The 144,179-nt window shown below is 37.9% G+C and overlaps 2 protein-coding genes across 3 annotated transcripts; both read left to right on the plus strand.

Moving 5' to 3' along the window:
* Positions 1 to 7,661: 7,661 nt before the first annotated feature.
* BAZ1A (bromodomain adjacent to zinc finger domain 1A) lies at positions 7,662 to 104,575 on the plus strand. Of its 2 annotated transcripts, XM_032871293.1 has the most exons (27): positions 7,662 to 7,770; positions 8,246 to 8,416; positions 20,600 to 20,878; positions 45,137 to 45,280; positions 56,891 to 56,992; positions 59,484 to 59,571; positions 63,652 to 63,786; positions 64,572 to 64,671; positions 65,360 to 65,526; positions 67,782 to 67,877; positions 68,539 to 68,677; positions 69,960 to 70,106; positions 75,200 to 75,295; positions 75,427 to 75,651; positions 76,985 to 77,150; positions 77,409 to 77,522; positions 80,704 to 80,828; positions 84,324 to 84,920; positions 86,524 to 86,687; positions 87,403 to 87,557; positions 88,510 to 88,658; positions 96,187 to 96,434; positions 96,521 to 96,747; positions 98,098 to 98,570; positions 100,701 to 100,843; positions 103,008 to 103,095; positions 103,542 to 104,575. In XM_032871293.1, exons 2-27 carry the CDS (start codon positions 8,304 to 8,306, stop codon positions 103,736 to 103,738), a joined length of 4,677 nt encoding a protein of 1,558 aa, XP_032727184.1. In that variant the 5' UTR covers positions 7,662 to 7,770; positions 8,246 to 8,303; the 3' UTR covers positions 103,739 to 104,575. The 2 variants fall into 2 exon arrangements, with proteins under 2 accessions (XP_032727184.1, XP_032727183.1); XM_032871292.1 differs by lacking the exons at positions 7,662 to 7,770; positions 75,200 to 75,295 and having other exon boundaries at positions 8,280 to 8,416.
* An 18,386-nt stretch (positions 104,576 to 122,961) lies between these two features.
* Positions 122,962 to 127,200, plus strand: CFL2 (cofilin 2). Its single transcript, XM_032871294.1, has 4 exons — positions 122,962 to 123,078; positions 124,139 to 124,446; positions 124,563 to 124,639; positions 124,723 to 127,200. The coding sequence occupies exons 1-4, from the start codon at positions 123,076 to 123,078 to the stop codon at positions 124,833 to 124,835; spliced, it is 501 nt and encodes a 166-aa protein (XP_032727185.1). The 5' UTR covers positions 122,962 to 123,075; the 3' UTR covers positions 124,836 to 127,200.
* Positions 127,201 to 144,179: the final 16,979 nt, after the last annotated feature.

Genomic DNA, 144,179 nt, shown 5'->3' on the forward strand with positions numbered 1-144,179 from the left:
CCCTTTTTTCTATTCCAAACAGAAACATCTCTCTATCCTTTCTTCACTTATGTCATCTGTCTCTGACTGCATTCACGAAAACATCTTCACTTTTAAGGACTCAAGTGATCTGATTGGGCCCACATATATAATCCAGGCATACCTCCCATCTCAAGGTCCTTAACCTTAATTACATCTGCGAATTTCTTTTGCCTTGTAAGATACAACATTCACAGTTTCTGAGGAATAGGTTGTGGGCTTCGTTGGGAGCTATTATTCCGCCTACAACACTAGAACTGAGAGTGAGGTCTTTATTTTAAGAGGGAAATTTGAAATGGGAAAAAGAAAGATGTTTAGTAGTTGTATTTTATTCTTAAAATAGGCAAAATGCTAGCTCTGGAAGATAAACTGGTTTCTAGATGTCAAGTATGTAGTGTCTAGATGCTAAAAAGTTACTGAGAAACAGTTTGCTGGTAGCTTAGAGTGAAATTTCAGTTATGCTAAGGAAATAAGAGTTGGGCGTTTTGACCTAAACATTTAGACTAGAGAAATAAGGTAGTAACCTATCTCCTGGGTCTGAGGTACGATGATGGTGACAGAAATAAAAGAGAGAAAACCCTAAATATGTTCGCTTGGAGGCACTGTAGGAATAGAATAGGCTTCAGCAGGAATTCTTAGATTTGAATTTAGTGATTTATTCAGAACTGGATTCTAAATTTTAAGTCTTAATCCTCTTTCTTCATCTATAATTGCCAGGGAGTCTATGGATACAGGAAATATGGGGCTAGCTCTTAGTGTCAAACTTGCAGTGTTTACAATGTTAATACCATGCTTCAATCACATAAGATAATTGGTTAAAAAAAAGATAATGATCCTAAAAAAATGGATATAGTCCTAATTATAAAAATTAAAAATTGACTATTATAAATATTATTTAAATATTATAAGAAATAGTATTAGAAAAATGAAAGATCATAATACTTTACTATAGTACTATATGGCACTATATACCATTACTATTATACTATTATATTTTCAGGGCATGCTGTGTTCCAGGCATTGTAGTATATATTTTTTAAAAGATTAAAAAAAAGATTTTTTTAATCATATGGCAATACTTAAAATGATATGAGAGTAGGTTATGTAGCCTGAACACTAAAGGAAAGGTAAAAGAGAAACAAAATATATTCCAGTATTTTATACTCCAGTATTAACAGAAATTAGTAAATGAGATGATAAATATTAGTGTTAACTTTTTTAACTGATGGCTAGTTTACAGATAGCTAGTTTTAATTTACAAATAAACTAAACCTTAAAAATTAATTTTGCAGTTGGTAAAAATAAGAAAAAGAACCCTGTATTTCACATTTTAAAACCTTCTACTTGTTCCTTAAATGTCTTTTTAAAAGCAATAATAAACTATTTGAACATAGTATGACTTGGTCTATACATTTATATATAAACAATTATTATCATAAACATTCTAGAGACTATTTTTTGTTAATATATAATCTAAATTCTATCTCGACATTAAGATGAAAGCAGCCATCCATCTGACTCCATTTCTTTCACTGTCACCAAATTAAATTTGTATTTCATATATCCATCTAACCATTCATTCATCCAACGAAGTGTGTTAAACTCCTATTGTGGGAAAGGCACTATGCTAGGCACTGTAAAATATTTAACATAGACATTTGTACTTTTTATTTGCAGTTCAAAATTTATTTCCAGTTGTTAGTGAAAGACTTTATTACATCTGCTATCTGTCCTGACCTGCCTCTTTACCATCTAATCTCTGTATCTTACACATTTTTTATTAATCTTTCTACTGTGAGAAGTCTTCCTTCTATTCCTGTTCCCTAGGGGAGAAGATTTCCTAGTGTAATATTTTTCTATATATCCTTCCAGATGCATTGTATGTATCAAGCAAATGTATATACATATTAAACTCCCCATAAGTATTTTTCTGCATCTTATCTTTTTTTTTTTTCAGTCTCATTCTTTCTTACATCTGCACACTATTCTATTGTATGGACATATCATTTACTTAATTATGGGCATTTCCATTAATTTAAAAATATTTAATTTAATTTTAGTATTAGTCTATTCCTAACAAAGCCAAATAGTCTTATATTCAAATATATTTGTGGATATCTTCCTAGAGATGGAACTTGTAAGGTACTTACAAGTATTTACTTGTAATGTAATACATTCCTAGAGATGTATTTGTAATTTAGAATAAATATTGTCAATTTGCCCTTCATAGAAGTTGTGCCTATTTCCCCATAGACTTACCAACAAATGATGATAATCTTTGCAAAGCCGAAGGATGAAAAATATCATCTCAGTGTAGTTCTAATTTGCATTTCTCTTATGATGAGTGAGGTTGAGAATATTTTTACATATTTCAAACCATTTGTATTTCCTTATAAAATAAGGCAACAGGAAAATATTTATATATTAGGGAAATTAGCCCTTTGCTAGTGAGTTGCAATACTTAATTTTTTCCCAGTTTGTTAAATGTCTCACAATTTTGTGGCAGCTTTTGTCATGCAAAAATTTTTAATTTTTATTCTTTAGAATTATTTTTATAGATGGACTCATACTTAAGCTTTCCCCACTCTGAGACAAGTTTTAAAATTCTCCATGGAGTCCTCTAGTACTTTTTTTCTCCTCTAGTACTTTTATGATTAACATACATTCTTAATCATTACAAGTTCTAAACTGTTTAGTGCATAGGATCAAATTCCCTGTTTCAATTTATATCTGAGCTAGATTACCAAATCAGTCCCATGAAATTCAGAACAGTAGTAAGGAGCACGAACTTTGGAGTTGATAATCTGCTTCTGAGCTGTATGATCTTGAGTTTGCTACTTAATTAACCTCTCTGAGCCTCGACAGCTTCAATTGTAACATGGAAATGACAAATAGTACTTAGTTAGCTGTAAGAATCATGGGATGATTCATTTAAATCCCTTATTTAGCACAATGCTTCACAAGCTAGAATCATTCACTAAATGTAAACTACTGTGATATTGATGATGACCATAGACTATTCTTTCAACTGCTACGACCATCCCACAATTCATGACTTTAATCATAAAGGGTTGACTAAAAAAATGCATCCCAAATTTACCAACATTACCACTTTAGCATCAACAATACAATCACCTCTAAGCATAGCTCTCAAACTTGGCAGTATACAATCATCTGAGTAGATTTTTCAGTTCCCACTGCCTGGGTCCCTACCCCAGATATTGTTTTAACTGGTTTCATGTATGGCTCGGGCATCAGTATTTTTCAAAAACCCCTCTGGTGATTTCAGTGGGCAGCTAAGGTTTAGAACCATTATCCCAACACGTGGCCAGTGGTTTCACACATTAAGGAAAACATGTTCATTACCTCTAAAGAACAATACATAGAAATTTTTTAGGTCAAATGCCATGAATTATTATTTTTTTAAGATTTTATTTATTTATTTATTTGACAGACAGATCACAAGTAGGCAGAGAGGCAGGCAGAGAGAGAGGAGGAAGCAGGCTCCCTGCTGAGCAGAGAGCCCAATGTGGGGCTCTATCCCAGGACCGTGGGATCATGACCTGAGCTGAAGGCAGAGAGGCTTTAACCCACTGAGCCACCCAACCGCCCTTAAATGCCATGAATTATTGAGGAAGACATTAATTAAAAAGAGAACATAAAGAGTTGAGACGATGTCAGATACAGATACTGAGAAAAGGAGTTACAAAGTTGTAGATATTCTTTGTATATACTTCTAAGACCTCTTTCTCAGAAGAGTTCAGGGCTGCTATCCGTAAGTACTGTTACTAACTGCTCCTTAGAGGTAAAAGATATAAAGTGTTTATATTTGTTAGATGTGCTAACCGAAGCAGGGAGATAGGACTCCTCAGCTCTTCAGATTTAGGATTCTCATTATCTCCATTCTCCAAGATAAATTCCTGGATAATTCTCAAAAATAAATTATCTTTGATCATGAGTAATACAGCTTATCCCCTTATACATTTTAGCAGGTTAGGAAGGATTTGGAAAGGTATTTTAGCTCACAGATAAAGTGTGAGATGGTTATTCAGGAAAATTAGATATTATGGAATCCAAGAGGAAACTAGTATGGTCTAAAGAGATTGGGCAAAGAGTCAAGAGGCCTAGATTTTAGTTCCTGAGCCTGTTTCCTCAGCTGCAAGATGAGAGAATTAAGAAATCCCAAACATATCTTTCTGTTCTAAGTAATTACTGTGTCACCAAGCCACCCAGGTAAAGCCTTTCTTAATCAATCAGTAGAAGACAGGAAAAGTATTGTAGCTCAAGCTTTTAAAATACATTTTATTTCATAGATTTGTCTTTTTACATACAAAAGGCAATATGCTTTCTCAAATACTAAACTAGGTCTTGATGCTATTAGGCTAATATATGTCCTGCCTAACTTGCAGATACACATTTTACATTTAAGCAAGCAGGGACAACTGGTATCTTTACCCAGACAGGTGACTAATGGAGGGTCGGGGGTTGGGAGGGGGGGCTGCATCCTGAGACCTGTGAGGAAATGTTGGAACTCGAGCTTTCTACTGCCTTTCAAATCATCCCCCTCCTCCGCACCCCACCACCCCGTGGATAACTTCACTTGGGACAGATCATGGGTCCTCCTTCTATGTTTTCTTGTAATCTTTTCTACTTCTCTTTTTGCATTATATTACTCATGATCATTAGTACTCACACAATTCTTGTTTTTGTTGTCTTTACATTATCTCTTTCCTATAAGATTGTACTTTTTTTTTTAAGATTGTACATTTTTAAAAAAACTTGATTTATTTGAGAGAGAGAGCATGAGCAGTGAGGGGGGTGGGGAACAAATGGAGAGGGAGAGGCAGAGAATCCCAAGCAGACTTTATGCTGAGCCCGGAGCCCCGATGCAAGCTCAGGCCCACGACCTGGAGATCATGACCTGAGCTAAAACCAAGAGTGCGACTCAATCGACTGAACCAGCCAGACACCCCAGATTGTACAATTTTTAAGTCCAGGAAAATTTATAGTGTATCCCATGAGCTAGTAGTGTCTTATCATGTAAGAAAAGCCTGATAAATGTTAAAACTGTTAAAAAATTAAATGATTTTAATTTTATTGCTTCTCTTTTATATGTGATACTTTTTTCAGTTTACAGTATTTCCAATTTTCTCTTATACAAATTCTTAATTCATGACTGTATCCTTAACTACTTCCTAAAATAGCAAGGAGCTTTTCATTCTCAAAAGCCTAGAAGTAGTAATAAGGAAGCAATCATGATATCAAAATATAAAATAAATACATTAGGTAAGCTTTTGGTAATAAATGTGTAGGATAACTTTAAAAGAAGTATTATTTTGAGGTAACTTATAAAGGCTATCAATTTGATCAAATAGTATATAAATACATCAAAATTACACTAATATGGGGCGCCTGGGTGGCTCAGTGGGTTAAGGCCTCTGCCTTCGGCTCAGGTCACAATCTCAGGGTCCTGGGATTGAGCCCCGCATCGGGCTCTCTGCTCAGCAGGGAGCCTGCTTCCTCCTCTCTCTCTCTCTGCCTGCCTCTCTGCCTACTTGTGATCTCTCTCTCTGTGTCAAATAAATAAATAAAATCTTTTAGAAAAAATTACACTAATTTGTTAATTATAATTTACTATACTTACATTATTATGAATTAACAATGAACTATATAACATTATTAAATATCACAAATCATTAAAATAAATGCTATATATATAACTCAGAGAATTAAGTTATTATGGTATGATAGTACTGAAATCTGCATATGGTGATAGGGAAATGGTATTATGATAAAATAGAATTAAATTTCAATTTTAAGTTAGTACTAAAAAGAATCCAGTTGTTTAAAAATCTCTATTTAATGAAAATAAAATCAGTATCTTTGATCATGATTTTAACAAAATTTTAACACTTTATCAGATAGTGAACTCTAAGACTCCAGGTGATGTATGGAAGTGTTGAATCACGATATTGTACACCTCAAAGTAATATTACATTGTATGTTAGCTGGAATTTAAATAAAAACTTAAAAAAACAGTGAGCTCTAAGAAATACAAATATTGTATATTCAGAGAAAATTTCCTGTTTTTAGCTTAATAGTTAAGTTGGGATTTTGACTTGTGAGAGTCATGCTTCATTAGCATTTTAAATTTATCCATCCTCCATGATCCGCTTTTGAGATTACTTTTATGGGTTCTAAATTTTAACCTGGAATATTAAATGCTTTCTAGATAGGGAATTCTAAATTGTCACTCAAGTACAATGCCAGCTTAAATGAGTGCATAATTTTTTGGAGAGTTTATCCATACTAAAGAATATAGTTAGTACTGAGAACATTTCCAGGCCTCTGTGACTACTATATTCGTACAGTAAGGTGCATTAACTTTCTTAATGATTTTTAAAACACTTGAAGTATATTGTGTCTTCCACAAAATGTTATTTTGCCAGCTGCCATAAAAGTATCTTGAAAGAAGTTAAAAAATTATAACTCTTGCTATTTGAATAGATTCCTTACATTTCCTGCTCCTGCGTACACGTGTACTTAATTCCACATTGTTTCTATAACTGTGATCATATCACAGTATTGGTACTTATGTCCTTGGTTGAATGTTCTTCAAACTTAACCATCTTATAGACTCATTCTTACATGTTAATCCAGAAACAAGCAAATGTCAAGGGCAATAGCAAAAAAGACCGTTTAATACAAAGCTGACAAAAATTTGGAATTATTTATAGTTTCAAAAATTCCTTTCAGTTCAAAAGTCACATGCATTATGTGCATTAAAATTAGTGTCACAAATGACTTGTGGATATGGGAAAGTTGCTTTAGGGGAAATTTCACTAGTAAATCCACAACCTTTAAAATTCTGTGTGATTGAATTGAATATCGATACTTGGCAAAATATTTTCAGCGGCGTGTTACAAAAAACAACTTTCTAAAGGTGCGTTTTTTAGTTTTAAATATGTGGTGGGGGGGTCCTATAGGCACGATGACATTTTGTAACCTACTTTTTTGGTCTTTTCCTCTGCTAAGTCTTTGACTGACTTGCCCTCTTTAAATGTTAGCGAGAACTGCTGTTAAGAAAGGTATTTTCTCTTCAAGGAGGATGTTTACCCAAAGTATTTTTTCGTCATGAAAGTTCTAATTTGGAGGAAAATACCAAAATACTTTCTATTTTTTTATTCCTCATTTCCCTTCCCATCTTTAAAATAAAAGTTCAGTCTTAATTGGAATCCTTTCCCAACGTGAAACCCAGCGATGGTGCCAGACTTGAAGATGAAGGCTTTACTTTGTTAGCCATGTGTTTACGAAACCCCAGCGCCTTCCCCAGATCTCTCGGCTGATAATCTCAAACATGGAGGATGCTTCTGATTCTGCACAAGGGGTTGCTCCATTAATTAATAATGTAGCTCTCCCAGGCTCTCCGCCGTCTCTTCCTGTATCAGTGACAGGCTGTAAAAGTCATCGAGTAGCCAATAAAAAGGTAGAAGCGAGAAGTGAAAAGCTCCTCCCAGCAGCTCTTCCTCCTTCGGAGCCGAAAGTAGATCAGAAACTTCCCAGGAGCTCCGAGAGGCGGGGAAGTGGCGGTGGGACGCGATCCCCCGCGCGGAGCCAGGCCGTGGCAGCGGGAGCAGCGGCGGCCGGCGGCGCGGCGGGGCCGGCGAGAGGCGACCCCCCGGCAGGACAGGGACTCCCCGCTCTGCCTTTGTAGTTGGAAAGGTGGAGAAGTGGCAGCCGGCGTGCTCGCAGGTGAGGGGCTCCGTGCGGTCGCTCGGGAGCCGGCCGGCGCCGGCGGGGAGTGTAGGCGAGCGGGGGAACAAAGCGGAGCGGCGCCGGGGTCCGCCCGCAGCGAGCTCTCGCGGCGTCGGGCCGGCCGGCTGCGCGCCAAGCACGTTGCGAGCCCGAGGCGGCGGCGGGCTGGGAGCCGGCGCTGGGGGAGGGGGCCGCCGCCGTTCCCGCACCGCCCGCCCGCGGCGGGGCGTGCGGCCCCATTGTGAGCCGGCCGCCGGGCGTGCGGAGGTGGGGCGCGCCGGGAGGGCAGAGGCGGCGGCCCCGCGGGCTCCAGACCCCAAGAGCGGCAGGAGCGACCTCCGCTCCGGCGGCGGCCGCGGGCGCGTCAGTCACACAAAAGGCGGTGGAGCTCCCCCCCGGCGCGCGGACTGGCCCACGCCGCCGCCGAGCGCTCCCCACCTTACCGGCTCTCCTTTCCCTCCAATTCTGATAGGGAAGCGGGGCCGACGCGGGCGGCCGAGGGCGCGGGTGAGCCCGCGGGCGCACGGGAGATGCCGCTGCTACACCGAAAGCCGTTTGTGAGACGGAAGCCGCCCGCGGACCTGCGGCCGGACGAGGAAGTTTTCTACTGTAAAGTCACCAACGAGATCTTCCGCCACTACGAGTAAGGGCCGGGCCAGGCGCGGGGGCGCAAGGGGGTGTGGGGACCCCCTCCCCAGCGTCCTTTTGTCTCTCTCCTTTTCCTCGCCTGGGACTTCTGGCGGGGCGACTTGGAAGTGACGGCTGGCTGCGGGCCCGCGTTTCTCCGTCCCCCCCACCCCGAGCCCGACCCGGGGACGGCGCGGGGTCCCTAGGCGGCGCGGCCGGCCGTGGCGCGCGTGGGGAGAGCGGGCCGGGGCCGAAGGAGCTGGGGTCCTCGCTCGGCCGTGGGGACCGCGTCCAGCCGCGGCTGCCGCGGGGCCGCCGAGCAGCGGAAACTCCCCGCCTCGCCCCTCCCCGCCTCGGCCACACGCGCACTCCGGGGCCAGTTCCGGGATCCCCGCCCGGCGGCCGAGGGGATCCCCGCTCGGGTCAGCGGCACGGGGCCGCCGTCCCCCCGGCCCGGAGAGGGAATCCCCGCCCCCGGGGGCAGGAAACGGCAGGGCTGGGCTGGCCTCCTCGGTGGGGAGAGGAGCCTGACGTCGGAGCTGCCCAGGGGAGGGGAGGAGAGGAAGGGAGGGAGCGGAGCTGAGACTCGGGGAAGGAAGGGGCTCCCCGGCGGGCGGGGGGCGGGGGGCGGGGGGGGGGACCCGGGACGCGAGAGCCTCCCGCGGCGGCCTCTCGTCCCGTGCGGCTAGGCCTCGCAGTGTGCGACGCGAGCTGAGTGCTCTGTCACCACCTCTTCTCGGTGACTAACTCCCGGCCCCGGAGAACTCAGCGTCTCCGCCTCCGGGAGATCTCGGTGAGGAAGAAGTCGGGCTCGGGCGGGGGTGCCGGCGGGGGAGGAGAAGGGGGAGAGAGCGGGGCACTGGGCGCCCTTAGTTATCACTTTCGCGTAGCCCCAAGGGCGGCGGTGGCTGTTGGGGGAGGGGGTTAAGACAAGTTCAACTCCAGCCTCAGCCAGTCTCCTCTTTTTATCCCGCTGCGCATGTGGGCTGCCTGACATGTGCCACTCGCTATTGTTTTGATAAGAATCCCGGACTGCCGCGTGTGTAGTTTCGGCTGCTAAATTTTCAGTGCCTCGCCTGGTGTGTTCCCAGAGATCCCCTTGTCCTGTGACACCGAGCACTGGGGTGTTTTAGAGATCGGTGTTGAAACGGGATCTCCAAGTGAGAACCTGAATTGGTCGATCGGGGAAACAGCCTGATCCTCCCTTTTTCTTGTGCTTTATCGTCTCCGCTCAGAAGGAATCCCTTTGTGGCTTAGAAACCAAATGTTAGAGCAACGAAATAAATTGTGTGTAGGAGCCACTTTTTCTGTGTGGGGGCTTGCTCGAGGGAGGGCTTTAGGCAAAGTCTGCACCTGTCCGAGAAAGGAGCAGTGAGGTTAGAGAAGTCCGTTCCTTTGAGCTTTTAAAGTAAGGCTTCTTTTTCTTCAGCTCCACAGAAAGAGTTACACCTAAACTTGTTATATCTGGAAAAGTTTTCAGCAGACTGTGCTTTTAAATAGGAGTGCACATCTTAACTCTGCTCCTGTACGGACTTGTTTCGTTACTCAAATAGAGTTCACTCTTGTAACTCCTTAAGTGAATTTGGATTAGGTAACTTGACAACGACGACGTCTTTTTTTTTTTTTTAAGTTAAAATCCTTGGTAATACCAAAAATTTTTTATAGCATTTAAGAATGCCAACAAAATAGAAAATGGACTTAACTTTTCCACTTTGATATAAGCAATCTTATCTTTTTGAGAGGCTTTTCTTGCTTTAGAAGGAAACATGATATGGCTGTCCTTTTTGAATTAAATTTTTTTGTATACTTTGGTTCTGGGTGATTTATATAGTAATGGAGAAATCTGAAATATCTGAAATGCCAAAATAGAGGAAGAGATTTTTGGTATTCCAAACCTACTACCTTCCACTAATATTAAGGAACTGTGCCCTTTGTTGTCTTATTAACAGATTTTTTATTTTAATAGCTGGTTTTTGGGTTTTGTTGTTTGTGCTGATGTATTTGGGTTTTTGCAGTTTACAAGCAGTTCAGGAAAGGCATTTGGTTTGGGAGCAAAGATATTTGATCATTTACCCTGAACAAAGCAGAGCTGCTAGTGTTGTGTTCTTAGGTATTAATTTTTGTGACTTTGAATTGGCAAAAATGGAAGAAGACTGACATTTAATTGTGTTAAATTTTGGGTTACTTTCTCTCTCTTAGATGATTACAGAGACATCTTTCCAAAATTGCATTCATAGTGTATGTTATATGGTGATCCTTAGTATTATGGTAATCTGACCCTTAGCACAAGTCTGGAGAAGGAAACCTCTGTTTGCACTCATTCATTAAATCACCAGTTGGTTTATGTAAATTTGTTTGAAGATTACCCTTTAAGTGCATTATATGAATATTTGTCTTTTGTAATGGTGTGAAGACTACTGTGCTCACCCAATTGCTCAGGTTTTGATTTCTTGAATATAACCTTTTCTACCTTAATCTCAAAGAGATTTTCTACACCTTCTTGCCTTGTTCCCTTTGCAACACAGTGCAAAGTAACTCTTCCCTCTGACTCTGGTTAGTAGCCCGTGACCTTTTTGTTAAATAGTTTTCTGTCTTTATCGTGCTTGATATAATAGCCTAACACTTTCTCCTTTGTCCTAGGCATCGATGACCATCTCTCCTTTTTATCTAGTGTAAGATCAGCTATTATTGCAGGGTAATGCAGTACATTTGTTGCCTCAAATTTTCTCTTTCCTAGACCCTGAGTTTTTTGAGAAAGGGACTGTGACCAGGATGGATCCTTAATGATTATACAGTACAAACTCCTTTTTCTGTTTGTTTGAACTACATGCTCTTTAATTGCTAACTCTTGTTTGACCTGCTTTCCTTAAGTAAAGAAGACTCGTTAAAAAATAGCCCTTTAACTGTAGGCAAACACATAAGCTAAAGTAAGTATAGAAGAATAAACTGGACCAATAACTTTGTGTTATACACAAAAATAAACTCAAAATGAATTAAAGACTTGAACAGAGGTCCTGAAACCATAAAACTCTTAAATGGTAAGCTCCTTGGTACAGTTATTGGTGATGTTTTTTAAATCTGACACTAAAAACAAAAGCAAGGAGAACAAATATAAACAAGTGGGGCTGTGTGAAACTAAAAAGCTTCTGCAAACAAGGGAAAACATCAAAATAAAAAGGTGAGCTACTGACTTGGGAGAAAATATTTGCAAATTATACACCCAGTAGGGGCTAATATTCAAGTTATAAAGAACTCATACAACTCAGTAGCAAAAACAAACAAACAAAAAAAAAAACCTGACTAAAACATGAGCAGAAGATCTGAATAGATGTCTTTCTAAAGGATCCATAAAGATGGCTCACAGGTACATGAGAAGATGCTATACAACCTTAATCATCAGGGAAATGCAAATCAGGACTCCAGTGAGATCCCGCCTCACACTTGTTAGAATGGCTTTTATCAAAAAAACTAGCACATTAACAGTTGCTGCCTAGGATGTGGAAAAAAGTGAACTCTTCTGCACTGTGGGTGGAAATGTAAATTGGTGCAGCCACTCTGGAAGACAGTATGGAAGTGCCTCAAAAACTTTAAAAAGATAGAACTACAAATTGATCCCTCAACTCTTCCTGGGTGTTTATCCGAATTTTAAAAACCACTAATTTGAAAATTTATATGCACCCCCATGTTCACTGCAGCATTATGTACAATAACCAAGATATGGAAACACCCTAAGTCTTCATCAGTGGATGAATGGATAAAGAAATTGTGGTATATATACAAAAGCATATTTACTCAGCCATAAAAAAATTGAAATCTTGCCATTTGGGACAACATGGATTGACCTTGTGGTCCTTATGCTAAATGAAGTAAGTCAGACAGAAAGGAAAAGTACCAATGATCTCTCTCATTTGTGGAATCTAGAAAAAAAAAAAAAGTTAAGAAAAATACTAAGCTCACAACCCTTCAACTCTATAGTCAGTGATATTGTAAGAGCAATGTTATACAGATGGTAGCTATACTTATAGTGAATGTAGCATAACGTTTAAGCTTGTCAAATCACTAAGTTGTACGCCTGAAACTAACTTAATGTTGTGTGTCCAACTGTACTTTAAAAAAGATTTTATTCCCCCTCCACCTCCAAAACCACACACACACAAAACTAAGCTCATGGGCAAAGAGAGCAGAATAAAGCATGTACTTTAATCTTTTAGATAAGATAAAAATTTATTCTGTAATTTGGTTAGCTGACAGTTTTGTTTTTATTTATGTTTTTAGGACTGTGGATTGTTAAAAAACGGAGCAGTCGGGTCTGAATAGTAGGAATTCCAGAGTTGTGGGATAAGGAAGGTGATTTGTTGTATTACCAAATGACTTAATTTCCTAAATAAAATAACTTATTTCTTTAGCCATTTAGACCCTTGGAATTGGAATGTTTTTACCATCTCTGAGTGAGTTACACTTCTCATACAAAATGTAGGAACCTCTTCATTACTTATACGCTAGCTTATGTTTCAACCTGGTTTTCTAGTGAAAGGTGTTTAACCTGATTTTCATGGTTCATCAGCTCCTTATTTGTTAATTCAGTCCTTTCAATAGCCCTCTTTTACAGATAAGGAAACTGGATTTGGGTTAAAGAGAGTAAATCTGAGATCAGTGTCAAAAACAACCTGTCTAGCAGTTGGTGACACCAGACGTTTCACTCACATACCTAAGACTCTGGAGGTTATTTTCTTATTTACTACCCACATGGTACATATTATGGAGAATTTTCCCTAGTATTTGTTGAAGCTTGCAGAAATGTACACCAGGAACATAGGGCTCTGCTTTGAATTTAAGCTTGCTACCTAGATCTTTGGGTAGGCACTACTCTGTTGTCTGCCCAGACATTTGGCTTCTTTACTATATCCCCAGTGATTAAGCTCGAGATGTTAAATATACAAGCGAGAATGCCATCAGTTTACAATGGGGAAAAACATCTTTCACAAGACTAGTTCTCATACTGATAATTAGCTATATATGAAGTCTATTATCTGAAGGCCATTTGGTGAGCATGGAATTTTTAAGGAAAATTGGATAATCTTCATAGCTAGTATCTTCAAATTAGGTTTTCAGCTCCTCTTTAGGAATAAGTCTGCTACATGGTCCTGATATTTGGGGCTATGAGTCTTTTTTTCTTAGGTGGTATAGCAGGGATTCCTAAGTGCCTTTCCTTTACTTTTCATCCACTTAGTAGGCTACCATGTTTTGGGTTAATACATTCTTTCTTCAGACAGAACATGTCTTACCAGTTGCTATATAACGAGCCATCCTAAAATTTAGTGGCTCAAAATAATCATCTGTTTTATTTGCTCACTCTTCTGCAGAATGCCAGTGTGGTTTCTCCTGGCCTGTGTGCTCACTCATTTAGCTATGGTCAGCTGGAGGTGAGGCTGAGGCTGTGATAGAGTAAGAGGTAGCCTCAAGTCACACAGCAGGGAGCTCAGCCGGGATGGCTTTTCTTTCTTTATGTGTATGTGGTTTTTTTTTCTACCTTTATTGAAGTGTAATTTACCAATAGATTTGTAAGATATTTAAAGTGTACAATGTGGCATATTAATACCCAGATGGCTTTTCTTACCATGTGGTCTTTCATCCTCAAAAGACTAACATGGGCTTCTTTAGGTGCTGGTCTCAGGGTTCCAAGAGGGTGAGAGCAGAAGTCTCTCAATGTCATTTCTGTATAATGTTGGTCAAAGCCAGTGTCAGGGCTAGCCCAGATTAAAGAGGTGGTAAAATAAACTTTCTCTCTTGTGAGATACAAGTATCAGTCATATTTCTAAGGAGCCTGCCTACCTTCAACTCTCTTTGGAGACAGTCTACCATTGAGCAGCTGGTAAGATTTTATGCTTGGGCCATTCTGATTGGATTTTGGGAGTTCATCAGTAATCTCTCTGCAGTTAATCCCTCTTGCTACCCTTCTACCCGATGCCAAACTTTTTCTTCATAGATGCTCAAGTCTTTCATGAGTTCCTCTGACATTGTTCCGCTATCACACTGGTTATTCTATGTATTTTTCTAGGCTCTCTTTGCAGATATGGTACCTGAACAGTTAGAATTGATAACTATTGAGTGCACATACAGTATGCTGGGTATACATTATTATTATTTAATTTTCATATTAACTATTTATGGTAGATATCCCCATTTTATAGAGGGGAACCAGGTTCGATAAGGTTGTATAATTTATCCAAAGCTTACCACATTCTACAAGTGGTAAGCTGAAATTCAGACACTTTCCTCTCCTTCAGTCATGTGTGTACTTTCTCTGTTTAGATACACATAAAAATAAATGTGGGCTACCAGCGGAGAGTATGTTTGTTTATTACCCTTGACACTATGCTTTGCAGAGTCTGATACTTAAATAATTTGTCCCTCTAGTGAGAATAGAATGCCATAACACAATGGCATAAATCACGTGTGCTATGGAGCCTGTGTAATGGGACCATAGAAAATGGAGCTGATAACTGCTGGGGAATTGAGGAAGCCCTCGAATAAGGAGAGAACATCTGAGTTGGGTCCTGAAAGATGGAGCTATCAAGACACAGAATGGAGAAAAAGAGCATTCTAAGCAGAAAATATGCTAAAAAATACCTTTTAAGCTGAGGAAACTATAGAAAGTCATAGAAGTGTGAATTTGCGGTCTCACTTAAAATTTGCCTTTTTCACATTCATTATTGTTAAGCTAGGACTTTTGTTAAGCTACTATAATGTTTTACTTTTGTTGATATCTATTTAGGGTTTTAGTCTCTAGATTTAAAAAATCTTTATTGCTATCCTCCACCTCAGTGTCATCTGCAGATTTTAGGAGCCTGCCTTATATGTCATTATCTAAGTCTGAGGCAGCACTGAGTAAAGTGCAAAGTAGTAGGTCATTTAATGTTTTTTAAAACTAAACATATTTTTAATTAATCTGACTTTCCTTCTGCCCATTTATGAATAAATGTAATAATCATCTAGCTGATTTTTCTCTAAATAACATAAGGCATGTTAAGTCTGCCATGCCCAAGATCTCCTAATCTCCTGCTTTGTAATGCTCTCAGTGGTAGATATTATTAGAACACTGTATGCTGTTTTATAGCAACTACTACTTTTCTAAGTTTATAAAATACTTTTCCATCTCTTGGTATTATATGCCGCTTAAGGTCAGAAATTATGTTAGTTTTTAACCTGTGGCTGCATTTCTCAGTTATACTAAATATGTTACAGACAGAGGAGTTTGTTTATATCCTTTAGATCTTTTGTGCAGTATTGTGCTGAGTCTTTCTTAAGTTTAATTGATAAAGTTTGGCCCTTAAGGAGAATACGCTTTGCATTTATCTTTTCTAAATTATATTTAGCTTCTGGTTTTTATTCACTTCATTCTTTTTGTTTATCTGTTTTGGTTTTGGTTTGGTTTTTTTTAGTTCCAAGTTTTTATTGAAATTCCAGATAGTTAACATGAATATTAGTTTCAAGTGTAGAGTTTAGTGATTCATCACTTAGGTACAACACCCAGTGCTCAGCCCAAGTGCCCTCCTTAATACTCATCACCCATATAACCCAGCCCCCTCCCCAACTCCCTTCCAGCAACCTCTCAGTTTGTTCTCTATAGTTAAGAGTTAGTTTTATGGTTTGCTTATCTTTTTTTAACCCCTATGTTCATTTGTTTTGTTTCTTAAATTCCACGTGTGAGTGAAATCATGGTATTTGTCTTTCTCTGATTTATTTTGCCTACCACAGTATTCTCTAGTTCCATCCACATTGTTGCAAATGGCAAGATTTCATTCGTTTTTATGACTCGTATTCCATTGTGTGTGTGTGTGTGTGTGTGTATAAATAAAACATCTTCTTTAGCCATTCATCAGTTCCATGATTTGGCTATTATTGATAAGGCTGCTATAAACACCAGTCATGTATTCCTTCAAATCAGTATTTTTTTATCCTTTGGGTAAATACCTAGTAGTGCAATGATCATAGGGTAGCTTTTAAGGAATCTCCATACTGTTCTCTAAAGTGGCTTTACCAGTTTGCCTTCCCACTAACAATGCAAGAGGGTTCCTCTTTCTTACGTACTTGCTAACATCTGTTGTTTCCTGTGTTGTGAATTTTAGCCATTCTATATGTTACATCATTCTTAATCTTATTCCACTAGATTTTTAAGTTTTCCAAATGACTCTGTAAGTTAACAGTATGTTGCCCTTTGTCCCTTAGTTTGTTCACCAGAGTGTTGGTTGACTTTTTATTAATTAAAGGTGTGTTCTTGCTGGCAGTCAAGCTGATAACTCAGAAATAATTTTTTTTCCTTAAGAAATAATGATAAAGAGAAGAAGTCCTCAAATTTTTTCTTTAAGGGCCAGATAAAATCAAATTTTAGACTTTGTAGGCAATGGTGTCTACTGCGACTGCTCAACTCCACAGGACATAGTGAGAAAGCAATTACAGACAATACCTAAAGGAACGGGTGCGGTTATGTTCCAATAAAACTACAAAAACAGGTGGAAGGCTAGATTTGGCCTCCAGGCCAGGAGTATACTCATCTCTGGTAAAGAAGATGGTTGAAGGGGACGCCTGGGTGGCTCAGTTGGTTGGATGACTGCCTTTGGCTCAGGTCATGATCCCGGAGTTTCCGGATCAAGTCCCGCATGGGGCTCCCAGCTCCATGGGGAATCTGCTTCTCCCTCTGACCTTCTCCTTGCTCATGCTCTCTCTCATTGTCTCTTTCTCAAATAAGTAAATAAAATCTTTAAAAAAAAAAAAAAAAAAAGAAGGGCGCCTGGGTGGCTCAGTGGGTTAAGCCGCTGCCTTCCCTCAGGTCATGATCTCAGGTGACTGGGATCGAGTCCCGCATCAGGCTCTCTGCTCAGCAGGGAGTCTGCTTCCATCTCTCTTTCTCTCTCTCTGCCTGCCTCTCCGTCTACTTGTGATCTCTCTCTGTCAAATAAATAAATAAAATCTTTAAAAAAAAAAAAAAAGAAGATGGTTGAAGGAATGTAGTAATAAATCGGACACATAATTATATTAGCCTAAACATATTCATACAAAACAGTATTTTGTTTTTTAAGAATTTTGTTCATACTAGCAAAATGTGCTTCTTATAAAAGTTTCATGATCTTAAATTCTTATAACAGAGAAATTGAGGAGGCACGGTTACCTAACCCCCTAGAGTTATTATTAGAAGAATCCTGTATATTTCAATGTGTACGGCAAATGGATGAAGAGCAGAGTACAGAAGTGTGAGAAAGGGAAGGTATAAAATGTTAGCGATAGTACCATGCTGGAAGGAGGTAATGAATCAGGAGAATTGGGCCTTTTTTTTTTTTTTTTTTTTTTGCTTGCTTGCTTGCTTGCTTGCTTGCTTTAAAAAGGCCATGGTGATAGTGTCTGTGTCTGCCTCCTCCTGAGGGTAGATCTTTGTACACAGCAGGGCTATAATATAACAACTTTGCAGAGCAGATACACACAAGGGAAACACAGTACAAACACTTTGCAAGAGGAGGTGGGAACCTGGGTGTAAAAGGAGAGCCATATGTACAGCAATGGTTACTGACTATCCTATTTTTCTGCCTAGTAACACATGTTTAGGGGAGGTTTGTGGCACTTGTGCCATTGATTTTTGGTATTTTGAACAACATCAACACATCTAAGTTGTGTTTATTGCAACTCAGTATAAAGTCTGTCTCCCTGACATGGCGTGAAGTACCCTAGGTGACCAAATACCAAATAACTTTTTTTTTTTTAAAGATTTTATTTATTTATTTGACAGAGAGATCACAAGTAGATGGAGAGGCAGGCAGAGAGAGAGAGGGAAGCAGGCTCCTTGCTGAGCAGAGAGCCCGATGCGGGACTCAATCCCAGGACCCTGAGATCATGACCTGAGCCGAAGGCAGCAGCTTAACCCACTGAGCCACCCAGGCGCCCCCAAATAACTTTGATTAGCGCTGTCAGGAGCCATTACTTGGCCCAGGGGTTTTTAAGAACTCAAAATATGACTAATCAGAATTAAGATGGGCAATAAAAGTAAGATACATACTGGAATTTGAATACTTAGTACCCCCCCCCAAATAATTTAAAATATTTACATATCGAAGCATTTAAAATTGATCACATATTGAAATAAAGCATTTGGGAATGTACTGGATTAAATCAAATGTAAAAGTAATATATAAAATTAGTGTTTCTCTTTAAAAATTTTTTTAATGCAGCCACTGGAAAATTTAAAATTATATGTGTGGCTAGCATTCTATGTTTGCTAGCACTGGTTTAGAGACTAGTTAATGTTAGATACCTACATTTGAAATATATTTTTCTTAAACAGTATTATAGTTTAAACTATCAGAAGTAGACCTCACATACATCATGTGCTGGTTATGTGTTGGCTTGTTAAGCTAAGTCTTACAGTTATGTTTGTTCCAATAATAAAAAATTTAAAACTTTAATAACACTTTCTAAGTGAACTGCAGTTTTAGGCAGTAAAACTTAAGACTTCTTTCAAGATCATCCATTTATTTTATTCTGCACCATTGATAACCACTTACTGGGTATATCTGTTTTCAATCTCTGACATACATAAATTTTCTTGTTTATGAGAACCATATTGCATTCATCTTTTCTCTGTCTGGTATTCCTTTCTTCAACCCTACTTTTCCTTTATAACCTAACCACGTCCTCCAAAAGACTGTTCTAATACTTCTTGACCATTTTTTCCTGTCTCTCCTCCGTCCCTTCCTCTCACCTCTCAAGGATATCTACTTATCTTTTAGGTATCTTTTAATCACCTTGTAGTTTTAATTTTAATGATATACATCCATTATCACCTCTACTAAAAGGTACATACTTCAAAGGATCTTCATTGTACTGAATTAGATTCATGTAACTTGATGAAAGCATCAACCTCTTTAGATCTCATATATATATATATTAGGTTATGATTAGTTTCTCTTTTTTTCCATAGATTTCATTTTCATTGTTGTTCTTTCTACAGACAAATATACAAATGAAACTATGTTAAAGTACATCAAAGTATAGAGGAAGGAAAGATATTTACCGATACCTTACCACTTAGAGGCAACCATAATTACCTTTTTTGTGTATGTCTAACATTTTCTAAAATTTGTTGATTGTAAAAACAATACAAGTACATGCTCATTATACAAATTGAAGCAACATTAGACATACTTAGGATAACAAATTTTCCTTTTCCTTCTTTCGCAGTCCTTCCCTTTCTCCATAGGGAACATCTGTCTATAGTATTTGTATAAGTACACATTTTTTGGTTCTAATTAGTGAATATGGGATTGTATATTCAGTGATTTGAGTTTTTTTCTACTTAGTGTGCCCTAGAAATCTTTCCATATTATGGATTTCTTGCTTTTTAAAACTGACTGGATAGAATTTTGAAAAGAAAGAAATGTTCATGTTAAGAAATTCCAACAGTGCAGAAAAGCACTCAGTAGAATGGTCCCCAGGCCCATCCCTACTCTGTAGCTGTTGGCCTTGATTTTTGTATAACATTCTAGATATCTTTTCATGCTTCTTGAGCTTTCTTTTTCTGCCTTCCTTTTTCTTTCTTTCAAGTGGGACCATATTATATATATTGTTTTAGTAAGCTTTTACTTCCAAAAATACAGGAGGAAATCAAACTGGAAAGTTTTTTTTTCTTTTTTCCCCCTGTGAGCATGTTATTTAAGAACTCTCTTCATACTGTTTTAATGATTATGATTTTTCATTATATGAAATACTGTAATTTACTTAAATTTTCTCATCATGATATGCTTAGATTTGCCAGTTTTTCTCTATTATGTTAGAGCTTCTTAAAGTTCATAGTTAAGTGCTTAAATTGTCCCTAGTGTTTTGGCTGCTTTGGAACAAAAAGCTTTAAAATTAGAAGAAAAAAGAAAGGTTGAGTTTATTTTCAGTTTCACTCCTAATTTCAAAAGTGATGGAAATCAAAGTCCAATTTTAGCTGAATGTACCTTTAAATTGCAAAATATAAATGTCCAGTTTAAATATACTTTTTGTTAGCTTTGTATTAATGCGTAAGTTGACCAATTAGTAAGCCCTTCCTTATTCTATGATTCTATGTAAAATTTTGCAGTGAAGCCACAATCCTTTATCAGCTTTTAATGTAAAATTTGTGAAATGATAGGTAATGAATGGATTTTTGTTTTTGTTTTTTAATCAGTGACTTTTTTGAACGAACCATTCTGTGCAACAGCCTTGTGTGGAGTTGTGCTGTGACGGGTAGACCTGGACTGACCTATCAGGAAGCACTTGAGTCAGAAAAAAAAGCAAGACAGAATCTTCAGAGTTTTCCAGAACCACTAATTATTCCAGTTTTATACTTGACCAACCTTACCCATCGTTCACGCTTACATGAAATTTGTGATGATATTTTTGCATATGTCAAGGATCGATATTTTGTTGAAGAAACCGTGGAAGTCATTAGGAACAATGGTGCAAGGTAAAGTACTTCTAATTTTTTCTTTTGTTACACATACATTCACGTTACTCACAATTCAAAGTACACAAAAAGGTGAACTGAGGAAGGCTTCCCTTCTCTATTTCCATTGTTCTCTTACCCTCCCCACAGATAGCCCTAATAATGTTAGTATATTTTTCCAAAGCTTATGTCTATACAGACCACCAGAAACATGTATACACATAGGTATTTGTGTATATATGTGAACGTGCACACACACACAATCTCCTGTCCCTTTTAATGCTTGATACCCTTCTCTTTTAAAATATCTTGAACATTAGTCCATTGCTTTATGAACCGCCTTTCTTCTCTTTTTTGTTTATTGTATAGTAAGTTCCATTGTATGGATTGCCTCTTTATTTCCAAGTTAGAAAAAAAAAACCTTAAAGATACCTATTTTGTCATTATTATGCTACCTGATAGTTTAAATATGCATGTATTTCTTACTTGGTTTTAGTAGTTCCTCTGATAGTACAAGGACTGGCTTTTATATACTCCACTGAGTTCTCTCTTACCCGCTCTTCAAGAAAAAATGAATTTTTCATATGCAAAAATTTTTTAAATGACATTATCTATGGCATTAAGTTAAAAATTATTATTGCTTTCCTCAAGTCTTAAGCATTTGTGATTGGCTAATACTTACCATAATATTTTCTTATTTGCATTAAAACTTTTTATAGCCTCTTGGAATCATGTAATATGTAGTGTCGTGTGTCTCATTTCTTTCACTGACTGTAATGTTTCAAAGTTTATCCATATTTTAGCATGTATCAAGATTTTATTTCTTTTTATTGATAAATTCTACTTTATGGATCTGTCAACATTCTGTGACAGACATTTAGGTTGTTCCCACTTTTTGGCTATTATAAATAATGCTGTAACAGGCAATCATGTACAAGTTTTTGTGTGAACATATGTTTTCGGTTCTGTTGGGTATATACCTAGAGGTAGAATTGCTAAGTCATATGGTAACACCATGTTTAGCGTTTGAAGAACCTCCAGACTTCCAGAGCAACTGCATCATTTTACATTCCCACTGCGGTGGATGAGAGTTGCAGTTCCTCCACATCCTCATCAAGTGCTGACTATGGACAATTTGCTGTCCATCTTTTTTACTTTGCCATCCTTGTGGCTATGGAATGGTATATTGTGGTCATTTTCATTTGCATTTCCCTAATGACTATATCAAGTCAAGCATCCTTTCATGTGCTTATTGATCATTTACGTATCTTCTTTGGAGAAATGTTTGTTCTGGTCCTTTGCCCATTTTTAAATTGGGTTATTTATCGTTTTTATTACTGAGTTGTAAGAGTCCTTTGTGTTGTTTGGGTACAATCCCTTATATGATTTGCAGCTATTTGCTTCCATTCCATGAGTTGTCCTTTCGCTTTCTTGATGGTACCATTTGCAATACCATCTCCCTTTGCTTTTAGTTTTTGTTTCTACTTACTAATAGCGTATACCTTTTGTTTCGATCTCTGGTAGTACTTACCAGTGGTCCTAAAGACTGCTTTATCACCAGAATTAGTTTTATTGGAAAGAGCATGCTAAATTACAGAGAAATGGGGTGGATGCCATTCTTAGGGTGAATTAGTCAGTATAGGTACTCTGTCTGGATCCTCTCACCTCAGTACTTTTTTTTTCACTGTCTCATTTACCTTTAGGTATTCCTCCCCTCTTTCTTGTTGCATTTTATAAGTATAGATTAGGGGCTTGCCTCCTTACCAAGACTTTCTGTTTTGAAATAAGCGATCAGCCAACAGATTGTTCTAGAAGATCCTTTGTCATTGCTATGGCAGAATAGGAAAGACAAAACCTGACTACTTGAAGAAACCGTTCAGCTCTTTATCCTCCCCATCCTGATTACCTCCTAGCTTGCCTGTCAGTTGTGCAGACATTTGTTCTCTGCTACTTCCTTAGAACCTACTGGAGAAGTGAGAGAATCAGTGGTCTATGTAAAGAGCACTAAACTAGGATTATATTGCATTATGTTATGTTATGTTACATTACATTATATCAGCAGATACAACCTCATTGTTTCCATTTACAGATGAGGAAACAGATCCAAAGAATTTTGGTAATGTTTATCATCTATTACTGATCTCCTGCTATTCACTTGCACTGTTCTAGACACTGGAGATATAGCCGTGAACAAAAGGAAGTCATGGAGCTCCCATTTTAGTCTTATAAATAGTAAGTGGTAGGATTTAAACTCAGGTAGAGCTGACTTACAAAATCATTTCTTACACTGTATCATTGTCTCCTTAGTTTCAGATTCTGCCATTTATTTGCTCTGAGCAAGTAAATTCAAATTCTTTAAGCTTTAGTCTTTTTTCATCTGTTAAATGGACCCCTGCCTTACAGGTTTGACACACAGGATGAAATGAGACAATGAAGGCAAATTTTTTTAAGCTGTATTCTATAATATTGCATTTGATACAGGTGCCTGTTAGTATCTGAATGTGTGTAGTGAGGCCATGCAGTTTGACGGATTGCTTTTGTTTTTTGAGAGATCTCAGTAGTAAAGTGACTACAATAACTGCTTGGGCCACTGTAACTAAGAGTCAAATTTCTCTATTGTAGCTATGAAAGGAAACCCCACAGTTAACAATTTCACTAAGAAAGACATAATTGTTTATTTTTGAAGATGGTCATCCCACTTTTGTACATGGTCTAAAAAATGCTGCATTAGCAGGGGTTTTTTGTTTTGTTTTGTTTTGTTTTTTAAAGATTTTATTTATTTATTTGACAGAGAGAATGAGGGAGCACAAGTAGGAGAAAGAGGTAGCCCAGTGCAGGGCTCGATCCCAGGACTCTGGGATCTTGACCTGAGCCAAGGGCAGATAACCTAATCATTTGAGCCACCCAGGCGCCCTCCTGCACAAACAATTTTAAGGCATCTAAGTTTCAGTAACTTTATCTTCTTTTTAACATCATTGTTTAGTGAAAGGTTGGGAGTATGGTGACCTAGAACTCAGTGCTCACATGATAAACCCATCTGCACTCCCTGCTCAGCCCACCCTCAACCCAGGCCTGGAACTGGAGAATAAAATCAGGAAAAAGAAGGTGGGAATCACACATCAAATACACATTTGGGATTGTTGAGTTCTCTCTCAGTTGAAGGATGGGGCTGGAATTTGACAGAATCTGAAAAACTGAATCAGAATATAATTGTGTATTTGGTAATTTTTTAAAATTAAAATGGGCTTTGGGCAGCTTGTTTTCAGACATTTTATAGGCACAGTCAAGATATTCTTGGAGTTCAGAGGAGATTTGAAGCAACAGATATGAAGAGGTACCTCTAAAAAAGTAGGTATACTGACAGCAAGAAGTGGCACCTGATAGGAAAGAAGGAGATGGAATAACCATTAACTACTGTTGATGGTTAAGTATACTGGCTTGGCTTAGTATATAATTTGGTAGCATTAGAGGACATTGCAGAATTAAAAGTATCGTAGCATTTATTGAACCTTTCCTGTATTCTAGGCACTATGTTACATGCTTTCATTTTAATTCTCATGATATTTATTGGGAACTCAGAATTTTCCAAAAGTTGTTCCTTGGTATTACTGAAACGTTGAAAACTTAATGTCCACACAAAGACCTGCAGATGAATGTGTATAGCAGCTTTATTACTAACTTCCAAAATTTGGAAGCAACCAAAATGTCCTTTACTAGGTGAATGGATGAATAAGCTGGTACATCCAGGCAATGGAATATTATTCAGGTTTAAAAAGAAATGAGCTATCAAGCCATGAAAAGACATAAGGAACCTTAAGTGAGTATTACTGTGTGATAGAAGCCAATCTGAAAAGGGTACATATGTATGGTTCCAACTATAAAAGGCAAAACTATGGAGACAGTAAAAAGATCAGTGGTTGCCAGTAGTCGAGGTAGAGTTGGGGAGATGTAAGTAGGTGGAGCACAGAAGGTGTTTAGGGCAGTGAAAATACTGTGTATACTATAGTGATAGATACATGTCATTATACATTTGTCCAAACCCATAGTGGAACACACCAGGAGTGAACTGTCACATAAGCTATAGACTTCGAGTGATGATGATGTCTCGGTGTGGACTCATGAGTTGTAACAAATCACCTCTGGTGGGGGGCTCTTGATGAGAGGCTGTGAATGTGGGGCAGCAAGAGGTATACAGGAAGTCTCTAGATCTTCCTCTTAGTTTTGCTATGAATCTTAAAACTGCTCTAAAAAACCAAAGTCTTTGCATTAACAATAAAATTATGTGCTGTGTTTATTAAGACTAAAGTTTATAGTTTTTTAAAATCTGGTTTTTTCTGTAAAGGTTCATATATATCAAAGAAAATTATGAAAATTGAAGGCCTAGAGTGCATTTCCCAAATGCTCATTTCAGAGATAACCATTGTCAAGAAATTAGTGCATTAAAAAAATATAAAATATTGTTCTTTTTTCTATACTATGCTAGATTTAAAAAAAATAGCGAGCAGCTTTTTCACTTAATAATGTTTGGGTGTCTTCTTATATCAAAATACATAGACGGGCATTTCTAATTGGTTTTGCATAAATTGATTAAAATATTGGTTCCTAAAAAGCTTCCTTGCTTTTCCTGAGGCTGGAGAAAGTTATTTCTTTTACTGTTATGTGAATTTTCCCTTTGAAAATAAAAAAGCTGCATTTTTTCCAAATAATCTCTGACCTGGGTGCCTGTGTGGCTCAGTTTGATTCAATTTGATTCAGATTGATTCAGATTCACCCTTCAGCTCAGGGTCCTGGAGTGAGCTCCAGGTCTGGTTCCCTCCTCAGTGGGGATTCTGCTTCTCCCCATCCTTCTGCACCCCCCTATTGTGTGTGCTCTCTCTCTCTCAAATAAATAATCTTTAAAAAAAATAATAATAATTTCTGAACCTTGACTGACAGACCTTTTTCCCCACTGCAGTTTAAATCAGTGAAATAGGGACACCTGGGTTGTTCAGTCATTAAATGTCTGCCTTCAGCTCCGGTCGTGATCCTAGGGTCCTGGGATGGAGCCCCACATCAGGGTCCCTGCTCAGCAGGAGGCCTGCTTCTCCCTCTCCTACTCCCCCTACTGGGTTCCCTCTCTTGCTGTCTCTCTCTGTGTCAAATAAATAAAATCTTAAAAAATAATAATAATAATAAAAATGAATCAGTGAAATAGCAGAATTGGATTTGTACCAAAGAGTTTCAGTTATGGCCAGATTTTCCCAAATATTATCCCCATACTACTTAGATTTAAAATTTACAAAGTGTTACCTAATTAAGAAGCATAAGAGATAAGTTCAATATTGTTTTTAGAATTGTTCTGTAAAATAAAGATTATAGAATTCTTTCTATATTGGTTTTGGCATTAAGTAGTAACCAACGAACTAGAGATTTTAGTTATTCAGCTGTTAAAGTATATTCCCTGTAGCTTTCTATGTTTCATTGGTGGAGCTTTTAAGCACTTTACTGTAATGAGGTAAGAGAAAATAAGTATCAAAACCTATAATATAGAAAGTAGGCACTTAGTATATGTTAGAAGTGGAAATTAGAAAATGAACCTCTAAGTCTTTGGGTTCTTTTTTTATATTGCTGGCCTAAATGGTATTAGTGAATCATAATTAAACTGCATTAATATTGAAGACAAAGAGAAATACTAAATATATTGAGAAGATAGGATGAACATAAAAGATTTAACTGAGGACCAAATCTAGTTTTATTTAAACATACGTGCTTGAATGGTAGTGACTCGATCCAGGTGGGATTAATCAAAGAGAAGTTTTGGGAAAGGGTTGACTAGAAATTTGAAGGCAGAGAGAGAAAAATATAAATTTGTAGAAAAAGACTAAAGGAGAAATTCTTATTTAAGTGTAAAGATGGTATAGAACTTTTAGCAATGTGCCTTAATCAAATTTGTATTATTAGAACTCTTTTTTTTTTTTAAGGTTTATTTGAGAGAGAGAGCAAACGTATGCACACAAAGCGGGGGAGTGGGAAGGGAAAGAGAATCTCAAGCAGACTCTGCACTGAGTGGGGAGCTAGACTCTGGACTCAATCCCAGGATCCAGGATCACAACTAGAGCTGAAATCAAGAATTAGACACCTAACTCACAGAACCACCCTGGCTCCCCATGTATTGCAAATCTTTTTCAGAAAGAAGGCTTTCTATAGCTCAGCTTACACTACTGAACTTTTTTTTAAAGTAAGCTCCACCCCCAGCATGGGGCTGGAACTGAACCCCGAGACTGAATTGCATGCTCTACTGACTGAATCAGCCAGGTGCCCCACGACTGATCTTTTAAGGTAAAAATGTCTGGTTCTCAACCAAAGAGAGTCCTTAGCAACATCCACAAATTGTTTTCAGTGAGCCTAGTATGTTGATATAATTTTTAATACCAAAAAAAAAGGAGCTGTTTGGGACAACTATTCTTTGGAATTCTAAGTTAAAGTGGAAACCGCCTTCTTTAGATATATGTTGTGTTTCTTGTATGTACCAAAGACCCAGACTTACAAGCCGATTCCTAGATTGTCATTGCAAGTTCAACAGTTAAAATTTAGAATCTTTATTTACTTGCATAAGTAAATTAGGAGGATATCCTGGGAAACTTTTTTATACTCTAAAAATCCCTAAATAATCACAAAAATGAATGAAAATGATTTTTTAAAAGATATATTTATTTGTCAGGGTGAGCAAGAACAAGCAGGAGGAGCCAGGCAGAGGGAGAGGCAGGCTCCTCGCTGAGCAGGGAGCCTGATGCAGGACTGGATCCCAGGACCCTGGGATCATGATCTGAGCTGAAGGCAGATGCTTAACCAACTGAGCCACCTAGATGTCGCTGAAAATGACTTTTTAAAAAGATTTTATTTATTTGAGAAAGAGTGAGTGGGGACAGGGAGAAGAGGGAGAAAGAGAAGCAGACTCCCCGCTGAGCAGGGAGCCAAAATGGAGCTCATCCCAGGACCCTGAGATTTTGACCTGAGCTGAAAGCAGACACTTAACTGACTGAGCCCCCCAGACACCCCTGAAAAAGAATTTTTTTTCTAAACAAGATTAATTTAAATCATCTGTAAAGCTTATGTTGTATTTCTATATGGGCTCAACAAAATAGTTCACCTTAACAAAATAGTTCAGTAAAATTTCGACTGATCATACAAACTTAACTCATTTTCTTCAGTATTCTAAGGGACTTCAAATTACATTAGCCATTAGGAGCATCTGCCTAATGCCTTTCAAAAGTCTTTGAATGTTAAAAGTTGAGGGTGAGGGTAGTCTCTGTGGCAACTTCCCTATTGATGGGGAGTTGGCAAGTAAATTGAGGTTCACCTCTTTTCTAACATAAAAGGAAATCGAATGTTTGCTTGCTTCAATTTGTATCTCATTGAACTTGTTAGTAGCAGGATGGTGAAGTAGAACAGTAGTTCTGAAGTTCTTAGTTCCCTGTGGCAGGAGAATATTACAGGTAATATCACAAGAAGGGAGACTATGAGTAGCTATTCCTGTCCTGAGATCCCTGTTAGAAATAAAAGGGAAGTTCATTTCTACATGGTTACATGTTCAGGTCTGAGAAATTTGAGCCTCTTCTGAATAAAATCTCTCTTTCATCTTTTCCTACCTACTTTGTGGTAGGTAGGAATATATTGTGGCCAATATAAGATCAGTTTTTGATGAATGACTTACTTTGTAGATACTTTGAATTTTTCTGAGAACAAGATAAAATTGTAGTTTGTTAATTTTCTGTGCTGTTTTGGAGACCAGTAGTATGATATGTAAGTGGCATTCATTTGACCTATGGTTCTGAATTACTGTTTTTAAAATAGGGTTATCTGTCTATCTTAGACAAAGTCAGAGACCATCCAAACTTAACAGTTAAAGGAGAAATAGGAGAAGTGACATAAGTTAAAATAATTTTTGGTGAAAGGAAAAAGAATGGTAAAAATACAAATAGAGGGGTACCTGGATGACTCAGTCAGTTAAGTGTCCTGACCCCTGATCTCGGGGTTGTGAGTTCAGGCTCCACATTTGTCTCCACAGTGGGTATAGAGCCTACTTAAAAAAAAAAAAAAAAAAAGTGCAAGTAGAATCTATTCATCACTAAAGGACAGGCAGAATCCTTTGATTAAATTAAAAACGTATGCCAAGAGAATAATTCTGGGTAGAGTTTGGTACACTTTTTTTTAAAATAAAGGGCCAGATAAGAAATATTACAGACTGTGTAATTCATGTGGATTCAGTCACAGCCACGGAACTCTGCTGTTGGAGTGCAAAAGCAGCCATAGACAGCGTATGAATGAGCATGGCTGTTTTCTCGTAGTTCCTTCTTCATAAATACTGTAATTTGAATATCCTATTATTTTCACATATCACAGAGTAGTCTTTTGATTTTTATTTGAAGCCACTTAGATATGTATAAATTGTTCTTAGCTTGCAGGTCGTATATATAAAAAAACAGGAGGTAATTTAGATCTGGCCTGTAGGCCATAGTGTGCTGACTCCTGAGGGGAGGGAAGGGTTCCTGCTTTAAATAAGGTTTATCGAATAAATTCCGCAGAGGTCCCCTTTATGTTTAGAACCTCAGAGTTTGGCATGCCAAAGTGATTTGGGAGGGTGGAAAAAGCCTGTGGAGCCAAACTGACTATTGTTTCTGGGAATCTTCTTTCATAATCTATAAAGCTGAAATAATATCTATATTCATATAGTGGTTGTATGAGCTTCTACACATAACAAACCAGACCCAAAATTTAGTGGCCTAAATCAGTAAACATTATTCTCACAGTTGGTTGGCTGGAATGTTCTTATGGTCTGGGCTGTCCTGTCTGGGGCTGGATTATGTAGGTCCTCTGCTTTAGAATAGCCTTCCTCACATGTCTGGGGCCTCAGACGGGGGTGGCTACTTTGATGTGGCCTCTCATCCTACAGGAAGCTAATTCAAACTTGTTCCCAAGGCAGTAGCAGGGTTCCCAGAAGCAAGAGAGGGCAAGCTTCACTGTGCAAGCACACTGCAAGCCTCAGCATGCTTTGTGTTTACTAGTGTCCCATTGACCAGAGCAAGTCACGTGAACAAATCCGGAGTTGCTGTGGGAAGGAATCAAAGAGATGTGAATCAACGGGAGCCATACCTGCAATTATCTGCCACAGTAGTTACCATTTGTTAGTAGGCCAGCAGAGTACCTGGCACATGAAGCACTCAGTCAATGTCAGATCCTTCCTGTACTTGTCAGAGATGAGTGAAGAGTCTGCCAGCTGTGATGATTCATCTTTTTTTAAGTCAGTCCCTAATTTTCTTACGTCCTAGTCACTGTTCTTTAGAGTTTGCCACATACCATTTTAGGGAGATGATGCCAATACCTATAAACTTTTGAGAGCTTACTGTATGCCACACACTGTTCTAAGCTCTTTATATGATCTTATTTAATTCCTACAACACCTTCTATAATAAGAGCTCATTTGTTCACTTTACAGTTGAGAAGCTCATACAGCTAGGTTAATTAATTAAAACTTGATCAAGGTCACAAGTGAGATTTCTAAGCACAAGGCATTGTCAGAATCACTGCTTCTGTTTGAGAAGAATACACTCAGAAATATATATATTAAAGGATAGCAGTTAAGGAGGATTAAAAATTATAGTTGAATATACTCATTGAACACCCACTATTTACTCTTCCCTTTACATAAGCATTTTATAATTTGTCTAAGTGTGAAGAAAGATAGGATTATACATATGTGGTTAGATTATCTTTTGATCATTTGTTCTAAGAGACAGTGATACAGGTCATAAGGTTGAGTGTTCAAAAATCAGCATCATCTTTTGATCATTGATTCAAAGGGGAAAAAACCTCAATATTTAAACAGGTTCCCTTTTTCTTTAAATTCATCATTTTTCCTATCAGAGGGTACCTTAATTTTTCTTTTTTAAGATTTTTTTCTTTTAATTTATTTGAGACAGAGAGACTGAGAGCACAAGTAGGGAAGAGGGGCAGAGGGAGAGGGAGAAGCAGACTCCCTACTGACCAGGGGCTCAGTCCCAGGACCCCGAGATCAACCTGAGCCATAGCCAGATGCTCAACCAACTGAGCCACCCAGGCGCTCCCACAGGGTACCTTAATTATTTTACTTCTGTACTTTGACCTGTTTAAGCTATCTTCTTTTCAGATATTTTGCCCGCAGATTGAAGAATGCTATTTACTAGCAACAAAAGGTGACTGCAGGGACGCCTGTGTGGCTCAATTGGTTAAGCTGCTGCCTTTGGCTCAGGTCATCATCCCAGGGTCCTGGGATCGAGTCCCACATCAGGCTCCTTGTTCAGTGGGGAGTCTGCTTCTCCCTATGTCTGCCTCTCCCTCCTGCTTGTGCGCTCTCTCTCTCTGACAAATAAATTAAAATCTTAAAAAAAAAAAAACTATCAAATGGTGACTGCAAGCATGGGGAAGACTGTAATTTTTATTTATTGATTTTGTCTTTTGGCAGAGTTGCCAGAATGAACAATGGAATTAGTTATGTCTTTTTTCTTGGAGGTAGTAGGGAATATTATGTATTCTAGGTCCTCTACTTTGTGTATAAAACAAAGCCAAGTTTTATATGGTTCATTCAATAAGCATTGTGTGCTAGGTTATTACTCTTGTAGGTTTCAAAAAGAGGGTAGTGATTAAGGCAAGAACTGGGGACTTATGTTCAAGTGCAAGAGAGAGAAACACACAAATCAACAAGATAATTCAGATTCTCATCAGTGTTGTAAAGAAAATAAAACTTGGGACGCCTGGGTGGCTCAGTCATTAAGCATCTGCCTTCGACTCTGGTCATGAACCCAGGGTCCTGGGATCAAGTCCCTCATCGGGCTCCCTGCTCAGCAGGGAACCTGCTTCTCCCTCTCCCACTCCCCCTGCTTGTGTTCCCTCTCTCTCTCTCACTGTCTCTCTCTGTCAAATAAAAAAATTAAATGTTTAAAAAAAAAAGAAAAGAAAAAAAAACTTGATGGAATAGCATCTTGAGTTATATTTTTTTGTTTTAGCCAATTAAATCCAATGATTTCTCCATAAACCACTGTTGGATGCTATAGGATAATCCAGTATGAGTAAAGAATTAGTACTTATTGTTCTCAAGCAGAACATAAGTAATAGAGATAGAGTTTGCAGGACAAAGATAAGTAAAATAAGTATAAATGACAAAGGATTGAATAAGAAATGCCCTAAGGGGCATAGAGGGGAGGGAGAATTGGAGGAAAGTAGTTAAAGGGTAGAAACTTCTTGTTACAAGATAAATAAGTACTAGGGATATAATGTACAACATAATTGTAGCTAATACTGCTGTATGAAATACAGGAAAGCTGTTAAGTGAATATATATATCCTAAGAGTTCTCAAGGAGAAGGTTTTTTCTTTTTATTGTATCTGTATGAGGTGATGGGTATTAGCTGACTCTATTATAATCACTCACAGTATATGTACATCAAATCATGCTGTATACTTTAACTGCTACAATGACGTATGTCAGTAATTCCTCAGCAAACGTTGGGCTAAAAGAGACATAGTTGAGTTTTATTTTGTTAGCGAATATATCACTAACATTCAAATAGAATGAATGGAATCAGTCATTAAGTGTCTGCCTTCAGCTCAGGTCATGAGCCCCAGGGTCCTGGGATCGAGCCCCACATCAGGCTTCCTGCTCACCGGAAAGCCTGCTTCTCCCTCTCCCACTCCCCCTGCTTGTATTCCTTTTCTTGCTGTCTCTCTCTGTGTCAAATAAATAAAATATTTTTTAAAAAAAGAACAAATAAAAGATACTGTAATGCCAAATTAATTTAGCACTCTGATAATAATTTGCTATCATTGGTCATTAGAATGGGCTGGTGTTTTACCTTTTAGTTATTAATCTTTATGAAGGTATGCTTGCATCTTCATCTGCTTCCAGTAAGTCAGTCAGTGTGTTGATTTTCACTGTTACCATATTAAGACTATTAGTGACCTGGGACGCCTGGGTGGCTCAGTGAGTCGAGCGTCTGCCTTCAGCTCAGGTCATGATCCCAGGGTCATGGGATGGAGTCTGGCGGGATCCTTGCTCAGTGGGGAGCCTCCTTTTCCCTCTGCCTCTCCACCTGCTTTTACATGCTCCCCCCCTCTCTCTCTGACAAATAAATAATAATTATTTAAAAAGAATGTTATTGACCTTAAGGATAGTAAAAAAATATTCAGCTTATTTCCTTTAAGCTTCCAGCTAGAATTTGAGAGTGCAAGAAGTACTTGGTATAATTCTGTCATCTTAATCTATTAGTCGTGTATATAATAATCTTTGCTAATTCTTATTTACTTTTATGCACTGTATTTTGATGTGCAGAAGCCATCTGACTTTCATTTGACTAACTCGAAGTAGAAGAGAGATACTGTATATTGAACTTTTTTTTCATGAAGAATGGATTTTTAGGTGAATTTTTATAATGTTTATTATGGTTGAGGTAGAAACAACCTATAGAATAGGTCTCCTTTGACACAGTTTTCTCATTACACAGAACTCTTTGACCTTTCTTCTGATAAGTATCACAGGACTAATCTATACTTCAATGAGATCTAACAAGTAGACCTACTTCAATTAGCCTTTCTCATGTGCATTAATATTTTTAAAAGAACAATAAATTTTTTTTTAAGCTGAAGAATGAATAACTTACGTTCAGATAGGCCTTTATCCTAAGTAGTCTAAACTAATAAAGTTTTATTAAAGCACTACTTTATTTTCTTATGATAAAATTTATTTTTAAATGTATAGTTGTGACTTCTGACAGTTAAGTAACCCGCCACAATAAAACATAGAACATTTCTACTATTCCCCAAAAGTTCTTTCATCCCTTCCTTGTAGTCTGTCCTTGCCCCCACCTCCTAACCTAGCCTATATGGCAACCACTGATCTATTTTCTGTGCTTATAATTTCGCCCTTTCCAGAATATAAATATAAATGGAATCTTGGGTCTGACTTTTTTTTTTTCCCATTGATCTGTATGTCTGTCTGTCTTTCTTTCTTTCTTTCTTTTTTTTTTGTATATGTATTAACTTTTAATAAGTGTAATCACATTAGAATTTCCCAAAGGGTATTAGTACATAATGAAACCTGGTTGTGAATCCTTTTGTAAGATGAAAACTGGTTTTTTCCCCCCTTTTCTTAAAATACCAAATCTTATTAAAATAAATGTTATATGGACTTGGAAATGTTAAATATTAAAAATATACTTTAAGTATAAACATATTATTAATTTACCAAGCAGCAATCTTTATGTCTTTCTGCCAATACTACACTGTCATTATTTACTGTAGCTTTTTAGTATCTTTTATTGATTTTTTCCCATGATGTGAAATGAATGCTTTTAGTTGGAGTTAATATTTCCTAATGTTTATCATTAGTATTTTTAAATTAAACTTTCTATTTTGAGATAACTGTAGATCCTCATGCAGTTGTAAAATAATACAGAATTTCTCCCAGTGGCACTACCTTGCAGAATTTTAGTACTGTATCCCAACCAGAATATTGACATTGATATAGTCACGATAGAGAACATTTCTATTACTGCAAGGATCCCTCGTATTTCTCTATAACCACACCCACAAATCATAGGTTGTTATATTTATTTTCTTTCCTTCTTTATATTTTCAGTTTTCTGAAACAGATATGACTTGAATTCTGTATTCCCAGTGACAAAGTAACTTTCAAGTTTGAAAGTCTTAAATACAGTGCTGTGACTCAAAGTAAATTTAACAGATAAAATGTTTGTAGACAGGTCAGTTTTTAATAAAAATACCTAGTACCCCTAATAGATAGCTTAGTGTTTTTTCTTATCAGCTGGGATTTGACTTGGGTGCATACGACAGAAAGAATTTCAATGGCATAAGGAAATAAAAATTTTTCATGTAAAATTAAGTACCTGCATTACAGTGTGTGGGGGGGGGAGGTGGGATGCACATCCGTAAAGTTGTCAGGAACTCAGGTTTTTTCCTGTTTTCTGCTCCATCATTCTGAGGCTGTGACCATTGTTTTCATTGTTCAGGATGGCAGCAAGAGAGAGGGAAGGCAAGAAGCTTCTCTTCCTATGTCTGTCCTTCACACTGCAGCTGATTTGAGTATTCTGAAATACTAAATGTTGATGGGGTGCCTAGGTGGCTCAGTCACTTGGGTATCAGACTCTTGGTTTTGGCTCAGGTCACGATCTCAGGGTCATGAAATTGAGCCCCAAGTCAGCTTGAGATTCTTTCCCTCTGCCCCTCCCTGTCTCGAGCTCATGTTCACTCTTTCTCCCAAATAAATAATTAAGTCTTTAAAAATAAATAAATAAGGGGGCGCCTGGGTGGCTCAGTGGGTTAAGCCTCTGCCTTCGGCTCAGGTCATAATCTCAGGGTCCTGGGATCGAGCCCCGCATCGAGCTCTCTGCTCAGCTGGAAGCTTCCCGCTTCCCAGAGAGCTTCCCGCTCTCTCTCTCTCTGCCTGCTGCTCTGGTTACTTGTTCTCTTTCTCTGTCAAATAAATAAATAAATAAAATACTATATGTCAAAATGAAAGGTCACTTGCTGCTAAATCTGTGATGGCACTTCATTATATTTAGTGTTTACTTGTCTCTGATCTTCATATATTGGTCTTGCCTTCTTACAAGGTTATCATGTCTCTTTACATGTTGGTGTCAGTATGCCAGGCTAATATAAAGCTAAGCACACAAATGCTTTAAATGCTTATTAATTTGAATACAGTAGTTAGAATTTTAAAGTATTTTGGTGAAGCTTTAATAAATTTGATTTATACTTAAGCCTGACTAACTCTTGGGGCTTTAAGATGATAATTTTGAATACTAAAGAGCTTAAATAGCATGCTCATAATATCCAGGTATTTGATACTTATTAGAAATATGTAGGATTTAACCCATATATCTTATATCTAGGATTTTATTTCCAAAGATTTTCATTTGAACTATATATCTTTTTTTTAAAGATTTTATTTATTTATTTGACAGAGATTACAAGCAAGCAGAGAGGCAGGCAGAGAGAGAGAGAGAAGGAAGCAGGCTCCCCGCTGAGCAGAGAGCCCGATGCGGGGCTCGATCCCAGGACCCTGGGTTCGTGACCTGAGCAGAAGGCAGAGGCTTTAACCCACTGAGCCACCCAGGCGCCCCAGAACTATACATCTTTTAATAATAAATTTAGCCTTTAGTAAGAATGTAATGATTTTTTTTTTTTTAAGTGAGCTCCACACCCAGCAGGGCTTGAACTCAACACAGGGCTTGAACTTGAGACCATGAGATTGAGACCCGAGCTGAGATCAAGAGTCTGACTCGTAACCCACAGATCCACCCAGGTGCCCCAAGAATCTAATGATTCCTACTAATGATATTTAGGTTTCTAGTAGGTCAGATGCCAATTAGAGAAATAAGACCTGATTCTCTGATCCATAAAGAGTCTCAGAACAGTTCAAAATGAAACACTCTTTGAACTACTCTGATCAGTATGTCTAAAAAGTGAGGAGTTGGCAAAGCATCATTTTCTGACTTCTTCCCACTGACAAGTAATCAACATAATTCAGTCTTTTTTTTTTTTTTTTTAAGATTTTATTTATTTACTTGACAGAGATCAAAAGTAGGCAGAGAAGCAGGTGGGGTGGTGGGGAAGCAGGCTCCCAGCCGAACAGAGAGCCCGATGTGGGGCCGGGACCATGACCTGAGCTGAAAGCAGAGGCTTTAACCCACTGAGCCACCCAGCACCCCCAGTCTTCTTTTTTGAAATAGCAGACTTGTTGAGTGGTCGGTCTACTTTCCTCCACTTAAGTATCACATAACCACCTTAATTTGAGGTTTGTTTGTTTTTTTTAAATCTCTGAACTTCAAATTAAGCATATACACTTTGTTTCTACCTATAAAGTTGAAGTAAGTATCCAAGCACAGCATTTTTAAATAAATGTTCTTGACACCTGTATTATAAGAAAATAAAAGGTTAATGAGGCAGCACAGGGGAGCAGGTATAAAGTATGCCACAAATTCAACATATTCCATTTTTAGAGTCGCAAACAGAGAAACAGTCTGTTATGTCAGGTAAGTCTCCCCAAGTTTCTAGTCTTCTTTCCTTCTGCTGTTGACTATTTGTCTTCTACCCCAAATGACTTGTAAAAACTCTGCAAATGTTTCAATTCTAGAATGTTTTATGATTTTGCTTTAATGAATTTGTATTAAAAAAAAAAAAAAAAGTGCAAGTAGAATCTATTCATCACTAAAGGACAGGCAGAATCCTTTGATTAAATTAAAAACGTATGCCAAGAGATATAAATCAAACACTGACTACTAAAACTATTTTTTTTTATTTTATTTATTTATTTGGCAGACAGAGATCACAAGTAGGCAGTCAGGCAGAGAGAGGGAAGCAGGCTCCCTGCTGCACAGAGAGCCCAATGTGGGGCTCGATCCCAGGACCCTGGGATCATGACCTGAGCCGAAGGCAGAGGCTTTAACCCACTGAGCCACCCAGGCGCCCCTATTAAAACTATTTTTAAAACAAAACCAGGGGGCACCTGGGTGGCTCCATTGGTTGAGCGTCTGCCTTCAGCTCAGGTCATGATCCCAGAATCCCTGGGGTCAGGTCCTGCTTCGGGCTTTCTGCTCCACAGGGAGTCTGCTTCTCCCTCTGATCTTCTCCCCTCTGATGCTTTCTCTCGCGCTCTCTCTCTCTCTCAAATAAATAAAATCTTTTAAATGAATGAATGAATGAATAAAACAAAACAAAACCAGGGGTTCCTGGGTGGCTCAGTCAGTTAAGTGGCTGCCTTCAGTTCAGGTATGATCCCAGGGTCCTGGGATTGAGTCCCCCACATCAGGCTCCCAGCTCAGTGGCGAGGCTGTTTCTCCCTCTGCCTGCTGTTCTCACTGCTTGTGCTCACTTGCTCTTTGTCTCTCTGACAAATAAATAAATAATCTTTTTAAAAAATAAATAAAACAAGACCCAACTTTTTGGGAGAAGAGGTATATATCATATTCTTTTTTTTTTTTTTTAAGATTTTATTTATTGATTTGACAGAGAGACATCACAAGTAGACAGAGAGGCAGGCAGAGAGAGAGAGAGAGGGAAGCAGGCTCCCTGCTGAGCAGAGAGCCCGATGCGGGACTCGATCCCAGGACCCTGAGATCATGACCTGAGCCGAAGGCAGAGGCTTAACCCACTGAGCCACCCAGGCGCCCTCATATTCTTATAAAAGGCTATTTCCTTGTTTACATTCTCACTGTCACAGATTTATGGCTAATTTCTGCTGTGTTCTCATTCTGTACTTACTGCTGTTCCACAGACTTGCTTTCACTCTTAAAATTGTTTAAGTCATTAGCACCTTAGGAGCCTCTTGACTGCCTGGGCTTAAAGTTTTGAAATACACCTGGGTCAGTACAGTGTTTCTGTTCCAGTAATGGGGTGGAAGATTAGAAAATACATGGGCTTCAGAGTCAAAGCTAAAGTTTTGACTGTATCATTACTGATTCTATGGGCATGAGCAAATGATTTAACTTTTCTGACCCTAAATTTTCATCTTCTGGAAAATGTATAACTTGTGGAGTTGATATGAAGACAGAAACACGTATAAGTCATGTACTTATCTTATGTACTTACTATCTGCCATACAGAAACTCTAATAATAAGGATCATCTTTTGATTGCCAGCCTCCGCTCTGTCCTCAAATAATGGAGCATAACTTTAATTTAGAAAGTTTCTGTACCGTAAAAGACCCACTAGCTATTTGTGGACTCGTGATTCTTTAAGCTTTTTTACATTCCCACCTTCTTTGGACTAGAACCAAGAAATTGTAGCATGTGGATTTGAAAGACATAGACTAATAAGCTTATTTAGAAATCTATTAGAAGGTGTTGACTTAACATCTTGAATAGTTAACTGAAGTTTAGCTTAGCACTAGCAAGACGCCTGGCCTTGATAAGATTAGCAAGAAATACTAAACCTATGGTTTGTGCAAAGTTAATAGTGTTGGTAATAAGTAGTATAATTTATATGTAAAACATTTCCTACATTCTCATTATGTCTCTGGACTGGTTTGCTTCTCCCTTATTGTGTCAGGGAATTATACTTCTATGTTATTTTTCTGTTGGTTTTAAAGAAATTAGTTGTTGAATTATTGTAGCTCTGTGGGCTCTACTGGGGATCATAGACTATTCCCTTCCGTAGACTGTCGAACCATTTCAGGCACCACACCAGCCATACCTGAGCCGGGCACAACCCATTTCTTTGTTTTTCCTTCATGACCACCACCACCATCACAACTTAGGGGAACTCACCTGGGCTCTGCCAGTGAAAAACCATCTCTTTATGTAACTTGAAGAGCCTTGTCATAAGTTCACTGAAGAGCTTCCTTCATCACCAAAGGGAGCTCTGAGCAAATCATCCCTGGATGATACCCAGACCCTTCAAAACTGGGTCTGTTTGAGGTGAAGGGGGTTAAGAAATACAAACTTCCAGTTATAAATAAGTCCGGAAATGAAAAGTGCGCATAGAGAATATAGTCAGTCTTGTTGTAATAGCACTATATGGCAACAGATGATGACTACACTTACCGTGGTGAGCACTGCATAATGTACAGAATCGTTGAATCACTGTGTTGTACACCTGAAATGAAAATAACATTGCATGTCAACTATACCTCAATAATACATTTTTTAAAACTGGGTCCATTTGATTGATTCCTTGCATATTTTTGTGCAGTTCATGTCACTAAGTTTACAGAATCTTTGTATCATTAGGCTACATAATTACCTAACATTTTTTTTTGTGTGTGTGCTTCAGTAAAATTTTATTTTCAAAAGCAAATGGATTGGGGTGCCTGGGTGGCTCAGTAGATCAAATGCTCAGGTCATGATCCCAAGGTTCCGGGGTCTAGCCCTGCGTGGGGCTGTCTGCTCAGCAGTTACCTAACATTTTTGATAGGATTTCCTGTAGTTGTTCCTCTTTAGAAACACTGGATTATTTCTGCCAACCAATGGTGAAAGTCAGCCTGCAGTTCTTTTTATACCATTTACGTTTGCTACTGATTTAGCCTTGATAATTGAGCCTTCTTAAGCTTTATTGTTAGAACAGAAGAGAATTCTTAAAAAAAAAAAAAAAAGGTAAAATAAACATAAGATTTGCCATTGTAATCATTTTTAAATGTATAAGGTGGTGTCATAAGTATATTCACGGTGTTACATAACCATCACTACTATTTCTAGAACTTTTTCATCATTCCAAACAGAAACTCCGTACCCGTTAAGCAATAACTCCCCATTTCTCCCTCCCTCCAGACTCTAGTAACCTTTATCCTACTTTCTGTCTCCATGAATTTTCCTTTTCTAGATACTTAATATAAGTGGGTTTGTACAGTATTTGTTACTTGTTTGGCTTATTTCACTGAACATAATGTTTTCAGGGTTCATCCATGTTGTAGCCTGTTTCAGAATTTCATCACTTTTCATGGCTGCTGAATATTTCACATTTTGTTTCCCCATTTACCTATTGGTAGACATTTGAGTTTTTTCCACCTTTTGGTTGATATACAAGTATCTGCTAAGTTCCTGTTTGTTATTTTTTTTTAAGATTTTATTTATTTATTTGACAGAGACACAGTGAGAGAGGGAACACAAGCAGGGGAAGTGGGAGAGGGAGAAGCAGGCTTCCCCCTGAGCAGGGAGCCCAATGCGGAACTTTATCCTAGGACACTGAGATCATGACCTGAGCCGAAGGCAGACGCTTAACGACTAAGCCACCCAGGCACCCCAAGTTCCTGTTTTCAATTCTTTTGGGTATATACCTAGAAATAGAATTGCTGGGTCATGTGATAATTCTGTGTTTAATTTTCTTAGGAACCATCACACTATTTTCACAGCAACTACCCCATTTTATATTCCCACCAGCAATGCACAAGGGTTCTAGTTTCTCCATATCCTCACTAACACTCATTATTTCTCATGTTTTGCTCTTTTAATAATAGCCATCTTGTTATAAAGTGGTATCTCATTGCAGTTTTGATTTTGTATTTCCTTTACTTAAGATTAATGATGGCTAAACATCTTTTCATGTACTTATTGCCGTTTGTACCTATTTAGGTCCTTTGCCTGTTTTTGAATCGGCTTCTTCTTTGTTGAGTTAATAAGTATTCTTTATATGTTCTGCCATGTCTTTGTCTGGTTTGTGTATCAGGGTAATGTTGGTATTATAAAATAAGTTAAGACATGTTATATCCTCCTCAGTGTTTTGGAAGATTTTGAGAGTTGATATTAATTCTTTGAATGTTTAATAGAAATTTTCCATGAAGCTATCTGGTCCTGGGCTTTTCTTTTTTGGAAAGTTTTTGATTACTGATTCAGTCTTCTTACTGCTTAAAAATCTACTCAAATTTTCTATTTCTTCCTGGGTCAGTTTTGGTAGTTTGTGTATTTTCAAGAATTTGTCCATTTTATCTAAGCTATCCAATTTGTCAGCATAAACAATTGTCCATAATCTTTTCTTAGTCTTTTTTAGTTTTGGTAAAATCACTAGTAATGTCCCCCACTTTACTTCTCATTTTAGTAATTTGAGTCCTCTCCATTTGTTCTCAATTCTTTAAGAGCAAGTTGTAAAGGAGTCACATATGATACTTTTAATTGAACCTATATAACACTCAGAATGAGGGAAAATGAGCAAAGAGAGAAGATGATTTGAGAGCTGGATTCACCTACATAGTTTACATTTTGAGGATTCTTAAACTTTGGGGGTGCTGTAAAACCGATTATTTCTTCAATTTGGGAATGATGCAAAAATTTCCTAGCAGGAAATCCCTGGTCCTGGTTTCCTCTGTGCCTAACAGCAGCACTATTAGATATTTTAGGGTATACTAAAGATGTTCTTCTAATGGAGAATTAATGAGCACATGATAAAATGTACACTAATGAAAATATGTGCTATTATGTTATAAAAATTCATCAGCTTTCTGGGGCGCCTGGGTGGCTCAGTGGGCTAAGCCTCCGCCCTCAGCTATGGTCATGACCTCAGGGTCCTGAGATTAAGCCCCGCATCGGGCTCTCTGCCCCGTGGGGAGCCTGCTTCCCCACCCCCGCCTCTGCATGCTGCTCTGCCTGCTTGTGATCTCTCTTTCTCTGTCAAAAAAAAAAAAAAAAAAAAAAAAATCTTAAAAAAAATTCACCAGCTTCCCAAAATGAGTCCACTCTGAATATACTGTTGGTCTTTCTGGAATTGGATGATTCTCTTTATTTTGGCTGTAAGTGACAAAAATTAATTTAAAAAAACAGGGGCAAAGGGTCACTTATCAGTTTATTGAATCAAAGGAAAGATTAAGTAGCTAAACCGTAGATGAGCAAAGCCCAACTTAAGTCTGAGGAAAAACAGAAATAAGAGAATTGATTGCCTCTAGTACCTTTGCCATCTCTCCTCTCTTGTTGGCTTCATCTTCTTCTTCTTTTTTTTTTTTTTAAGATTTTATTTATTTATTTGACGGAGAGGGAACACAAGCAGGGGAGAGTGGGTGAGGGAGAAGCAGGCTTCCCACTGTACTAGGAGCCCAGTGTGGGCTTCAGTCCCAGAACCCTGGGATCATGACCCAAGCTGAAGGGAGACCGCTAATGACTGAGCCACCCAGGCGTCCTGGCTTCATCTTCTCACTGCACAGTTACCTGCTTCTCAGGGCAGGAAACATGGCCTCCAACAGCACCAGAACTTTATATATTATAAATTCCGTGATGGGAAAGGGACTGATTTTTGCTTTCTAGATTCCAAATTTTTAAATCTTGGAAAAGAGTGAGACTCATGAGTGGCTTAGTTGGTTAAGTGTCTGTCTCTTGATTTTGGCTCAGGTCATGATCTCATGGGTTGTGAGATCAAGCACCATGCTGGACTTCATGCTCAGTGGGGAGTCTGCTTGAGATTCTCTCTCTCCTCTCCCTCTGCGTACCCCGCCTTGTGCACATGTGCTCTCACTCACTCTCCCTCTCTCTAAAAGTAAATAAATCTTTAAAATAAATAAATAAATAAAGTCTTAGAAAAACTGTGTTGGCTCAGCAAAAAGGTGCCCACCCAGTATCAACTAACTCTGGCCAGGAACTTGTGGGACCATGACAGCTCTACTTAGTTGCCGTGTGGAGGGAGGTGTGGGGTAAAGGAAGAATGAAGTTCCTAGGAGAATGGGGTTGGTGACTAGATGGGCAGTTTATGAATGCCCACAATATATCAAAACTTGTTTATGGTTTGTAGGATGACCAAATGAATGATAAATAGTGAGCAAATTGTCTAATCTTGAACCACTTTTTCTCAGAAAAGGGATTTACCCCATTGGTAAGTGTAGGTATATATGTACTTAAGGTATTCTTAGTTATAAAACCTCCCCTTGGATTGCCTAAGTTGTTTTCTCTCACCCTTTTCCCTTCCCTGCCCCCAGGATCTTGGCAACCACTTACCCACTTTCTGTCTATGGATTTGCCTTTACTGAATATTCCCTATGAACAGAGTCATACACTATGTGGCCTTGTATGCCTGGTTTCTTTGATTTAGCATAATGTGTTCAAAGTTCATCTATACTTCATTTTAATTTTTGTGCTGAATAATATTCCATTATATGGATATACTACATTTTCATTATTGGTTGCAAATTGGCATAGTAAAAATGGGATTGAGAAGTATTTCAGTTGTAAATATGTCTGGAATTGCCCATAAAATCCAGATAGAGTGGGCAGAGGTTAAGGAATTCAAAATAGAGGCAATAAAGAAATGGGCAGAAGACATGAACAGACATTTCTCCAAAGAAGACTTCCAGATGGCCAACAGACACATGAAAAAGTGCTCCACATCACTCAGCATCAGGGAAATACAAATCAAAACCACAATGAGATACCACCTCACACCAGTCACAATGGCTAAAATTAACAAGTCTGGAAACCATAGATGCTGGCGAGGATGCAGAGAAAGGGGAACCTCCTACACTATTAGTGGGGAATGCAAGCTGGTGCAGCCACTATGGAAAACAGTATGGAGGTTACCCAAAAAAGTTGAAAATAGAGTTACCCTATGACCCAGCAGTTATACTATTGGGTATTTACCCCAAAGTTAGAAATGTAGTGATCTGAAGAGGCACCTGCACCCCAATGTTTATAGCAGCAATGTTCACAATAGCCAAACTATGGAAAGAGTCCAGATGTCCATTGACAGATGAATGGATAAAGAAGATGGGGTGTGTATATATACACAATGGAATATTACTCAGCCATCAAAAAAGAAAGAAATCTTGCCGTTTGTACCAAGATGGAACTAGAAAGTATTATGCTAAGCAAAATAAGTCAGTCAGAGAAAGGCAATTATCATGTGGTCTCACTGATGTGGGGAATTTAAGAAACAAAAACAGGATCATAGAGAAAGAGAGGAAAAAATAAAATAAGAGGAAACCAGAGAGGGAGACAAACCATAAGAGACTCATAACTACAGGAAACAAACTAAGGGTTGCTGGAGGGGAGGAGGATGGAGGGAAGGGTAACTTGTGATGGTTATTAAGGAGGGAATGTGATGTAATGAGCAATGGATATGATATAACACTGATGAATCACAGATCTGTACCTCTGAAACCAATAATACATTATATGTTAGTAAAAAAAAAACAACAACAGAGGCAATAGAACTAGTGAATAGGAAGTTTTATAGAGATCAGAAATGCCAACAAAAGCTACGGTGAAAATAAAAAAAGGTTATGATCAGGAGAATTTCAGAATTTAAAATGTTGGGTGCTTTGAAAAACTGTAAGATCCAGTCTGTATAATGACATATTATGTCAGTGTTTTATTTTCTAAGCAGTAACTTTAGTTAAGTATATACTTGCTAGACACCTGGGTGGTTCAGTGGGTTGAGCATCTGCCTTCGGCTCAGGGCATGATGCCCCAGGATTCTGAGATTGAGTTCCACATCGGGCACCTTGGTCAGCAGGAAGCCTACTTCTCCCTCTTCCTGCCTGCCTCTCTCTGTTTCTCTCCCTCTCTCTCACTCTAACAAATAAATAATAAGATCTTTTTTTAAAAAAGAATGTAATTGCTAAGAATTTTGATAAATTGACCTTCGTATTATTTTAAACTATAGCTAACCTTTGCTTAAATTGGATGTTACAGATTTTCTATTAATTTGGTTACATCAATGAGTCATAGTTTCTACAAAACAAAATATCTTTTCAGTTGTTCAGAATAATTAGATTGTTCTGAAATATTTGATTATAAAATATCAAATAATTTCCATTTTTTAATGTACCCTTTTCTTTCAGGTTACAGTGTAGGATTTTGGAAGTCCTCCCTCCATCACATCAAAATGGCTTTGCTAATGGACACATCAGCAGTGTTGATGGAGAAACTATTATCATCAGTGATAGTGATGATTCAGAAACACAAAACAGTTCTTTTCAAAATGGGTAAGTGATTTTTAAAATGTATTATTTTTAAATGTATAATTTTTAAAATGTATTATCAGATTGGCTAATGATACCCTATTGATACAATTTTCTCTTTAATCCTTCCCTTTTTCCTTTGTAAGCATACAGTGTAAAATCCATCTAAGTGATGTGGCTTAACAATACATGTTAGAATTTGCAAAATTGAAAGTACCTAGTTAACTCTAGTCAGCTGCTTAGGAATAATTGAAGTTCGCCTCATTCAGTTACATGTACACATTCCAATTTGGTTTTCTTGGGAAAATTCTTTCTGTACCTTAATTTTTATACCTAATCACTTTATAGTGCATATGGAAATTGGTCATTTGACAGCCTGGGTCAGCTGAGTGTTCCTGGGCAAAAAAATCACACAGGCAAATATAGATTGGCATTGTCCGCAGGTAAATTTAAAATCCCAGCTAAGTCTTCAATTGGTTAAAAGTCTTCTTAAATGCTATTCTGTATGTTCCACAAGTAAGTGAAACCATATGGTAATTGACTTCCTCTGCTTGACTTATTTCACTCAGCATAATCTCCAGTCCCATCCATGTTGATGAAAAGTTGGGTATTTATTCTTTCTAATGGCTGAGTAATATTCCATTGTGTGTATGGACCATGTCTTTATCCATTCATCTGTTGAAGGGCATCTCAGCTCTTTTCGCAGTTTGCCTATTGTGGACATAGCTGCTGTAAACCTTGGGGTACATATGGCCCTTCTTTTCACTACGTCTGTATCATTGGGGTAAATAGAGTTGCCAGGTCATAGCGGTTATACACAAATAGTGAATCATGGAACACTACATCGAAAACTAGTGATGTACTATATGGTGACTAACATAATAAAAAATAATTATTATTTTTAAAAAATTAAAATATATCCAGAAAAAAAAAAGTCTTCTTATGGTCTTTAGATCCACTCCCTCCTCTGTTCTAATAAGAAACCTAACCTGAGGCTGTTTTTTGTGGTTTTTTTTTGTTTTTTTTGTTTTTTTTGTTTTTTTTTTGGTGTGTGGCGGGGAGCATAGTTGGCACACAGTGCTACATTAGTTTCAGGTTTCCTGGCTGGTTTAGTCAGTGGAGCATACGATTGACCCTTGATCTCAGGGTAATGAGTTCAAGCCCCACACTGGGCATAAAGCTTACTTTTTAAAAAAAAAAAAAGACATAGTGATTCAATATCTCTCTCTACTTTTGCTGTGTGACATAGTGATTCAGTATCTCTCTCTGTACTTACGCTCACCACAAGTATAGCTACCATCTGTCACCCTACAATGCTATTACAATACAATTGACTATATTCCCTATGCTGTGCCTTTGCATTTGTTACTTAATTCATTCCATAACCGGAAGGCTGTATCCTCCACTCCCCTTCACCCATTGGGCCCATCCCTTCTCCCCTCCATTGACCATCAGTTTGCTCTCCATACTTAGGTCTGATTCTCCTTTTTGTTTATTTGTTCACTTGTTTTTTAGGTTCCACATATAAGTGAAATCATATGGTAGTTTGTCTAAACCATGTTGTCACAAATGTCAAGTTCTCATCCTTTTTATGGCTACCTAATATTCCATTGTATATGTATGTATGTGTGTCTTCACTCATTTAGTTGAGTAAATTGACTTGCTGTTGATGGACACTTGGATTGCTTCCATATCTTGGCTATTGTAAATAATGCTGCAATAAACATAGGGGTGGGGTGCATATATCTTTGTTAATTTATGTTTTTGTTTTCGGGGTAGATATCCAGTACAGGAATTATTAGATCATATGGTATTTCTGTTTTTAATTTTTTGAGGAACTTCCATACTATTTTCCACAGTGGCTACACCAGTTAACATTCCTATCAATAGTATACAAGGGTTCTTTTTTCTCCACATCCTCACCAACACTTGTTTTTTTAACTTTTTGATTGTTGCCATCCTGACAGGTGCAAGGTTTTGATTTGCATTTCCCTGATTAATAGTGATATGGAGCTTTTTTTTTTTTTTTAAGTAGGCTCCATGTCTAGTATGGAGCCCATCATGGGGCATGAACTCATTACCCTGAGATCAAGGCCTGAGCTGAGATCAAGAGTCAGGTGCTTAACCAACTGAGCCACCCAGGTGCCCCAGCAGTTGAGCATTCTTTTTAAAAGAATTATTTATTTACTTTTAGAGAGCATACGCATGCATGAGTCAGGGGAGGATCAAAGAGAGACATGGGCAAGAACCTCAAGCAGATTCCCTGCAAAGCAGGGAGCCTTGATTCAGGGCTTGATCCCACAACCTATGAGATCATGACCTGAGCCAAGATCAAGAGTTAGAGGTCTAGGCACCCCTTGAGTGTTTTTTGTTTTTTTTTTTTTAAGATTTTATTTATTTATTTGACAGAGATCACAAGTAGGCAGAGAGACAGGCAGAGAGACAGAGGGGGGAAACAGGCTCCCTGCTGAGCAGAGAGCCCAATGCAGGGCTCAATCCCAGGACCCTGAGACCAAGACCTGAGCCAAAGGCAGAGGCTTAACCTGCTGAGTCACTCAGGCACCCCCGCCTTGAGTATTTTTTAACATGTCTGTTTGCCATCTGTGTGTATGTGTTCTTTGGAAAATTTCTAGTCTGGCCCTCTACCCATTTTTTTTTTTAATTTATTTGATAGAGATCACAAGTAGGCAGAGGGGCACGCAGAGAGAGAGAGGAAGAGAGGAAGCAGAGAGCCCGATGCGGGGCTCGATCCCAGAACCCTGGGATCATGACCTGAGCCGAAGGCAGAGGCCTTAACCCACTAAGCCACCCAGGCACCCCCACCCACCCATTTTTAATTGGATTATTTGGGGGTTTTTTGGTGTTGAATTGTATCACTTTTTTATATACTGTGGATATGAACTCCCTGAGGCCACTCTTAACTACTTCCTTTATCTCCTTTGCATCTGAAATATCAGTAACTACCAAGTTCTGTACACAGTTCAGCTTCTTGTTTTATCTGACTTAAACTTACTGTATCTATAACTAGCATTTGAGCATTTGCTGTCCAGGCACTGTGCTAAGTTCTTTATATGCATATCAGTCACTCCTGGAAGAGTGTTGTTATCCTTGTTAAACAAGAAGAACCTGAGCTTTAGTAATGTTAATTGGTGTTGCACAAGACCATCTAGCTAGTATATTGCCTGACAGAAAAACAATTTTTAGGTGAGTGAGTGAAGCATGACATGGTCCTATGTATTAAGTCTTTTGATGCATCTCATTTTTTTCTTGAGTTGCTACTTTATTAAGGACAAAAAAGAGATTTTTGCATCCCTCATTGAATATAGAGTTTATGATGCAAAATTATTGAGTATTATGGTGGTTAATGTATGTCCTTTAGCTGCCCTGACAGTATTTCATGTGTTTTGTTTGGAGTATATGAAAGATTATAACCCTTAAATAGAGTTAATTATATATGAGTCTTGAAGGGTTAAATATAGATTTGTATATAAAAGACATTATTTAAATTGATGTTTAAATATGGTAAGCATTAAATTTTTTCATTTTAAACAATTTATCAGTGAAGGCTATTTTATACTTTTTTTTTAAGATTTTATTTATTTGAGAGAGCTCAAGCAAGAAAGCACAAGCAGAGGAAGAGGGAGAAGCAGGGAGCCCAATACGGGGGCTCCACTCCAGGACCCTAAGATCATGACCTGAGCCTATAGACGCTTAACCTACTGAACCACCCAGACACCCCTATTTTGTAGTAACTTTTAACCTAATCTTTCTAATTCTTGTAGATGCTATGAGGTGCTTTAGGATGAGGAATGTCTAGACTCTTAGGTTCAGCACTTCATTATTCAGCTCTTTAATGTCCTTTTTCTTCCTTTTTTGAATATGAGGTACATGCATAGTTTGTAGCTAGTTTGGTACCTTGAGTACAAAGCAAATTAATTCATAATCCCCATTAGTAATAGTAAATATTTTACTCGTTATATGTGGCTTTATTCCCATCAGTTCTACTTCTGCCACGTATAACAAGCTTATCACCGAGTATTATTTAATTTGACCATGATTTCCTGCCTAAATAGCTTGTGCCTTATTCCATGAATATACTTGGTATAGAAAAAGTGAGTAAGCTAATTAATTACTTTATTCACAAGTATTTTAACCTGTTTGTGATTCTAAAAGGATCTGAACCTTCACTATACATCAACATCATAAAATGCCTACTTATTTATAGCTTGCTTCGATTGTATTCTAATATACCAGGAAAAGTGAAACATAATCATCTTTGGGCCTTTGTTCTGTTATTTCTATCAATTCTATGACCTAAGTGAGTAAGAAATGTACTTCTTCTAGGTTGCTCCCTGACAACAAAACATAATCTGGAGTTTCTCACGTTTCAGTAGGTGGGTTGAAGGGATGAGAATGGAACAGTTATTTATTGGGCATTTTCCATTACTTGAGCTGTATAACAGCACCCACATCTGTTTTCTTATTTATTTTATTCCTCAGAACCATTCTATAAGGGTAGGTGATCCTATTCTTTTATCATTGAGGAGAAATGGAAGTTCAGAGTTAAAAAATGTTTCCACATCACCTAGTTAAAAATATCTGTGAGACATACTAAGGTGGCATATTTAGAATTAAGCCTAGGTGCTCAAAATGGTCACCAGCATTCCAGGGAGGGGAGCGTTAAAATATATATAATATTTTCTGTTTTAGCCATTTTAAGTGTATAATTCAATGGCATTAATTGCATTCACAGTGTCATACCACTGTCACCACTATTCCCAAAACCTTTTCTTTACCCCAGACAGAAACTCTATACCTGTTAGGTAATAATGGTACATTCCCTTTTCCCCCTCCATCACCTGGTAACCTCTAATCTGCTTTCTGTCTTTGTGAATTCACATATTCTAAATATTTCATATAAGTGGAATCATACTGCGTTTTTCCTTTTGTGTATTGCTTATTTCATTTAGTACTATTTTCCAAGGTACAACCATGGCATAGTATGTTGAGATTTATAATAGAGCTTTTGATATACCTGTCTTAAATATACTTTAGAAAGAGATGAGGCTAATTTTTCTAATCATTGTTTTTTATTACTCTACATTCCATTGTATGTATATACTACATTTTGTTTATCCATTCATCTGTTGATAGATGCTTGAGTTTATATGAATAATAATAAGAATATATTGATGAATAATTGATGAAATTGAAATAATTGATGAAAATGAATAATGATGAAAATATTGATGAATAATATGAAAATATGAATAGTAATAATCAATAAATATTAATGTATGGGCACCTGTTCAAGTCCCTATTTTAAATTCTTTTGGGTATATACCAAGGAGTAGAATTGCTGAGTCATATATATGACAATTGTTTAACTTTTTGAGGAACTGCCAAATCGCTTTTTACAGCACCTGCGCCATTTTGCATACTTACCAGCAATATATAAGGATTCTAGTTTGTCCACATTCTCACCATCACTTAATATTTTTTGAATTTTTTGATTAGTGGGATGAAGTGGTATGTCACTATGGTTTTGACTTGAATTTCTTTAATGATTAATGATAATGAGCATCTTTTCATTATTGGCTATTTTTTTTTATTTGCCATTTGTATATACAAGTCCTGTACCAGTGTTTAAATTGGATTGTCTTTTTGTTCAGTTGTAAGAATTCTTTATATATTCTGGCCATCAGAACTTTTAAAATACAGTATTTTGATACATTTGGGGGAGCATATTGATTATTTTTTTCAAAGTCAGTTTTACATCAGTAAAGTAAGAAGCTAAAGGCTTGACTTTTTATAAAGTTGTATTCCCTCAGAACAACATATTATTAGCTTACTTTGTCAGTCAGGGCACTGACTGCAGAATCTGACTGGACTAAGCAGTAACTACGCATTTACCTTTGTTAGGTCCGTTTTTGTTGGTGGGCAGCTGTCAAGGGTTTAGGAAGCAGGTCACTTATTTATTTTAAGGATGGATATTAACATCTTAAACATATGCTTCTTAAACTAAGTTTGTGAAAGAGACTACAAGAAAGTTCTTTCTCTTCTTATCACAAAGCCATGGACAAAATCATGGACATAGCAGCCTTGAACATTTTAGAGCTATCTGAATCTCATCTTCGCATTCTTACAGAACTCTCCAATATCTTAGCAGAGCTTAGTTCAGAGTAAAAATATGAAGTCATTTTCTCCTATTTCACTGTTTGCCATGGGATTTATGACAGAGCCTTTGATATACCAATCTAAATATACTTTTTTAAAAATTTTATTTGAGAGGGAGTGAGCAAGCACAAGTGGGAGGGAGAGGAAGAGAGAATCTGAAGCAGATTCCACTCTGAGTGCAGAGCCGGAAGTGGGGCTCAGTCCCATAACCATGAGATATGACCTGATCTGAAACCAAGAGCCAGATGCTTAACCAACTGAGCCACCCAGGCAGCCCCTGAAGATACTTGAGAATGAAATGAGGCTAATTTTTGCACCACTAGGATACTTTGTGTAGATTGTATAATAAGGAATACTTTAAATTTAGAATTACTCATTTATTTTATACAATGAAGTAAAATAAAAATAAATACTTGCTTTTATACAAGCAAGTTTTATTTTAAAAATTGACTTGTTAATATTTATAGCATTAAATAAAAGATTGGACTGTATTTTAGAGAAGATAATTTGTATCCTATAAAATTGAAGTAAAGAGATTTAGGGTTTTGTCTGTTAGTCTGCTCTTTGAAAGATAGTACATATTGTGTATCTGCTCTCAATGTTCCTTTCTTTACTCATCTCTTATGTTTTCCCATCAAGAATGGGTTGAGTAGGGGTATCTGGGTGGCTCAGTTCGGTGTCTGCCTTTGACTCAGGTCATGATCCCAGGATCCTGAGATCGAGCCCCACATCGGGCTCCCTGCTTGGCGGAAAGTCTGCTTCTCCCTCTCCCTCTGCTGCTCCCCATGCTTATTCACTGCTCATGCTCTCTCTGTCAAAATAAGCAAAATCTTAAAAACAACAATGTGTTAAATAGTTATACTTATGTCTGCTGTTGTTCTTTTCCCTCCAAAGTTACTAATAGATTTAAAGAAAATTTATAATCGAAAATCCTCACAACTTATTGAGACTGTAATCTGTGTAACTACTTGATACCAGTTTCCTGTCTTTTTTTTTCTTTCTTTCTTTTAAAGAAAAGAAAGATTAAATAAATAAGATTAAATAAATTAGAGATTTATTAAAGATTAAATAAATAAATAAAAGATTATTTATTTGAGAGCAAGAGAGAGAGAGAACATGCAAGAGAGCATGAGCTGAGGGAGGGGCAGAGGAAGAAGCAAACTCCCCATTGAGCAGGAGCTGGATGTGGGGCTCCATCCCAACACCCTGAGATCATGACCTGAGCTGAAGGCAGTGCTTAACTACTGAGTCACCCAGGCATCCCACAAGTTTCCTTTCCTATTGAAAGAGCCAAATAGCGAAGTTCATTTGCAGTCAAAAAATTCTCTGAAAATTAACTAAATTGATAGACAGTACTGGCTGAAATAGTCTTGGCAGTCCTGAAAACATTCATTAGTTTATCATCTGATTTCACTATGATTCAGGAATGTCAAGTATAGGTGAGTGTGTTTAGTTGCTTTTAGGATCTGTAGAAGAAACTAAATATAGTATTTGTAGCAACTCAGATTGGTAGGTAAATAACACGTTGTAATAATATACTCTGCTGTTGTGACTTAAAGCTATAAAACTTTAAGGTCAGGCTGCTTTTATCCTTTACAGTGGATCTGAGTTTTATAGAGTCATCTCTAGGCAGATATTATTTGAAGTTTAAAATTATCTTAAAAATATTATTCTAACCTGAAAATAGTATATGAACAAGGATACATTTTTGGTAACATTTTATAATCCTGGTGGTAATTTGCAAGAGCACAAGGAAAAACTAATTATTTTAGGAACCTTGAAAAGTATATTGTGTATCTCGTTTTGAAATACTATGCAACAGACATCCTTCATGCAGTGTAATGTGGCTGTGATGTCCAAGTGTTATTTTTAAAGAAGTAGACCTAATTGTTTTGCTAATTGTAGTTCATATATGAAATTTTTATGTAGGAGGTCAGGTTAGCATTTTAAATTCCAAAAATAAAACACCACCATAAGTAACCCCCGTTTGTGCTGAAAGCTTAATTATTTGATCTTTTGTCATTTCTGTTGTACTGCTATAGACAAAAATTTTAACTGCCTTTTTAGTGTCAAATATTGTCCATGGGATAGCAACAAAAACAATTCCCATTATGAGAAAATAAAAGTAGAACTAAAATAATATATATAATACATATGTACATATATAATACATAATATACACATGTATATTATGTATTATATATATACATTTGTTATATATATAACATATATGTAACTAGGCGTATTGGGGCACCTGGGTGGGCTCAGTCAGTTAAATGTTTGACCCTTGATTTTGGCTCAGGTCATGATCCTCAGGGTTGTGAGACTGAGTCCCACAATAGAGCCTGCCTGCTTGGGAGTTTCTCCCTCTGCCTCTGCCCCTCCCCCCCTAAAAAATACATATAACTAGGCATATTGAAATATGGTATATTTGTAAAATAAATCGGTGATAAAATTTTGTGAATAAATCATTGGAATGGTGATCTAATTTCTATAAATATAATATTTGGTATTAATTTGCCAGTGTAGAGCTAGTAATAGATCTGTACTTGTTGCTAATAAAATCAGTCTCTTAGTTACAATCATGGCTAAGATCACTACATTCAATTTAGTATTCCAGCTATTTAGGCCTAGGCTTTAGGAAGCAAAGGAGAAAAATTGTTAAATGGGCTTTTTTTTTTTTAAGATTTTATTTATTTGACAGAGAGAGAGCACAAGCAGGCAGAGAGGCAGGCAGAGAGAGAAAGAGGAGGAAGCAGGCTCCCCGCGGAGCAGAGAGCCCGATGTGGGACTCGATTCTAGAACACTGAGACCATGACCTGAGCTGGAGGCAGAGGCTTAACCCACGGAGCCACCAAGGCGCCCCTTTATTTTTAGTATTATCTTTTAATTCCTGTCTTATAGGTGAATCCATATGATAAGCAGTTTCTGTTGATTTCCAACAACTGTACTTGCTTGGAAATAATCCAGTTATTATTTTATTCTACATAGAATTTTGTGTAAGAGTTATAACAAAACTCCCATAAGAATATTTTCACTCATTGGAAAAAATGATTTTAGTTCTGTTATGTTTTATCTTCAGAAATGAATTTCATGGGGCGCCTGGGTGTCTCAGTGGGTTAAAGCCTCTGCTTTCGGCTTAGGTCATGATCTCACGGTCCTGGGATGGAGCTCTCTGCTCAGCAGGGAGCCTACTTCCCCCTCTCTCTCTGCCTGCCTCTCTGCCTACTTGTGATCTCTGTCTGTCAAATAAATAAAAATCTTTAAAAAAATGAATTTCATGATATAGCAAGAAAAAAATAATTTTATATACACAAAAAATCATATTTTTATAGCCTTAAATCTAACATTAAGATAAAGTCCAAACAAGTTTTCTATAAACAAATAATATATAAATAAAATAAATATATTTATAGATTTATAACTGTGACTTAAAATATAATTATATACTGCTCCTGGCAGTAACCTTTGAAGTGCAATCTATATTATGCTTGATCAACCCCTTATATGTATAAAATGGTAGTGATTAATTGCTAAGCTAGCACTAATTCAAAAAGTGATATCAAGATTAAAAATCAAGTCTGTTCTTGAACAACTGCTGCTGATTCATTAAGATCCTTTTTTTTTCCCCCTCTTTTCATTCCAAGAAATTCCTTTATCGGGAACTCACATCAGTATTACTCTCTGAACACTTCGACTTCTCTCTTTGATCTGTTCTTTTGGGACTGTGATTTTCAAACTGCGGGTTATATAGCTTTGTGTAGGTTGTGAAATTAATTTAATAGTGAATTTTAACAGAATAGAAAATATTCCATATAGTCAGGTTGAATGATTAAATATATTTCCTGTGTATACTGGGTCTCAATGTAAAGATCTTTCGTTCTCCAACTAGGAACTTTAATGCAGTTAAAGGTGAATACTTCAGTTTTATTTGTGTGATTGTCTCATGCATCCCTTTTGTGCTGAGTCTCTCCCCACCCCCCACCTTGTGTGTACTGTATTTATAACACTTTGGCTATATCTGACCCTCATTGCTAAATGCTTCCTTTATTATCCTTTCCTGTCATTTTCATCTCAGTCACCCATACTCACATCCCTGTTATATATGTACTTGCATTCACAGAGGCAGCTTTTCAAAAATCCAACCACTTGTCATCTACTGCCACCACGACCACCCTGGTCTGTAATTGCCATCAATTCTCACTTGGTTCATTGCACTAGCTTTCTAATGGATGTCCCTGTTTGCACTCTTGCCCCACAGTGTGGCAGCCAGAGTAATCTTTCTGAAGTGTAAGTTAAGTCATTATCTCCCCATTATTCAGTATCCTCTAGTGTCTTTTCAGAGTGAAATCCAAAACCCTTATTATTGGCCTGTAATATGGCCCTTCTGCTTCCTCTCTAACTGGATCTTCTTCTTTTATTCTTATTTATTGTTCTTGTGCAAACCATGGCTACTTCCACCTTAGGGCCTTTGCACACTCTTTTCTCTCTTCCTTTAAACTCATTTTCCCAAGAGTTTCTCCTGAGCGGTTCCCTCTTTTCTTTCAGATCTCTGCTTAAATGTCAACTTCTTATCAGGCCTATCCCATCAGTTGATCAGGGCTGTCACTTTATAACAGAGAGTACCTCCACCCTGCAGCACTGAATTCCTTTCATAGCTTACCACCTACCCTGCTGCAGATTTTTGTTTCTTCGCTTGCCCCTATGTCCCCACTATGTTTCTTTTTCGTTCACTGTTTAATCTTTATTGTTTAGTTTTGGGCACATAATACACTTTTAAGTATTTATTGGACAGATGGATGAATGCATCCCCAAAGGAAAGACGAGATGAGAAGTTGTTGGAGACAAGGATTAAATGTATACCCTCTGCCAATTCTTAAAACAGGGTGAACTGTATTATCACCACTTTTGCTCTTGCTTTACATAGCTATTAAGAAAAAAGCTTAAAAGCAAATCCAAGAGCTATTTGTTTGCTTACAAGTTTATCTTACCTAAGGTGGCTGGGTGGCTCAGTTGGTTGAGCACCTCCCTTGGGCTTAGGTCTTGATCCCGGAATGCCAGGATCAAGTCTCGCATTGGGCTCTCTACTCAGCAAGGAGTCTGCTTCTCCCTCTGACCTTCTCCCCTCTCATGCTCTCTCTCACTTCTCTCTCCCAAATAAATAAATAAAATCTTTTAAAAAAAATTTTTCTTACCTGCACTTGGTACTTTGTGCTTTTTCATCTTTAGTTGATTTCTTCACAGGAAAATTTATTGAATACATACCTAACATAAAACAGTGCTTTGTACTATTTTGGCTAATAGAATGGTGAGGGATGTCAGTAACTTACAAAATTCTAGTTAAACTAAAAATGCATTAGCTTCTGTTACAGTGTGTTCTTAGAAACTGTGTTTCTATTTAAAATCTCAGATTTTCAAACAAGTTATTAACTGATTTATATCTTTGCTCTTTTTTAGGAAGAAAAAAGATGCAGTCGATCCCTTATTATTCAAGTATAAGGTGCAACCCACTAAAAAAGAATTGTATGAGTGTGCTATTGTTAAAGCAACACAAATCAGGTAAAACTCAGTATCTCACCCATGCTGGTTAAAAATAGAATAACTATGTTCAATTAAGATTCGCTATGGAACAAACAGTGTTGCCTGTGATTGTTTCCCTTTTTAAAATAAATGTACACTTATAGACTGATAAAGTGAATCTTAATGGACTCCATGAGCCCTTTGTAACTAACCCCAAAGAGTCTTCAGTCTAAAAAATTATGAAGGATCCTATTTGTGAGGTACTTCTCATGAGAGAACTCAGTTTTCAATGCTGAGAAGTTTGATGGTACTTAGAAATAGGTCACATTTGTAATATTTTATTCATTAGACACAAACATCTGATCAGTCTCTTCCATTCCTTCAATTAATAATAGCAAATTAGTATCCTTAAAAACTCCTATTTGAGGGACATTAGGGTGGTGTGTTCAGTTAAGCATCTGACTCTTGATTTCAGCTCAAGTTATGATCTCAGAGTCATGAGATTGAACCCCAAGTCGGGCTCAGTGCTCAGCGTGGAGTCTGCTTGGGATTCTCTCTCTCCTTCTGTCCCTCCCGCTGCTTGCACATGTGCTCCCCCTAAGTAAATAAATAAAATCTTTTTTTAAAAATTAAATAAATAAAAGAGGGATAATTAGTGGTTAATATTTAAAGGAACTAACTTTAGGTGACACAGATCTATTTTTAGGACAATCCCTATTGTTGTCTGCTAATGTTAGGCCCCAAGTCATCTGAAAGTAAATTGACGCTATCAGCCATTGATCAACCTGCTACCTAGTAGTCAATCTTGCATTTCATTTGATGTAAAATGATTTTACTTGGGGTGCCTGGGTGGCTTAGTCAGTTACACATGGGCCTCCAGCTCAGGTCATGATCCCAGGGTCCTGGGATCCAGCTCCTCATCCGGCTCTCCGCTCAGCAGGGAGCCTACTTCTCCCTCTCTTTCCTCTGCCTGCCACTCCTCCTGCTTGTGCATGTGTGCTCTCTTGCTCAAATAAGTAAATAAAAATCTTTTAAAAAAATGGTTTTATTTATTCTCACATACCTCTTGCCTCATATATACTCATATGAGTCCAAAGAAAAGTGGTAATAATCTAAATGTTGTGAATCCTGAGTCAGTTATATTACTTTCTATAAGGAGGTGAGTGTAGTTTTTGTTTGGTTGGGTTTTTGGGGTACATCATTAATTAAGATCTCTGGAATGGGAATACCTGGCTGGCTCAGTCAGTTGGGCGTCTGCCTTCACTCAGGTCATGATCCAGGGATCTTGAGATTGAGTCCCGCATTGGGCTCCTCCTTGTCCATTGAGGAGCCTGCTTTTCTCCCTCTGCCTGCCTCTCCCCGTTTGTGTGTGCTCTCTCTCTCTCCCTCTGACAACAAATAAATAAATAAAAATCTTTTTTATAAAAATTGAAAAAAAAAGATCTCTGGAGCATTCTGCATTTAATTATATGCCAAAAAATAGTATTCCCAAAATAACGCTCATAGATAATGCACACTTGTTTTTAACTATTTTTTTTTAAGTAGGCTAGTGAGTGCCGTGTAGGACAATATGATTCTTGAGCACTGGTGTGTTTATTCAATAGTCAAGAGATAATTAACCTTCTTATTATTAAGAAGCCAGGATAGCACAGTAAGCCAGTCAGTACGCACAGCAAGCCAATCCTTTCTCTCATATAGTCCTTTCTATAAGAAAAGAATATACATTTTTGAGGAGACTAGTACTTTAAAACTCCTATATTGTTTATTCACTCTTAGAAGCTTTTAAATTGGCTTTTTCTTGAAAGAAATACATAGAATTCAATTAAATCATTTACTTTCTTTCTAGAACTTTTCTAGAAATACTTGGGTATTTTGGCGGATTTTTAAACTTGTTTTGATTTGGTTTTGTTGGTGTTTCTTACCATTGTGGTGGTGGTTTTTGAGTTTGAGGGCAAGGGAAAATAAAAAATAGCATGTTTTTGGAATCTTAATTCTAATTCTCTTTCATTTTAATCCCATGAATTTGTTTGCTGCCATATGAAGTTTAAATATGAAATATTTTAGAATTTGAAACAACCTATGTTCAAGAATGTTCACAATAACCATTCGAATGTTGACCTCCTTAGTGTTATATGAAATCTTATAGTCTGCTGATTTTTTTTAATTTTATTTTTTTAAAGAATTTCAATGGTGATATTTGTAAGAATGATCATCAAATTTTCTAAAATTAGGTTTACTCTGTAGTATATTTTCCTTGAGGTTTATTTGGTTTCTAAGTGGTTGCAACAAATGCATATACTATGTTCATAATGGACATTTATAATAGATCCACTCGTTGATCTTTTAACATTTTATATAAATACTTCTGTATAAAGTTTCTCATAACTTCTACATAAATGCTATTGGGAAATGAAATATCCTTCTTTTCCTAAGCTTGAAATAGAGGTTATGGATTTACGGAGATTATGAAGTTCAGACTGAATTCTTTGATACTAACACTTTACTCTTTCTCCTCCTCTTTCCCTGGTAGCCGGAGAAAACACTTATTTTCTCGTGATAAATTAAAGCTTTTTCTGAAGCAACACTGTGAACCACAAGATGGAGTCATTAAAATTAAGGTAACCAGAACAGGAAATTATTTATTAGAAGGAAGAAAAAAGAGAAATGGTTGTATTATAAAGTTGAAACATTGCAGAAACATTATTTCAAAGTGGTTGAAAATAGTTCTCTTTTTATCTGGAGCTAGTTTTTAGTAATTTTCTATTTATTAAATACTGTTTTTGCAATTGCTAGAATTGCTAGATGGCTCAGGTACTGCACTTTTTTCCCCTTGTAAAAAAGATCAACCAAGACAGGTAAGAATAATAGATGGAAAACTTGGAAAAAGAAAATGTTATAGGGGAAGGGAACAACTGTATTTTTCTAAGTGGGATCCTGTCTCACAAAAATAAATTCAAAGAACAATGCTAAAATAAATTCTATTAGATAGGAAAACAATTCAAATAATAAAAAGAACATCAGAGACCTATACTAAGTAGATGGATTATTTTATTCATAATCATTAAGAGAGGGAAATCAAGTTTAGAAGCCTCACATTGTAAAGTAAATAAAAAGTTAAATGGTAAAACTAGGACTAGTTTTTTTAACTGAGAAATATTTAACTCATATTGGGAGAAATACTAAGTAAGAAATACTAAGTAAAAAAGCAGTAGAATGGGTAGAGAGACGTATGCATGCGTCAAAAATCAGCTACTATATGCTTAAGATTTGTGTATTTCATAATAAATAAATTTTACATCAAAAGAAATGGAAAAAAAGAAGATAGGAGTTTATGTGGAAAGTACCATTTCAAGTCTCTACAAACCAAGATAGATTATTTAACAAAACTGGGACACCTGGTTAACTTGGAAAACAAAATTAGAACTAACTCAAAGGAGAAAAAAGGAAATGAAATAATTCTTAATGTTATGCATGCTAAAGTACTTAGGAGGAGCAAGAGAAAAGAAATACTAAGAATAAGACTTATTTGACAATAGAAACTTAATGTAGGTTCAGGGGCACCTAGGTGGGTTGCTGGGTGGCTCAGCTGGCTAAGCATCTGGCTCTTGATTTCGACTGGGGTCATGATCTCAGAGTAGCAAGTCTACTTGAAGATTCCCTCTGCCCCCCAACTTGCACGTGTGTGCACAAACGCACTTTCTTTCTGTGATAAATAAATTTTCAAAAAATAAAAATGTCATGAATAGAATTGAAAGACAAGTGCTAGAGGAAAAATACTTTCGGTGACTATAATGAGGAGCTCAAAGCAATTAGAAAAACATAAATATCCTAGTAGAAAAATAAACAAATAGGCATGATCAAAATTCACAGTAGATGAAATATAAAAACTTGAAAACATAAGATAGAATCATCTGAAATAATTTTGTTAATGTGAGCATATTTATGTATTTGTCTTGGTAAGAGATAAAAGCTTAAAGTGTGCTCAATCTGTGGCATTGAAAATCACAGATAGCCATGTAAAAAGATGCTTACAAAAAGTTAATGATTCAGATACTTGTGAGAAGTAGCTAGAACAGTGCTGGCACTGGTAAGCAATCCGTTATATATGAAATAAGTTATAGTATGTTTATCATAAGTAGCAAGTTGACCAGTTTCCCTAACTTAAAAAATGTCTTACATATCAATGGATAAAAACAAGCCAATTGGGGAAAAAAAAATAGTAAGAAGTATTGGCAATTTTTCACCGAAGAATGAACAGATGTTCAACTTTACTTAATAAATAAATGAAAATTGGGACACCAGGGTGGCTCAGTCAGTTAAGCATCTGCCTTCAGCTCAGGGCATGATCCCAGGGTCCTGAGTTCGAGTTCTGCATCAGGCTCCTTACTCAGTGGGGAACCTGCTTTTCCCTGTACCTGCCACTCCCCCTGCTTGTGCTATCTCTCTCTCATTCTCTCTCCTGACAGATAAAAAAATAAAATCTTTAACAAATAATAAATAAATGAAGTGACAGTACACATTTTTCTCTTAGAGTGTAACGAAAGTTATTAGTGGTTAGTCTAGTGTATTTGCACACAAACCCCAAAACAACAAAGTTTAATACCCAATGTGAGTATAGTCCACTATTAGGAGTACTCAAGAACACAAAGATGTATTTGTTTATTGTGTTATGTGTGTATGAATAAGAAACATTGGCAATTGATGTATTAAAGCCTATTTTGACCTTTTTTAAGCATATATATTTGAGAAGAAACCACCCATATGTTTTATATTCATATTTTAAAGGGCAATTCTATATTTTCAGGAGTTATTTATGTGGGATAGTCAACAACCATCTTAATAGACTTTAATACAAAATCTTAATAGATTCTTGATTTATCATGATGCCCAGAACTGATTGAGTTTTAAATGTTAAAAGTTATGTTCTACCATGATTACAATTATTACACAGAAAATTTAATTCCCAGTTGAAGTGTTAAAAAAAATTAAAAATTTTAAAAGATTTTATTTATTTATTTGACACAGAGAAAGAGAGAGAGAGAGAGAGGGCACAAGTAGCAGAGCGGCAAGCAGAGGGAGAGGGAGAAACAGGCTTCCCACTCAGCAGGGAGCCTGATTCAGGGCTCGATCCCAGGACCCTGGGATCACGACCTGAGCCAAAGGCAGATGCTTAACTGACTGGGCCACCCAGGTGCCCCTAAATATTTATTATCATTATTTTCTTATACATTTTCTGAAAGATACTTCTGTGAATGGCATGTTCGATTTTTTTGGAGAGAAGGAATGATAATCTTGACTATTAGACCAAAAATAAAAAGTTTAGAGTTGAACATGGATGAAAGGTGAACAAGTTTTGAAACTTTTGGATTTAGCAAGTATCCTAAAACTGCACAACTTCTGGTAAAAAAAAGAAAAAAAAGTTGACTTCTCTGAACTTAAATCTGAATTGAAACTTGTTAAGAATTTATCAGCATTTCTCCTTTTTGCCAGATCAGCTTTGAAATTTGATACATAAAGTCTTTAAGTTAAAAAGTCTTTATCATCCCCAATTGGAGGGAAAATCTAAATGTTCAGCACTTAGGAAATGGTTGAGAAAAACTAACTGGGTTAATACAGTGGACTTGTAATGTTAAATATACTGATTATTTATTTACAAAGAAAATTCCATACAAAATAAGTCAAAAGCAGTGCAATCCAAAAGAGATTATTATATAAACATAATTTTGAAATAGTTTTAGAATTTAAGAAATGTTTGAAGGAGTCCTGCATATTTTATGGGGGGAAAACCCTTTGAATTGTAGTTTTCTTTCTGGTAAGGCTGATTAATGATAGATTAAGCAAACCAGCTAAAATGTGTATTACTGAATAAACAATTTTTGTATGCACACACACACACTGAAATATTACTCGGCCATCAGAAAGAATGAAATCTTGCCATTTGCAACAACGTGGATGAAACTAGAGGGTATTATGCTAAGCGAAGTAAGTCAGGGAAAGGCAAATACATGATTTCACTCATATGTGGAATTTAAGAAACAAAACAGGTGAACATAGGGGAAGGGAAGGAAAAGTAAAGTAAAATGAAAACACGGAGGCAAATCATAAGAGACTCTTACTCTTGGAAACAAACTAAGGGTTGCTGGAGGAGAGGGGAGGGAGAGTTGGTTCGGGTAATTGGGTGATGGAATGATAGAGGGCATTTGAGGTAATGAGTACTCGGTGTTATCTGCAACTAATAGATCAGTAAATTCTACCCCTAAAACTAAAAAAAAAACAAAACGCCAAACAAAAAACAAAAAACAGGGACATCTGGGTGGATCCGTTAGTTAGATGGCTGCCTTTGGCTCAGGTCACAATCCCACAGTCCTGGAATCAAATCCCGCATTTGGGGGGGGAGATCCCTGCTTCTCGGGGAGCCTGCACCTTCCTCTTCCCTCTGCCTGCCACTCCCCTGCTTGTTCGCTCTCTATCTCTCATAAATAAATAAATAAAATCTTTTTAAAAAATAAAAAATTTAAAAAACATACGGGAGAGAAAATTTTTTAAAGTGTATTACTGTGTATTAACACATGAAATTCTAATGTTTTTGACCTAGTCTTTAATAGCAGTCATATGATATTTTAGACATTTTAAATCTATATATGGTTTCCTAATAGTGTTATTACTGTACCCTGTGTCTTTTTTTTTTTTTAATGAAGGCATCATCTCTTGCAACATATAAAATAGCAGAACAAGATTTTTCTTATTTCTTCCCTGATGATCCACCCACATTTATCTTTAGTCCTACTAACAGAAGAAGAGGGAGACCTCCCAAACGAGTATCTGTTAGTCAGGTAAGTAGAGAATGAATGAAAACTACATTGTAGCTCTTAATAAAACTGTTCAAAATCAAGAATGGTGTTTGGCTCCCTTTGGCTCCCCTCCTGCACATAGCCTCAGTAAGGGGCACATTCCTTTGTATACAATGTGTGTACTATATGTTGATAACTACTTAGCAATGAGACTTGTAGCAGTTTCAGGTGTGAATTAGACATAACTTTAATGCCACAGGGATTTTATACCAAAGTGGAAGCAAGCATATAAGCAGTAAATGTAAATGTAATGAAATGTAAAGCAGGAGAAATACGGAGATAAATTATGGGACTGAAACATGAAGAGCATTTAGAAGATAAAATATAATAAAAATATCATACTAAGTAGGTTACAGACCATTATTCTCCCAAGAAGTACAGTAAAAAAATCTTCTGACATTATTTGACATTGACTATAGACATATGCCTCTTTCACATTTGATGTTTACACCATTTTGTTTATAAGGTACCATGGAAAAAATTTTTTTTCTAATGCATATTTTTAAGGCTCTTCTTGTAAATCACTGGTTGTTTTTCCTGGGAGGTTTTTGTACTAATTTGTAGAGCTATAGAACTAACTCATATTCTGTTACTGAATAAAGTTATTAAAAGTTCAGTTATGCTTAGAATAAAATCTTATTATAGTAAGATGAGAGTTTAACCTGATGAGAGTTTAAAATTTTTATTACTGTAAGAACAAGGCCAGACCATCAGTTTGTAAAAGTTTTGGTGGTCTACAACTTTAGTTTCTTGGTTTGTTTTTTTAGGAGGACAGCGTTGCTAATAAACAGACTATTGCAGGTTATAGGAACAAAGCTACTAAAGAAAGAGACAGACTTTTGAAACAAGAAGAAATGAAGTCACTGGGTGAGTTTAACATTCTCTCCAAAAACTATTTGTATAGGAAAAAATATTTCTCTGTGCTTGATGGGGGGTGTTTCTGAAATGGCATATTTCTTTTATTTGGGTTTTTTATTTTTTAGCATAGCTTTCTCCCCTCAGGTATCTGTAGATTTTTATGATAAATGAGACCTGTGTTCATCTCTTAAAACAGTATCTCCAGGTATCCCCTGTTAAACCAACCTAATGCTAGATTACGCACATGTTGGAGTTTATATGGAGTTTATATGGCTTACAGACTCTTTGGAGCCATTTGCTTGATTCACACAGCTTTATAAAACATTGCATTCCAGATTTGACTATACATATGAATCATTTGGGAATCTTATGAAGGTTCTAAATTAGTAGGTCTGGGTGGGAGAAGAGATTCTGCATTTCTAACAAGGTGATATTTTGCTGCTGATCTTAGGACCACACTTGGGGTAGTAACAGGGCTTTGAAAGGCAGGTTCAGGTTTGTCCCAGCGCAGTAGTTTGTCTTAAACCCAGCCAACTTGCTTTCCCATTTTAATCACCTGCTGGCTCCCTCCAGCAATTTACAACCCCCGTGAGTCTCTACTGATCACATTTAACCATAAATTATTTTAGGGATTCTTTTGTTACTTTAAAAAATGTTTTCTGTCTGTGAACAGTTCTAACTTTGACCTTCTCCACAGCTTTTGAAAAGGCTAAATTAAAAAGAGAAAAAGCAGATGCCCTAGAAGCAAAGAAAAAAGAAAAGGAAGATAAAGAGAAAAAGAAGGAAGAATTAAAGAAAATTGTTGAGGAGGAGAGACTGAAGAAAAAAGAGGAAAAAGAGAGACTTAAAATAGAAAGAGAAAAGGTATTCATTCAAGTATATTAGCTATGCTCTCTATATAATAAGTAGTGGGTTTTACATTAATTCATGGTTAATTTTCAAATGCTTTTACACTTTGATTCGTATTTCTAGTTGTGCATAGACTGCTGATAAATAGTTATTGCTTTATCTCTCTTTTGCTTTGGAAAATTTAATCAAAAAAAATTTAATAATTTAAGGTTCAACGTGTGTGTGTGTGTGTGTACACACATACCTGTCTTTATACCCCAAAGCCTCTTAAGTACAATTCTGAAGTTAATTTTCTTCATTATTTAGACTTCCAAATTTAGGGAAGATGATACACATAAAATTTGTAAAATCTATAATTGGAAAAATACAATAAAATCTACAAATAACAAGAATTATTAGTGTTCTTATTCTCCTTGAAGGAAAAAGTATCTGTAAAAATGGGTTTTTCAGCAAATCTTTTATTACAGTCTTCAGTGGTAGATATTTCTTAGAGAATTCTGTAGGTGGTTTCCTCCAGAGTCAGGAAGTGTCCTTGGTTTTCCCAGATATTCGCAAGCAGCCCTAGCTGATCCTGTTACACCCTGTGCTCATTTAAATTGCCTATAGTTTCTTGAACTATTTCAAATAGGCCATTGGGCTGGGGCTGGAGGTCTCTAATACATATACACTCCAGAAAATGTAGAGGACAAGAAAACCACTTGTAACCTACATGTGTTTACATTTAGAGACAGAATTTTTTAAAAGATTTTATTTATTTGAAAAGGAGAGAGAGCACGAACAGAAGGAGCGCAGAGAGAGAGAGAGAGAATCTCAAGCAGACTCCCTGCTGAGTGTGAAACCCAACACAGGCCTTGTTCCCAGAACCCTGTGATCATGACATGAGCTAAAACTGAGTCAGATGATTAACCAGATGCACCACCCAGGTGCCCTTAAAGATAGCATTTTTTTTTTTTAGCACTTCAGTTTATATTTAATCTTAATTCTGGGCCTTAAAAAAAGAAATGCAGGATTTATAATTTTGTAAATTTTTTTGTTTTAACATTATTGAAATATCCCTTCATGTTATTTTTTTCCTTTTTTTTAACTTTATTTTTTCAGTGTTCCAAGATTCATTGTTTATGCATCACACCCAGTGCTCCATGCAATCCCTTCATGTTATTAAGTAAACTAAGGTGGGATTTTTAGTGACTGCGTAATAGTTAATCAAATAGATACAAGTAAAGTGCTTTATAATTTTTTGCTCATAAATGATGATACCCTGTTCAAATTTATGAATAAAAGTTTTTAATGTTTTTAGATGATATCCCTGGATAAATTTGTAGGAAGTAAAATAATAGGTCAAAGGCTAGGAATATTTTTTAAAATGTACATAGGTATGTGTTTGCTAAATGTGCTTATTTTCACTCTTAACAGTGAATGAGAATACCCATCTTACTACATGCTACAAGAATTATTTGGGGCAGGGAGGAGAAGACTTACTATAGCAGAATTAGTTCTGTAACTATCTTTTTATGTTGAAAATTTGATAAGTGCCCATCTGTTACCTCCAGTGGTCCTAAATTTCAAAGGAAGAGAATAATATTAACATATGTTAAACATTTATTGGAAAGTAATTATAAATTGTAATCAATTTAAAACATTTCCTTTACACTCTGCTTTATTGGAGACTTTTTAGGGTCATTATTTATCTTCCAGTGTCAAATACAAGAACCAAGAAATAAGTGTATCTATCAAAAGACCAAGAGAGCAAGAGAAATGGCCTGGATGAAAAGAAAAAGAAATCTATCAACTGTGTTCTGATACTGCTTTTACTTCCTGGTCCCTCTATCCTTAGGCTGCTAGACTTAAATGAATTTTGAAAATAACAACTATACACAAATATGGGGGGAGGTTTTATTTTAGTACTCTAATAATTTGTTACATTACTTTGGCAGGATTTAATTGATTTGAAATGGGAGAGCCCCTGTAGGCAGGGTCAGATAGAATTAGTATTTATCCACGGGCTACTATGTATGAGACCTTTTCCATCTTTGCAGCAGTTGTGTTAGGCATTGTATCAGTAGTTCTAAATCAGTAGTTCTAAAACTTGAGCATGCATCAAAATCACTGGAAGGACTTACTAAAACATCAACTCCTGGGTCTCAAACCAAGTTCCTTGTTCAGTAGGTCCAGGTTAGGGCCCAAATATTGTAATTCTTACAAGTTCCCAGGTGATGCTGATGCTGCCTTACAAAATTCTTATAAAAATTTTTATTAACCTTTTGTTTTAGGAAAGAGAAAAGTTACGGGAAGAAAAGCGAAAATATATGGAATACTTAAAACAGTGGAGTAAACCTAGAGAAGATATGGAATGTGATGATCTTAAGGTATAAGTATGTTATGTGATGTTTCACACCTATGCTCCACGTGCCTTATGCGGCTTTGCTAATTAAATTCTTCTTTCTTTTTAACAGCGGGATCATATTGAACTGAGAGGAAATAGTCAATTAAGCAGATGCTATAGTTAGAGTCCCAAAGCAGCACTGTTAGTGTTTTATAACAGACTTCAAAAATGATTCTCATTCTGCAGACATAATTTGTCATTTGTATGGTTGTTAATAATCCAGTATTATCATGCATCTCAGTTTGTAAGGAACCAATTCCAAGTTCAGTAGATGGTGGATTGATTCTATTCCATATCCTAAGAAGATCCTGCATTGAGGATAATATTGATGTGGCTAATAATGCCTTGATCTCGGAATCTAGGTTAAAAGTCTCTCTTAACTAGAAAATGTAGTCAGAAGATACGTCAGCTCAAAGTTGTTCTTAGCTTGATTTTTAAAAAAGTCACTAGTGATTGTAATTACTAAAGCAGGAATAAGGCCAAGAGATCTATAATTTTTAAAGTTCCAAAGGTGATTGTGATAAACATCCAGGGTTACGAACCACTAGTCTACCTGAAATCTTATTCAGCAAAGAGTATATATCTACCTTTTACGGTTTTCTCCACTTCACTCAAATAGTTATATAAATTGTTTAATCTTTCAGGAACTTCCAGAACCAACTCCAGTGAAGACTAGACTACCTCCTGAAATCTTTGGTGATGCTCTGATGGTTCTGGAGTTTCTTAATGCTTTTGGGGAACTTTTTGATCTTCAAGATGAGTTTCCTGAGGGAGTAACCCTAGGCAAGTGCTATTGCTGTGTAAATAGTTCACCCTAATATTAGTGGTTTAAAATAAAAAATTAATATCTCTCAGAGTTCTGTAGAGTCACTGGACCTCTCTGTCCACCCGTTTCTTGGAGTCTCTCATGTGGTATCAGGAAGTGGGCTGGGTCTGGAGTCATCTGAAGGCTTACCTGACTGCATGTTCAAGATGGCTTCCTCACACATAGGCCTGGTGCCTCAGTGTTCGTCCATGTGGCATCCCACTCCATCAGGGTAGCCTTTACTTGTAATGTGGCAGCTAAGGGCTCCAAGAAGGAAGAGGACAGAAACTGCCAGCCTTCTTTAAGTCTAGGGTTGGAACTGGCAAGCCTTATTTCTGTCATATTCCATTGGTCAGGCCTGCTGGGATTTAAGGGAGTGAAGGAATAGATTCCTCTTCTTGACGTTGTCATGGTTTACGTAAGTACAGGGAAGGAAGGAATTGACATCAGCTGTATTTAGAGACAAGTTACTGCCTACCTTAATTTGTCATTCTGTATTGACTCTGTACTTGTACTTTGTACAAACATTATAAGAACTACATTAATTGAGAAGGGCTTTGGGTCTCATTTTGGATTTTTAATTGTCAAGTAGCAAAATAATTTTCTTAAAATCAAAATAAAGACCCTCAAAGACAGAATTATGATGCTACTGTTATTTTAATAAAAGTGTATTCTTCAGGAGGGCTTTCACTTCACATTCCCTCAGTTTCTCTATGAACTGGGTGAGGCATGAATCATTGTGCCTTGCAGATCAAGAAGGTCTAAACAATGCTGGTTTAGGTAAGATAAATTAGATAACATTTATGACTTGGATACAATATTAAGATTATCCCTGATACTAATGATTACCTCTCGTCTGCACTACTTTGTTAACAGTAATGTCTCACATAGCTCTTGAGAACAGTGGGGCAAAAATAACAAATCTTTGAGTTGTTATTCAAATTAGAATAAAATGATAATTTTTAATACGTGCCTTAATTTGTACCTGAAATTTAAACTTAAAATGAAACATGGTATTGATCTGCTGAGGCTAATTTGACTTTCCTGAATGTAGTGATTTTGGCTTATGATTTTATTATATTTTATTGTAATCATTATAAATTGTTTTTTGATTTGGCCTTGGATAATATTCTACTTTGATAAATGGACACTTAAAATAATTACATAGGCTGTTTGATTAAAATGTTTATTATTCCAATGGAGTTGTTTTTTCAGTACATGAACAGAACTTTAAATTCATTTTAAACATTTTATTCACAGAAGTGTTAGAGGAAGCTCTTGTAGGAAATGACAGTGAAGGCCCACTATGTGAATTGCTTTTTTTCTTCCTGACTGCCATCTTCCAGGCGATAGCTGAAGAAGAAGAGGAAGTAGCCAAAGAGCAAATAACGGATGCTGACACCAAAGGTCAGAATTCAGTATTATTGCTGATTGATAGTAGCTTTGTAGCTTTGGAACTGATCTTTGAAGGTTATCTTAAAATTAACCTCTCTTTTACAGTTATAAAATATAGCTGTTCAAGTCTCAGTTCTGGAATCATATATGAACAATACATTATCAGTTGTTTTATAAAAACTTTGTTTTAATGCATCCTGTTTCTGATGACCTTAAAATATCTACCCTCCCCCACAATCTATCTTCCTTTTTATTCCTTTAGATTTCACCTGTGATTTAGGAGCATTATAGATGTCACTGACCAGTATCTAGTTCCAAGAGATTCTGCTAAATGGCACTGATTCTTTTTTTTTTTTTTTCCCCCCCCCCCCAGGAAATACTTTAATTATTGTTACCAATACTTAAATTGAAAATACTCTGCTGATTTCATTTCAGATGTGATAGTTTGTAGATCAGAGTTAAGTAAAATTTAATTTTTTTATTTTACTAGCAGTTTGAACTAGAAATTTTGCTGTTTAAATTCTATGCACTTAAATATCTAAAGTCAGTGTGTGGTACATATTAACATAGGAATAATTCTTGGAGAAACCCTTTTTATTTTTAAAACAGAGTATGTTCTCTATTTTGTTTAGGACTTACCTTAATCAGAGGAATTGTTAAGCATGTGTAAAAAGAGATCAATTTGGCTTCCTGAATTATACTCTCCGTGAACCTTGTCACATGAGAGATAAATGGAAGAATCCTTATTAGAAGCCTTATTAAATAATACTTCAGTGTATTGCATAAAAATTCACAATAAGAAATAACTTTTGGGAGACAGTTTCAATACAAAAAGATGGGACATTCTTGCATTCAGATAGTATTGTTGACCTCAGATAATGTGAGCTTATTTTTTTATGCCTGGGCCCTAAAGCAACAGGATAATAATAACTACACATCTGATGTTGGTTTTCTTTTTATTTTACAGCCTGAGTTCAAACTAAATATATTCTCTAGCTTGAGTGCTAAGCACCATAGTAGGTCCCTTATCAAGGTCATTTTAACAGTGTTGTCCCATTTGTCATCAGATGACTTAGTCCATGAAATGAGACTCTACTAAAGGGTAGATAGAAGAGAAAACAATTTATAAAAGTCTAAAGATTTTCTAAGATAACAAGTACCAGCACTAAAGATGAATTATCTAAGACAGAAAATGTGGCAAATAGCCTTTAGATTGTCTTAATGACCAATAACATCACAGGGTGATCAAATTCTGACCTTAACATAAGACATAAATCTGTATTTAATTCAGGATTTGAAGCAGGTGAATTTTGTAGTTTTGTACAGATGACAAAAAGTGGGGTGACAAGGAAATTATATTGGAAAAATCAGCTAGTTTAAAGAAAATAAATGCAACTATTGGTGTTTGTATTGCCATTGTATTTTCCTTTCATGATTGGTTTGATCTGTAATTTTTATAGCTCTAATCCTATAGAGGACTAATCTATACATGCTAATGCAAGGTCTACCTCTAAATGAGTATTGGTCATTAAATAAAGGTTTTAATGCTCCTTTTGAAGATACTTATTTAAATATTAGGGGGAAAAATGCTTTGGGATTTTTCCAATCTTCTCCTCTTCCCTGTCCTATCGACTACATTTTACAGTTATTTCAGTTATAGTAAGGACCCTAGGCTATTCCCCCAGGTTATTTTACCTATGTTTTCCTATCTCCATTACAAAAAAGCTTCCCCACAGTTCTTTCTGAAAGAAAGTGACATAAGACACTATATATACATTATTTCATTTAATGGTCATACCATCCTTATGGTATAGATAGGTATAATACATCAGTAGGTTGTTAATAATTATTTTCTGCCATTACTTACCAAAAAAACTTAGACTTAAGGAGTTTAATTAATTTGCCCAAAGACACATGGCTAATAAGAAACTGATGGGATACAGATTCAGGCAGCCTACTTGGGAGCCTCATACTGGCTATGCTATATTGCCTTATAACATGGCAAAGATTTTGAAAATTTGGATATTTGTTTCCCTAGCATTGCCTATAAAATTATCCATCTTCAAGAAGATCTAAATTCTTTGGCCTTTGATCTCCCTTTTTTTATATCAAATCTTGGAAATTTTGACCAACAGTTTTTTAAATCTTACATTAAAAATTTCAGTTCCTCTCTTTAGTCTTACATCATGAAAAAAGCCCTTCAAAGTATATAGAGGAGTATCCTTATATAGCATAGTTTCACGTATTTGCTAAAATATCATTGTTTAGTGTTAGAATGTAGATTCTAGGTTTCTGTGATGATAAATGTAACTTTCAGATAATCATAACATACAGGTGACCCTTGAAAAATACAGGGGTTAGAAAGGCTAACCCTGGGACACCTGGGTGGCTCAGTGGGTTAAAGCCTCTGCCTTCGGCTCTGGTCATAATCTCAAGGTCCTGGGATTGAGTCCCGCATCGGGCTCTCTGCTCGGCGGGGAGCCTGCTTCTCCCTCTCTCTCTGCCTGCCTCTCTGCCTACTTGTGATCTCTCTGTCAAATAAATAAATAAAATCTTTAAAAAAAAAAGAAAAAAAAAGAAATGCCAACCCTCCCTACCCCCAGCCCCAAATCCAATTATAACTTTTGACTCCCCCAAAATAACTGTTAGCAGCCTACTGTTGACTGGCAGCCTTACTGATAATATAAAAGTTAAATAGCACATATTTTGTATGTTATATGTATTATAGGCTATATTCTTACAATAAAGTATGTTAGAGAAAAGAAGATGTTACAGAGAAAATATATTTACAGTACAGAAAATAAAAAAAAAAAGAGAGAGAGAGAGAAAGAAAGAACCTACTTATAGGGACACCTGTGTGGCTCAGTCAGTTAAGCCTCCAACTCCTGGTTTCAGCTCAGGTCATGATCTCAGGGTCATGAGATTAAGACCCCCCATCGTGCTCTGCGCTGAGCATGGAGTCTGCTTGAGATTGTCTTTTTTCTTCTCCCTCTGCCCCTCCCCCTGCTTGCTCTCTAAATTTCTCTCTCTTTCTCTTAAATAAATAAATACCTAAAAAGTCTTTTTTAAAAGATCTACTTATACGTGGTCCCACATGGTTCAAACACATGTTGTTCAAGGGCAATTGTATTCTCTTGGTATGATGTACCCAAGTGACTGTCTTTAAGCAAATCCTAGAGTAATAATACACTTTCTTGAGAGTACTATTTGGTAGATAATTGAGTTAAATAATACATATTTTGAGGCACCTGGGTGGCTCAGTTGGTTAAGTGTCTGCCTTCAGCTCAGGTCATGATCCCAGGATCCTGGGATCAAGATCCACATCAGGCTCCCTGCTCAGTGGGGAGCCTGCTTCTCCCTTTGCCTCTGCCTGATGCTACTGCTCGTGCTCTCTTTCCCTCCCTTCCCCTCCTCTGACAAATAAATAAAATCTTTAAAAAAAAAAAACACATATTTTAACATGCTAGTTTACAATTAAACAATTAAAAGTAAACTGTCATTTTGTTGGTTGTCCATTTCCTAAGGCCTTTATAACTTTGTCCTAGGAAGTTAAAAGTTACTACAGATAAAATAGGTTGAATGTGGTGATTGCTGCAAAGGAAGAGGGCCAGTCCACTTTTACAATTCTGTAACTAAGACTATTGCTAATTTTAGAGTGCCTATTAATTTTCTTCGTCTTTCCATGTAAAATGAAAATTGAGCAAGTTTTAGCTCTAGTATTTCCCTGGTAAGAAGGAAGAGAATGTCTGTCATTTGGACTGGATTCATGGCCTGGGAGGAAAAACTTCTGCATATATGCAATGTTCAGTCAGATAACTTCTCCCGTGTAGTAGTGTTTATGCTTTAACTGCCATGAAATTGTCAATGATTGTAATCAGACATGATCCCAGAGCTGCCTTTTTCCTTTTAGTAAAGGACAGTAGTTCTGTTCTCTGAGGTTCATTTTGTCAGCTTGTGAACTTTCGGAAGGGGAACATAGTAGGAGGCTAAGGAACCACAGATGGAGTTTTGCCCAGCGATTTTCCAGCTCTAATCCATGGAGTAGTGTGAGTTGTACAGGGATTCCTGGGGGCCCCTGCAGCAGAGTTGGAAAGATGTCTGGACAGGGTTATCTCCATATCCCACTGAACAAGGGAACTTTTATCTCTTTTGTATTGGATTCCTAAGACGTAGTTGGAAGAATTTAAAAACTGCTGATTGAGACTCACTCCTTTAAGAAGAATGAAGCCAATTAAGTGATTTGTCTAAAGGCTGCACATCTAGGAACTAGGGGACTGGCAGTGCTGAGCCTAGATATGTATTTTCCGACTCAGTCTGAAGTTATGCCCACCGTTCTGTGATACAACAACAGGTTTTCTTGTGAGCTTAAAGTTTTTTGATGGTTGACGCTTTAATTTTTTTTATCATCTATGTATTATAATTAGGAATAATTGCATATGCTAATGCTTTATACAATTTGTGTCAGTAGATTTACTCTGTAGTCGTGTTTGTAAGCCAGGCATGACTTTCAGAATTAAAGCAGTTTACTTAGAAAATGCAGGGAACTTTTCCTGTTGTGTCTTAGATTGGAGAGTTTTCAAAGTAGAAACAGGAACTTTAAATGAAGAGGATAAATCAGTGGTTAAGAGACAGAAGTTCTACCTTAAAGTTGTTTTAGTTCTTTTTCTGTGCTGGTTTTGTGATTATAACCCATACGTTGTTATGATTTGATCTTAAAAAATTTATATAAGATTGGGGATCTTCAAAGAGATTCTGATTTTCAAAGTAGACTTTTCTAAAGTTATATTGAGCAAGGAGATTTGTTTTTTTAAAAGTGCACTGTACCATTTTGGGGGAAATGTATACGTGCATCTTGTAACTTGGTAACTTGGAATTGTCTTCTCTGTTAACTAGGGAAATAAGAGTGTGCAGCACGTGTCTCAGGATTTCTAGTTAAAGGTGGACCCTAGGCAGCATGTGAATGATGCTTGTTGTACCTCGCGTTGGTTCTTTTGAGGTTCCGCATGTTAAGTTGTTTGCTGTTTCTTTCATCATTTTAGAAAGGCATTATTCCCAAAGATTCCAGTTTTGATTTTCACTAGAATAAAGTATTTATTTCCTTAAAGATTTAACAGAGGCTTTGGATGAAGATGCAGACCCCACAAAATCTGCACTGTCTGCAGTTGCATCTCTGGCAGCTGCGTGGCCGCAGTTGCACCAGGGTATGTGTGGGTTTTATTTTTTTGTTGTTGTTTGGCTTTTTTTTTTTTTAATTTTATAAAGGTACATTTTACATTGCTGAGGGTTTATTGCTGATATTCTAAATGACGACTTCGTCTTTTAACAACTATAGGCTGCAGTTTGAAAAGCTTGGATCTTGATAGCTGCACTCTCTCTGAAATCCTCAGACTGCACATCTTAGCTTCAGGTGCTGATGTAACATCAGCAAATGCAAAGTACAGATATCAGAAGCGAGGAGGATTTGATGCTACAGATGACGCCTGTATGGAGCTGCGTTTGAGCAACCCCAGTCTCGTGAAGAAACTGGCAAGCACTTCAGTGTATGATCTGACACCAGGTAAGCTTTGCAAGTTGGAATCACTATAATCTGTCCACTTCCTCCCCTCCTCTGTCGCTTTAGCCCAGAAAACTAGGTCCTGCTGAGAAATTTTAGATAGCTGTTTTAAAAGAGAAGGAGAACCATCCTTAAAAAAAATTGTTGGAAGGGGCGCCTGGATGGCTCAGTGGGTTAAGCCTCTGCCTTTGGCTCAGGTCGTGATCTCAGGGTCCTGGATCAAGCCCTGCATCGGGCTCCCTCCTCAGCAGAAAACCTGCTTCCCCTTACCCCTTTGCCTGCCTCTCTGCGTAATTGTGCTCTGTCAAATAAATAAATAAAATCTTTTAAGAAAAAATTGTTGGAATACAAAGAGTGACTCAGGTGGAAACTACTCTTGATATTCATATCAGCTGTTTCTGATGTTCTTTTCTTTTTCATGTGGGTCTTCTGTTACTTTAAAAATTTGTGGTTAGGGGCACCTGGGTGGCTCAGTGGGTTAAAGCCTCTGCCTTCAGCTCGGGACATGATCCCAGGGTCCTGGGATTGAGCCCTGCATAGGGCTGTCTGCTCAGCAGGGAGCCTGCTTCCTCCTCTCTCTGCCTGCCTCTCTGCCTACTTGTGAGCTCTGTCAAATAAATAAATAAATAAAATCTTAAAAAAAAAAAAAATTGTGGTTAATCTACTAAATTTAGAAGGATAAGTAAGAATTAGCCAGAACTTTTATTTGTCAGTATATCAGAAATTTAAGCTGTAGCTGCTAAATTCTAATATTTGCTTGAACAGTGTTTGAGGTATGAGAAATGGTATATAAAATTAAGATGAAGTTACTTTTCACTTCCTTTTTTAGATAAAAAATTACAATGCACAAATATATAGAGTTTAATTTAATATGCTTATTTAAGAGAACATATAATAAAAGTAGAGTGCCTTCATTCCTAACATTCACATAGTTATTATACTTTATAGTAGTGTTTTTGTGCAGTATTTTCAGAGTAGCGATTTGCCTGTTGCCCTTTTTTTAATTCACATGGTAATAATTTAGTTTTTACTTGAACTTCCTACGTGAGCCTAAAAATTAAAACTTGAAAAAAATTCTTTGTCATTAGAAAGTTTTTCATGTCTGTTTAACTGGTCTATATGGTAATTATTTGTATTTGAAATACCTTGTATGTCATGTATCTGTTAATTTGGATTCAGAGGTGCTTTTTCTGAAAACATGCCATTGGCATGTTCGGTCCAGAGACTTTTTTCTATTCTTTATTAAGCTTTTTCACATTGAGCCACAAATTAAGATTTCTCAAACAATTCCTTTTTGTCATTGATGATACAGAAGTTATTTACCCATTTTTGACAGGAGAAAAAATGAAGATACTTCATGCTCTCTGTGGGAAACTACTGACCCTAGTTTCTACTAGGGATTTCATTGAAGATTATGTTGATATATTACGACAGGCAAAGCAGGAGTTCCGGGAGTTAAAAGCAGAACAACATCGGAAAGAGAGGGAAGAAGCAGCTGCTAGGTAAAAGATAATTATAGTTAGTTGTGCTAATGAAGGCTGTTTATTTCTTTGCATCTAAAATGATATTTCACATTGGGCTATAATGCGATACTGGTTCACACTGATGTTCGATGGCTTAACTGTTATAAATGAATTACTACACTGTAATTTGTGATAACATTTAGAGCACTTCTGTAATTTTATGATTAAAACAATATGCCGAAAGTTAAAAGTTTATCTTCCATCAAATAGACTATAATATTTTATGTGAACTTTCAGAATTCGTAAAAGGAAGGAAGAAAAACTGAAGGAACAAGAACAAAAAATGAAAGAGAAACAAGAGAAACTGAAGGAAGATGAGCAGAGAAACTCAGCCGCAGATACATCTGTTGGGTATGGTTTGAATTACAGTGCTCACTGGGCTTTACATAAAGAATAAAAATCAGCACCTTAACCTCTAAAATGCTTTTCAGAAGTTCTAAAAACGAGTTTTCTAGTTTTTTTGTTTATAGGTACATAATAATTATACCAGTGGACCTATGAAAATTACATATATATACAGTTCTCAAGTATACATGTGTTATGTTAAAAAATACTTTCAGGGAATCTAGAATTCATTTTCTCATAAAATTAATGTTGTAAATGATAATTGCCCAGAAAGCCTTCAATAGGCTATTTTTAACCAGTAGTACATTTCTAGCATTAATAGTGGCAACTCCCTCACTCCACCACCACTACCACCACCATCACAGTTGTACAATGTATTTCCCAAAGTTCCTCTGACTTTATTGAGGAATAGGGATGAAATTGGAGGTTTTAGTAGATGGTACAGGGAGAAGGTGGAAGCACCTTAAGTAATTTAGTGACTTAAATACTCTTGGCATTTGAAAATACTTGGGACAAAAATTGGCTATGAAGACAAGTGGGAATTTTTGCATATTGTAGAGGGCAAACTCTGTTCAAATTTTGCAAAAATAATTTTTTTATGAAATCTGCAAAGGAAGGTTTTATTTATTTTTTTTTTTTTTAAGATTTTATTTATTTATTTGACAGAGATCACAAGCAGGCAGAGAGGCAGGCAGAGAGAGAGGAGGAAGCAGGCCCCCCGCTGAGCAGAGAGCCCGATGCGGGGCTCGATCCCAGGACTCTGAGATCATGACCCGAGCCGAAGGCAGCGGCTTAACCCACTGAGCCACCCAGGCGCCCCCAAAGGAAGGTTTTAAAATCTCAGTATTCTGAAATTCGTATATTGACTCTTAGTTAAATTTGCACATAAAAATGCCTATTAGTCTTAGAGTCATAGGTCAAAAACTTGTAACAGCTGTATTTTATATGCCCATCAACAGTACTTTAAGAAATGGAATTTGGATACCTTGGGAAAGTTAATCTGATACCAAAAGCACAAGCAAACAAAGAAAAAAAATAGATAATTGGGTTCCTTCAAAATTAAAAACTTTTGTGCTTCAATGAACACTGTCAAGAAAGTAAAAAGACAATGCAGTGGATGGGAAAAAATATTTGCAAATCATGTATCTAATAATGTTTTAATATCCAGTATATATAAAGAATTCCTATAAGTCAACAATAAAAGAACAACCCAATTAAAAAATGGGTAAAGGATTTTAATAGGCATCTCTCCAAAGAAAATAGATATACAAGAAGCATTGAAAAGACATTCAGCATCGCTAGTCATTAGGGAAATGCACATTGAAATCACAATGAGATATTACTTCACATTCCGTAGGATGGCTGTAATCCAATTAAGGGACAATAAGAAGTATTGGTGAGAATGTGGAGAAATTGGAACTCTCATGCATTGCGGGTAGAGATGTAAAATGGTGCAGCTGCTTTGGATAAGTTTGGCAGTCTCTCAGACAGTTGAACCATTTGCTACCGTATGACCCAGCAATTTCACTCCTAGGTGTATACTGAAGAGAAGTGAGAGCAAATGTTCACCCATAAAGGTATACACAAAAGTTCACAGCATCATTATTCTTAATAGCCAAAGAAGTAATAACCCAAATGTCCCAACAGTTGATGAATGGATAAACAAAACGTTGTATTTCTTTGGTGCTATACCCATACAGCCCAATGTTGTTCAGCAATAAAAAGAAATAGAATTCTCATATATACTACAGTGTGGATAAACTTTGAAAACATTATGCTGAGTAAAAGAAGTTAGTCACAAAAGGCCATGTGTTGTATGATTCCATTTATATAAAACGTCCAGAATGGGCAAATCCACAGCAAAAAGTAAGTGAGTGGTTTCCAAGGTAGTGGGGAAGAGGAAATGGAAAGTGACTACTAATGGCTACTACAGAGGTTTTCTTTTGGGATGATGAAACTGTTCTGGAATTAGATAGGGGTAATGACTGCACAATGAATATACTAAAAACCACTGAATTTGTACACTTTAAAATGGTGATTTTAGGATATGTGAGTTACAACTCAATATTCTTTTTGTATTTTATAAACCTTTTCAGGTTCTATTTAAATATAATTGACTTCTAACATTGTACTAATCATTTTGGATATATAACATAATGATTTGATATATGCGTATGTTGTGAAATAATTACTACAATAAGTTTAGTTACTCTTCATTACCTCCTATAGTTATAGATTTTTTTCCTTGTGATCTTTTAATTTTGAAAAAAAGGAAAATAAGCATATTATAGATTCTACCATTTCTTTTTTTTTTTTTTTTTTTAAATCCTCTTCTAGCCTCACTCATTTACATGATCTCTCTGGCTCCTAACATATTAGAGTTTGAAAACCTCTGGATAAAGAACATAAGTGGTGGAACTTATTTCAAGGTTCATACAGTTTTAGTTTTAATTTGGACAGTGTAGTGGATTAGATGAAACATCTGATGTGTTCATTCAGCCTGCTCTCCTCTACTGTTTGTCTGTTTTCTACACAGCAAACCATCACCTCCCAGCCAAGCTACCTGGGCTCTTACAGTGGCCTCTTGTCTCCCCTCATCTGCTTTACCTCCCACATCATTTTCCACATAGCAACCAAAGTACTTTCCAGTCCTATCATTTCCCTTTTCTAAACTCTTCTACGTTTTTTTCCCATTGCTTTTTAAGTAATGCCCTACAAAGCCTTTTGTATGTATGATCTAACCCTGCCTTTTTCTCATCCATATCTTGGATTACTTCTTTTTGTTTTATATTTTTCTCAAAACGATAAGCTCCTTCCTTTTCTCTTCAGCTCAGAGCCTTTGCACATTACCCCCTCTGCTAGAAGTGGAGATTTCTTCTTACCTGCCACCTTACCCCTCCCCAGTCTCTCTAGTCTCACAGTTTAAATGTCACTTCTTCAAGCAAGGTTTTCTTGATCCTTGAAAAGCTTTCATAGCAACTTGAATTTCTCATTTTTAATAGTTATTACATATTTTAATTTTATAATTGTGTTATTATCTGTTTTCTCTCTGAGAATATAAACTCTATGTCATTTTGTCCACTACTTCCTAAACATAATGGCTAGCACTTCATAGGCAGGCAATAAATATCTCATGAATAGAATTATATGTTGATTAATGAAAATAATCTTTGTTTTTTTCCTTAAGGGAGGAAGAAAGGGAAGATTTTGATACTAGCACTGAGAGCAAAGAAATAGAGCAAAAGGAACTTGATCAAGACACAGTCACTGAAGATGAAGATGACCCAGGATCACATAAAAGAGGCAGAAGGGGTAATACAGTAGTTTCTTAGGGGCATGCTTGTTTGTTTTTAATTTATAAGGCACTTTATAATTCAGCTATCCTGAAATATGTATTAGATTACTTCATTTGTAATTCCAAGGTGTATTTGCTTTTTAAATACCCACCTCATAGCTGTGGTAAGTTTTTTAAATGGTGACCATTTTCTTAAATGGTTTTAGAAGTTACATTCAGTCTTTATCCTCATGTCATTCATACTTGAGGGAGGATGACAATATTCATATTGTTTTAGTAGGTCAGTTTCTCATAACTTCAACTTTTGGTTAGCAAGATTTGTTGAGTTTTTGTATTTACTATTTTATACTAGGCCAAATAGAAATTTTTATTCTATAGCATACTCAACATGCATTAAGTGCCATTTAGCTGCTAGAAATACAAACGTCAGTAATGCTTATAATTGATACCGTATGGCTGAGAATGAAAATCAGCTACCTTAGAATAATTGCATGAATTGCTGGATCAAAGGGAATATATTTTTTAAAAGTTGTTGATATAAATTACTTCTGAGGATCTTTAACCATCTTCATTTGACAACTATTGAAGATTTTTAACTTTATTCTGTGCCTATAATTTCATATCTTTTTTCTACATTATTTGCTAAGTTGTTATTATAAGTAGACAAAAAATTTGTATCATTGAGGCTACATTTTCTGATTATAATGCAATTGATTTAGAAATCCAAACCAAAAGGCCTCATTTGATTCATTTTAAGACACACTGCTAAATAATAGGTCATAGTAGAAACCATAAATGGAAACTAGAAAATATTTAATACTAATCTATACTGAAAAAAACTAATCAGTATTGTACATTAACACTTGTTGGATATAGTCCCTCTGCGTAGAGGAAAATTTCTAGTTTTAATACATATTGGGAAAGAAGAAAGGCAAATTGAGCTAGTCATTCATTTAAGAAGTTAGAGGTAGAAAACAGAATAATCCCTCCAGATGAAAGGAAACAAAAGGTACAAGTAGAAATTAATAGAAAGTAATAGAAGAGAATAGCAAAACCAAAAGTTTTTTCTTTGAAAAAAATACAAACTAGACAAATCTTTCTTGAAACTGATTTGGGAGGGGAGTCACAATAAGGTGAAGACTCAAAAGGGAAGCAATGTAACTACAGATTAAGTAGAAATTTAAAGATAAGGGGATAGCATATATAGTTTTATGGCAATTACTTTGAAAGTGGAGGCAAAAAATAAGCAAAATCCTAGAAAATACACATTATAAAAATGGATTCATGAGAAAATGTATAATGTGAATGGTCCTAAATCATTAGATCTTGAATCAGTGTTAAAAATCTTTTTAGAGGGCCACCTCGGTGGCTCAATGGGTTAAAGCCTCTGCCTTCAGCTCGGGTCATGATCCCAGGGTCCTGGGATCGAGTCCTGCATAAGGCTCTCTGCTCAGCGGGGGGCCTGCTTCCCTCTCTCTCTCTCTCTGTCTGCCTCTCTGCCTACTTGTGGTCTCTGCCTGTCAAATAAATAAATAAATAAAAATCTTTTTTAAAAAAATCTTTCTAGAGGGGCGCCTGGGTGGCTCGGTCTGCTAAGTGTCCAACTCTTGGTTTTGGCTCAGGTCATGAGATTAAGCCCTGTGTTGGGCTTCTCTCCACATTGGCCGTGGACCCTGCTTAAGATTCTTTCTCCTTCTCTCCCTTTGCCCATCCCCTACTCTGCCCCCCTCCAACCATTCTCACTCTGAATAAAATAAATCTTCCTACAGCGGAAACTTCAGTCCTAGACAACTTTATAGGTGAATTTTCCCAAATTTTCAAGATTTATTTATTTATTCAGGAGAGCCAGAGAGAGAGGCAGAGGGAGAAGCAGGCTTCCCTGCGGAGCAGGGAACCCGATGCAGGACTTGATCCCAGGACGCTGCTATCATGACCTGAGTCTAAGACACTTAATGGACTGAGCCATCCAGGCGCCCTAATTTTCCCAAATTTTATTTTATTTTTTTTAAAGATTTTATTTATTTATTTGACAGAGAGACAGCGAACAAGAGAGCAGAAGCAGGGGGAGTGGGGAGAGGGAGAACCAGGTTTACCACTGAGTAGTAGGGAGCCCAGTGTGGGGCTTGATCCCAGGACCCTGGGATCACGACCTGAACCAAAGGCAGACACTTAACGACTGAGCCACCCAGGGCCCCAATTTTCCCAAATTTTAAAGCAGCAGATAGTTCTAATCTTATACAGACCCTTTCAAACAAAAGAGAAGAAATAACTCCCCGACCATCTAAGCAATCTGACAGTGATTAAAACAGGAGAATTTTACTTCAACACGCCACACAAGGCCAGGCATGCCACCAGGAATCCAGGCTCTTTCTGCCTTGTTCATACTGCCGTCCTTATGGTTTTGCTGCCATCCTCATGTTCCAAAACGATTCATCCCAGAGGTTACATATAACGCTCTACTTCCATCTCTGATCAGAAGTTTCTCATAGCTCTACCTTCCGGGGAGACATTTCCTGTTGTGAAATGCCCTACTTTTGAATTGCTAGGTACCCAACTAAGTATTAGGGGTTCTGTTACTTTAAATCAGTGGTTAGTAAACTATAGCCGATTGGCCAAATCTGCCCTGCCAGTTTTTATATAATCTAGCTAAACTGGTTTTTACATTTTTACATTTTTAAATAGTTGGGGGGGAAAGAATGATATTTTGTAATATGAAAATGATATGAAATTCAGATTTCAGTGACCATAGTTTTAATTTGAACCCAGCCACGGTTGTTCATTTACATATGGTCTATGGCGCTTTCATGCTACAGTGGCGCAATTGAGCAGCTGTGACAGAAACCATATGGCCCACAAAGCCTAAAAATATTTACTAGCTAGCCCTTTATAATAGTTAGTTTGCATACTCCTGCCTTAGAGAAAGGACTGAACGTATGTTGCAGAGTAACAGACTCGGCCTCACTCTCCGGTATGGAGATCGCAGTTTAAAGTGTGTCCCTCATATTTAAGTGTACCAGTTTCTTATCAGCATAGCATATTAGTCTGTTCAGGCTGCCATAAAAAAAAAAAAAAAAAAAGCACAGACTGGGTGGCTTAAACAACAGAAATGTATTTTCTCACAATTCTGGAGGCTGGAAGTGAAAGATCAAGGTACCAGCAGGGTTGATTTCTGGTGAGGTGTCTTCCAGCTTGCTATGACCCTTTCTCGCTCTGTCCTCACACAACCTTTTTTCTGTGCCCACAAGTAAACAGAATGAGCACTCTGGTCTCTTTCTCTTCTTAAAAGGACACGAGTCCTGAATTAGGGTCCCACTCTTTTAAATCACTTGACCTTAAAATCTCCTCAAGGGCCCTGTCTCCCAATATGTCACACTGAGGTTTAGGATTTCAACCTATGAATTTTGGGGGCATTCAGTTTGGTCCATAATACTTAGTAACTTGGGATATTTTTGGATATTTTTCTGATGAAAATTTAAAATATGATGGGTGATGGTCAAATGTTTAAACCATAGGGAAAAGGAGACAAAATGGATTTAAAGAATTTACAAGACAAGAAGAAGTCAACTGTGTAACAAGAGAGCCTCTTACTGCTGATGAGGAAGAAGCTTTAAAACGGGAACATCAACGGAAAGAGAAAGAGCTCTTGGAAAAAATCCAAAGTGCCATAGCATGTACCAATATCTTTCCCTTGGGCCGAGACCGCATGTATAGGCGATATTGGATTTTCCCTTCTATTCCTGGATTATTTATTGAAGAGGATTATTCCGGTCTCACTGAAGACATGCTGTTGCCTAGACCTTCATCATTTCAGAATAGTGTACAGTCTCAAGATCCTCAGGTATCCACTAAAACTGGAGAGTCTTTGATGTCTGAATCTACCTCCAACATTGACCAGGGTCCATGTGATGATTCTGTGCAGCTGCCAAAACCAGTGCATAAGCCAAATCGGTGGTGCTTTTACAGTTCTTGTGAACAACTAGACCAACTCATCGAAGCTCTTAATTCTAGAGGACATAGAGAAAGTGCCTTAAAAGAAACTTTGTTGCAAGAGAAGAGCAGAATATGTGCCCAGCTAGCCCATTTTTCTGAAGAGAAATTTCATTTTTCAGGTATATTTTCATTGAAAACTGTTTTTCTTTCTTTCTCCCCATAATCTCCAGTTCAGGTTTAAACATCTGTCAGAGTCTTAGAGCTATATTTAAAACATCTCCTCTTTCCCTTGGACCGTGCTCTCAGTTTTCAAGTTAGAGAATATTTACCAGTTAGAGGAACAAGGTTCTCTGGATTTCACTGGGTTCCATTTGGATTATGAGGAAAGGCAGTGCACAAAGATCCATAGTCTTCTGATCTCATTCCCTGATCAGTAGACCCAATAACCAAGGCACTAAGGATAACCTTAATTTTAGGCATTTGATACGATAGTGAGAGTGTGGTCGTTGAGGGTTTTGGCTAAGGGTTTAGGGACAGGTTCCCTTAGTGATTACTTCTTTGGAGATTGGCTGCAAGGGCAGATCAGGCAGCAACATCTCCTATATGATGGCCAGTTCATTAATAACAGATAAGAGAAAGCAGTAAGGCATTTTCTGGTATAAGTTTTCATTATTACTAAACGAGATTCTCTAGGTAAAGAACTCTTAAATTTAGGGACATATTGTCATGACTACTTTAGTTCTCTTCAGGATTAAAAAGTATAGATCACAATTCTTTAACAGCTTTATTGAGTTTAGTTCATACACCATACAATTCACTCATTTGAAGTGTACAATTCAGTGGTTTTCATTATATACAGATGTGCAGCCATCAAACAATTGTAGAACATTTTTGTCACCTCAAAAAGAAACCCCAAATTTGTTTTCTGTCTCTGTAAATTTCCTTGTCTTAACATTCTCTATGAATGTGATCATATAATACACTGTCGTTTGTGACTGACTTTCACTTAGCATGTTTTCAAGGTGCATCCAAGTTGTAGCACATGTCAGTACTTCCTACCTTTTTATAGCCAAATAATGTTCCATTATATAAATATATAACACATTTTATTTAACCATATGTTAGTTGATGGATATTGCTTTTGTTTCCATATTTTGGCAGTTATGAATAATGCTGCTATCAACATTTATGTACAGGTGTTTGTCTCAACATCAGTTTTCATTTCTCTTGGGTGTATACCTAAGAGTGAAATTACTGGGTCATGTGATAATTCTGTATAATCACTTGAATGGCCATACTGTTTTCCAAAGCAACTGCATCGTTCCGTATTCCTGCCAGTAGTGTCTGAGGGTTAGAATTTTTCCATGTCCTTGGCAACACTTGTTATTGTCTGATTTTTAGATTTCAGCCATTTTAGAGGTATGAAGTGGTACTTAATTGTGGTTTTTATGTGAATTTTCCTAAAGACTCATAATGTCAAGCATCTTTTCATGGTCTTATTGGCTGTTTGTATGTCTTCCTTAAAAGTCTATTCATATCCATTCATTGCCTGTTCTTATTGGAATGTCTTTTTATTGAGTTGTAAGAGTTCTTCAGATATTCTAGACATGAGCTCCTTATCAGATACCTGATGTGCAAACATTTCCACTCCCCCCTATTTTTTGCACTTGAGGATTTATTAAGTGTTTTTATATCAGTTATCTCACTATCATAGCCATCACATTGGGGACATTATATTTTTTAGTAAGAAAATCATAATAAAGGTATTGATAACTATTTCAGACAAACCTCAAACTGATAGCAAACCAACGTATAGTCGGGGAAGATCTTCCACTGCATATGATTCCGCTCAGATGTCTGCAGAAAGACAGCTTGAATTGAGGCTGAGAGATTTTCTTTTGGATATTGAAGACAGAATCTACCAAGGAACATTAGGAGCAATCAAGGTTTGTACCTATTCCCATTTTAGTTTACCTAATTACCAAAGTTTTGGTCATATTTGTTAATTTATTTGGTATAGGCAAGGCATGTGTGTTTTGAATAAATACATGGGAGTGCTATATTTTTTTGTGAAAATTAAGTTTGTCCCCTGTACCAAAATACTTATATATGGGTAGAGATCTTCCTTAAACATACTCTATGGCTATCTGCTTTCTTAAACAGAATTTATAGAATGTAATTGACCTTTTTAATACTAATTTTTAGTATTTTTAAAATATCTGTTTTATGGTATTTTCATCCGAGATATTAAAATGTGTAAGGATATTTTCTTCTTCCTTGACTAGCTCCTGCCTGCTCTGCTGAGTCTGGTTTGTTTATTGGTTTCTTTGTTACCTTTTTAAAATCTGTAAGTAATTCATGCTTGATATGTGTGTTCTGTTCATTCCTTTGCTATCATCTGTCACTTTTTTGCTACTATCAGGTGACCAATCTTAGAATTGTTTATGATTTCCCTATATAGAGAGTGAGGTGCTAAAGCTTCCATCTATGAATGATATGTATTTCATTTTGGCCACTTAGTAACCTTCTTTTTAGATCCCTTTTTGATTTACAATCTGTTCTAGAATATTCATGAATTTTTCATATATACATTGAATTTCATACTTCTTAGGAACCACATATGCCATTTTTCCAGGTTGGTAAATTTGGGTTTTGTTACAGGTTACAGATCGACACATCTGGAGATCAGCATTAGAGAGTGGACGGTATGAGCTGTTAAGTGAGGAAAACAAGGAAAATGGGATCATTAAGACTGTGAATGAAGACGTAGAAGAGATGGAAATTGATGAGCAAGCGAAGGTCATAGTAAAAGACAGGTACAAAAGGAATATTTCTAAAGTAACTCACTTTTCCTTGCCACTTCAGTTATATGGTTCTTTTCAGTAAATGTTTCTTTTTCTTTAAAAAAATTGTTTTAAAAATCTTACCATGAGGACTTTTAATATTTGTAACCACTGAAATGAACATTTTCCTCAACCTCAGGCTCTCTTTTACTCTACTTTATGCTAGTGCAGCCAAAAGACAGCTAGTTAAGATAATGGTAATTTCTCAAGTTCAAAAAAGAAAAATCTTTGAACTTAAGGTTTTAAGGTAACTTTATTCTATCCATTTTCTTTTCTGTAGAATAACAGTAAATTGTGGTAGGCTTAAATATTTTATGAATTATTAATCAGAACCTGTATCTTTATAGCTATAGACAGATACTTTGACTTTCAGAATTATTTTTGGGTAACTCCTCTTAAAGAGTTTATTATCTGGAAAGAAAAGAAGATATGACCCTGGGAGGGAAGATGTAGTACTGAAGGCTTTGAGCGAATAGGTTTGTACATGTAAATGATCATTTTAGCTGCAGCATAGAGATTTATTGCAAAGGGAATAAGATAGGAGGCTAAGGAACTAAGGAGGCAGCTATCAGTGTCCCAACCAGTAAAAGTTGCAGCAAGAGAAAAAGAGGGAGCTGTAGCTGCCTGGGATACTTATCTTAGAGGCCTATGACTGGGTCATCTGCCTAAAACCTTTCCCCTAAGCTTTGTCTCATCCGCCTTCCCTCCAAATATTTGCCCTTCTGACCTCATTAAATGAGTTGGTGTTTAGTTTAGCTCTTGATTCATGTATATATATCCTTTTCCTACTGGCTTATGTGATCTGTGAGATGGAGGAAACTATTTCTTACACAGGTGTAAGTAAGCATTTGGAGGAATGGACTCAAGTTTTATTTACCTAACAGTGTTTTTAAGTACCATAAACTCTTCCATGTTTTCATTGTAGACTTTTGGGCATAAAAACAGAAACTCCAAGTACTGTCTCAACTAATGCAAGTACCCCGCAATCAGTGAGCAACGTGGTTCATTATCTGGCAATGGCACTTTTTCAGATAGAGCAGGGCATTGAGCGACGTTTTCTCAAAGCTCCACTTGGTAAGTACCAATTTCTACTTCCAAATATTAGCTCTATTTTAAAGCATTCTAAAATTGCCCTTTAATAGAAACTCACGGGCTGACACAGTACAGTTGGCTAATTTGAAAAACTTGAGATTGTATTTTCATTCCAAAACATGGGTTCTTTCAGGTGAGATTTTTTTTTTTTTTTTAATAGTACTTAAGCTGTGAAGTGTGTAAACCTGGCAATTCACAGACCTGTATCTCTGGGGCTAATAATACATTATATGTTTATTAAAAAAATTTTAAAATTTAAAAAAAATTTTTTTTAAAGATTACAAAAAAAATAGTACTAAGTACGTTTTAGTCTAAGTACTCATCTTAATGACTGTCTTTTTAATTTTCTGTCAGTCTTTTCTTTAGTGTTTCATCAAAAGAAAGATTACCAAAACCTGTGACTAGCCAGATCCTGCATAATCAAAAACTGTATATGAATATTTGTTATCTAAAACAGAACCCCAAAGAAGCTACTTAAATGTCCGCCATTACGGGTATGGTTAAATAACGTGGGTCACTGGGGTGCCTGAGTGGCTCAGTTGGTTGAGCGGATGACTTTATTTCAGCTCAGGTCATGATCTCAGGGTCATGGGATTGAGCCCCACTTCAGGCTCCATGCTCAGCGGAGAGTCTGCTGGAGGATTCTCTCTCCCCCTCTCCCTCTGCCTTTCCCTCCTCTCATGCTCTCTCTCTCTAAAATGGGTAACTAAATCTTTAAAATAATAACAGTAATCGGATTGGAAACTGAGCACTGTATAAGAAGCACTAAGCCAGAAATACCGAGTGTTAAAGGGTACGTAAATGAGGAAATGCTCTATAATTTATGGTAGGATGTTAGAGGATACAATCTGGATCATGTTTTTAGCAATTTATGAAATATCTTTTTAGGTACTAATCCAGGAACATAATCATTGTGTGTTTAGGAAAATATGTTTTGAGTTCCAAATCAATTTTCATATCATAACTCATAACTTCTTTTACTTCTGTGTGCTCTTTCTGATACGTTACTTTATAACTCGTCATATTTAAGTTAATTTGTATCTCAATAGCGGGGTAGAAGAAAGTTTTTTAAAACCATACCTTGCAGCACCTGGGTGGCTCAGTCAGTTAAGCATCTGCCTTCAGCTCAGGTCATGATCCCAGGGTCCTGGGTTCAAGCACGACATTGGTCTCCCCACTCAACAGGGAGTCTGCTTCTCCCTCTTCCTCTGCCCCTCCCCCTGCTTTTGCTCTCTTTTGCTCTCAAATAAATAAAATCTTTAAAAATAAATAAATGAAACCATCTCCATTTGGTCTCATATTGAGAGCAACTTAAATAGACTAAAATGCTTTTTAAATTATTTGAATATTACCTTGTTTGAATAGTAAGAACAAAGTTTTCGTAAATATATGGTGCTGTCAGAATGTGAATATATTTGTAAAATGTCTGTTTTGAAATTGAAAAGTTTATGGCCAGTATCTCATTGTTCTAATAAACCTATTCATATTTTTATAAATTGGTAATTCAACCATGAGCTCAACAACTCACTTTTCAGATTTGGAAGTAGCAGTTGTGGAAATAAACATGTATGGTCATAGCTCACAAAAATATTAGTTTGTATTTCCTATATCACTCTTAATTTGCAGTCTTCAATATTTCTTAATATTTTCTGTGTCTTGGGGCATGGGTAGCTCAATTGATTAAGCATCTGTCTGCCTTGGACTCGGGCCATGATCCTGGGGTCCTGGGATTAAGCCTCAGGTCAGGCTCCCTGCTAGGCAGGGAGCATGCTTCTCCGTCTTCCTGCTTGTGCTCTCTCCATCTCTATCGGTATTTCTGTCTCTCTCAAATAAGTAAAATCTTTTTTAAAAAAAATACTTTCTGTGTCTAAATCGAATTACATATACAAGTGGTCCCTCTCTATTATTTCTTACAACCATATGTGAATCTACAATTACTAAAATTAAATTCAATTAAAAGTTATTTGTAGGGGCGCCTGGGTGACTCAGTCGTTAAGCGTCTGCCTTCAGCTCAGGTCATGATCCGCATCAGGCTCCCTGCTTCGTGGGGAGCCTGTTTCTCCCTCTCCGACTCCCTCTGCTGTGTTCCCTTTCTCACTGTCTCTCTGTCAAATAAATAAATAAAATCTTTTTAAAAAGTTATTTGTAAATTATGTAGCCCTTACAAGTATTTCACTACTATTCATTAATTCTGTGATTCCAAAAGAGATAAAAGACAGTTCTGCTGATTTTTACATTTCTGAAACTGCCATCTATTAAAGTTGTTTATAAATTCAAGGGGAAAACGTCAAATTGTTTAGCATGTCCATATTTTCATGAGTATATCTCATTAAATATCTAGACAAAGAGAACATGTTAACGCTGGGAGATGTTGCAATTTACATCTAGTAGGTTATATGAGAGCTGAGAGCTATAGTGTTCTTTACACTGGTTTGTATATAAGAGTGTTGGAACATTAATTTCATCCTAAGGGAAATAAAATAAACAATTTCAATTTGAGGTCTTAAAAAAAGGTGAAATAAGAAAAGTTCAACTTAACTTTGGTGGTAAATGTTGATCAAAGTTTAGATGTTGATCATTTATAATATGAATATTATCATCTACCATTGTTACCCCATAAAAAGCTAATAGAATAGTTGATGTTTGTAGCCTTTTATATTATATTTGGTTTTTTTTAAGATTTTATTTATTTATTTGACAGAGAGAGAGCATAAGCAGGGGGAGAGGGAGAGGGAGAAACAGGCTCCCCACAAAGCAGGCAAACCCCAGTATAGGACTCGATGCCAGGACTCTGGGATTATGACCCGAGCCGAAGGCAGTGGCTCAACCAACTGAGCCACCCAGGCATCCTGCTTTTTGTATTACGTTTAAGCCTTTGGAGGATCTGTTTTGAATGGGACAACAAGAGATAGAGGTGCCTCTGGAGTTACTAATCTAAATATTTAGAGCAAGGCAATCAAGAATATCCTTAATCTGGGAAAGAAATGGGGATTCTGCTTTATGAATGTTTGAGATAGAATATCTATTAAAATTCTCCATTCTTTCAATTATTTTTCAGCATAGCAAATTAACTGTGCTAGGAATTTTCCCAGTTTAGTTTCAGAGATTACTATAGTTTCTTGAGGAAGCAAGTAAGAAATAAGAATTCTGCTAACATTCCACATTCCTCAGGATGTCTCTTTTATTCTAGAAATTAATCACATTAGTAAAACTAGGTTTTTTTTTAACTTGAGGAAGATACTCATATTTGAATAATTTTAGGTAAGATTGTGAGAACTGTTTGTTTAGGTTGGTAATTTCATCATTTATAAATTCATGCTTATGGGGACGCCTGGGTGGCTCAGTTGGTTAAGCGGCTGCCTTCAGCTCAGGTCATGATTCCAGTGTTCCCAGTGTCCTGGGATCCAGTCCCATATCGGGCTCCTTGCTCAGCAGGGAGCCTGCTTCTCTCTCTCTCTCTCTCTCTCTCTCTCTCTCTCTGGTACCACTCTGCCTGTGCTCGTGCTCTCTCTCTGACAAATAAATAAATAAAATCTTTTAAAAATAAATAAATTCATGCTTATGGTTAAATCCTTAAGCTATGAAAAAATCCTTTAACTTTATCAATTTGAAATTAGATAACAAATTAATAAAGATCAAAGGGGAGATAGGAAAAAAAGGATAAGAAAAAGAGGAAGATCAATCTAGTGTGAGAGGTGGTAAACTCTTAACTTTTTAAAGAATTCTGTCTTTTTAAAGAATTATGATTTTTTCTGTGTTGCTGAGTACCAGTTTGAATATTTAGCTTTTGACAGAAAACCTTGAATTTAATTTTTTTTGGAAAGGAATGAGGTTGGGAACAAGCTTATAAAACAATATCATCTTCCTAGCAGTTTTCTTCTACATTGCATACCTCAGCTAATGAAACTTTCTAAAAATTGGTATATAAAAAGTTGACATTGTGAATCTTAATATACTTAAGTTATTAGTGAAAAAGAGGAACAGTGGTGGAGGTTTGTTTATTTATTTTGCATATGGTATTTATGTACAGCTTTTTTTTTTTTTTCTTCTTTTTTACTAGCATAGGGAGAGTTATGGGGTGGGAGTTTTTGTATTGTTTTATCTCCGGGAAAAACCTACATAGCATGGTCACATGGATTACTATGTAGTGGCAGTTAACAATATGAAATTTCCCAGTGTAAATAATTGATCATATGACTCTGCCATGATTTCATATTAGTAAAATCCTAATCCTAATTTCTTGAGGAATTTATTTGTGCTAGCATGATGGAAGATAAAAGAGAAACAAGATATTTCTGCCCTTGAGAGTTTTATAATCTGAAGAAGAAGCAAGACAAAAGAAAAATGGAATCAATTGTATGCACTCTTTTTCATCCTTATTTAGGTACTATATAAAAATGTGAAAATGTGAACAGCCATTTAACAGTAGGTGAGAGGGGCTCCTGGGTGGCTCAGTCGTTAAGCATCTTCCTTCAGCTCAGGTCATGAGCCCAGGGTCCTGGGATCGAGTGCAGCGTCAGGCTCCCTGCTCAGCGGAAAGCCTCCTTCTCCGTCTCCCACTCCCCCTGCTTGTGTTCCCTCTCTTGCTGTGTCTCTCTCTGTCAGATAAATAAATTTAAAAATAATAGCAATAGATAAATAAAAGTAGGTGGGATAAAAATTGGACCTTGGGCTACTGTTGATTTAATTTTCTTAAAGCACACTCTTTGATCAAAACCCTTAATGTTTCACCAGCCTTTGAGTTAAAAATCATTCATACTGACTTTTAAGGTTCCAAAGGCTCTTCACAGTTTGGCTTTTTCTTCCACCCTTCCACACTGGCCTGTATGCAGCGTTATTTCTTGCACTTACTAATAAGAATGTCCTCTTGAGTTATCCAGGAAGATTTCTTCAAGATCTTTGAATTAGCAGTTTTTGTTGCCTCCTTCCTTAGAGATCCTGCTCAGGCCAGAACTTTTCATGAAGCCTTATAGAAAAAAAAACCATGGCAAATAGAAAACACAAAATGAGAGGGTGGAAATAAATCAAATGGACTGTATTACTATATTTATTTCCTACTTTGCTAATATTTCTTTTTAGCTTTGCCTGAAGAGCCTTTGACCCTTTCATTTTTTCCCTCTCCCATTGAGTTATTGCTCTCAATTATTTTTGGAGATTCTTAAGCTTTTTCAAACTGCTTGGTTACTTATATTTTCAAAACATTTATTTCTTAAATATGTTTTAAGATATCCTGTGTCTAATTCGAATCTCTCAAGTCTTATGGGTCTGATTCTGCCGGCTCTTGCCTGTAGTGTTTTGTTTCCACATGTGCATTGTGGGTGTGACTGTTAACTCTCATTCCTCAGAACTTGATCTATGGAAATTTCTTCAGAGAGAATCTGCAAAGATTTGTACTTGTTCCTGTCATTCACCTGAGGTCACTAACAACCTGGACCACTTTAAAAATCTTATGTTTTTTCAGGTTTTAAACTGTTTAATGCATTGCTTATACTTAGATGTTCTCGGCTAGATTTATTTTCCCTTTCCACCCAACTTCAAGGTCCAGATAAGCAGATTTCCTCACTACTTCTTTTTTTCTTCATGGTACCCTTTTCCACCCTGATGCTTGAGGATATAGCTTTGGAGTTCTAGCTTTCGAGAAAGGATTTAACACATTGGGTGAGCCCTAGATTTCAAGTCCTGTCTCTCTCGTCCTGCCTGAGAAATGGGAGCTCAGGATTTACCAGTGTTTGGCAGGTCTGCTCTTTTATGACTTCAACTCCTGTGTTCTCCCAGCTATATAAAAAATTTCTTAACGATGGGGACCGTAGAATAGACTTCTCCTATCTTCTAAATAGTGGCACACGGGGGGAACAGTATAATGTAGGAATAATGGTAACAGTAACAGTATTTACTCCGTGACAGGCATTTTACTTGTCTTGTGTATATTACCCACTTAATCTTTCCAACAGCCCTCAGAGGTAGATGGTATATACATATTACTGTTGGGGAACCTGAGGCACAGAGGAGTTAAGTAACTTGACCGAGCTCACTCACATAGGGGATCTAGTACTTACCCCACGGCAGACTGACTCCAGAGCCTATATTCCCTTAACTATTAGGCTACTGCCCAAAAGGACTTTTTTTGAGGATAATAGTAGGAAATATGTCATAATAGAAACAAACTATATATGAAGTCCTATATACCTTGTAGAATTTTGACATTATGTGGTAGTCCCTCCATAATTAAGTTTAATGTCAGGAAAACTAATGTGTTAGCAATAATTGAAGATAAATTGAAGAGAGAAATCACATGCTAATGTAAAATGATAGACTGGCTAGTTAATTCCATCTAATCAAATGACTTTTTTTTCAAGATTTCACTCATTCATTTGACAGAGAGAGAACAAGCAGGGGGAGCAACAGGGAGAGGCAGAGGGAGAAGCAGGCTCCCACCAAGCCGGGAGCCTAATGCAGGGCTCAATCCCAGGACCCCGAGATCATGATCCAAACTGAAAGCAGAAGCTTAACCAACTGAGCCACCCAGGTGCCCCTAATCAAATGACTTTTAATAAATTTTTTAGTCCAGAAGACAAAAGAATGATGCTATTAATGAAAGGAAGTTTCAAATGTTCTTATGTAGATATTGGTACTGAAAGTTCTTTTGGGAAACGTGGCATATTAGCATTTTTTAATTTACCTCATTTAAAAAAATATTTTCTTAGAGATAGAAGACAATAGAGTTGGCATTTCTACATAATTGATATTTTTAATAATAGCTTTATTGAGATGTGGTTCACATATGTAAAATTCATCCTTTTAAGAAGTATATAATTTAGTGGGTTTTAGTATATTCCCAGTTGTACAACCATTCACCACGATCTAATTTCAGAAAATTTTCATCAGCCCCAAAAAAAGTCATATATGATTGATATTTAACTTAGAGAGCAGTCCATCTTTTTTTTTTTTAAGATTTTATTTATTTATTTGACAGATCACAAGTAGGCAGAGAGGCAGGCAGAGAGAGAGGGGGAAGTAGGATCCCTGCTGAGCAGAGAGCCTGATGCGGGGCTCGACCCTAGGACCCTGAGATTATAACCTGAGCTGAAGGCAGAGGCTTAACCCACTGAGCCACCCAGGCACCCCAGAGCAGTCCATCTTTTATCCAAAAAGAGGAAGCAATATTCTTGACTCAAATGGATAGTAAATGACTTGTAATCATATTTGGCTAGTTCTTCAAGTCAGGTCAGACAAGTTTGAGAACATATTGCCTAAGTTATTTTTCTTTTTTTAACAATTAGAATCCCGAAGTTTTGAATTATGGATTTAAGTAATTCCTTATGTCACAAATAAGATGTGGCTCAGCAAATATTTTCTTTAACATGAGGTTTTTGTTTTTAATATCAACATGATCTTTTTGTTAAGTTTTAGAACTTCAAAATCTAACCTGTTTAAAATACCAAGAAAATAACTCTAGGAGATATCTGAAGGTTTGTCTAGAAACTTAAATCACTTTACCTTGTCATTTAAGATGCCAGTGACAGTGGACGTTCTTACAAAACAGTCCTGGACCGTTGGAGAGAGTCTCTCCTTGCCTCTGCTAGTCTATCCCAAGTCTTTCTTCATCTCTCCACCTTGGATCGTAGTGTGATATGGTCTAAATCTATATTGAATGCTCGTTGCAAGATATGCCGAAAGAAGGGTGATGCTGAAAACATGGTACTCTGCGATGGCTGTGATCGGGGTCATCACACCTACTGTGTTCGACCAAAGCTCAAGGTAGTTTTTTCCTCTTCTGTGCCTTAGAATTGAGTGATTGACTTTTGAGTGACAGATGACTAATGATCATTTCTGTGACTTGTCAGACCGTGCCTGAAGGCGATTGGTTTTGTCCAGAGTGTCGGCCAAAGCAACGTTCTAGAAGACTCTCCTCTAGACAGAGACCATCCTTGGAAAGTGATGAAGAGATGGAAGATGGTATGGAAGATGAGAACGATGAAGTTGATGATGATGATGAAGAGGGTCAAAGTGAGGAGGAGGAGTATGAGATAGAACAAGATGAAGATGATTCTCACGAAGAGGAAGAAGTCAGGTAAGTCCTAACATGCAACAAAATGAGAGTTTGCGAGTCATAGCTAAACAGTCTCTTGACTAGTTAAATACAAATGGAGTGATTGGGGCCCATAACTTTTTTAAAACTGGTGTGTAATATGGTGGCCTGAAGTTTTCCTTGCTTTAGTATTCCAAGAATTTAAAGTTATTCCTAAGGGAGTGTAGTACCTATGTGAGTTTAGCCAGGTCATAAAATCAAATATGAGCTCACGTTTGGACAGGAACACCAATCCAGACCCACTGAGTTTGATTTTTACTTAATTTTATGCCTAAAGCAGCAAATAAGCGTCCCAAAGGATATTCATGATACAAAGATGAATGCAGCTTCCCAGCGCCTCTCTGCTTTCTCAAGGAGTTATCCTCAAATATTGGTGGCCTTGGCATCTACAGCGAGAGAGAGAGAAAGGCCAGGAAGCACATGGTATTCTTCTACTCCTTCCACGTTAGCCCCCAGAAACAACTTCTATACCACCGTATAACCAGGTGTTCTGCAACTTAGCAAGCTGTGTCACCCAGGCCAAATGAATGGGGTGGAGTGGAGGCCTGGTCATTCCTGCTATGGCAGCACTAGAGCTTTCTCCCCCTTACTTGCCCCCAAGACCTCCCCACTTTTTAACATTTGAATCCCATTCATGTGGAATCAGGAAAGTGGATGTAAAACAATGGCAGCTTTGAACTGAGAAAGTACAGAAAGGCCAGTCTGCGGAGGATGAGAGAGCTGCCCCATCTATTGTAAGCAAGTTGTTACTTTTTACTAGCTCCACCCAGTAGGAGCCGTCATCCCTATAGATGATAAGGGCAGTATTTATGTTAGACATAAAGATGATAAAGAATTTAGAAAATTCTTGGAAATATTTTAGGTAAACTGGAAGTCCAGGTATGTGGGCAGATGGATAAAAAGAGGCTTAATGGGATTGTTTCATCCTTGTCTACAACTTAAAGGCAATTAAAGGATGAACCTAGGGGTGCCTGGCTGTCTCAGTCAGTGGAGCATGTAACTTTTGATCTCAGGGTCATGAGTTCTAGCCCCATGTTGGGGGTAGAGTTTACTAAAATGTTGAACCTAGTTTTGTATTTTACCATGAGAACCAGAAAATGGCAAAGAAATTCTTAGCTTCGTATTCAGGACAGGTTTACGGCCTACTTTGACCAAACTTGTGGGTTACCTCAGCATCAATGGTAATGAAAAGTGATAGTCTCCTGTAGCGTAAGGACACCAAAGAAATGTATGTAGAACTCACTGGCTGAATAATAGAACAAGGGGAATAGACATAATCTTATGTGCATTGTTTCTCTGTACAATAATTATGTTTTCTAACAATATTTACAGCCCACCAAAACGAGGAAGACCGCAAGTTAGATTGCCAATTAAAACAAGAGGGAGACTTAGCTCTTCTTTCTCAAGTCGTGGCCAACGACAAGATCCTGGAAGATATACTTCAAGGAGTCAGCAGAGTACACCCAAAACAACTGTTCCTTCTAAAACCACCAGTGGTAGAAGCCTTAGAAAGATAAAGTCTGCTCCTCCAACAGAAACTAAATCTTTAAGAATTGCCGGTCGTTCTACTCGCCAGAGTTACGGCCCACTGCAAGCAGATGTATTTGTGGAACTACTTAGTCCTCGTAGAAAACGCAGAGGCAGGAAGAGTGCTAATAATACACCAGAAAATAGTCCCAACTTCCCTAACTTCAGAGTCATTGCCACAAAGTCAGGTGACAAGTCAAGATCTCTAAATGTTACTCCAAAACTTTCTCTCCAAGATAGTGAATCCAAGAGAAGAGGAAGGAAAAGACAATCTACAGGTATGAAGAAGTCTAATTTAAATTATTCTTACCTAAGAAAATAGAATCATTTGGGAAGATTGAGTGTTGAGATATTTTGCATCATTTCTTAAAGGCTGTCACTTAAATAGACAAAGTGACTAGGGAGTAGCATGGCCTGAAGCATAATATTCATCGAAAGGACAGCAATTTGGGGAATAAGGTAAATGATACGAGTATTTTTCCTAGTAAGGTATTTGTGAGAAAGTTGCAGTGTCCTGTTTCTAATGGAGAGATTTGGCCAACATTTCAGTAGTGTCAGTAGAAGACATTATAACACACTTCATTCTCTTTTCCTCCTTTAAAATACACATACTCATCATCATCTAGACAAGCTACGTTGGATTATTTGGGAAGTTTCCTATCATACTGAATTGGGGGCAGGGGAAGAATGGGGGAGTAATATTGTTAGGGAGTGATCATCGGCCATCTTTTTAATTCTGATAATTGTTGTTTATAGTAATCTTTATCCAAACAATAATCTCTTTATGATCTCTTCAATTCTATTATTTCTTTCCTTTAATATCAGTAGCAATAAAACTTTGATAGTTCCAAAAAATGAAATTAGACATAAAAAATGATACTGTTCCTTGAACTATAGAGAGATTGTATTGCATTATTCAAATACTTGAGAGGATTAAGGAGTTCATTGGTGGAAGAATGGAAGACAGTTAGTCTGTTATGCAATCACCAGATTGTCAGGATGGTGGGAGGGTATTGTATCAGGTAACTTGGCACCAAAATCTAATTTAGCTTTTCCTGTCCCCTTATCTATCTGTTTTGCTTTTCCCCAATTCTGAACTTCAAGCTATTTGGAAACATAGTATGCCTAAAACATTTGTATTCTAAAAACTCTGCTAAGAAAAAAATTTTTTAATTGATTTATAAAATTACTAATCTGGTTCCAATGACAAAGGGGGAGGAGGAAATGTATGCATTTATATTTAAGCGGAGAATTTAAACACCTGAATTCATAGTATGAACTATGCTATTTCATACTCTTGAGATTTCATTATATATACCTTAGGTTTTGTGAGAAAGCATTTTGCTTTAACAAAGTCGCCATATAAAATTAAGATAATAGGGACACCTGGGTGGCTCAGTCGGTTGAGGGACTGACTTTTTATTTTTGGCTAGGTTTGTGATTCCAGGGTCGCAGGACTGAGGCCCACCTCAGCCTCCACACTCAGCATGGAGTCTACTTGTCCCTCTGCCTCTGCTCCCCACTGCCCCGCAAGTTGCTCCTCCCCCCCAATAAATAGGGAGATTATCTTTAAGATAATCTTTTACTTCATTGTTGAGCATTACATTTCTATTAGGCAGGATTAATTTTAAAGAGGCCTACTTGCTAGATCTGAAGAGTTTGCTTTCCTAAGGATGTGTTTCAGGAAATTCTGGAGAATTGCTTGCTTGCTTATTATAGTTGAAAAAATATTTTTAATAGAATAGGGAAAAAATAAACTTTATGTCCTAGGAATTTTCTTTCATATTACAGTAAGTTAATAAATAAAACATGTTTAATTAATAAAAATAAATAATAATAAATAAATAAATAATAATAAATAATAAATAAATAAATAAAAAATAATAAAACATGTTTAATTAATAAAACATGTTTACAACATGTTCCCAATGAATGTTTAATTAATTTGGAAATTTTATGATCAAAAAGGAAATAGTGAGGCACCTGTCTGGCTCCGTCAGTAGAGCATGCAACTCTTGATCTTGGGGTTGTAAGTTTGAGACCCACATTGGGTGTAAAGATGACTAAAAAATAAAATCTTTAGGGGTGCCTGGCTGGCTCTATTGGAAGAGCTCGCGACTCTTCATCTCAAGGTCGTGATTTCAAGCCCCACATTGGGTGTAAAGATTACTTAAAACTTTTTTAAAAAAATAATAATCATAAAAAATAATAAAATAAAGTCTTTTTTAAAACAGGAAAGAGTGAATATTTGGTTCAGATTTTCATGTTTCAGAATGTAAGTTAGTTTATTTCAGCATATATAGAATATCAATTTTCTGTTTGCATTTAGGTTGCATTTATATACCCATTTAGCTTGAAGTGATCAAATATTTTGCTTTGTCATCACCTAAAATTAATTATTTATTTAGAATCCTCTCCTCTGACCCTGAATCGAAGGAGTTCTGGTCGACAAGGAGGCGTCCATGAATTGTCTGCTTTTGAACAGCTCGTTGTGGAACTGGTACGCCATGATGATAGCTGGCCTTTTCTGAAACTTGTTTCCAAAATCCAGGTAATATTATTACACTTGATCAAATGTAGTCATATTTATGATCTGATTTAGTCTGCATGGCAACTTTGAGGTAGCCAAAACACCCATTAGTCACTATTTACTTTGTTTTTTAAACACTTGGAAAGTTAGTTTCCACACTGAAAAAAAGGCCATTAGAGAGCATGCTCTCCTTAGTCCCCTCTAACCCTGTGACCAGTTCTCATGCATGGTGACAGTATGTTGACATGCTCCACTGTGTTTATTCTGTGTAAGGAGTATGAGTAGATTTAATTCAACTGTGTACTATTCTTGGTATTTCTGTTATGTAAAACAGCTGTTCTCAAACTTCAGCATACACCAGAATCACCTGGGTGGCAGGGGGCTTCTTAAAACACAGGTTACTGGGCCTCACCCCAGAGTTCTTAATTCACTAGGTCGGGGGTGATGCTGATGCTGAGATCTCACTGTGTAAGAACAGTGTGAAGTGAAGACGTGAGACGTAAGTAAGATGTGAAAGATAGGTACTCGTAGAAACAGATGGCCTCACACCAAGGCATTTGAGATGGTGCTGGAGTTACTGATGCACGTGGGGCAGAATGTCATGAGCCGCAGCAGATAGGACAGTGTGATAATGCTGTAATAGAAGTTCTTCTTTTTTTAATAGAATCAGATTAGTTTATTTTTTTAATATTTTTTAAAATATTTTAACTTATTTTTTTAATTTTAATTTTTTTTCATTATGTTCAATTAGCATACAGTATATCCTTAGTTTTTTAAATAAAGCTTTTTTTAATTTATTTATTTGACAGACAGAGATCACAAGTAGGCAGAGAGGCAGGCAGAGAGAGAGGAGGAAGCAGGCGCCCCACTGAGCAGAGAGAGCCCCACTTGGGGCTCGATCCCAGGACCCTGAGATCATGACCTGAGCTGAAGGCAGAGGCTTAACCCATTGAGCCACCCAGGCGCCCCATTACATCCTTAGTTTTTGATGTAGTGTTCAGTGATTCATTAGTTGTGTAGAACACCCAGTGCTCATCACAACCCGTGCCCTCCTTAGTATCCATCACCCAGTTCCCCCCTCCCCCAGTAATAGAAGTTCTAATGGACTTCCAGAAGTACAGAAGAAAAGGAGATTGATTTGAGCATCTCGGAGGGTGGGAATAGCAGGAATGTGAAAGTTTTTAATGGAAGAACTGTTTGGTGTGGTCATTAAAGATAGGTGAAATTTCAACAGTGAGAAATGGAATAAGGACATTTCATGAAAAGGGCATGATAAGTTAAAGACCCAGAAGTGAGAATATGGGAAATGATGGGTAGTTTGAATGAAATAAAAGGTGCGTTAGAGAGGCACAAGTAGATTATAAAGGGTCTCACTTGTCAGGTGTGTTAGGTGAAGGTTTCTGAATGAAAAGTGACACCGTCCAAATTCTACTTTGAGATTTCTAGAGGAAGAATGTGAAGGATTGGGGCGCCTGGGTGGCTCAGTTGTTAAGCATCTGCCTTCAGCTCAGTCATGATTCCAGGGTCCTAGGATAGAGCCCCCATCAGGCTCCCTGCTCAGCAGGAGGCTTGCTTCTCCCTCTCCCACTTCCCCCTGCTTGTGTTCCCTCTCTCACAGTGTCTCTCTCTGTCAAATAAAATATTTTTTTTTTAATGTGAAGGACTGATTACCATTGGATAGCATCCTGCAAAATTAAATCTCCATTTGACTCTTATTTTTCCTGAGTAGTGGTTGTGCTGAACTACTGTTACATACATTTTATTATTTATTACAAATGCAATAATGCTCATTAACTTTATAGATCCATATATGTATCTCTTTGGAGAGAAATAGCACACAAGCAAAATCATAAGCTTTTTCTTTTCACAATAAGCTGTCATTTTTTTATAGTATCAAATAAGCTTCTATAACATTATAGTGACTGAAACATATTAAGTGGTTTTAATGGAATAATAGTATTCAAAAATTAATATTCAGTTGATTTTAAGTGCAGAACCTTCACATATTTGACCACTTATCTCTGATAAATTTCCTTTCTTTTTTTTTTTTTTATTAACATATAATGTATTATTTGCTTCAGGGGTACAGGTCTGTGAATCATCAGTCTTACACAATTCCCACCACTCACCATAGCACATTCTGATAAATTTTCTATACAAGAGATATATTTGAATTATTTTACAGGTCCCAGACTATTATGACATCATCAAAAAGCCCATTGCCTTAAATATAATTCGTGAAAAAGTGAACAAATGTGAATATAAATTAGCATGTAAGTAATTTATGTTCTTCTCTGATAATTATTTTTGTTTAAAGAGGTAACAGCTGTTTTCTTGTGATTTAAATGATGTATATTAATGTGATTATGTAGATAGGATCCCAAGAGGTCTCTAAAATCCTGTCTGTGTAGATGAAGGAAGAAATAGGGATTTGAATGAGTTAGATATTTTGTAGAATCTGACCTTAATAGAAGTTCTGAGTAATTATGTAACGTTCCTAATTACATAATTGCATAGTTTCAGTAGAACAATGCTAAAGCATTCATAGTTAAACAGTTTTGAGCTTTAGATCTGCTACCTTGTTTCAGAGGCTTCAATTTCTAAAGAAAAAAGTGGGCTTACATTTTCTTAATGACATTTCCAGATATCATATAAACAAAAAATTAGGTTTACAAATTATGTACTTTTATTCTAATTTCATTTGTTTTTTTCTTTCTAGCGGAATTTATTGATGATATTGAGTTAATGTTTTCAAACTGCTTTGAGTACAACCCTCGTAACACAAGTGAAGCAAAAGCTGGAACTAGGCTTCAAGCATTTTTTCATATTCAGGCTCAAAAACTTGGACTCCATGTCACGCCTGGGAATGTGGATCAAGTTAGCACACCACCAGCTGCAAAAAAGTCACGAATCTAATTTTGTCCTTCTAAAGGATGTATTTGAGGAAAACAAATTGTTCATGAAAATGGAACATTAAATCATGCTCTAAAGCAGACATATATATATAAAGCAATAACAACTGATTGACCACACTGAAGTGTGGCCTGCACTATATTCTCAATTTTAATATTAAGCACTCAGGAGAATGTAGGAAAGATTTCCTTTGCTACAGTTTTGTTCAGCATCTAATAAGTTTGATAGATGTATTGGATACAGTACTGGTTTACAGAGGTTTTTGTACATTTTGAGATCATTCATGTGTCCCAATATCTTTGAAAATATTTTTTCACCTGTGATTTATTTTGTCATTGATTTTTTTTTTAGAAGTGATATGAAGGAAGATTTATCTGCATACAGATAAATCTTCTGTATACAGACAAATCTTCTGTATACAGATAAATCTTCTATTATAGCACAGTTTAGAAAAGTACATATGTCTAAGAATTGTTTAATGAACACGTTCTTTCAACACTACACATGAATGAATCGAATTTTATGTCCTTGCAGTGCTGTACCAGTGCTGGCCGGAGGTATTAAGTCTGAGTTTATTAACTAGATATTTATTTAGCATTCAAAATAATTTGTGAATTTGTTTTGTATTTATAAAATTTGTACCTGGAAAATGTTCTTTAATTTTTTTAAACATTTTACTGTGTTTTTGTTTTATTTCTCTAACTTCCTTCATGATCAGTCAGTAAAAGGTAACACCCTCCCTCTTCCCTGACAGTTCTTCCAGTTTTATAGAACTGTATTACAAGTTTCTATGTACAACTTTTTAAATGTACAAATAAAATAATACATGTTTTTCAAGTATTCTGAATCTAGAATTTTTACAAATCAGAATTGAACTATTACATATGATACATACCAACCATAGGAACCAATTTATTGTATCTGAGTCTCCATGGCAGTGGGATTTGCATCTTTTGGGGCCCAAACCCTTGGAGGAGTAAGATTCCTCCCATTAGGAACAGTAACAGCCTGTGACAGGGATTCTCAGTAAACAGAAGAAAAGAGGTTTGGAATATGCCTACCTGGTTAAAACAACACCACTCAGACATTTTTAAACAAAATAGAAAGTTCTATTTCTTAGGTGTGGAAGATATACAAGGGCCCCAGTTTCATAGGAGTAGCTCTTCCTCTTTAGGATGCAGAAGGCAGTGTCTTCCCCAGGACTTTTTGGGAGGCAGTAGAGTCATCCCTCTATTTGCTCATCTAAATCTTGACAATACCATATTCTCATTTAATTAGGTTTGTTTATTCGGTAGTTCCCCTCTTTCAGGTCTTTCTCTTACATCTTTGAGATCAACTCTCTGGATTCTTTGCAGGAATAGGTTCACAACTGTAACTTTTGGTAAGTTTGTAATTACTTCATATGCCAATAACCAAATGTCTTAGAAAATTTTACTTTAGGGGGCGCAAGGGTCACTTAGTCATTAAGCATCTGCCTTTGGCTCAGGTCATGATCCCAAGGGATTGAGCCCTGCCTCGGGCTCTCTGCTTATCAGAGAGCCTGCTTCTCCCTCTCCCTCTGCCTGCTGCTCTGCCTACTTGTGCTCTCTCTCCATCTCTCTAATAAATAAAATCTTAAAAAAACGAAAACTGAAAACCCTGAATGTTACATATAAAGCAACTTAAGACTGAAAGTTGGAGAGGAGGCAGACTGTCTGGAGACCTTGGAATCTGAGGAAAGAGTGAGGAGTTCCCTGGGTTTTCTTTTTGGCTCATATATCCAGACGATGCTGAAGAAGCTGGCAACTAGAAATTCTAAACGGCACAAACAAAACAAAGGCCACAACAAAAGCTTTTCCTAGCCAAAGGACCTGCCAGGAACAGCCTCATAAGACAAAACATTTAGACAATAGCCACTCCATTCCAGCCAGACACCACAAAAACTGGTCTTACCCACACACCCAGCAAAAATCAAGTGGGGGGCCTAGACTTCCACCCTAATAAGGATAAAATGAGGTACCCCAGCACCCCCACTGGAGTGGTACGAGCAAAGACTTAGTAGGAAGCCTGGACTTTGATCCCCACCAGTCAGGAGTGACATATTTGTTCTGCTCCCCCAACCGTGTCAGTGCAGGAGATGCCTAGACTCACACCACTGGCCAGCAATAACGGGAACCCCATTTCTGCTGCCATAAGTGGCTGAGTGGGAAACTTGGATTTCTACTGCATCTGGCAATTACAAGGCAGTTCCCAGGCTTTCCCTGCCAGTGGGATCAGAGAAAGCCAGCGAAAAAAGATTTAAATAAGGTCCAGAGTCTTACAATACAAAAATGTCCATGTTTTAGTTGAAAATTACACCACAAACCTAGAAGGTCTCAAACTGAATGAAAAAGAGAAAGATCCCGACACCAAGATGACATGTTAGAATTCTGTGACAAAGGGACGCCTGGGTGGCTCAGTTGGTTTAGCAGCTGCCTTCGGCTCAGGTCATGATCCCAGCGTCCTGGGATCAAGTCCCACATCGGGCTCCTTGCTTGGCAAGGAGCCTGCTTCTCCCTCTGCCTCTGCCTGCCTCTCTGTCTGCCTGTGCTCGCTCGCTCTCTCTCCCTCTGTCCCTGACAAATAAATAAAATAAAAAAAAAAAGAATTCTGTGACAAAGATTTTATTTATTTATTTATTTTTAAAGATTTAATTTATTTACTTGACAAATCACAGTAGGCAGAGAGAGGAGGAAGCAGGCTCCCTACTGAGCAGAGAGCCCGATGCAGGGCTCGATCCCAGGACCCTGAGATCATGACCAGAGCTGAAGGCAGAGGTCTAACCCACTGAGCCAGCCAGGCGCCCCAGTGAAAAAGATTTTAAAGCATCCATGATAGGGGCGCCTGGCTGGCTCAGTCAGTTAAGCGTCTGACTCTTGGTTTCCCCTCAATTCATGATTTCCTGGTGAGGAGGTTGAGGTCGGCACGGAGGCCCAAATTGCGCTCTGTCCCTATCAGGAAGTCGGCTTCCCCTTCTTCCCTCTCCCTTAATTCTGTCTCTGAAATAAATAAATCTAAAAAACAAAAAAATAAGGCAGCCGTAACAAAAATGCTTCCGTGAGCAATTACAAACACACCTGAAACAAACAGACTTTCAGTATTCTGCTGCTGCTGTAACAAATTACCACAGACCAAACAGCTTGGATGATGCAAGCTTATTGTAGGTTAGAAGTCTGACACAAGTCTCGTAGGCCAAAAAAAAGTTTTCAGAGAACTGCTTTTCTTTCTGAAGTCTCTAGGGAAGAATCCATTTCCATGCTCCTCCCAGCTTCCAGAGGTTACCCACATTCCTTGGCTCACGGCCCTCTTCATCTGCCGATCTCCCAACATAACATTTCTCTGTGCATTTCTTCAATAATCACATCTTTCTCTAGCCACTGCCAGGGAATTTTCTCTGATTTTAAGGACCCATTTGAGTAGATTATATCTGCCCAGACAACTCGGGAAAATCTCCCCATTCAAGTGCTTCAGTTAATCACATTTTAGAAGTCTCTTTTGCCATTTAAAGTAACATATTCATAGGGATTCCAGGGATTGGGACATGGACAACTTTGGAGAAGGAACAGAAAAGAAAAAAAAAAAAAGTAGACATAAACCCTAACAGATCAATAATTATATGCAATTTTAAATAATCCATACCGATTAAAAAAATAGAACAACAAAAACAAAAGAAATTGGCTAGGGCTGGGAGGGAGAGAGGAAAAGAGGGTTAGAGGGCTGAATGAAGCACAGGGATTTTTTTTTTTTTTTTTAATTTCAGTGTTCCAGAATTCATCGTTTATGCACCACACCCAGTGCTCCATGCAATACGTGCCCTCCATAATACCCACCACCAGGCTCATCCAACTCCCCACCCCCTCCTCTCTAAATCCCTCAGTTTGTTTCTCAGAGTCCACAGTCTCTCATGGTTTGTCTCCCCCTCCAGTTTCCCCCAACTCACTTCACTCCATCTCCCCATGTCCTCCATGTTATTCCTTATGCTCCACAAGTAAGTGAAACCATATGATAATTGACTCTCTCTGCTTGACTTATTTCACTCAACGTAATCTCCTCCAGTCCCATCCATGTTGATACAAAAGTTGGGTATTCATGCTTTCTGATAGAGGCATAATACTCCATTGTATAGGGAGCCTGGGTGGCTCAGTGGGTTAAGCCTCTGCCTTAGGCTCAGGTCATGATCTCAGGGTCCTGGGATTGAGCCCCACATCAGGCTCTCTGCTCAGCAGGGAGCCTGCTTCCTCCTCTCTCTGCCTGCCTCTCTGTCTACTTGTGATCTCTGTCAAATAAATAAATAAAATCTTTCAAAAAAAATACTCCATTGTATATATGGACCACATCTTCTTTATCCATTTGTTTTTTGAAGGGCATCTTGGTTCTTTCCACAGTTTGGCGACTGTGGCCATTGCTGCTATGAACATTGGGGTACAGATGGCCCTTCTTTTCACTACATCTGTATCTTTAGGGTAAACACCCAGTAGTGAAGCACAGGGACTTTTTAGGGCAGTGAAACTATTCTGTATGATTCTGTAATGGTGGCTACATTTCATTATAGGTTCATTAAAACCCATAGAATGTACAACACAAAGAATGAATCCTAATGTAAATTACGAGCTTCAGTTAATAATGTATCAATATTGGTTTATCAGTTATGACAAATATAGCACACTAATGGAAGATATTACTAAGAGGGAAAACTAGGGATGGGGGTTAAGTATATGAGAACTCTGTATTTTCTGCTGTAGTTTTATGTAAACCTAAAAGAGTTCAAATAAATAGTCCACTAATTAAAAAGAGATTGACAAAATGGATTAAGACACATGAGAAAATTATGTGCGATCTACAAGAAACTCACTTCAATTTATATGGGTAGCTTGAAAGTAAAAGGATGGAAAAAATAAGGCATGCAAACATTGATTACAGAAAATCAGGAGTGGCTATATATATCTATATCAGATAAAACAGACTTAAGAACAATTAAGGTTGCCAAAGATAGGAAGGGACATTACATGATAATAAAGTGATCGATACACCAAGAATGGCAATTCTAAATGTGTATACATTTAGGGAAGCAAAACATGTGGAATGAAAACTGATAGAACTGAAAAGAGAAGTAGACAAATCCACAATTACAGGTGGAGACTTCCCTCCTCTCTCAACAGCTGATAGAACAACTAGGCAGAAAACCAGCAAGGAGATAACACGAAACACCAGTGATCAATAGGATCCCCTCACATTCATGGAACCCCCACGCCAACAACAATAGAATACATATTCTCTTCACATATTCCAAGATCGATCATATCCAGAGCCATAAGCCTCCATTTCAACTCAGCTTTTTTTCTCTCTAAAGTCTAAACCAACTGTCAGAGCTTGCAAAGTACTCTCTTTGATTAACTTATTGGTGGCTGAACAATGCCATCTTGTAGGACAAAGATAAAGGGTCCACCAGTCCAGACCGTCCCTGGACAATTTCTTGGAGAGAAATGAGCAAATTATGAATCAAAAGAACATCTGGAAATCTATCCTGTATCGTAGAAAACAAGAGATCTATCTTCAACCACAGCAAGTGAGAAGTGGTTGGACTTGCTATGGCTACATCTGGTAGAATTAGAGAAAGTGTGTTGAGAGTTCACATATGTTAAGAATCCGAGCAGATCAAAGACTCTTAGCTTGAACTCTTTTCTATTGGATCTAAAAACAACTACCACCGCCCCCACCCGAATGTGCATGTTACTTTGAAGGTAGGAATTCCAAGGGCAGCATCTTGAAGAGCTGACTTTTTGAGATGAAGCTTTAGCAAAAGTGTTTTACTTAGATAAATAATGCAATTATCACATTTTTTAAAATGTTCTGAACTATGGCCAAAAAATAAATGTCCAAGAAGGGTCTAAAAAAATCTTTTGATAAATGTAAAATACTCCTTTAGTTATTCCTATTTTGTAGAAGATAATGGGCCTCATTCTTCAAATTTAGGTCAAAAACTATGCTTCCACATAACCAAGGGGCAAACTGTCCTCATTGGTTTGGAAAGAACTTTCCTAGCATAAAAATTGTCATAGGACGCAGCCAACCGCACAAGCATTCCTTCTTGACCATCCTTGGATAGCCCAATAGAAGCCTGCTCTGTGGTGCTCTTCTATGGCGTTCTTTCAGAGTCACCCAGGGATTAGAAGCCTAAATGCAAAGAATAAAACTTTTAAATTATTTGAAGAATATATAGGAAAATATTTTTGTATCAAGATTGAAAAGGATTTCCTCTATATAAATTACATATATACTTTTTATTATGGGCAAATTTTAACATATACAAATTAGATAGAATGAACTCCCATGTGGGATGCCTGGGTGAGTCAGTAGGTTCAGCGGTGACCCAGGGTCTTGGGATCAAGTCCCGCATTGGGCTCCTTGCTCTGCAGGGAGCCTGCTTCTCCCTCTGCCTGCCGTTCCCCCTGCTTGTGCGCTCTCTCTCTCTCTGTCTCTGACAAATAAATGCAAATAAATGAAACCTTAAAAAAAAAAAAAAAAGATGAACTTCCATGTACCTATTACTCAGCTTTGACCATTACCAACTTGTGGCCAATCTTGCTTTATCTGTCTCCCACTCCTCATATTAAGGAAAATTCACTCATCACACTACCTCATCTATAAATATTTCAGAATGTTTATCTAAAAGGAAAGGGACCCTAAACAAAAATCACCTCAATATCATTATTACATTAAAAAGACTTTAATACTGATTACTTGAGCTCATCAAATATCTACTGGGGAAGGATTTCTTGAAAGAAAGGAGAAAACATTGGGAAGAAGGAGGAAGTAGAGACAAGAAGGAGGAGAAGGGTAAGGGGAGGAAGATGGGAGGGATGGAGGAAGGAAGGAAGGGAGAAAATAAACCATAAATATAAAAGGCACAAACCTAAAGGAATAACTTGATACATTCTATCACACAATTTTTTTTAACTTCTTAGGAGACACTATAAACAAAATGGAAAGATGGCCCAGAGAATGGGAGAAGATACCGGGAGGCCTGGGTGGCTCAGTTTTTGATTGCCTGTAGAATTGGGGCAAAATTGTCTGTTGGGGAGGAAAGTACTGGAGTCCCTAATTAATTAGACTTTCAACATTTAAACCTAAGACATTGTGGTAATTAAACAAGTAACTGATAGCAGAATCACTGTAGGTTAGAAGGTAGGTCTTTTTTTAATTAAATTTCATTTATTTATTTTTATTAGCATATAATATATCTCCAATGAAGACATACAAATGGCTAACAGACACATGAAAAAATGTTCATTATCATTAGCCATCAGGGAGATTCAAGTCAAAACCACACTGAGATACCACCTTACACCAGTTAGTTACACCAGTTAACAAGACAGTAAACAACAAGTGTTGGAGAAGGTGTGGAAAAAGGGGAACCCTCTTACACTGTTGGTGGGAATGCAAGTTGGTGCAGCCACTTTGGAAAACAGTATGGAGATTCCTTAAGAAATTAAAAATAGAGCTACCCAATGACCCTGCAATTGCACTATGGAGTATTTACCCCAAAGATACAGATGTAGTGAAAAGAAGGGCCATCTGTACCCCAATGTTCACAGCAGCAATGGCCATGGTAGCCAAACTGTGGAAAGAACAAAGATGCCCTTCAAAAGACAAATGGATAAAGAAGATGTGGTCTATATATACAATGGAGTATTGTGCCTCCATCAGAAAGGATGAATACCCAACTTTTCTATCAAAAGATAGACAGGACATGGACAGGACTGGAGGAGATTATGCTGAGTGAAATAAGTCAAGCAGAGAGAGTCAATTATCATATGGTTTCACTTACTTGTGCAGCGTAAGAAATAACATGGAGGACATGAGGAGGTGGAGAGGAGAAGTGAGTTGGGGGAAACCGGAGGGGGAGAGGAACCATGAGAGACTGTGGACTCTGAGAAACAATCTGAAGGTTTTGGAGGGCCAGGGAGTGGGATGTTGGGTGAGCCTGGTGGTGGGTATTATGGAGGGCACGTATTGCATGGAGCACTGGGTGTGGTGCATAAACAATGAATTCTGGAACACCAAAAAGAAATTTAAAAAATAAATAAATTAAAAAAACATATAATGTATCGTCAGGTTTAGTGTATAGATTTTTTAACTATCATCTTTTTTAATCAGTTCGTTTCTTGATATTCTTTTTTTTTTTAAGATTTTTTATTTATTTATGTACTTATTTGACAAAGAGAGGGAAAGCACAGGCAGGGGGAGCAGCAGGGAGAGGGAGAAGCAGACTCCCCACTAAGTAGGGAGTTGGATGTAGGACTCGATCCCAAGACTCTGAGATCATGATCTGAGTCAAAGGCAGCCGCTTAGCCACTGAGCCACCCAGGCACCCTATCAATTTACTCGGAGATATTAAAGCCTCCACGCCACTCTCCCTATTTTAAACCTTGTAATAGCTTCCTGTAACAGTTGGAATAAAACCCAAAGATCCTTAACAGTAGAAGCTGCCAAATTTTCTGTTCACGGTGCACTTAGTATCGCAGTACTTGTTTTCAAGGCGCTCTTAGGCCCAAAGAAATGCCTAACAGTTCTGCTTATTAACTAGTTAAGTCCAAGCGAGTTAATAAATATGTCCTAACAGCGCCTCCTGGGCGCTGCAGAACTTCCCAGACCTTCGAATCAGACAACCACCCTCATTTCCTGCTCTGCACGGATTCTCTCGAGGGTGTAGCTTTTTATCACACCAACAGCGGAAAACTCATCCAAAGAAACAGCAGGATCTGAAGTTCAAAGTGAAAACCGGCTGGAGTTGGTAAGTTCCCGCGCTGTCCGAGAGATGTCGCTGTGTTTCCCTTAAAACAGAAAGCGTCCGCAGCTCACCCGGGGAGTTTGCTGGGGACAGTCCCGGGGATCCTCAACCCAGGGTTTGGGACAGGTTTGTAGCTCCTGCCCCTAACCACTTCAGCTCGTTTTGTTGTGCTCTCCTTCTTGTCTGCTGCGCTGTAGCTTCACTGGCTTTTCTTTTTCCCCAAAAGACCGAGCTTCTCTTTTCACGCTGCTTTTTTGGAACGGTCTTCAACATGAGAAACCCTCCCGAAGTCCCCTGCTGTTTTTTCAATAGACTGTAAGCTGCGTGAAAGCAGGGACCTTCTTTGTTTTCTTCACCTTATATCTGGCGCCTAGCACAGTACTTGGCCCATAGTAAAACTCAGTACTTAAAAACATCAAAATATAAAAACAAAACAAAACAAAATCTATTGATATTTTTTAAGAGTTTGTTTGTTTGTTTGTTTGTTTATGAGAGAGTGCACAAGCAGGGGGAGGAGTAGAGGGGTAAAGAGTCTCCAGCAGACTCTCTGCGCTCAGCTCCAGGTCCCCACAGCCTGAGATCATGACCTGAGCCAAAACCAAGGGCCCTCTGCTGAACCAGCTGAGCCACCCAGGTGTCCCTATTGATATATTTATTTAGAGATGAATTTTAAGACATGCGATCAAGGTATGACAGACAAGAGAAATTCCTTTCTTGCTGGTTCAATTTGTCAGTAAGCAATTATAAATCTAAAAATCGATAGCATTTTTTAATGTGATTGCTAGCATACCTATAGTGGCATTCAGAAAAAAAAAAAAGAAATTTGAAGGGAAAAATAATCTTTTCAACAAGTGGTGCTGCGACAACTTGATATCCACATGCAAAACAATGATGCTATTTCATGATAGTAAGAAAGTAACCCAAGGGGTGCCTGGGTGGCTCAGTGGGTTAGGCCTCTGCCTTCGGCTCAGGTCATGATCTCAGGGTCCTGGGATGGAGTCCTGCATCGGGCTCTCTGCTCAGCAGGGAGCCTACTTCCTCCTCTCTCTCTCTGCTTGCCTCTCTGCCTATTTGTGATCTCTCTCTGTCAAATAAATAAATAAAATCTTTAAAAAAATAAGAAAAGTAACTCAAAATAGATCATAAATCTACATGTAAAGCTGGAATTACAAAACTCCTTGGGTAAAAATAGGAGAAAATCTTTATAAACATAGATGAGGCGATGCTTTCTTAGATATAACACCAAAAGCACAAGCCACAAAAGAAAAACTAGATAAACTAGACTTCATCAAAATTTCACAGTTTTCTGCTTCCAAGGACATCACTGAAAAACTGAAAAGACAACCCGCAACCCACAGAATGAGAATTTTTTGGTAAATCATATATCTAATAAGAACTTGGATCCAAAGTATATAAAGAACTCTTATAACTCAATAAAAAGACAAATAACCAATTTAAAGAATGAACTGTGGGGCGTCTGGGTGCCTCGGTCAGTTAAGCGCCTGCCTTCAGCCAGGGTCATGATGCCAGGGGCCTCAGATGGAGTCCCAAATGGGGCTCCTGCTTCAGCAGAGAGTCTGCTTCTCCCTTTCTCTCTCCGTCTGCCTATCCCCCTGCTCATGCTCGCTGTTTATCTCAAATAAAGAAATAAAATCTTTTTTAAAAATTTAAAAAATTACAAATGAACTGAGGGTATTAACAGACATTTCTCCAAAGAAGATATACAAATGGCCAACAAGCACATGAAAATACATTCAGTATCATTAGCCATGAGGGAAATGCAAATCAAAACCACAAGGAAGTACCACTTCACACTCACTCAGATGGCTGAAATAAAAAAGACAAACAATAACAAGTGTTGGCAAGGACATAGAGAAATGGGAACATTGTTAATGAGATTGTAAAATGGTGCGGCCACTTTGGAAAATTTTGGCAGCTCCCTAAAATGTTAAATGTGAAGTTACCATACAACCCAGTAATTCCACTCCCAGGTATACATACCAAAGAAATGAAAATAAATATGTGTTCACACAAAAATGTGTACGTTAATATTTATGACAACATTATTCACAAGAGCCAAAAAGTGCCAACAGTTGAAAGGCCCATCAATTAATGAATGGATAAATGAAATGTGGTACACCCGTGCAACCCAGTATTATTTGACCCTAAAAAAGAACAAAGTACTGACATATGGTACAACATGGACGAACCTTGAAAATGTTACTCGAAGTGAAAGAAGCCGGCCACAAAAGACTATGTATTATATGATTGCATTTATATACAATGCCCACAACAGGGAAACCCACCCAGATTAGTGATTGCCAGGGGCTGGAGAGAGGCAGGAATGTGGAGTGACTGCTCAGAATGGTTGTAGGGTTTTCTTTTGGGGGCCATAAAAATGTTCTAGACTTAGGTAACAGTGATGGTTGCACAAGTGAATATACTAAAAACCACCGAGCGGTACACTTTGAAAGGGTGAATGTTATGATATGCCAATAATATCTCAATATAGCTGTTATTAAAAAGCAATTAAAAATCATTGTTGTCTTTCTCATTGCCTGCAGAATAAAATTCTCAGTGTAGGATGGTACGCAAGGCTCACAAGAGCTGGTATCTCCTACCACTCCATCTTTCCTTCCCTACCAAGAACAGGAGCTTCAGTTACAGCAAACTACATGGGGTTTCTTAGGCCTTACTCATGCAGCCGTGGCTTCGTACATTCCGTTCCCTCTGCTTTGCATGCCCCTTCCTTACCTGCCTAGTGAATTTGCTCTTGTCACTTTGGACCCAGCTCCCTCCAGACTGAGCTGGTGGCCCTCCTTTGTGGGCCCAACCCATAGACACTGGCTTCCTTGCTGTAGTTTCACAGAACTGATTCTCTTCCAGGTGGGAATTATTACTTTTTTAATAAATTATTATTATTTCTCTCTCTGCAACCTCAGCTTCTAGCAGAGGTGCTCGATAAATGAGACAAAAGAATGAGTGAGTGAGTAAGCTTTTGTCATTCTTGATTTAGTTTTTTTCTCTTGTCTACTCTTATTCATGTCAGTTAACATACAGTTTTCGAATGGGATGCTTTTCATGTCTATATGATTTCTGTGATTGAAGACTTTTGGGGGGTATCTGGCTGGCTCCAGTCAGTAGAGCACGTGACTCTTGATCTCGGGGTTGTAAGTTTGAGTCCCACACTGGGTGTGGAGATTATTTAAAAATAAAATCTTAAAAAAATAAAAATCTACAGCTTTTGTAATGAAGTAAGCTAAACAAAGGATTCCCACCTCAAAAAAATTACTAGCAAATTTCTTTTCTCAGATGCTGCTTTTGTAGGGGTTGTAAAATTTAGGTAAATGGTTGCTCCTTACTCTCACGATCTGATTTAAAGCAAATCACTGATAGGTAGATCTGATAAATGTGTCTGTGAGTTCATAAATTGAAACTAGAGGGGTGCCTGGGTCGTTCAGTCAAGCATCCAGCTCTTACTTTCGGCTTAGGTCATGATCTCAGGGTAGTGAGATGGAGCCCTGCGTCAGGCTCCGTGCTCAACGAGGGATCTGCTTGAGATCCTCCCTCACTCTCCCTCTGCCCCTTTCTTCTGAGCACACAGGTGCTTGCTCGCTCTCTCTTTCAAATAAATAAATAAATAAATAAATAAATCTTTTTAAGACATATTTTTAAAAAATATGTAAGTAAATTGCATCTAGCCTCCTCAAATACAGAGTTTGCAACTGTCTCAAACAACATTTCACTACTTCCTCCACTGCACGGCTGTGAGTTTACCTCACCACCTCATCACGTGACATCAACTGCTACGTTCCTACACTGTGAGGTCATGTTCTTAAGTTGGAAAGAACTAGAAATGAGATGTGTAAGACCCCAAGTGAGTTTTGTGGATCAGAAAGTGAGTCACAGGGGCGCCTGGGTGGCTCAGTGGGTTAAGGCCTCTGCCTTCGGCTCAGGTCATGATCCCAGGGTCCGGGGATCGAGCCCCACATCGGGCTCTCTGCTCAGCGGGGAGCCTGCTTCCTCCTCTCTCTCTCTGCCTGCCTCTCTGCCTACTTGTGATCTCTGTCTGTCAAATAAATAAATAAAATCTTTAAAAAAAAAAAAAGTGAGTCACAGAGATCAGACTGACACACATCTTCCACTATGTTTATTGTCTCATTTTAAGTTCCAACTTGAATTTAGAAAAATATTTCATTTGCCTCCTTACCAGTCTTTTAGCTCAGCCGTGGGTTAGGAGAGATAGGTCAGAATAAAGAAGGCACGTGGGCACAAAGGTACATTTTGAAGTGGCGAATATCTTTACACTTACATTTGTCTTTGTCAGGAAGAGCGTGACATGTCTTGACAGTGAGTGGGACTAGGAGAGAATTTTTCTGCATAATCTTTCAGATTCTCTGGTTCTGACGGGACTTGAAAAATGATTCTAAACTTGTACACGTCACAGAAAATCCAACTAGCTTATCTCTTAGGAGAATATGCGTCAGGGGATGTTTACTTTTCCGATTTTCTAAGGTATCTTGAATAAACCAACTTCATCTGAGCCTTACAAATCGATACCCATGAGGCCTGGGATTGCTTCGTGACTGCCGCCTGTGAGCTGGTGTAGGGGACGAAGACTTCCTTCCCCCTCTTCTAGATTCTTTGGCTGGCCTAATCATTAAATGGACATAAAGCAGGTTAACAAGAGAAAAACAAATGTAATTTCATACACAGGAGCTCACAGAAATGTGAAACTCAAGGCAGGCAGCTTTCATCCCTTTTAAACAAAGAAATGATGAATGTGTGAGGGATTACCAAAACAAAGAAGCAGGACCTAGGGGTAGTAAACCAGTGAGGAAGTAACAGGGATTGTTTATACAGTTTTCTTGGCTCTGACTTCCCTATCTCTGGTGATAGGGATGTCTTGTTTCCTCATGGTACCAGAAGGATACCTTTCACCTGGGAGATGTGTTTCCGGCTTTCAAGGGAACAAAGGATGACCGAAGTGTGCTATTTGCACTGGATATTTCTTAAGTAACTTTACTTAAAATAATCAATACACCAAAGTGGCATATTTGGGGGAAGACTGCCCAAAGCCCATCATTGGTAAAATCATGCTCTCACTTACTCCACTCATGTTAACTAGGGACGTCAGGGATCCTATTCCTGTACTGGAAAGAGTTTACATACTTTATCTCACCTGATCCTCACCATAATTCAGAGAGAAGGAGGTAACATAATCCCCTTTTTGCACCTGAAGAAACAGCCTTAGAGCAGGGAAGTAAATGGCCCAAGACTGTGCCCCTACGGCAGCGTGGCAGAGCTGAGATTCCTTTCAGACCCATCCTCTCTGAGGTTACTCTGACTCAGTCCCCATGCTGTGTGCTGCTGCCATCCCTGTGCAGTCCAGCAAATGGAAAATTAGAGCTTGGATGTGAGTTCTAGAACTGGATTGTTCAGCATCCTTCTGTGCCATCTGTTATTTGTTTGGGCTTGAAATGACGAAAAGGAACAGATGCGGTGTGGTAGGCAGAGTAATGGCCCCAGTTAAAAAGCAAAATTCAAGGAAGTTTGAAGATCTAATTGGCTTTATTAAATGATTCATGAATCGGGCAGCATCCTTCCAGCAAGTAGAGAGATGCTCTGAGGAGTTGTACAAAGTGGAAGGTTTTTATAAAGGAAAGTGGGGCAAGGGAGTTATTAGCAAAAGAAAGGCCTGTTTCAGGCCAGGACATATGGTGAAGGGGGATATCCCAGGCATATTCCTGGAATAGGTTGAAACTGTAATTAAGACTTGGCTCGCTGTCACAGGGAAGGGGGGGTGGGCAAAGGACTCCATCTGGAGCTTGTTGTTTCTTTTTTTTTTTTTTTTAACATCCCCAAGGGATGTCCTTGTCTTAAAGCCCAGAACTTATGACTATGCTACCTTAACATAGTAAAAAAGACTTTGCAGAGGTGATTAAGTTAATGATTTGAGCTGGGAGATTATCCTAAATTATCCATCAGGTCCAAAATCATCACAATGGTCCTCAGAAGTAAAAGAGGGAGGCAGGAAAGAATCAGAGATGTGATGACTGAAGCCACCTGGGGGCCATAAACTAAGGAATATGGGCAGCCTCTAGAAGCCAGAAAGGACAAGGAAATGGATTCTTGTCCCGTGGCCTCCAAAAGCAAGTAGGGCTGCCATCATCTTGATTTTAGCCTTGTAGGACTCACTTCTGACTTCTGATCTCTGGAACTGCAATGCAATAAACTTGTATTGTTTTTAAGCCACTAAATTCATGGTGGTTTGTTACAGCAGCCACAGGAAGCTAATACGCGTTGATGTAGGAAAGATGTGAGGGTTCGAAGCTGATGGCCAAGAACACATTCTTGAGATGTCTTTGGTGCAAAGAGGTGGTTTTATTAAAGCATAGAAGCAGGACCCTGGGCAGAAAGGACCCCCTGCCCGGGGGTCATGAGGAGTGGCCCATTATATACTTTCAAGTTGGGAAGGGGTTAGGGATAGCCTAAGTCTCTAAGAAATTTTGGAAGTGAGGTTTCCAGGACCTTGAAGGGGCTACCTGTTGCTAGGAAAAGGTCATTTTTTAAAAGATTTCATTTATTTATTTATGAGAAAGTGTGTGTGCATGTGCATGCACAAAAGAGTGAGAAAGAGAGAAGGAGCAGGGGGAGAGGGAAAGCAGAATCCCCACTGGGCAGGGAGCCCAATGTGGTGCTTGATCCTGGGACTCTGGGATCATGATCTGAGCTGAAGGCAGACGTTTAACCAACTGAGTCACCAGGTGCCCCAGAAAAGCATTTATTAGTGCCTAATAAAACCTGAGTTGTGATGTATATCAGTGGGTCATATGTTTGGGGATGATTGCCAACATGTATCTTGGGAGGAGGGGAGAGACAAAGGAAGTTTCCAAAGGAATTTTTGTATGTTAAAGTAGAATTACAGGATCCTGGGGTTTGGGCTAAGATTGCCTTCTCCCCTTAGCAAAGTATTAACAGTGAGGCAGCTGAGTCCTTAGAGAAAGGTCACTCTGCTGTTTCAAGGACGTGTTAGTGGGCTGTAAGAAGTAAGGAAAGTTAATAACTTTTCTTCTGCCTTTGTTTCCCACATCACACATGATGTCTGACACTCAGATCCCTCCACTACACAGGGACCAAAATTCCTGTAGTCATTCTTGGTAATGTCATCCCTTTACCAAGTGGTGGTAGGTTCTGGTTTAAATAACAGGTATGAAGAAAAGGAGTACTGGCCTTGAGGTTCTAAGTGCCGGCTTCACAAGGTCACATGGAAAGAACTCACAGTCTTCAAGATCTTCCTTTTTCTTCTCTCTATAACACTAAAGCATCTTAAATATGTTACTTCACTGTCTACTGAGCCCCTACTATATTCTAGGTTCCAGAAATTCAAAGATTGAGTAGGACTCAGATCCTTAAGGAATTTAGAGCCTAGCAGGGTGCTGAAACACATAAACTAGTACGCAACAAGATATGTGCGAAGACAAAAATATCTTCAGGAAAAGAATCCTAGTGTATGGAAAATATCCACACTGCTGGTGGGAGGTGGGGAGTGGAGAGGGGTAGTTGGGGTTTGGAGAGGGTTTGGTGTCACAGCTGGGGGTGACTTAACATCTTTGAAATCCCCCGTTTTGATGGGAGTTCTGACACCTAATCTAGGTCCCTGTGTCCCCAGCCCTTGGCTGTATCAGTGTTATAGCCTCTATGGAATCATTTTGCTTCAAATTTCAAGCTGTGGAGGGAGGGAGACCTGAGAGGAAGAGTCGAGGAAGGAGAAGAGTGCCTGATACCCAGATAGAACAAATGTTTGGAGCACTGAAGATCTGTTCCCCATGATTTCCATGGAACTTCAAGAGAGATATAGAAAGCGAAAGGTTTTGTGGGCGTTCGGAATAAGTAGCCCCAAGATGTGCCACTTTGGCATGCAGATTATTTTGATCTAAAAATAATCAAGGCCCAAAAGACGCAGGAAGAAAAAAAAAAGACAGGAAGAAATTCTGCGCTTCCCCTCTAACCGCCTAAAGGAATTTAGATAGAAGACCTACTCAAGTTAACAGAGCCATCACCACAGAGAACTACATTAAAATATGAACTAGGCAGAGCAGAGAGAAAACTAGCAAAGCCTATTTGATCAAAGCTCTCTCTATGTCCCATTGTTTCTGTGTGGCCCAGCAAACATTTTTTTTTTTTTAACCAAACATTTACTCTTTCTTTTCTTCCTTAGAAGTGTCTTCCTTTGCTTTGAAGTCCCAGACTTCTACCTACCCCTTCTCCTTAGTTTAGGATGACATATATGCCTCCATTTGGGGGCACCTGGCTAGCTCAGTTGATAGAGCATGCAGCTCTTGATGTCAGAATTATGAGTTCAAGTCCCACATTGGGCACAGAGCTTACTTTAAAAAAACAAAAACATATGTACTTCATTTTGCCCGACTTGTCTTTGGAATCTCATGTTTATTTGGATTCTCCCTACGTACAAAATGAAATTTGACTTTCCTCTGTTAATTTGTCCCTTGCCAATCTGATTTTAGACCAGCCAGAAGAACTTGAAGGGCAAAGAGAAGTTTTTCTTTCCCAACAGTTTCACAAATTGTAAAGTACCAGCTACAAAAAGTACTTTTTAAAGATTTTATTTATTTATTTGACAGAGAGAGTGAGAGAGTGAACACAGCAGCGAGAGAGGGAGAAGCAGGCTCCCCACTGAGCTGGGAGCGCAACTGGGGTGGGGGATTCAATCCCAGGATGCTGGGATCACGACCTGAGTCAAAGGCAGACACTTAACCACTGGGCCACCCAGGCGCCCCTAAATATAAAGTATTGTATCCACTTGCTTGCCATTCATGCTTACACACTGGGAAATTTTGTCTCTAAACTAAGTCAATCTTTCCGTTAAGAAAATACACACAAGGGGTGTGTATATTTCCTGGTATGTGTAAATACCAGGAAACTGGATTTCAAAGCTGGAAAGGACTTTAAAGATAGTTTAATGAGAGCTTGTTTTATTTTGTCAGTGGGGCTGAAAGTCCTTTAAGGTTATAGAGATAAGGGCAGTGCCAAGATTTAATACCCAAGTCTATCAGCTCCTAGCCCAAAGTTCTTGCCCATGTGGTGCCCTTCTCACTTAGTTTGTGTCAAGATTTATCTGGACTTACTATTTTCTTCCCAACAGTTTTAGGTTATAACAAGTGCACTTTTTTAGTGCAAGTCTTTTTCAAAAAATAAGTTTATCAGAGCTTTAAATTTATTTTATCAATTTTACAAATGAAGAAAGATAGAAATAGTAAGCATTTAGGAGAAAAGGTAGCATAAATCAGCCCAAAATAATTAAACACTTTATTAAATCTTTCTTTCATTATAGATTATTCAGGTATAGATTATAGATCACAGAAATTTTTCCTCGAAGTATAAAGTGACTTTTTTTTAAGAGTTTATTTATATGAGTGAGAGTGAGATCAGGAGCAGGGGGAAGGGTAGAGGACACCCCCCCCCCCTCCGCCCCGAGCCAGGAACCTGATACAGGACTCCATTCCGGTACCCGGGATCATGATCTGAGCCACCCAGGAGTCCAAGTGACTTTTTTTTTTTTTTAATGATAAGTAGATACATGTTTAAGTACCAAAAAGGTTTAGTTAGAGAAGACACTTAGCTCGGTGATGTAGGCTTTGCTAGAAGAGGTGTAATTGCCAAGAAGGAGGAAATCTCTACTCTTGGGTCCATTTATTTGATATCAGCTGTCAGAGCGGGGGCTTCATGAAGGAAGGACTACCAGCATCCATATCTACCCAGGGATGTTACTACCCAATTTTCCCCCTATTGTTATTATGTCCACCACAGACTTCGCGAAAGTCATTTTGCACTTCTGTTTGTCATTTTGCTTTTGCTGAGTAATTCAGTCAACTGGGGTAACCCCCTATAGTATTCATCCTCATTTAACTGGAGGAAGGAAATCTCAATAATTCACGCCATCTCTTACACAGGTTTTCCAAAAAAAAAAAAAAAACAACTCAAAACGCTGGAATCCACCCCTTTCCGTGGAAACCACAGGAAACTAAAAGACATCCTGGCGCACTGTTCGCTTCACGGGCGCCCTAGCCCGGGAGCAGCGCCCTGGGGGAGGCATGTGGAAGCGCCCCTCCAGGAGTCCAGCGCCCTCCCGGCCTGCTGACAAATGCTGCCCCGAGGCTGGAGTCGGCTCAGCCAGGCCCCCGGGCCCCACCCACCGCCACACGGCCGCCCCGTCCTGCTGGACGCGCGCGCGCGCGCCGGGGTCAGGTCTAGGACGCGGGCGGGGCAGGGAGGCGGAAGGGCCGGCCGGGGACGCGTCCACGTGACAGCCCCGCCCGCCGCCTGCAGCCCCCTGTGCAGCAGCTACCACTACCGCTACCGCCGCCGCAGCCCCCGCCCCCGCCTCCGCCTCTCGGGCTGCAGCTCCCGGCGTGCCCCGCACTCGCCGCTGCCCGCCCGCCCCTCCCTCTCCTACCAGTGCCACAGAGCCGGAGTCCGAGGCGCCGCCGCAGCCACAGCCGCGGGCACTATGGTAAGGCGGGCGCGCCACCCCCAGGCACCGAGGGCCGGGACGCGGGAAGCAGAATCCCCCGCGCGGCCCTGCAGGGCCCTGGGGGCGAGGCCGCCATTTTACCCTGATTTAGGCCTTTAAGGTGGGGGCTGCAGCGCTGCCAGCCAGCCAGCCGGCCTAGCCTCCCGCCGTCAGGTCGGGCCCTGCTGCTCTTCGGATCCCTGAGGGCGAGGAGGGCGCGGGTCGGGGGCCGGGGGCCAGAGCCTAAGCCGGACAGGAGGCGTCCGGAGAGGTCGAGGCTTTGGGAGCTGCGGCCAGGGACGCGTGAGGGTCTGCGGGGCTGATCCCGCGCGTGCCGCGTTTGCGCGGGGCTTCCTTAGCGCTCGCCTCTCCAATTGGTACGTGCTCTAAAGCCCTTGCTGAAGGCTGAAGGCTTTCGGTTAAGGGTCTTGGTGGCCTGTAATAAAACCCCTAAGAGGAGGTTAAGGATGTGTGAGAACGCTTTTTAAAAATGCTTTTTCGCCGTAAAAAGGTTTTACACTACCTCCGTTAGTTTTGAAGTGTCTGCATTTGAGCTGTGAGGCAATTATGTTGTAGCCGTGGGCGGTTTGGAGTTCACACTTGATTCTCTTTCCTTATGAGGAAAAGGCACTGGCTAGGATGACTTTAAAGAAAAAAATAGTAGAAGCTTTAACTGAAATCCAAAAGTGTTTTTTTAAGGCCTGCAGAGTTGACACAATACAGAAGGTATTTTTGCTGCTGCTCCTGAAGCTCTGACATCACCCAGTGAAATAGGAAACATTTCAGGGATGGGACAGCTTGCATTTGTCCCTTTCCCTCCACCTTCCATTTACTTCAACCTCCAAACCCCTTCAAAAAGGATGAATGGGGCAGGATGAGTTAGAATCCTTCGGCGCATCTCTTATACTGATAATTAAAATGTGGCGAATCTGATTGGACTACTTGCATGGTGCGATGCAATTTTTGATGTCCAGATTAAAGTGAATCCTCTCTAGGCAAACAGTAATTTTGGTTAAAACCAAAATGCTTGTTCTGAGTTACTGTTCTTTTTTTATTTCAGGCTTCTGGAGTTACAGTGAATGATGAAGTCATCAAAGTTTTTAATGATATGAAAGTAAGGAAATCTTCTACACAAGAGGAGATCAAAAAAAGAAAGAAAGCCGTTCTCTTCTGTTTAAGCGATGACAAAAGACAAATAATTGTAGAAGAAGCAAAGCAGATCTTGGTGGGTGACATTGGTGATACTGTAGAGGACCCCTACACATCTTTTGTGAAGTTGCTACCTCTGAATGATTGCCGATATGCTTTGTACGATGCCACATACGAAACAAAAGAGTCTAAGAAAGAAGACCTAGTATTTATATTCTGGTGTGTAAAAACAAAAGAAAAAGTACTTTTAAAATGCAAGGATTGTTATTAACATAGTCAGTTTTGCCTTTGTTTTTCTTTTAAGTGGAATTCAACAATTGTCTTTTTTTCTGTAGGGCTCCTGAAAGTGCACCTTTAAAAAGCAAGATGATTTATGCTAGCTCTAAAGATGCCATTAAAAAGAAATTTACAGGTACAGACATTAAAAATTTTGTGCAGAGGAATTACTCCTTCTTAATTATAATGAGATAATGGGATAATGTTTTTCCTTTTTAGGTATTAAACATGAGTGGCAAGTAAATGGCTTGGATGATATAAAGGACCGTTCAACACTTGGAGAGAAATTGGGAGGCAACGTAGTAGTTTCACTTGAAGGAAAACCCTTATAAAATGACAGTCAAGTGCCATCTGGATCTTAAGGAGCTTCCATTTCTCCAGCTCAATCAATTGAAATAGTATTAGGTGTTTTGTTTTTTTTTCTTTCTCTTCCCACTGGGTCCTTCCAATACAGTGAATGAAGGAAATATCATTCATGTAAGCAACCTATCAGTGATTGCCATTAGACTGTTTAATACTGTTACTTTAATGTAGAATCCAAGGAATGCCTTCCCGTCATATTTTAGCCAAAACAACTGGTTATATGCCTCCCTTGCAGCAAGCACTACAATGAAAGTGATTGTCAGTGTGAATAGCTTAGAATACTGCAAAGGGTAAGCTGATTGAATGCCTTGAAAGTATTATCCACTGGTCAGATGGTAAACTTTATTCAGTATTATTATTTATAGTTGCACTTGATTGCAGTTCTGTGAGGCTCAAGCATTCATACACCTCACCTGCCTGGGCAAGCCTATTTTTGTGACATGGCAGCACAGATATAACACTATGCATTGAGAGCACTTTTTTTGTAATGAGTTTAACCTCCCACCACTCCCCCAAAAGGAATGCCAATTAAGTTTTGTTAACTGTGTCATCCACTTACCCTAATACCTCAGTATTCATTCCTGTTACCTGCATATCTTAAAAGAGATAGCTGTTACTAATGCCTCTTCATTTTCCATTGAGTGTACACTACTGAATAAGTGTAGGAGTTTATGTTTACCATGTAAGTTTTGCAACACTAAAAACATTTTGAATATCAGTCATGATGGCAATTTCTGTATAAAAAAGCCTTAAATGGAACATTGTTTTTGAGATCAAACCCCACCCTCACAATAATGGCCACGTTGCAATAAAAATTGTGGCATATTACAGAACGTTGCCTTGTTTTCCTTGGACATTTTGCAACATGGTATGTGAAGCAACTTCTAAGGTAAACAGCTATTATTAATCTTTGCACTGGTCATTTAAGAATTTTTTTGTACAACATTCATGCATGATATTTTCCAGTTTGTTGAGTTTAAAAAATATCCTAAAGCCAATTAATAGAAAATATTGTGACAGAGGGATACTTTTATAAGCATTAGTTTATTTATTTCCTTATATGTTAATATGAAGATCAGAAGTTATTTTTTGCACTTTGACATAAATATTCTTCAATACCAGATTTGTTCTCTGGGTAAATTAGGGTAGTTATTTTTTAATTCACGTTTACATTTCTAAGTAATTGAGTAGTAGAAGCAGGAAGCTCTTACTGCGTATTTGGTCATAATGAAAATAATTTATAAAATGTCCTTCAAAAGTTAATACTCCTTATGTTTAGGATCTTTCATTTCAGCTATCATTTCTTAATTTATTTTGCAAATTGGAAAGAAAAAATGATGTAGCAGTCTTAAGCATTAGTAGTGGGATTTGGCTGTGGTCCAGAGTGCTCTCCTTATAGAGAATTTGATCTGCTCAGTGTGAGCAGTTTGCTGTTAGCCAGAGCTATTTATGGCAAACACATGCTTTTGTATCTTGTCATAGTTATCCACAAATGGCAAAACTGGACTCGATTCTACTGGTATGCAAAACAGGCATGCTAGTAAGCAGTCAATCGTGGCTTAGAACTTAACCCCATAGCCTTGAAGAGTGTGCTCTTATCAGAAAACGGGAAACAGAAACTCTCCCTTTTTTTTTTTAATGTGTGAAAGTGATTTGAGTATCATCAGGTATTTTCCATTATTTTCAAAAGATATTTTTTCAGGTGGACACAAAAATAAGAGTTAAATGTCTAGGCTTCCTTTTAAAATTATATGAATGGCTTGGGATCTTTTGCACTGAGCCATTTTATTTCAGGCTTCCAGCTGTCCCTGTGAGTTATCGTGGACATTTTGATGGCTTTTTGGTAAGGCTAAACTCATAAGGAAAGTATGACAATAATGACATGCTAAACCGTATGTGTAACCGATTCTTATACCATTGAATTTTTCATTATTTTCTCATTCTAAAAAATAAGGGACTCTAAGTTACGTAGTATCTTTTATTTTTAAAGCTGATTTATCAGCTTCTATGCCTCATAAAATAATAATTTCAGAGATCAAATATTGCTTTAAACTGTGTTACTTTAATTTGTTTGATTGACAGACTGATACTAAGTTCATTTTTGAAATACATCTTTGTGCATAAAGCCAAAAATAATGATAAAATTAATGGTTCACGTGTTACTTGAGACTAATTTGGCATTTGAAATGATCGTTTTATTTTACAATTATTTACAATGAACAATGTTCCAGTTAGCTTTAAAAGTTATACGGTGCTAATTAGTAAAATATTGCTTTCAATATTTTACTGCTAGCTTGCAAAATATAAATGTTTAAAAAAATAAAATGTATGAAAGTATATAAAGCTGTTGAGATGTGTTTACTTCAGAACATAAAAATTTTAAAAACTAATGTTGCAGATCAAAGAGGCACCATTATTTTTAGTCTTTTTTAGGATTTTAGTTGATACACTTTTCTCATTTACAGATACCAATATTTTTTGAAAATTTATAACTTAAACAGTGATTAATTTTAACATTTGCAGACAAATGAGAACAGTTGGCATTTGTCCCAACTGGCTATCATCAGCTGTTGTTTTCAGTCATCTAAAATAATGTGGCCAGCATTGTGTATTTAATGTGCCTTTTTAATAGATTGAAAAAAAAAAAAAGCCTCTTATGTTTGAGTTTTTCTGATACAGATCCTTTTATAGCAGCTAATTTATGAAATCTAGCAAATGAGTTTTGGAAAAAAATTAAGTGTTCCCTTATTAAGGAATAATGCCAGCAATGGTCAATCATAGAAGGGTTGGGAACACCATAAGGTTTGCCACTCTGAAAAAATAACCTGGTTTTGCTCATTATAGGTCCTTGTTTTTGCTTGTAAATTCAATAATAGTTTGAGATCCAAACAAACATGAATATTAATTTTTCTGTGAATATTTAAACTATTAGAATGTGCAGGCAGGCTCCAATGAATATTGCTTTTTCTTTTTCTTTTTTAAAGATTTTTGTTTATTTATTGGACAGAGGTCACAAGTAGGCAGAGAGGCTGGCAGAGAGAGGAGGAGGGAGACTCCCTGCTGAGCAGAGAGCCTGATACGGGACTTCATCCCAGGACCCTGAGATCATGACGTGAGCCGAAGGCAGAGGCTTTAACCCACTGAGCCACCCAGGTGCCCCTGAATATTGCCTTTTCAGACAGCTTGAATTTATAGGTATTCCATGTCTTATCTCAGCCAATAAAGAGGCTTTTCTTTTGCCCTAGAACATCCAAATTGCTTTTTTCTATGTAGAATTGGGAGTCATCTGTCCACTTCACTTTCTTGTCATAAAGGAGCTGGGCAAAGTATTCTTTCTGAGCCTCAGTTTCTTAATAATCATATGAGAATAATATCTATCATATGTCTTGTAGAGGATCAACTATGAAAGTGATTTTTGGGAAACAATGCTTTGTAAATATAATTTGGTTAAACCATTCTACGTGTAGTTAAGTAGATAAAGAACTGTGTTAAAAATAAGATTTATTATAAATCTTTGAACCTCTTCATTTTTGTAATTATTCCATTTAATCTCAATTTAAGGACATTAGCTGGTATGTGGCATCGGTTTTTCAGAATGAAGTAAAGTGGAGCCTCTGAGTTGATGTTCGTGACTGCTCTTAATCTTTTTAGTGTCGTTTTCTTTTTCACAAGTATGGAACACTTGTCATGAGTCATGATTCACATTGTTGGAAGTCTATGACTGTCTATTATTAATATCCTAAATTTATGTTGTCCTCTGAGTTTGTCAAGGTACTTGAAATTCATCTAATCCCCTTAGGTCTTCTTAACCAGGTAACCGTTTTTCTCTGCTACCCATGAAGAAGCTGAAGTCTGGAGAGGTTAAGGGACAGCTCAGCTGTTGAGTAGCAAAGCTGATTCCTGTTCAGTATACTTTTCACTCTGCATTTTTGTAACATACAGTGAGTTACTCATTTTCTTTTTTTTTTTTAATGGAATAATCTGATTTTTTTTTAAAGATGTTATTTATTTATTTGACAGAGAGAGATCACAAATAGGCAGAGAGGCAGGCAGAGAGAGAGGGGGAAATAGGCTCCCCGCTGAGCAGAGAGCCCAATGTGGGGCTCGATCCCAGGACCCTGACATCATTACCCAAGCCGAACGCAGAAGCTTAACCCACTGAGCCACCCAGGTGCCCCTGGAATAATCTGACTTTTTTGAACAGGACATAATTATTCAGTATGTTTTCAAAGTAGTATCTCAAGAATATTTGAAAAATAGTCTTGGAATTTTTGTCTCCTAAGGAAGCCCATGGTCATAAAGTCTGAAATAATTTTACACTTCAAATATTTTCTTAGATGTTTCAGTATTGTAAGTTTATGGAATTGTAGAAACCGTAAGGATTATGTAGACATGTTTTCCAGAAAACTGATTACTCTTATTTAAAAAAATTTTTTTTTTTAATTTTATTTCTAAGTAATCTCTACACCCAACATGGGGCTCGAACTCACAACCCTGAGTTGAAGAGTGACATGCTCTACTGACTGACCCAGCCAGACACGCCAAGGCTGGTACCCCTTACTCTTTTTCCAAAAACTTGGATATCTCCCTCCCTATGCTCTTCTACCCATCTTTCTAAGGAGAGATAGTACAATGTATTATAGTGGTTAAGTACTAGAACTTTGGTATCAGACTGCTTGGGTTGTTCACATACTGGTCTTTAACACTTATCGAGTGACCTTAGGAAAATTGGCCACTCAGAGCCTTATTAGTTCATGAATAAAAGGAGGTAATAATTGTACCCTGTCTCATAAGATTTGAGGATAAATGAAAGCACCTTGAGGAGTTACTGGCACATAGGAAGTACTTTGTAGGGTTATCCTAAAATTTGCAGCCCAAACCAGGACATTTCTTGAGAGTAAAAGGGAGAGTTTTAATAATTATGCCAGGACAATAGGCTTAAGGTGCAGCAGTCCCCAGCAAACCAGATCATACTATCAAAAAGTAGGCTGATAACAAAATACTTAAATAGAAGAAACTGAATGAAAGACTCTAGGTCATTAATTTCAGTTTTATAAGGTATTAATATGCTAAGATTATCTTGAAGTATATGGTTACTTTTAAGTGATTAGCCTCAGAACAGTCAACTTTGTATTTTTTTATGCATTTTTTGGGGTAACTTTTTTTTTCTTAATTAGGTAGAATGAGAGAAGTCAGGGAGGGGCAGAGGGAGAGAAACAAGCAGGCTCCACACCCAGCATGGAGCCCAGTGTGGGGCTTGATCTCACAACTCTGGGATCATGACCTGAGCCAAAATCAAGATTCAGACACTTAACCAACTGAGCCACCCAGGCGCCCCTTTAGCTTTCCTTTTGAATTTAGAACTTGTAAACTCTCAGATACTGCATTTAGCTGTTAACAGTATGCTTTACTTATAGTGGCTTTTCTTAATTGTTGCTTCTCATCTCATCTCATGTGGACTTGGAAAGTCAGTCTGTTTAGAATTGTGCATAAGAAAGTGAATAGACTCATTGTAGGCTTGAGAGCAAAATTCCTGAGCACATGAACCTTCTAATATTTCTTTTGGCTGTTTAAAGAAATTCAGTGTACTTTCTGAATTTTTGGTTTTTTAATAAGTATGTAAGACAGCTGAGCTGTAGATAAAAGAGGCATCACTGTATTCCTGTGAGGTGTCAAAAATATCATTAATATATTTTTAAAGACATTTATTTATTTGAGAGCATGAGTGGGAGGGGCAGAGGGAGAGAGAATCCCAAGCAGATCCTCTGAACATGTTGGGCTCGATCTCACAACCCTGAGATCATGGCCTGAGCCGAAACCAAGGGTTGGAAGTTTAACGGGCTGCACTACCAGGTGCCCCTATCATTAATATTTTAAAAAGTCATTTTTGTCTTTGACAATACTTCTATCGTTAAAGGCACACAACTGAACTTGTTCCCATTAAGAGAAAAGGTTTAGGGGCACCTGGGTGGCTCAGTGGGTTAAAGCCTCTGCCTTCGGCTCGGGTCATGATCCCAGGGTCCTGGGATCGAGCCCCACGTCGGGTTCCCTGCTCGGCGGGGAGCCTGCTTCCTCCTCTCTCTCTGCCTGTCTCTCTGCCTGCTTGTGATCTCTGTCTGTCAAATAAATAAAATCTTAAAAAAAAAAAAAAAAGGTTTAGGGATGCCTGGGTGGCTCAGTGGTTTGAAGCCTCTGCCTTCTGCTTGGGTCGTGGTCTCAGGGTCCTGGGATCAAGCCCACATCGGGCTCTCTGCTCGGTGGAGAGCCTGCTTCCTGCCTGCCTCTCTGCCTACTTGTGATCTCTCTCTCTGTCAAATAAATAAATAAAATATTTTTTAAAAGAAAAGGTTCATTCTAGATTATTGAAACAATGGAATATGAGAACATGCATTTGATAAGAAAAGTAATCTTTAAAAAAAAATAAAATGCCATTTGATTTTTTTTTTAGCTTATTAGATTTTTCTTAAATGTACCCTAGACGTGTTCACTAGAAGTAGATTTGACTACTCTTCATCTAGATATATAAATAGTTTCATTTACTTTTGACTTCTGATAGCTAATTTGATTATGCATACACAACAGTTTAGTAGTTTATTTGGTATAACAGGAAAGTTAAGAATAGATAACAGAATTTAGAACAGATTTTTGTTCAAATATATAATTTTATTTTTAAAGATTTTATTATTTATTTATTTGATAGATCACAAGTAGGCAGAGAGGCAGGTGGGGGCGGGGGTGAGGGGGAAGCAGGCTCCCTGCTGAGCAGAGCCCGATGTGGGGCTTGATCCTAGGACCCTGAGATCATGACGTGAGCCGAAGGCAGAGGCTTAACCCACTGAGCCACCCAGGCGCCCCCAAATGTATAATTTTCTAACATGAAAAAGCACTTAAGTTATGGTACTATCTTCTTTTTCCTCATTTCACATAGTCTTAATAGTGGAATTTCAAATATTTCCTTTGGGAAGTTGATAGTTATTGAATGAATCACAAAATTCCTGGGCATATGGCTCATAGTTCCTATGTGTTCCTATGAGCTGATGGGGCCTTTTTAAAATTACTATTAGCAGCAAACTAAATCACCAGATAAAACAAGTCAGTTCCCAAATTGGCATAATTAGTTTTATCAAAGGTAAAAATGGCAATCGAGTACTTTGTTCTAGAAATAATAAAACTTTGCTATACTGTACAAGGAATGAGATATGAGAGATTTCATGTAGATTTCATGAAATAAGTGTAAAAGAGTTTTATGTGAAGATTAATATGTAAATCTTTTTTGTATAAAAAAGCTATGGATCAGGGACTCCTAGCTGGCTCAGTTGGTGGAATGTGTAATTCTTGATCTTGGGGTTGTGGGTTCAAGCTCCACACTAATGTAGAGATCACTTAAAAATAAAATCTTTATTTTTTTAAGATTTTATTTATTTAAAAAAAAGATTTTATTTATTTGACGGAGAGAGATTGTACAAGCAGAAGGCAGGGTGGGGAGGAGAAACAGGCTCCCTGCCGTGCACGGAACCCTCTGTGGGATTTGATCCCAGGACCCTGGGATCATGACCTGAGCCAAAGGCAGACACTGAACCGACTAAGCCACCCAGGCTCCCCTAAAAATAAAATCTTAAAAATAAAAAGCTATGGGGCACCTGGGTGGCTCAATGCGTTAAACGCGAGACTCTTGTTTTCAGCTCAGGTCATGATCTCAGGGTTGTTAGATGAAGTCTGGTGTTGGGCTCTGTGCTCTGTGAGGGGTGTGCTTGAGATTCTTTCCCTCTGCCCCTCCCCTGTGTGCTCTCTCTCTAAAATAAATCTTTTCTTAAGATAATAAATAAAGCTATGGATCAAAGAAGTAGAAAGAGTTACAGTCCCTTTACTCATTACTGCTTATCGATAATTGTGTTACAAACAGATGTATAGTTACTTTATAGTTTCCATTTCAAAAAGTCTTTTAGGGGCGCCTGGGTGGCTCAGTGGGTTAGGTCCTCTGCCTTCGGCTCGGGTCATGGTCTCAGGGTCCTGGGATCGAGCCCCGTCGGGCTCTCTGCTCAGCAGGGAGCCTGCTTCCTCCTCTCTCTCTGCCTGCCTCTCTGCCGACTTGTGATCTCTGTCAAATAAATAAGTAAAATCTTAAAAAAAAAAAAAAAAGTCTTTTACATGAGGGGGAAGGGGATGGGAAGCTAACAAAACTGGTGTTAGTCATTTCCTAATTTGCAGTATATTTAGATTATAGAATGTGGGTTTTTTAGGGTTAGTTGATTTTTTTTTTTTTATTTATTTGACAGAGATCACAAGTAGACAGAGAGGCAGGCAGAGAGAGAGGAGGAAGCAGGCTCCCTGCTGAGCAGAGAGCCAGATGTGGGGCTCGATCTCCAGACCCCGGGATCATGACCTGAGCCGAGGGCAGAGGCTTAACCCACTGAGCCACCCAAGCACCCCGAGTTAGTTGATTTTTAAAAGTAAAGTTGATTTACGATTTTTAATACTATTGCATATTGAGTTGTGTACATTTTAAATAATGCGTTAGAATTAAGTTTGTTGAGAGGTTGATTTAGCAGTACTTACCTCCTTATTTTTGCTTTGTTTTTATCTTCCTGCTAAAGAAAAATGCCTTATAGTTATCACTGAATAGTAATTTTTAAGAAATTAAAAATATTTTATTTTTATTTTTATTTTATAAAAATATTTTAAGAAATATCAGGTGATTGAATTAGATAATCTTGTGTCCCAGCTATAGAAAAGCGTTGGGATCAGTTGAAGAGTCATTCAGCATCATTGCCACTGCAACATAAAATTTTTCTTCTCTGAGCTGGATATTTCATTTCATTCAGATTTTCTCTTGGCAAGATGTAAAATAATGAATAGAATTCTGAAAAATGAGCCTTAGGTAAAACATAAACTAAAGACATTCTCATAGGAAAACCCTAAAAAATAGGTTAGGCTAACATGGTTAATATTTTCCTGCATAACTTTTTTTTTTTTTTTTTTTTTTTAGTATTCTACCCATTTATTTGACACAGAGAGAGAACAAGCAAGGGGGAGTGGCAGGCAGAGGGAGAGGGAGACTCCCCACTGAGCCGAGAGCCCAATGTGGAGCTTGATCCCAGGACCCTGGGATCATAACCCAAGCTGAAAGCAGAAGCTTCAACCAGCCGAGCCACCCAGATGCCCCTGCATACAGACAAGAGCAAATTAAGTTAAATCATGAGCTGATTTTAAATATTGCAGACAAATTATTTGTTAAACTGTTATGAATGTATGGAGATATCTATAGCCAAAACTAGTTTTTAAGTCATTTGTGCATGCAGATAAAAGGGAAGACTTTATCCTTCAATGTTTTTCGTGTAAATTCCTTAGTATTTTTTATCCAAGAAAGAGAACTTTGTTGTGGCTGTAGTCACAGAGGAGCAGGTTTGGAGCTAGAAAATAATGCATCCCACCTACCTGAATGCTTGCTGTATGACTTGGCATTTTCTACCATAAATATTTGAAGCCACAAAATTTCCCTGTATTTTTTTTTAAAGATTTTATTTATTTATTTGACAGAGAGAGATCACAAGTAGGCAGAGAGGCAGGCAGAGAGAGAGAGGAAGGGAAGCAGGCTCCCTGCTGAGCAGAGAACCCGATGTGGGACTCGATCCCAGGACCCTGAGATCATGACCTGAGCCGAAGGCAGTGGCTTAACCCACTGAGCAACTCAGGCGCCCCTCCCTGTATTTTTTATGCCATCTCCTTTGGTTTCTTTGGGACTTGATAAAAGGCACCTATATATAACTTTCACTGTTCCCCAAAGGAATTATTTTACAAAATAGTTTCCAATATATATCACTCATATGTGTGTGTGTGTATCTCCAATATATAGGACTCTACAATACAAAATATTTTCCAGTATATCAGGACTCTACTTTTCAGTCCTGGTATGTGTATGATAAAGGTGAATAAATACTAGTTCCTAGTACACAGTGTAAACAAACCATCCTTTACTTTGTATCCTGTTAAAAGATTTAAGATAAAACATAATGTATACATTTTACACTAAGCCAGAAGTTGGCTCTATGTAAGCATTTGTGTTCTGTGTGCTATTCCAAGAGGGTCTGGTAATCCCTGTGATTAAAGAAACATAAGATTTATGTTTGCTGTGGAGAAACATGATCCTCCTGGCCACTGTGAATCATTCTGGAAATGTCCCATCTCTGTTTCCTAATTACTCAGATCATTAGATCAAATTTAGTTCACTTCAACAAACATGAAGCACTTTTCACGGTCTCAGAAAGTCTGTGGTGATAGAGGAAAGGCAAGCATATAAACCATTACAATGTAATGTGATAAGTAGCATGATATGTTACAAGACATAGAAGAGGGAATGATTAACACTGAATTTGGCTGGGCTTCAAGAAGGACTTATAGAAGAAGTAATATTTGAGCTGGATTATGAAGAGTTGACCAGAACTCAGTATGAGAGGATGGCCCTGGAGAAAGGAAAAACCATGCAGAGGCCCTGCAAATAGTTCTCACAGCTGCTTAGTCTAGCGTGAAGTCCTGCGATGAGAAGTGCGGGAGAGATGAGTGTGAGCCGTATTGAGGGCCATGGATACTGTGCTAACGAACATGAAACCTGTGCCTGATAAGGAGCCAGTGCAGGGTTTTAAGCAGAGGAGTGTCATGGTCTTTCTGAAACCCAAGTCTGATCATTTTACGACCATGTTGAGAATGTATGGGAGGGTGAGGAAACTGGAAGCAGTTAGGAGGCCTGAATTAAGGTAATGGAAAATGCACTTGGAATGAGTGTATTTAATAGGTATGTAGGAGAAGTGACAGGACTTGATTGATTTCAGAATTAAAGGTTAATGGTTAAAAAAATTAACCATTATTTGGAAAATGTTAGGTATATTTTTAGTATTATTGACGTTTAAGATTTTTAAACATCGGATTGGCTCAGAAGAGACTTAATAGGAAATTTATAAATGTGGAAAGAAAATATTAACACCTTTTAAATGAAAGTAGCATTTTGAAACAAACCATTGGTTAAAAAGTCATAGTTCCACTTGAATTTAGATTTCAAGCCTGCTTTGCAGCAATGTTCATAAAACAATAGTTTCAATAGATAAGGAAAAATTAAAACTACCATAGCTATAAATAACATTTTTGAAGTGGAATATATCTTACAGTTTTAAAAATGATGGCTGTATTTTTCTATCCTTTGCTAGAGCTTTTATTGTAAAACTCTGATTTGATCACTTATAAGCCATGGCTGAATTCCTGGATCAAAAAGAATTTAGCAGTATTCATATAATCTGCTCATTATAGAAAGTCTGTCCCATTCTGCTGGTGATAGAAAATGGAATTTTTGGATTATCTGAAAGATCACTTTCTATTAAGGGAGAGTTTTAATTCTTACTAGTAAATAAAAGCTATTTATAATCATATATCTTAATTCCTTTCACCAAATAGTATCCAGAAGAAAAGATTCCTCTTTTTGGGAGGCGCTGAGTGGCTTAGTCATTAAGGGACTCAGGTCATGATCAAACCCTGCATCCAGCTCCCTGCTCAGCAGGGAGCCTGCTTCTCCCTCTCCCACTCCCCCTGTTTTTGTTCCCTTTCTTGCTGTGTCTCTTACTGTTAAATAAATAAATAAAATCTTTTTTAAAAAGTTTCCGTTTTTCGGGCGCCTGGGTGGCTCAGTGGGTTAAGCCTCTGCCTTCCACTCAGGTCGTGATCTCAGGGTCCTGGGATCGAGCCTCACCGGGCTCTCTGCACAGCAGGGATCTCTGTCGAATAAATAAAGAAAAATCTAAAAAAAAAAAAAATTCCTATTTTTTCAGCACCTTGTAATAAATATTGCTTAACCATATTGGTTTTTATTATTGCTTTTATGGCAAATAAGTTCACTTTTGTGAAAGGCCTTATACATACCAGGAAACATTTATTGAGTGTCTATTTGTAGAACACTATTCTCGCCATCCTGAGAAATAAACTTCTCAAGGGCACTTTTATAATCCAGTTGGTGAGACAAAATAGACCTGTGAACTAATAAGTATTTGGTGATAAGCAATTGAATAAGCACTGAGGGAATGCAGGAAAAAAGAACTGAAAGAGAAAAGATTTCGTTGAAGTGAGTTTTAAATAGCATTTAGAGAAAAATGTTTTTTAAAAGATCAAGACATTTTCCCTTCAAATAAAGAATTATTATTTGAAATGAGCTTCCAGGAGCCTCTTTCTTCACTGAATATCTCTTTAAAATTAAGAACAAAAAGGGCCTTTTTATCACCACTTCCCTTAAATCGTTTAGGAGAAGTATTAGGACTGAAGTAGAGAACTTACTTTGGGAGTTCCGTGTTCATATTGTCACGGATCCCTGAGTTTCTACAGGGGTTCTTAACCTCTTCTTGCACCATGGATCCCTAGTTAGAATGTTTGAAAATTTATATGTATGTATGTATTTTATTTGTATATATGTAAAATGTATCCACCAAAAGTGATACCTTAATATATATGCTTCTTTATTAACACATTATGTAACAGCGTCTAGTGGCAATATAATAACTACCATAATATGTAGTGATGAATGTGATACTTTGAGATCTGCAATAACATAATATGACCTGAATATGTAATTTCTATTGGTGACGAACCCATAAGAACTGGTGATAGTACTGTGGTTTATGATCTATATTCATAATATTTTTTGGTCTATAGTCAGTTTAAGGAAGTAATAGATTTCAAGTAGTGATCAGTTAAAGTAAAAATGTAATTTTTCAGGGCACCTGGATGGCTTAGTCGGTTAAGTATCTGCCTTTGGCTCTGGTCATGACCCCAAGGTCCGGGGATTGAGCACACCCCCCCGCCCCCACTCCGCTGTCTGCTTCTCCTTTTCTCTCTGCCCCTCGCCTGTGCTTGTGCTCTTGTGCGTGCACTCTCTTTTTTCTCAAATAAAATCTTTTTTTTTTTTTTAGATTTTATTTACTTGACACAGAGAGAGAGATCACAAGTAGGCAGAGAGGCAGGCAGAGAGAGAGGGGGAAGCAGGCTCCCCTCTGAGCAGAGCCCAATGCGGGGCTCGATCCCAGAACACTGAGATCATGACCTGAGCTGAAGGCAGAGGCTTAACCCACTGAGCCACCCAGGCTCCCCTCAATAAAATCTTTTTTTAAAAAAATATGTAATTTTTCATAGGTCCCCTGAATTCTTTCCATGGGTCCCATGGGCATCCAAAGACCTCTGGTTAAGAAATGCTATGGTAGGGGTTTCTGGCTAGCTCTGTCAGTAGAACATGTGACTCTTGATCTCAGGGTTCTGAGTTCAAGCCCCATGTTGTGCATGGAACCTACTTATTAAAAAAGAAGAAGGAGAAGAAGGAAGGAAGGAAGAAGAAGAAGAAAGAAAGGAAGGAAGGAAGGAAGGAAGAAAGAAAAAGAAAAGAAAACCCCATGGTTTAGCTATTACCTGAGAGCCCCAGGAAGTAAAGAACTAAAATGACTAGGGCTCTCATCTATTTCAGAGAAACTGCTTTTATTTTGTTTTATATATTAGACTTTCATAGAAGATTTCATTTGGAATAATAAATGGTTTCTGGGACTAAATATATAATTTTTGAAAATCATTGTAAATGAAAACTGATTCTCTATCTTGCTTTTTTTTAACTTAAATTAATTTCTTTTATAAATATCCTAAGCACATTAGCGTACCATCAAGTTTATAACCCCGGAAATACAGATTTTGAAGTCAACAGTGTATAGTCGAAACCATGGAACATCAGTAAGATTGCCCAGCAGTAATCTGTGTGAGTGTAACATGAGAAGAGAAACAGGCCAACAAGTAGGCAGAAGAGAAGCCTGGAGATAAAGAAGGAGCTGTTGGCGAGGTAGGAAAACACAACTTCTGTAATGTTACAGAAGCAAAGGGTGTCAAGTGCTGGAGATGTCACGTAGCATAAGGACAAAAAAGAATCCACAAAATTCGGCCATAAAGAGGTCAGTGACATTTCCTGTGGCATTTACAGCAGAGTGGGGAAGGCTGATGCCAGTCTGAAACGGCTTGAAGACCAAAGAAGGGATGAAGTGGAAACAGTGTGGTGTAGACCAGTGCTTTTTGAATGTCTGTGGTGAAACACAGTGTCTGTAATTTCCGATCTGTCGTGGATTGACAGTAGTCCTGCTGTGCGAGACTAGAATGTCACTTGCACCTGGTGCAAGTTACCCTGAAAGTTGGATGATAGCCTAACTGGGTCTACACTCTCTTCAACAAGATGTGTTCATTGATGACAGGCTTGGAGGTTGTGGTCATGTCAGATTGCTGTAAAAGTTTCTAAATGTTCATTCTTCATTCTGTACAATGGGAGAGGTATAGATTATTCTCTTTTTTTAAAGATTTTATTTATTTATTTGATAGAGATCACAAGTAGGCAGAGAGGCAGGCAGAGAGAGAAGGGGGAAGCAGGCTCCCCGATGAGCAGAGAGCCTGATGCGGGGCTCAATCCCAGGACCCTGAGATCATGACCTGAGCTGAAGGCAGAGGCCCAACCCACTGAGCCACCCAGGCACCCCTAGATTATTCTTTTTAAAAAAGATTTATTTGAGAGCACATGCACAAGGAGGGGGAAGGACAGAGGGTGAGAGAGAGGGAGAACCAGACTCTTTACTGGTCAGGGAGCCCCACATGGGGCTGGATCCCAGAACCCCAGGATTATGACCTGAGCAGAAGATAGATGCTTAACCACCACTGAGCCACCCAGGGGCCCCTACATTATTCTTTCAAGAAAGTTATTTGTCAAGGAAGAGAAAGACTAGTCGGTAGTCTGTGAGGCCTTACAGGGTTGGGAGAAGGTTTCTACCAATATTGTTTCTTGCAACTTTATCCTCTGAATATTTCCTGATGTTCTTTGTGCTTCACATCTTTTTTAGCCCTGAACTTGGATCTCCAGCCCGTAAAATAGTACCTGATATATAGAAAGCATTTAAATTAAAAGGTTGTTGAACAAGAGAATCAACTTTCGTGTAAACTGTGGAGGATCCAAGCAGTCCTGTGCTTCCACATTTTACAGTATATCCTGCCTCATTTAATCTCTGGGTATTTATTTGGCCTGTAGCTAGGGAATTGTCTGGGAGGCTCATTCATAATCTTCATAGTCTTTGAGTGCATTAAAACGTTAACCTCATCTTCAAAGATGACATCACTGACTTTTACTTAGTAGGACCTGTGTTTTGAGAGGTTTTTTTTCCCCTCAAAACTGGTATTGGATTTCCTTTTTGCTTTGCCTTCCCTTGCCTCTTTAAGAGCATACAGTAACAAAGATGAGAGGTTTGGGACCATACCATGGCCACAGAATAAAGAGAATGAAATATCCCTGCCCAGAACTCAAACCCGAAGATAATATTTTGCATAAAAGAAGTCTCGTCTTTTATAAATCCCTTCACCTTCCTCTTTCTCTAATCGGACTGATTTTCAAATATCCCTCTTATTTTTTCATCTAAAGCCTTGCCCCTAGTCCACACGGTGGAACTCAAATCTACCTGGGAAAATGAGAATTCTAATACAAAATGTGGGCAAGGTGAAGAGGAGCCAAAGGAAAGCAGACAATTCCAGTCATTCACGCAACAGACATTCACTAAATGCTTGGGATGTGCCAGACACAGCCCTGAGTGCCGCATATGAAGATGCCCCCCAGGAAGGTGTAGAACTCAGGTCCCATTGGCTGGAGCAGGCCAGACTTCTTCTAATCCACTGAGCCACCCAGGCGCCCCAGGCCAGACTTCTTTTAAACACTCGACTAGACTGGTTTCCCGTGGTAGCCGGAAGGCTCTTCACAGTGCGTACATCGTAAATAAGCTCTAGTACAGTCTACACTAGATTGTTACCCTTAATCAGGCATTGTTTAACAAATTTAAGGAAGAAGCAGGAAAATCTCAGCTGTGTACACGTTTATGGTTTTGGGGGTGGGGTAAAGAGGAAGGAGATTAAATGGGAACTTTCAGTACTTCTGGAAATATGTGGTAGTTCCATTTATAGCTTAATCAATAAGGATTATTAGGACTTTTTGTCCAATTTTGGGATGAGGAGTTCCTGAACTCTTTAGCTGAAAATCTTCTCCACCCAGCCTTTAGCATGAAGTGCACAATCTGCAGAGAAGTGTATCGCCAGTATTAGACCCAGAGACTGTTGAAGTGTGCCGCTCGCATGTAATTGTTCATCTTCTCGTTCATTCACTCACTCGTTCAAAAACAATCGAGTGAATACATTCTATGTTTAGCCTCCTTCACTGCCCTGAAGGAGCTGGGCTGAGAAGAGAAGAAATATCTGTAAATAGCCTTAACACAAGGTGGGAAGTGTTCCGTGCTGGACCTACAAAATACATGATTAATTCCATTAACCTGACTAAAAATAGCCCAGGGCCATTCAGATATACCACAGGGATAGAGGGCAAGTCTGCTTGTTTTGCACAGTGACAATTTGTCATCTTACGGACCCACTTTGTGCCAGAGGCTCGAACTAGAGCAGTTTGGGGGTATTAAATAATATCACTTTGGCATAAAAGACTATGTCAAAATTAGACATGTGTTTTTTAGCATATTAATTTCTCACACGCAGTTACATAGTTCCTAAAGCACCTTCTATAAATGCATATTATACCACAAAAGATACATTTACTCTGGCAGACAAAAGAATTATGGTGGAAAAGCCTGGCTTCTACAGTCATGTGTCATCAGAATACCTGCTCCTATTACCTGTTAGGTGCATGACCTTCAGCAAAGTACTAACTTTTGTGGGCCTCAGAGTCCTCATCTGAAAACTGGGAATAGTACCAAACTAGGGTTGTTGGATAGTCCGTCCATCATCATCATCACCATGGCCAACATTTATGCAGAACTTACTATAGGCACTTCACATAGATTATCTCACAGATTATTCCTCCAAACGAGGCTAGTAGTGGTGATATTATTTCTCTATTTAGTTTAGAATCTGTAGCCTAGAGTTTAAATAACTTGCCCAAGTTTACATAACAAAGAAAGGGCTAGAGATAGGATCCAAACCCAGGCAGTTTTGACCTGTTGTCCTTTTTTAAAACAACTTTATTGAGATATAATCCATATGTCATACAATTTACTCATTTAAAGTGTATAATTCGGGGTGCCTGGGTGGCTTAGTGGGTTAAAGCCTCTGTCTTCAGCTGAAGTCATGATCCCAGCGCCTGGGTTGCTCAGTGGGTTAAAGCCTCTGCCTTCAGCTCAGGTCATGATCCCAGGGTTCTGGGATGGAGCCAAGAGTCGGACTCTGCTCAGCGGGGAGCCTGCTTCCTCCTCTCTCTCTGCCTGCCTCTCTGCCCTCTTGTGATCTCTGTCTGTCAAATAAATAAATAAAAATCTTTAAATAAATAAATAAATAAAGTGTATAATTGAGTGGTTTTTAGTATAGTCACAGTTATGTAACCATCACCACAATCTAATTTTAGAACATTCTTATCCCCTATGCCCCACAAAAGAAACCCTATAGCCATTAAGAATTACTCCACCTCAACCTCCTACTTTCAGCCCTAGGTATCCTCTAATCCGCTTTCTGTTTCTAGAGATTTTGCCTATTCTGGACATTTCATATGAATGGAATCATAAAATATGTGTTTTTTGTGATTAGTTTCTTAGCATAATTCTTTCAAAGTTTATCCACATCATTGCCTGTATCAGAATTTCATTCATTTTTATGGTACAGATATTTCCCTTTGGTTTATCCATTTATCAGTTGATGGCCTCTTGGGTCGTTTCCACTTTCTGGCTATTATAAATCAGAACATTTGTGTACAAGTTTTCTTGTGTACAGATTAAGTTTTCATTTCTTGGCTATGTATTTAGTAGTTATATGCTGGGTCATATGATAACTATATTTAAGTGTTTGAGGAAATTTTTTTTAATTGTGAAATCATAATTAAATTTCACAACCTGAAATCAAGAGTCACATGCTCCACCAACTGAGCCAACCAGGTGCCCCATAATTGTGAAAAAAATTTTAAAGTCGAATAATAGTACAGAGGACCGGGGCGCGTGGCTGGCTCATTGATTCAGCGTCTGCCTTCAGCTCAGGTCGTGATCCCAGCATCCTAGAATCGAGCCCAATACCGGGGCTCCCTGCTCAGTGGGCAGCCTGCTTCTCCTTATCCAGATACCCTGTGCTTGTGTTCCCTCTTGCTATCTCTCTGTCATAAATGAATAAAAATAAAAACTTTTTTAAAAAAGTAGTACAGGGTACCTGAATACCCTCCATTTGGATTCTGAAATTGTTAACATTTTGCCAGTTTTATATCCCTGCTTCCCCCCACACATCTCCCTCCCTCCTTCCCAATCTCTCTCCGTCTCCAATTTCATTTTTTAGAGCCAGCCCTCTTAACTATTACTTTTTTTTAAAGATTTTTATTTATTCATTTGACAGAGAGAGAGAGAGACCACAAGTAGGCAGAGAGAGAGGGGGAAGCAGGCTCCCTGCCGAGCAGAGCGCCTGATGCAGGGCTCGATCTCAGGACCCCAAGATCACAACCCGAGCCGAAGGCCAAGGCTTAACCCACTGAGCCACCCAGGCACCCCTTAACTACTACTTTATGTTCATCCCCAAGTAAGTGAGTGAACATAGGTGAAATAGTATAATGCCTAGCCAATAACTGCTACTCAATAAATGTAAATTCCCTCCTTTCCTCTTTTCCCCAATACTTAGAAATGTTATGTAGGATCCAGCCTGCAAGCTCTACATCAAGATAAGAGATGTGCGATCTAGGGGCGCCTGGGTGGCTCAGTGTGTTAAAGCCTCTGCCTTCGGCTCAGGTCATGGTCCCAGGGTCCTGGGATGGAGCCCCGCATTAGGCTCTCTGCTCAGCAGGGAGCCTGCTTCCCCCTCTCTCTCTGCCTGCCTCTCTGCCAACTTGTGATCTCTGTCTGTCAAATAAATAAATAAATAAATCTTTAAAAAAAGAGAGAGAGAGAGACGTGAGATCTAAATAAAGACTCATGGACCTTACTTTCCACAGTATTCCTGGACCAAGGTCTGTGGAACTAGGTAGGTGGCCATCTAAACTGTGGTGATCTTGATGTCTAATTTCTGGTTGATTACATTAGGATGATAGTAAGATAAATTAGCAAGATAATTTTTTTTTAAGATTTTATTTATTTATTTGACAGACCGAGATCACAAGCAGGCTGAGAGGCAGGCAAAGAGAGGGGGAAGTAGGCTCCCTGCTGAGCAGAGAGCCCAATACTGGGCTTGATCCCAGGACCCTGGGACCATGACCTGAGCTGAAGGCAGAGGCTTTAACACACTGAGCCACCCAGGCGCCCCCAGCAAGATAA

Source organism: Lontra canadensis, unplaced genomic scaffold, assembly GCF_010015895.1.
Source record: "Lontra canadensis isolate GAN:19392208 unplaced genomic scaffold, GSC_riverotter_1.0 scaffold42, whole genome shotgun sequence".
NCBI lineage: Eukaryota > Metazoa > Chordata > Mammalia > Carnivora > Mustelidae > Lontra > Lontra canadensis.

Excerpts from the sequence above, each read along its gene's own strand:
- BAZ1A (XM_032871293.1), top strand. The coding sequence starts at position 8,304 with ATGCCGCTGCTACACCGAAAGCCGTTTGTGAGACGGAAGCCGCCCGCG. Across the intron at positions 20,879-45,136 it reads ATTAGGAACAATGGTGCAAG|GTTACAGTGTAGGATTTTGG; the intron begins GTAAAGTACTTC and ends CTTTTCTTTCAG. Across the intron at positions 64,672-65,359 it reads AGAAGAAATGAAGTCACTGG|CTTTTGAAAAGGCTAAATTA; the intron begins GTGAGTTTAACA and ends CCTTCTCCACAG.
- CFL2 (XM_032871294.1), top strand. Across the intron at positions 124,447-124,562 it reads GACCTAGTATTTATATTCTG|GGCTCCTGAAAGTGCACCTT; the intron begins GTGTGTAAAAAC and ends TTTTTTCTGTAG. Across the intron at positions 124,640-124,722 it reads CATTAAAAAGAAATTTACAG|GTATTAAACATGAGTGGCAA; the intron begins GTACAGACATTA and ends TTTCCTTTTTAG.